At 40.0% G+C, this 119,075-nt stretch overlaps 1 protein-coding gene across 1 annotated transcript; it reads left to right on the top strand.

Moving 5' to 3' along the window:
- Positions 1-13,770: 13,770 nt before the first annotated feature.
- On the top strand, positions 13,771-109,230 carry ITGAV (integrin subunit alpha V). Its single transcript, XM_058189166.1, has 30 exons — positions 13,771-14,328; positions 30,198-30,325; positions 64,439-64,530; positions 65,688-65,802; positions 67,912-67,973; positions 70,295-70,340; positions 71,828-71,953; positions 73,082-73,126; positions 75,338-75,381; positions 75,484-75,540; positions 78,277-78,329; positions 82,341-82,549; positions 84,119-84,310; positions 84,672-84,717; positions 85,408-85,509; positions 86,372-86,430; positions 87,734-87,888; positions 88,709-88,846; positions 89,267-89,334; positions 92,785-92,932; positions 93,823-93,915; positions 94,247-94,326; positions 95,776-95,856; positions 95,953-96,058; positions 98,001-98,159; positions 99,306-99,419; positions 102,856-102,969; positions 103,066-103,176; positions 104,469-104,591; positions 106,178-109,230. The coding sequence occupies exons 1-30, from the start codon at positions 14,171-14,173 to the stop codon at positions 106,271-106,273; spliced, it is 3,120 nt and encodes a 1,039-aa protein (XP_058045149.1). The 5' UTR covers positions 13,771-14,170; the 3' UTR covers positions 106,274-109,230.
- Positions 109,231-119,075: the final 9,845 nt, after the last annotated feature.

The raw sequence follows: 119,075 nt of genomic DNA, 5'->3' as shown, positions 1-119,075 counted from the left end.
GATTATGTGCCATCAATGGTGTTGACTCTTAGCAACCAAGCAGATTTTCCCCATGTTTTGTCCCTAATTGTGTTGATCAGGTTTTCCAATGTTGCATTCATTTGCCAGTGTAATTGAGTCCATCCAACTTGCTACAGTAGTGGTTGCCCTGTTCTTTCTTTCTACCTTTCTTAGCATGAGTGTTTTCTAAGGAACTGGGTATTCATCTAATGTGTCCAAAGTAGGATAACTTGACCCTGGTTATTTATGCCTCAAGTGAGAACTCTGAATTGATTTTTTTGACTGATCGTTAGTGGTCAGGTCATATCTAAGGTTTCAGGAGTCTTCAATGTTATTTCTACCCTACTTTTGTAAGATGGAATCCATTAAGGCCCAACTTTCATTTTCATATGGCTTGCACTATTTTGATCTTTATAGGTATAAACACATCATAGTATCTGGAAATCTTTTCCAAGGCCTTCAGGACTGCTTTACTAAATCTAGTCTGCAACATATTTGACTGCTTGTTCCTTTATTGTTGATAATTGATCCTAAAAGCCAGAAGCTATTTACCACTTTGATATCTTCATTGATAATTTTAAGGCTGGTTGTTCTACTGGTTGCCATATTTGAGGACAATGACATGTTCTTGTTACAACTATTCCTAACTATACAAGCAACACCATTTCTGTGTTATCTTCTGAGTGAAAGTATCAAATCCTAACCCATGTCAATTCATTGAGGCCTAAGTGACCGATGGACCAACTGGGGTTTCAAAGGCATTTGAAAATTGTTCCTTAAGTTTTGCTATATAGCCCTACTGAGGCCATGGCAACTGCGTAGAACAGGGGTAGTCAACCTTTTTATACTTACCGCCCACTTTTGTATCTCTGTTAGTAGTAAAATTTTCTAACCGCCTATCGGTTCCACAGTAATGTGCCGTGTAGCGTCGTCTCCTCATGCCTCTCACGCATTGTGGATTGGGTTGGGGGGGCGCCGGCTAGCAGGTCTGCTTGTCTGTTACAGCTGGGTGGTGTGGGGGTAGATGCGCAAGCTATACTGGGACGAGGCTCTTTTGTTTGCAGTTGCGCTATAGTGCCATTTAATTTTACTTACGTAACATGAACTAAACTTATGTGCAGGCAATACGAAGAGTATATTTTCAGAAATTTAAATTGTCATGAAAACCTAATGAAAATGTTTTTAAATAATGCTATGAAATTTTTTTTAAAAGTCAAATTAAAAAAAAGGAAAGTGCTTCAGTATCGGACAAAACCCGTACCGCCCACCATGAAAGCTGAAACGCCCACTATGGGCGGTAGGGACCAGGTTGACTACCACTGGCATAGAATAAGGAGGCAACAGAGACCTTGGATAATATTGTGCCTGTGCAATCTGTTTTGGCCTATCTCCCACATCCCCTGTAGTTTACAGGAGTTGAAGAAACTGAAAAGGATCAAGAGACGTTTAGACCATCAATGGAAAAAGACAAGGGACTAATCTGATCAATCACCAGTTGTAGCTGCTATTAAGCCTAATTTGTGGCAGTAAGAGTAACAAAACATCAAACAGCCCTGTTTAGGGTTACCCAATCTTGTCTGGATAAAGGGACTTTGAAGTTCATCTTCAGGGTCATGCTGAGAAATTTTCAGTATACCTGGTGAATAAAATGGCTTGGATCTGTTCTCAGTTGGAAGCCAAGCATGTAAGTCCTTTTGAGATTCCTGGGGAAGAGATAACTAGGAACAGTTTGATCTGGTTGGACCATAGAAAGTAGACAGGATCCTCAGGACTATAAGCATCTTCAACTATGATTTAGATCCATGACCCTCCTGGTTGGTCAAGACCACCTGGGAGGTAACGTGGATAGGTCTTAATGATAAGTTAATTCAACATTGAGATGGGGTATTTCCAGCACCATTTAAAGAGGTCTGGTGCACCCTCCTCTCAAGCCATTGCTAGACCTTTCCATCCAGTCTCCCACCTCCCCATTTTAAGGAAGGTGGTTGCGCTGCAGCTTCGGAGGATCCTTGGTAAGAAGTTTTATCTGGACCCTTTACAGTCAGGTTTAAGGCCCAGATAAGGGACAGAAAGAGCATCAGTCATGCTTTTAGATATTACTTCTGGTGGCCTCTGCCAATTGGGAAACAGAACAAATATAAATATCTCAGCACATTTTATTTATTGTTGGGAAGGAGATTCCAACCAAGTTGCCTCATTTTGTAGCCATGCTCGGCCATCGAGCAAATTACACTAGAAATGTGATTTTTACAACTACTTCTTGAGTCTCCAAAGACCTATGCAAGGGTCCTTTTTGTAGACTTTAGTTCAGCATTCAATACCATCATTCCAGACATTCTTCTAACTAAGCTAAACCAGCTACAGGTATCGGAACAGACTTGTAAGTGGATCACAAGCTTCCTAACAAACAGGAAGCAGCAGGTGAAGCTAAGCAAGATCACATCAAATACCTGTACAATTAAGCACCGGGGGCCCCCAAGGCTATGTGCTCTCCCCACTTCTCTCTGTATACCAATGACTGCATCTCCAACGATCCATCTGTTAAGCTACTGAAGTTCGCAGATGACACAACAGTGATTGGTCTCATTCGAGACAATGACGAATGCGCATATAGACGAGAGGTCGAATGACTAGCCTTGTGGTACAACCAAAACAATTTGGAACTGAACACACTCAAAACCGTAGAAATGGTGGTAGACTTTAGGAGAAACCCTTCCATACTTCCACCTCTCACAATACTAGACAACACAGTATCAACAGTAGAAACCTTCAAATTTCTAGGTTCTATCATATTGCAAGATCTAAAATGGACAGCTAACATCAAAAACATCATTAAAAAAGGACAGCAAAGAATGTTCTTTCTGCGCCAACTCAGTAAGCTCAAACTGCTCAAGGAGCTGCTGATTCAGTTCTACAGAGAAATTATTGAGTCTGTCATTTGCACCTCTATAACTGTCTGGTTCGGTTCTGTAACCCAACGAGAAAAACACAGACTTCAGAGGATAATTAGAACTGCAGAAAAAATAATTGCTACCAACCTGCCTTCCATTGAGGACCTGTATACTGCACGAATCAAGAAGAGGGCCGTGAAAATATTTACAGACCCCTCGCATCCTGGACATAAACTGTTTCAACTCCTACCCTCAAAACGACGCTATAGAGCACTGCACACCAGAACAACTAGACACAAGAACAGTTTTTTCCCGAAGGCCATCACTCTGCTAAACAAATAATTCCATCAACACTGTCAAACTATTTACTGAATCTGCACTACTATTAATTTTCTCATAGTTCCCATCACCAATCTCTTTCCACTTATGACTGTATGACTGTAACTTGTTGCTGGCAATCCTTATGATTTATATTGATATACTGACCATCAATTGTGTTGTAAATGTTGTACCTTGATGAACGTATCTTTTCTTTTATGTACACTGAGCATATGCACCAAGACAAATTCCTTGTGTGTCCAATCACACTTGGCCAATAAAAAATTCTATTCTATTCTATTCTATTCTCTGTGATGTAAAATTTACTGTTCACGAGAGCTGTACTTAAAAAACAAATTGTTTTTGTCTATCCAGACTGAAACAGGTATTAGTAATATTTTGTTAGTCACTTATCTGTCAGATTTAGTTAATCATGCCCCAAATCCAGGCAGCATGACAAGCGTTAATTTAGACAGAGGAGCAAAGGACTAGAAGTAAATTATTATCCTGTAGGAGTGTGCAATTTCCCTCAATTTTGAGGGACACACCAAGTTTTGCACGGCATGGCAGGGGCTATATTCTAAAAGTGATTCTGGAAGGAATGGAAGAGGGTAGAATGTGCTTTACACATCTTTAAAGGCTGAAGGCAACATGTTTGCTTCTTATCCACCCCCCACCGCCCAAACTCACTAAATGCAATAATATACTATAGCCAAAAATTTCTGGTTTCCCACAATGTGAGGGTTTTTTAGGAATATGGTGAGCTGCATAAAACCCCAACCAATCCCGAAATTTTACATTCCAGGCTTGGGATCATTCTATGTTAGACACAAATTCGGAACAGTGTGTATAGTGGCAAAAATAAAAGGATTCCTGGCCCCAATGCGGTAGTTCAGGTGTCTAACAATAACATTATCAATTTCTTTGCCAAAAGCCAATTCAACGATTTTAGAATGTTTTTGGCTTTCCTAAAAGCCATTTTCAACATTTTTTAAGAAACAAAATTTCTTCAGTTAGGTTATGTCCCCTTAAGATATACTGGCAGTGTTTGCCATACTTAGATGTAGTAACTTTTAAGATTTGATTCAAACAATTCACTAAGCTATTATGAAAAGATTTTGGGCTTATGGTTAGAGGTTGTTATTGGTAGTTTCAAATGCAGAAAAAATACCTGATAAAGTATTAGGAAAAACAATAAATTGTTCTGAGATTTCAAGATTTCTTACTACTATGATTGTTTTCAAACATTGTGTTAAGTCAAAATGTCTTTTCCTGGTTAATGTATGAACCCAACCAAATGTAATTTGGTCAATAAAAACATGATTTAAGCAAGTCATTGCTTAGCATGGTCAGGAAATATAGACTAACAGTTTTAAAATATTAGGTTGGGCAGACATACCCACACGGGAATGGCTGTCTCAAACCCAGACGGCTAGAATATTTTTACTAAGTGTAAGGAATCCATACAGTAACAGTTCTATTATTTCTTTTTCAGAATAATGGTGACTAAATTGGGTGGGAGATGAGTGGGAAGTGCTTTCACTGACTCAGCAAACAGCTGCTTTACTGAAATCAGCTGCTTGTGACAAGTATTAAAAGATAAGTAACGTAGGAAAAATAATGTTTGGAAAGAAAACCCAGTAAGAAAAAACAATACAGTAGTAAACTTTTCTGGGAGAGTTGAAGACAACTAATCTTCAGTACTTAAAATCTTTTCAAATCTAGTATGCTTTCAGTTCAGAGAAACATGGTGCTGAACAAATTGTACAAATAAGCAGCTGTTTGACAAAGAACTACAGTAGTTCAAACTGAAAATTCCTCAAAACACAGCCTTCTCACAAAGTCTGTTGCAGGTTTAAACAGATGCAATACCATTCAACAACACTGTGGGCCAGAGGCTTTTCTTTGGGGCTTAATGGAAACAAATAAATGGAAACATCTTATGCAACTTTGCTTTTATGTATATAATAGAAGGGAGACTTTTATATGCACAAAGGATCTACAAATACCTACAATGAAAGAATTGTAATGAAGTTGATGGAATTGGCTTAGACGGTGAAGTTGACAGTTTTAATAAGGAAAAGACCTCAAATACTTTTGTTTCTACTGGGAAAACATTTTTGGATTGTTGATCCAAAATTGATCCATTTTTGGATTTACAAGTATATGCGACTATAGAAATAATATACACAAATGTTAACCTTAAAGAGTCCTTTGAGACTGAAGGATGCCAATGTATCAATGTATTTTTTATTCATATTCATTTTTATTTATTCTGTACCTAAGAAAGCCAAGAGTCATTTTTTCTTTTTTTTTCTTTTTGCATCTCTATTTTCTTTCTTTCTTGATCTTTTTTCTTTCATAAACATTTTCTTTCGTGTCAGTTTATATTTTAACCTTCTGTTTTTGAAGATCAAAAAAGTTTAAAAGATCACTGTGGCACATATACATACAAACCTCACTTAGTAGTCTAGTGATTTAATCTCCTTCTTCCTCCTATTTTCCCCACAACAACCCTGTGAGGTAAATTGGGCTGAGGGAAAGTGACTGGCCCAAACAAGGTCACTCAGCTGGCTTTCATGAGGCCAGACATAGGGCTAGCTAGTCATTGTTAGTACATATCTAGCAAAGGAAGGCTACCACTTCTCTCAGTAATTGGTGTCCATAAATTGCATTGCTTGTTAAGCCTATTTCTATTAGAATTCAATAGGAATCAACACCTGCTTTCCTGTAATTCAATTTCATTATTTCTTGTTCTGAACTCTGGATTGAGAGACAAAAAGATTTGATCTTTTTTCTCTGTGACAACTTCTAAGTGATTTGAAGAATGCTGTCATATGTCCCTAACCCCTGGTCCACGAATTGGCATTAGTCCATGACATACCAGCAACTGGTCCCCGCAAACAAGCAAAGTCCCATTTGTGGGAGGCAGGCAGCATGTGAAACCATGCCTCCTCTGGTCCACAGAAAAACCTCTCCATGGAAGCAGCCCTTGCTGCCCAAAAGGTTGGCTGCTTATCACCCTTGTTGCCCTTCTCTGAACCTTTCCAATTTCTCTGAATCTTCTTAAAGTGTAGTGCACAATACTTCAGGTGGAGTGTATCCGAAGAAGGATAAAGTGATTTGGAAAACATACTTCTGTTGATGCAGCCTAAAATTGCGTCTTCCTTTTATTTTTTGCAACCCCATCACTGCTGATTTATATTCAGTTTGATATTCAGTTTGAAAGCTCAGTTGACTGCCCTTCACTCAAGTGCTGAAAAGCACCAATAATTTCATTTGTTATGCTATCCTCTTGTTCCTGAGAAGCTGAGTTCTTCCCCTCCCTTTATTGCAAATTGCGCATGCGCCAAGATGGCGCGTTGAGGATCTTCGGCGGTGCGGTTGGTGGCCTTTCCGGGGGTCTGGGACCGAGAGGGGCTGTTTTTGGGCCCTCTCGGTCCCGGACCCTGCCGGGAGAACATCTGAAGCGGCGTTTGGGCTGGGGCTGACCGGGACCGGAGCCTCGGAACAGCTGATAGGCTCGGCGGTCTCGGCGGCTTCGGCTTCGGCGGCTTCCTCCGGCGGCTTCCTCGGCCTGTTTGGGGCGGCGTCTCCACGGCCGGCTTGGGGCAGTGGCCGCTCGGTGGGGGGCTCAGCTGCTTGGCGGCCCCCTCAGCGGCTCCCTCCGGAGCCTCGGAACAGCTGGTGGGCTCGGAGGCTTCGGCGGCTTTAGCGGCGTCCTCGATGCCTCCCCCGGCCGGCCTGGGCCTGCGGTCGTTTGGCGGTGGGCTCGGCGGCCCTGTGGTGGCTCGGGGGCGGGGCGGCGGGGGGCCTGGGGGTTCCTCTATGGCTCCCTCAGCGGCTCGGCGGCTCCCTCGGTGTCTCCCTTGGCCTGCTTGGGATGGCGGCCGCGGCCGTGGCGGTCGCTGTATGACTTTCGGGTCTGGCGGCGGCGGCGGCCTTCCCCCAGGGGCTGAGACTTTTTTCATCGATGCCGGAGGGGGCCTGGCCGGACTTCCTCCCCTCGGCTCTTGGCGTTTCTCTCGGCGTTTTCCTCTGTCCTCTGGTGGGCCATGGCTGGGGCGATGGCCGCGGTGGTTGCGCCTGGCCCTCGGGCTCCGCCGGCGGTGGCAGCGGCGGCGGACGGCCTCCCCTACTCCCAGGGGCCGAGGACTTTCTATCAACGTTTGAGAACTTTTGAGAACTTTTCTCCATCATTTGCCAGAGACGAGGAGACAGGAGAAGATCGGTCGCTGAGTGGTAGCGCAGGGGGTCGGATGTGTCATCTGGAGGGTTCGGCCCGCTGAGGGAGGAGTTGAGGCGAGGCTGGCCCTCTTTTAGACCCCCTTTTTCTGACATCAAGGCCCAGATTGACTGTAACACCAAGGCCGTACGGACTGACTTGGAGGAGAATGGCTTGTCATCTGGACCTGGGAAAGTGGGGCCGTTTGGGTTTGGGGGTAGAATAACGGCCCCACGGAATCCTGGAAGTCCATGGTCCATCTCGCCAGCCAGGAAGTCTAGTCTTGCTGCAATGACATTTTGCCATCTTGACCGGCTTGGATGGACTGCTGACTGTACTGTATTTTTATTGATGCGAAGATTTTCAACTGCGGACCTTCTTGCCCTGCGAGATTCCCCTCTCTCGCAGGTCTGGCCCTCCACACTATCGAGGGCACATCTCGAGGACGGGTTTTGGAACCCCGAGAGTTGGCATGCGAAATCTAGGAGGCTTAGGGGATTTTTAATGAATTGTTTTAATCGTTTTTTATCAGGGAGTTTTAAGGGGAATTTTAAGGGGGGGAGGGAAACTGACGGGTTTGGTTCTGGGGGGTGGATGGGCCCGTCAGGGAAGGGGCTAGATCCACCATGTGTTCGCGGCGGTAACTTAATAGGTCCTGGGGTTATGGCGAGGGGTGTCGTTCCAGTTTGTCAGGGTCGAGCTATTACTACGGTAAGTGGGAGAGGCAGATATGACGGAAGGGGGGGGCCACATCAGGTTTCGGGGGCTCGCCCTCTCTGTTTACGAGCGATTGCGTGCTCCGGCCCCCCAGAAATTTCCCGTGACCCAAGTGGCCAGGATAATCGGGACCTGGGCCTCCGGCTGATGTTATGTAATGCCAGGTCCGCGGTTAATAAAGCCCCCCTGATTTCAGATCTTATTCAGGAAGGGACCGCGGACGTTATGGGCGTTACGGAGACCTGGTTGGGCACCAAGGGGGTTCCCCTAGTGGAGATGTGCCCACCAGGCTTCCGAGCATTCCATCAGCCGAGGCCCAGGGTAGGGGTGGAGGGTGGCGGTTATCATCAAGGAGAGTCTGGAGCCGAGGGAGACCACTGTGCCTCAGATAGCTGGGTGTGAATCCTCTTCGTGAAGTGGGGTCGAGAACTCAGGTGGGCTTGTTGATCACGTACCTGGCTCCTTGCTGCGTGACTACAGCCCTGCCTGAGCTGTTGGAGTTGCTGGCGGGTTGGCAGTTGAGACCCCCAGACTGCTGGTCATGGGGGATTTCAATTTGCCATCAGCCGGCGTAGCATCCTCGACAGCTCAGGAGTTCATGGCTTCCATGACGGCCATGGACCTGATTCAGTTAATTGACGGCCCTACCCACGTCGGGGGAGGTACCCTAGACCTGATTTTTATCTCTGGCCAGTGGTTTAATGATCTGGTTTTAAATGATTTAGTTGTGGAACCTTTGTCATGGTCAGATCATTTTCTCCTTCGTCTAGACTTTCTGACCGCTACCCACCATCGCAGGGAGACGGAACCAATGCGTTGGTTCCGTCCCAGGCGCCTGATGGACCCGGAGAGGTTCCTGACGGAGCTTGGGCCGTTTCCCTGTCCCACGACTCGACTGAAGAGCTAGTTGCGGCCTGGGAACGGGCCGCGGCTGGAGCTTTGGACCGTGTCGTGCCTTTGCGGCCTCTGACCCGGCGTCGGTCTCAACCAGCTCCTTGGTCCTCCGAGGAGCTGAGGGAGATGAAGCGCCGGAGAAGACGCCTAGAGAGTGCCTGGAGATCCAGCCGCTCTGAGGCTGACCGGACACTAGTTAGGTCCTATAGTAGGACCTACCTAGTGGCAATGAGGGTTGCGGTTGCCCACGCTTCCTCCTCATTGCGCCGGCAGATAACCGCCCGGCCGCCCTGTTTGGTGACCCGCTCGCTCCTCCAACAGGAGGCGGGAGGACCCTACAAGGCGTGCCGAGGAGTTTAACGGTTATCTATACGACAAAATCGTTCAGCCCCTGGACGGATTGGATCAAAATTGGGTAGAGCCAGGCGAGGGTTCCGAGGCCCGTCTTGTTGAGGTGGTTTGGGATGACTTTGATCCTGTGACCCCCGAGGACAGGGACAGGTTGCTGGGCAGGCTGAACGCCACCACATGTTTACTGGATCCGTGCCTCCTGGTTAGTACTGGCTACTCAGGAGGTGACACGAGTCTGGTTCCAGGGATTACAAATGCTTCTCTGCGGAGGGGTCTTTCCGCGGCCTTGAAAGAGGCTGTGGTGAGACCCTCCTCAAGAAGCCTTCCTGGACCCAGCTGTTTTAGGAACTATCGCCAGTCTCCAATCTTCGCCACGGCGAAGGTTGTAGAGAGTGTGGTGGCATGTCAGCTACCCCAGTACCTGGATGAAGCTGTCTATCTAGACCTGCTCCAGTCCGGCTTCCGCCCGGATACAGTACGGAGACAGCTTTGGTCGCTGGTGGATGATCTCTGGAGGGCCAGGGATAGGGGTTATTCCTCTGCCCTGGTCCTATTAGACCTCTCAGCGGCTTTTGATACCATCGACCATGGTATCCTGCTGCGCCGGTTGGAGGGGTTGGGAGTGGGAGGCACCGTTTATCGGTGGTTCTCCTCCTACCTCTCTGATCGGACGCAGACGGTGTTGACGGGGGGCAGAGATCGACTCAAGGTGCCTCATGTGTGGGTGCGGCAGTGGTCGCTTCTCTCACCCCTCCTGTTCAACATCTATATGAAGCCGCTGGGTGAGATCATCAGTGGCTTTGGGGTGAGATACCAACTGTACGCTGATGACACTCAGCTGTACTTTTCCACCCCGGGCCACCCCAGTGAAGCTGTCGAAGTGTTGTCCCGGTGTCTGGAAGCCGTACGGGTCTGGATGGGGAGGAACAGGCTCAAACTTAATCCCTCCAAGGCGGAGGGGCTGGGGATGCGGCACCTCGGTACAGTCAGCTGCAGATGCGGCTGTCTGTCGGGGGTGAATCATTGGCCCCGATGGAGAAGGTATGCAACTTGGGCGTGCTCCTGGATGGCCGGTTGTCCTTTGAAGACCATTTGGCGACCGTCTCCAGGAGAGCATTTTATCAGGTTCGCCTGATCCGCCAGTTGCGGCCCTTCCTGGACCGGGATGCCTTATGCACAGTCACTCATGCCCTTGTTACCTCTCGCCTGGACTACTGCAATGCTCTCTACATGGGGCTCCCCTTGAAGAGCACCCGGAGACTTCAGCTAGTTCAGAACGCGGCTGCGCGGGTTATTGAGGAGCGCCTCGAGCTCCCACATAACACCTATCCTGCGCAGACTGCACTGGCTACCTGTTGTTTTCGGGTGCGCTTCAAGGTATTGGTTACCACCTTTAAAGCGCCCATGGCTTAGGACCGGCTATCTACGGACCGCCTACTGCCGGCTTCTATCTCCCATCGTCCGCACGCTCCCACAGAGAGGGACTCCTCAGGGTGCCGTCAGCCAAACAGTGTCGACTGGCGGCCCCAGGGAGGGCCTTCTCTGTGGGAGCTCCGACCCTGTGGAACGAACTTCCCCTCGGACTTCGACAATTACCTGACCTTAGGACCTTTCGCCGCGAACTTAAAACTTATTTATTTCATATGGCTGGACTAGCCTGATTTTTATTTTTATTGGATGGGTTCTTAAAATTGTGTTATTTTACAGGGGAGTATGTTTTTTAACGTTTTGGGCATTTAAATTAGTTTTTTAAGGGTTGTTTTTAAATTATTGTGTGTATTTATATTTTATCTGCCTGTTCACCGCCCTGAGTCCTTCGGGAGAAGGGCGGTATACAAATTAAAATATTATTATTATTATTATTATTATTATTATTATTATTATTATTATTATTATTATTATTATTATTATTATTATTATTTACCACTGCCCTATGAGACACTGATAGCTGTCACGGCGCTAAAGCAGTTTATTTAACTATAGATAATCCAATCAAACCACGTTATTATTAGCAGGTTGTGTGAACTAGCCAGTGACTAGCTCGAGGTAAGTTTATAGGGCTAAATAATGATGTGCAATCAGATCTTCATACTCCAAACCATTAGTGGTTCATGTGATTGGCTCATATGTATGTGATGACCAAAACATAGGAAATATTTAACAATAACAAACAAACAAAAATCCCACCCCAGACCATTTCATCACAAACCCTATTTCCACACAATACTATTCCTTCATTGTATCTCGAAAACTATTTCACTGGGTATTATTGGAATAGAGGATGCCAAGTTGGAAAAGTGTGTTTCTTTAAATTTAAAGGGTCCTCATTCAAATGAAATTTATGGCCCAGTACTAAATAAGTTAATTGGGAGGTGTATAGTCTAGATGTCAAGCAAAGCATAGTGTGACCAAGTAGATTTGCAGTTAAAAGAATTTTATGTAATTGATAGAAAAAAAGACCTTTGCCTGTTTTATCCAAAGTTGCACGGTGTTGAAATAGGCAATACTGAAAGGAATGAGTGGCCTGGGCTATAGCAGTTTCCTGTGTTGAGTGAGAAGTAAATTCCACTGAACTCTCTTGGATTTATTTAAGTTAGTTCTCAGAAAAGTATGATTAAAACAATCCCTATGTTCTCATTTATCCCAAAGATAGGAAGCACATGAGGGGTAGTTGCATGGCCTTGGATTGGAGATAGTAGGATGGCCTTTTTGACCCTTGGTACATATTATCACATTTCCTAGCAAACAATGTGTGAAAGGGTGCTTTGGTAATAATTGTATTTTCAGTTTCATCTTTGACTTATATAAATATAAAAAGAACCTCAACAAACTACAAGAATAATTTGCTATGGAGAATTATGCATAAACAGGGAGCTCGTCAGAACAAAACTAATTACCAAAAAAAAAAAAGGTTTAAGCACCTTAAAAAAGCACCTTTGGGATTCCATATACGTCTAAACAACTTTCTTCTTTAAAATATACCATTTTGGCCCCACTTTTTATTTATTTATTTACATTTATATCCCGCCCTTCTCCGAAGACTCAGGGCGGCTTACACTATGTTAGCAATAGTCTTCATCCTATTTGTATATTTATATACAAAGTCAACTTATTGCCCCCAACAATCTGGGTCCTCATTTTACCTACCTTATAAAGGATGGAAGGCTGAGTCAACCTTGGGCCTGGTGGGACTTGAACCTGCAGTAATTGCAAGCAGCTGCTGTTAATAACAGACTGCATTAGTCTGTTGAGCCACCAGAGGCTTACTGGCCTCTTGAAATATTTAAACCACCAATGAAGAGTCGCCACTCTTATGATTCACCCTTTCATGTAGACGGTTTTTTTGGGGGTGGGGGATCCCTGCCCTGAATAATTTAAATAAAAATAATCTACCAAAGATCTCGATTTCAACCCGACTCGTTGTGGAAATGTTGTGGAAAGAAGGTTATATTTACTCCTGTGAATATTACCCAGAATTGTGTCTTAGTTATGGTTTGGTTAAGGGTATACCCAGTGAATAGAGGGAATCAGTGGGTCAGTCCGCCCATAATAGCAAATACTGCCCCTATTGATAAAACATAGTGGAAGGAACTCACCACGGTGAAGGATAGGAAAGCAGAGGCGACCTTTATATTTCCTTGCGAATTTTTGCAATTCGCCTTCCCGCGTTATGCCTTTGCTCACGTAGTGGTCGCAATAAAAGGGCAGGGTTGGAGAAATAAAGCAAACCCCTGGAGACTCATCGTCTCCAGCGCACTTCGAAGGACGTTGAGACGTCCACGAACTCTCCCCGTCGGTGGGCGGGCTGAGGATCGAGCGCCCAGCGTCGCCCCTCCCCCCGCCCCCCAAATATCCATTCCAACCAACCTGGGACCCTCAAGAGCCGAATCCATTCGGCATGTCCGCTTTCCAGACGGGCAGCCGTCTGGTTGCTCCGCGCATGCCTAGATCGCGCTCAGAATCTTGTTCTTCCAAATTCCCAGGTCCTGCAAACGCTCCGTCCACCCCCAACCCTCCGAATTATTATGTATCCTATTAATAGCATTGTTTAAAAGCGCGCAGCTCTCGGCCCAGCCATCCTGGAGACTTCCTCGAGCCTCCTAATGTCAAAGCCTAGTGCAAGGACCGCCTATTCCCGGAATGTATATTATTTATTATATTAAAAAAAGCACCTCAGGGTGACCCCAGGCGGCTCTCCCCACCCCTCCCTTCCCCCCGCCTCCAGCCCTCCGGCACCAGCGCGCGCCCGTCCTCTTTCGCCAGCCTCAGAGCCCGCTTTTCATTCCTTCGCTTTCTTTTTTTCGCTCTCCTCCTCCTCCTCTCTGGGGAAAAAAAAACCCGAAAGGGGCGGATCGACCGCGCTATAGGGCTGGCGGCGGCGGCGGCGGCGGCTGATTTCTCCGCCCACGTCCTCGGTCGTACCCGTCCGGGGGAAAAAAACAGGGAAGAAAACAAAAAAGGAAGTGCTTAAGCCCGGCTGGCTGGGAGTATTTTGCAATCCGTCAGAGGACGTCGGGTGGTTTTTGGTTTTTTTTCTTGCTTCCCTCCGCCGCCTCTGCTCGGTGTTGCCACGGCCGCTTTCTCCTCCGCTGCTGGGCATCGGATAGACGGAGGGGGGCCGGCGGGCAATCAGAAATCCGGGAAGATCCGCCTCTCTCTCTCTCTTTCTCTCTCTCTCTCTCACACACACACAAACTCATTCACTCTCTCCCACACTCACTCAGACACACACACCCTCTCCCTAAGGCATCAGCAGGGCATTCCTGGGCTCACCATGGTTATTGGTTATCTCTATCTGTTGTTCTTCGCCGGGCGCCTGGTAGCGCCGGGGTACGCCTTCAACCTGGACGCGGAGAGCCCGGTTGTATACTCGGGATCCGACGGCAGTTACTTCGGTTTCGCGGTGGATTTCTTCGCCCCCGACCGTTCTTCGTAAGTCTCTTTTCTTGCCAGGCGAGTCCTTCCCCCAAAGCGCCGCTGCAAACGCTAAAATAATAATAATAATAATAATCTCCGCCGGTTCCCAGAGCTCGTTCTTTTTAGTATGGTATTATATAGATGGTGGGCGCTAGGAAACTTTTTTGGGCGAAATCCCAGGAAAGTTCTTCAAGGGAACTGAACTGGGTCCGCTTCGGTCCCTCTTTTGATTGCGGCTGCGCTTGGAGAGGAGCCACCTTTGAAAGGAATTGCCGGGCGATTTAGGTTAGCAAGGGTCTCTAAACGGCAAGTGGGCTTATTAGATTTTTTTATTTACCATTTGCCATTACGACTCCCAATGGACCCAAAATTTATGTTGTAGAGAGAGAAATTGGTTAAAGTGAATTTGCTCCAGTGTTACGATTTTTCTCGCCACATTTGCTGCTTACATGAATCACATGGGGGGCTACCCCATGGACTTTCCTTTTCAGAAGGGCACAAAAGAGGATCACATGACTCATGGATGCTGCAACGGTCGTAAATGTGAGTCCATTGTCAAGCATCCGAATGTAAATCACATGACCATGGGGATGCTGCCACTGTCATAAGTGTGAAAAATGATCATAAGTCACTTTTTTTCTCAATGCCTGTAATTTTGAATAGTCACTAAATGAACTGTTGTAAGTCAAGGACTACCTGTATTTCCCTGAGACCAAGCACCCTCCTTGTCAAACCGGATTAATACGTTTCATTAAGATCCTTGCCTACATTTTGAGCAGAACTTATTTTGAGCAGAACGTATTTCAGCCTTAAAGGATGAGCACTCCTCTGTCTGGGAGGGAGGGTAAAGTACTGTAATCCCACCGATTTCAATCCCACCGAATTTGCTCCCAGGTAAATGGTATGGGGATGCAGGCTTCCCTTCCCTTAACCGGAGAAGCACAAATAAGAGGATTTGATAAAATCCAAATACTCTTCTTTGTAGATTGAAGTCTTCTTATCCAGTCTGCAGAACAAATAGTCTTTGTAGTTGGGAAAGATATCTGTGCTTAGGTGAAGAATGATTGGATGCTGTAAAACACGTAGAAGAAAAATAGAGAGGCTAATGTTTTGCTCTACTGCCTTTAGGACTTACACTCAAAAGCACTTTATATTCATAATAATTTGTATACAATTTACTGTATGCTTTGAGATGTGACAACAAACCCTAAAGTATCAAATGGTTAGTTTTGAAAAAAAAAACAAGAATGTGTGTATCTGAGGTTAGGACAGTATTGCAATTACTTATATTGGTTTGATGAAATAATAATACATTTTGTGCTTCTGTATAAGCCAAAAAAGCAATAAGCTCCTAAACAAGGAAAAATAAAAAAGGCCTTTGAAAATACAAATAATACTCCATGAATAGAACTGTTTTTGAGCAATGCTTCTTTGAACTTCTGAACCTTTGACAGGAATCATGTAAACTCTGCACACATATATAAAAAACCTCTTTCAGTTTATAAAGCTCGTGTCTCACTGAACATTGTTTTCACTAAAAGCAGTCTCATCCAGTAAATTCTAATTTACCATATTTGACTGTGTTTCATTTTGATTAAGGTGGCAAAAGGTTCAAAGTGATGGGGAAGTGGGGAAGAGGATGCCCCAGGAATAAATGAGATTTACTTTAGGCTTCTGTTTCCAATAATTACTTGGAGTATTCTTTCAATGTGAATAGAACTTTCTTTCTAGTTCAGTGTTTGAAGTGGAGACTTTTAACTCCGAGTGATATTTTGAGTGTAATTATGTTTCTGTGTGCAATGACTACATTTGCTAGTATGGTCATACAATACGATTTGCTGTCCAATATCCCCCCCCCCCAAAGTATCCTAGGAGTAACTTTTAGCCTAGAGCTGCATTTCTAAGAGTTTTTCCTGATTGTGAGTCCAAGTATAGCAGAGGTCTTCAAACTTGGCAGCTTTAAGACTTGTGGACTTTAACTCCCAGAATTCTCCAGCCAGCTATGCTGGCTGGAGAATTCTGGGAGTTAAAAGTCCACAAGTCTTAAAGCTGCCAAGTTTGAGGACCCCTGAAGTACAGTCTCTGAGTCAGGGGGAAAAAAAAAACAGCAGCAGCCGCCCAAGAATGATTGTTTCCATTGCTGAGTCCTATCCTGCCTGTGCTTCAACTCATGCAGTCACCTGACTTCTCTCCAAGGCAGTAAGTGATAAAGCGTAGGACCTTGACAGAATAACAAGAAGCTACTGTTTATCCAGCTGAAGAACTTACTCAAGGGTTGGGAATGGGATGTAGGCATCCTCATAGAGATATGGCAGAAAAAAAATACGTTACCAGTCATGTTTCTGCCATTACTAGATAGAAGTGGGGAAAAGTCCTAAGTGCAATATTATATTTAAATCTTACTGATCCTAGGGGATTTATCTTTGTTTTATATATTTTCATAAAATACTGTTGAACATTAAAAATGAAAACACTGAGATACATGACCCATGAATGCAATCCCTATCTATGGAGACTCTCAATCAGTGGTGAAATTCAAATATTTTTACTACTGGTTCTGTGGCCGTGGCTTGGTGGGTGTGTTTTGGTGGGCATGGCAGGGGAAGGATATTGCAAAATCTCCATTCCCACCCCACTCCTGTGGGAAGGATATTGCAAAATCTCCATTCTCACCCCACTCCTATGGGAAGGATATTACAAAATCTCCATTCCCACCCCACTCTGGGGCCAGCCAGAGGTGGTATTTGCCAGTTCTCCGAACTACTCAAAATTTCCGCTACAGGTTCTCCAGAACCTGTCAGAACCTGCTGGATTTCACCCCTGCTCCCAATCATCCAAAGCCATGGTTGTCCCAAACTTACTTTTTCCCCCCAAAAGGCAACTGGACTTTCTTGGGATTTTCTTTGATAGATAAAATCAAAATTTTATCACCTCTCAATAACTGGGCCTCTGTCCAAACATGCATTGATACCAGAAATAAGTGCTAGGTTCACACATATTAAGCTGTGATTCACAGAGTCAAGAAAAATTAGTCTGGCTCATCAAGCACTAAACTACAAACGGCTGGGTTCAGACAACCCAGTGAACTACTATGTAGCTGGTCTTTTATTAAGTGTTGAATTTATGTTTTACTGACAAAGAAATAAAGGGAGACTAGTATAGATCAATTTCAAGCTATTTAGTTCTCATCAATTAGTCATACCCTTCTGGGATTCGAACCCAGATTCAAACTTGCATATTAGGTAGTGGTATTAACCTCTAAGCCACGGGCTCTCCTCCCTTTGTCAGCTATACCAGAGGAAAGATTAAGTGGTTTTTTGGTCAGGGCAACCTGGTCTGCCCAATTATGGGATGGAGCATACTGCTTCTGTTTTATTTTTATTTTTATCTTTTATTAAGTATTATTATACCTTTATTCTGGTAGCATACCAGAAGAAGTAATAAATGTATTAGGGAACTAAGCTCAGTCCACTAAAAAAACCTTTCCCAGGTTGTTTTAAGTTAGCCTATCACCACCTTAGGATACTGTCATATTGCCAGTCTTGAATGTTCATCTCTTAAAGGAACTGAGCCGAAATATTCTGCTCCCTAAGATATAGGAAAGCACGGTCCCCATTTACATAATCTAGAAGATCTAGAAGGTGACCCTTTGGTACTGACCAAAAAAATACCCCCCCCCCTTTTATATCTGAATAAATAGTAAGGGCCCTGAGAGAGAAATGTTGCTAGCTACCATTTCTGTGGTAATCTTACTGAGCCTAATGATGAGATGACTCTTGTCACAGATCCAGTTGGCTTATTTAAGTAAAGTGGCGTCAAAGGAAGGGATCAGCTTTTTCCTCCAGAAGCAGAAAATGTCTGGCCCTGCTCTTGTTCCTGGTGATAGAAATATAATTATAAATGAAGCAATTAACCAGTGCCTTCACTGGTAGTTCAGAGGTGCTCTGAGATGAGCTGTCCAATCAATTTCACTGGTCATGTTGGAATGTCTTTGCTTCTTTCCCAATCCCAATGGAGTCTAGAGAGCTCAAAAGCTTGCATGCTGTTTGTGACCTTTTGGCTTGTTCTAACAAAGGCATGTCTAGTAAAAAAAAAAAAAATTCTGAAGGTTTTGCTGTTTCACTCCAGGGTAACATTTTTGCTTTTTCTTGCGGTTGTTGTTGTTTAATTTTGGCAGCCAGATTCACTGAGGTAAACTGGTCAATATTTTCTCCCTAATTTTTGACATGATACCTCTAAACATAGGGATTCCGTGGTGATTATTGTAGAAATGTTGTATTGTGAAAGGGTTTAAAATAATCTAAAAAGCACAAGCCAATCCTTTGGTAAAAGCTGTAAAGACCAGCATCCCCATTATGGGCCATATCTATATATTGTACATTGCTCAGATTCACATTTCTGTGAGATGGGTAGCATATAAACAAACAAACAAATAAAATATCTAGCCCTTGAATGCACTTTGTTTGGCCTCAGAAATTGTGTTTCCAAATCAAAAGAGCAGAATGTCTTATTATTTGCAGCAGGAAATGGAAAAAGACAAGTGTGTAAATGACCACATAACTTAGCCAAACCTTTAAAGACTTTTTTTAAAAAATCATTGAAAAATCCATAAAACTATAGAAAATGATGGCTGGAAATTTCTGTCTCCATCCAGTAGTGAGGTGACATCATGTTGGTTGCTATAGCATTTGGCCTCCTAAACATTGAGTACTGTAGTTTGTCCCCTAACTATTAAATAGCTACCGTATATACTCGAATATAAGCCGATCCGAGTATAAGCCGAGGTCCCCAATTTTACCCCAAAAACTGGGGTAAACTGGGGACTCGAGTATAAGCCGAGGGTGGGAAATGAGGCACCTACCGGTTGGGGAAACCCTCCCTCCCTCAGCTGAGAAGGCTGGCGGCCCCCGCCCGCCTCTCACTGCACCGCAGGGCTTCCCAGCGCCGTCCGTAAAATGTGAAAAAAACAAAAAACTCGAGTATAAGCCGTATATACTCGAGTATAAGCCGAGGGGCTTAAAAAAAAAAAAAACTCGAGTATAAGCCGTATAGACCCGAGTATAAGCCGAGGGGACGTTTTTCAGCACAAAAAACGTGCTGAAAAACTCGGCTTATACTCGAGTATATACGGTAATTGCTTTTGCTCTATTCTGATTGTTTCTTGTTTTATTTATCAAACTAGTTTTATTGCTGACTACCCAAGAACTCCTGGCAGCATAACTACAATATATATAAAACATCTAGAAATATGAGTATTCGATGATCTGGAATGTTATATAATTAAATAAATATTTATTTATAGCTATATGAAAATCCTTGTTTCATTTTTCCGAAAAAATTTTTTGGAAAAAAAATCTTACAAAGCATCACAGTGCATCATTAAATTGTTTAAAATACAACTGCAACTGTATAATAAACCTAGTGAGAGCATTATTACAGTATAATATATCTCATTAAAGTCAATTAAGGCTGTATTCCTTTTTGAGGTGAATCACAATTACTATATTCAAGATTATAAACCAGTAATGGATTCCACCCTAATCTGAACACTATTAAATACAGTGGGTTTATCTTCTCAGTAGATTATCATTGGTTTACATTATAAAATTATGTATACAGGTAGTCCTCGACTTGTAATGCTTTGTATAGTGACCATTTGAAGTTACAATGGCATGGAAAAAGTGACTTACGACCATTTTTCACATGACCGTTGCAACATCCCCATGGTCATGTGTTCAAAATTCAGATGTTTGGCAACACTTTCATATTTATAATGGTTGCAGTGTCCCAAGATCATGTGACTGGCTTTCTGACAAGCAAAGTCAATGGGGAAGCCAAATTCACTTAACAACCATGTTACTAACTTAACTGCATTTATTCACTTACCAAGTGTGACAAGAAAGTTTGTAAAACGGGCATAATTTACTGAACAAACATCTTACTTAGCAACAGAAATTTTGGGTTCAGTGGTAGTTGTAAGTTAAGGACTACCTGTATATTTATGTATATTCCAATACTAACATTCTCTGGATAATATACTACTCATTTATGTATTTTTGCTCCTTATAAAAACATCAAAAATAGAAAAATAAACATTATAGCCTTAGATTGGGCTTTATTTATCTTGAATTCTTTTAAGATGCTTTAATTATGTCTCTATTACAATTGTAACATTCTTGTTAAATGTGTATTAGGAAAGTTACTTTTTGTGTGTTTTAATGCACTTATACTGACCATTGAATACAGTGTTATACCTTATTTGTTTCCCACCCAAAAGTTATCTTTGGCCTTGTTCGATACATACAGTTCCTGCTGTTGTAATCCTGTTTTCACATATCTGTAATTCAATGAACTTTCACATGAATGAACATATATAGGATTGTACTCTTAAGCAGGGTGGATTTGATTAAAATCAAGTCGATTTAAATCGCAATTTAAATCATGATAAAAGTCAAAAGGCTTGATTTAAATCAACTCGATTTAAATCATAATTTTTAAGGAGCAAGTGTCATCTCTGTCCCGCAGCAGCTCCTCCTCTGGCCCACTGTTGATTCACCGACAGTCCCATTCACTTTACTGGGACGGCTGGTGATGCGGCAGTGACACAAGAAGGTGAGGGACATGGCGGGTTGCAGGTGAGTGGATGCCCATTAACAGGCGCTAGCTATCATGATGGATCTTAAATGACAGGTGCTCTTTAAATATAAGGACTCATTCTTGCTGATAGTTAAATTTTTTAATATTATTATTTGCAAACAAAATGAAGGTTTCCTATTTAGAGTGCATATTATCTCAGCTTGCAGAGCTTGGAATCATTGAATGAGTTACCAAAAAATGTAAATATTGCAGAATATACAGCTTCATGCTACATAACTAAGCTCCATTTCATGCTGAATAAACTAAATTATTAATGTATCTTAAATAGAAAACTATATTGATAGATTTTTACTCCAAAAGCATTTTATTAAAATAAATATAATAAAAATTTTAAAAATCTTATTTTTTTAAAAAAAATCATCAATTTTATCCACCCTGACTCTTAGAATAGGCCCATATATTTCCATTTCGTTTAATAGATTTACAAACTTGGTATAATGCCTGCTTATTCTATAAATTATAGTAAATCAGATTTAATTCTGTTTGTTGTGGGTAACAATTTTGGCAAGTCTAAGGCCTGGGGTTTGGGATCTTGTTCTGGTTCCTTTGTCTATCCTAGTATGAAAACTTATACAAATTTTCTCTGTGTAAATTTGAACTTGTGTTCAAAGGAAAAGAACAAAAGAAAGAAAATGGTCCTGATCTTCTTTTAGCTTTTTTTTTTTGAGTAAGATAAAGATATTATTTTTTTACTCTGAGGTTAATTTATATTATAAGAGACCTTGCTGTTTTATTCTTTCACATTATTTTATGCACACTTTTATATGATATTACATGTATTTCACAGGGACATCTTTTAAGGGTTTATTATTAATACCTGCACTTAATGGTCCATGATTTAATTGGAAAATATGGGACTGTATATACAGTGTTGATCGTTAGTTTACATTACGGAATAATCTTAGTTTTGTAACAGCTAGTGTAGAGGCATGACTGAGCCAGTAATATAGAAATATTAGTTGGACCTTCATATTGCCTGCTCCCATCATTGCTTTCAAGAAGCCACCTCACCTGGCATTTCATCCTAAACCCAGTGTATATAAGAGAAATAAGATTCCCCAAACCTGGGCTGCCAGACTGGCAGTTGAATTAATAAAACATTAATTCCTATAGCAGCATTTCTTTGGCCTATAACATCAAGGGATGCAACAAGTGAAATCAGCCATTCTTCCATCTTGAGAGACATCACACCAGAAATAAATAAAATGAAACCTTTAAAAAAAGATAAATGTAACAACGCCTTTTATCTTTAAATACGACAATACGAAGCAGTAACTGTTAAGAGAAAGAAATAGAGCTACCCCAATAAAGCTTTTTAGTAAAATAAAAAAATGATATTTTTGGTAACTAATTTAAATACAATTGACATCAATAGTATTCCTTTAATAATGGAGACAGCCTGCTAGCATAAAACTGAAGATCTCAATAGTGCATGTTTTAAAATATACCATAAAAATTTTTTCTTTTTCTTTTCTTTTCTTTTTTATTCTTGATGACTGCACATGGTTAAGTCCCTGCAATTTTTGAGGGAAGATTTCAGAAACAGTTTGCCCTTTCCTCTCTCTAGGGCTAAATGTCAGAGTTTGTTGCAAAAATCAAATCCAGAAGCACACACAGATAAATTGATTTAGCAAGATTCATTAACTTCCTTATATACAAGAAGGAATGTGTGTGTGTGTGTGTTTTCGTAGGTTTTCACGGGTATAGGTATATAGGTCTTGGCATATTCGGGTCTTTTCCTGTGTAAGGTTGAGAGTATCTTGGCGACGTTTTGATGAGGTCTCACTCATCATGTTCAGGCTGGTGCTGCGCTTCTGTGAGCAAAGCTTTGCTCACAGAAGCACGAAGCCGAAAGCACCAGCCTGAAGATGATGAGTGAGACCTCATCGAAACGTTGCCAAGATACTGTCAACCTTACACAGGAAAAGACCCGAATATGCCAAGACCTACACACACACACACACACACACACACACACACACAATACCAACAGCAGAGAACAGTTTCATTTCAGCTCAGATCAGCAGACAAGTTCACACACATACACTGGTTTCAGTTTTGTTTCTCTGCACAGAATCAGAAGCTGCAGACTAAGACATGCCCTGGCTCCAGTCTGTCTCAGCTCCCAGTTGGCTGACTTAGTTGCTATACCTATTCTTGGCTGACCTTGTTACCATGTCTTCCCAGTCATGAATATTCTGACAAGTAACTGGCCCAAAGTCGCCCAGTTGGCTGATGTTTAAGACAGGACTAGAACTTAGTTTTCTGGTTTCTAGCCTGAATATTTAACCACTACACCATACTCAATCATGACATAAAGTATGCATGAACATATTGTAAAACAATGCAACAAACTTAAGATTAATAAGATTAATAAAAAGGAAAGCTCATAAAACAACTTGTACCATAACAGCTCTGAGCAAATTCCATGAAACAATTTTCCAGGGCCTAACAGTAAAAGGAATTTAATGGAATTCCACAACATCTTAGTTGTTTGGGTATTAACTTCTCCGGGAACCTCCATCCTGCATTAGCATAGACCTAGATTATATGAAAGCCATTGCAAACACAAAGAATCTTTTCCTGGAAACTTCATTTAAGTGATATGTGTGGGAAGTGCTAATTTGGATCCATCTCATGATGTGCACTTCTGATTTAATGTTGTTCAAACAGGATTTTATTTACATTAAAATTCCTTTTAGGTTTTAGTCCTGTAAAGTGTCAGAGTTCTGTGTAATAAATTTAATCCTACTTGTAGTTTGTATACATAGTTATAGCACTGCTAACTGTAATTTTAAATGTTATCTAATAAATTTGATTTGAACTGGGCTTTAGTTGTATGGAATAGAATATTCTAGGAATTTATGTAAATAATAGCTGAAGCATTCTCAGTTCTTTTACTATCTTTGAAAAATCCTGGGAAATAGGTGAAATCTTCACAACTGCAGAAGAAGGGGAGGAAATGCAGGAAACTTGTATTTATGGATTCTGGTAATTCTGTAGCATAATTTATCTAGGGAAAGGTGAAGTCTGCATTATATTTTGGACAACAAGTTTATGATTAACTTTAACAGCTGAGTCAGCTTTAGGTGAGGTTTTTATGGTTAGTAGTAGCTTTTCTGCTATATTATGAAAGGGTTGCCTGATTGACTAATTTTAGAGTTAAAATTTCTTTAGGATTTTGTGTAAAGCCACTTTGTCAAAATCAAATATGTTCAATGAAGGGTTGTTGTTTTTTCTCTGAAAATACAAGGCCACTGGAAAGGAACTGCACCAGTTTCTATGTTTAGCAGTGGTGTTTTAAAATTTGATAAATTGGTGTTTGGTAGCATGTTGAGAGGCTTTTCATTTCTTGATTTTGACTCACTGGAAACTTCTACATAGATGTTGGGAGAAAGCTTCAGTTTAGCAGGCCTTATGTTGATGGACATACGACAAACCATTGTTTACTAAGCTTCAGTGGGCTGGGTTTCATATATAATGCTATGCCTTAAATAATGGGTTATAAAATCACAGTAACTAGATTGAGTTATAAACCAATTGTAACAGCATATAATTTATCTGAATGGTCCTGGTTTCACCAGGGTTTGGATAAAATTTCTTCTTCCCCTGATCTCATGCTGTTGTTCAACCTTTTATCCTGAGCATGCATAAGATGAATATGGCTTATCAGCATGGTATAATACTATATAAACAGGGGCTTGTGAGAATTTTTGTTGTTTTCATTTTGCACTTGAGACAGCAAAGCCAGGGGAGTAGCCAATACCTGGGAGACCATTGTGGAATATGTTTGGCTTGGCAGATTGCAAATTATGTTGGCTTAGTTTTAATCAACACACGTAACCATATTTTTACTAATTCTGTACTGTACCAATACTTCTGCTGTATTAGTGACTCATTTTTATTTTTATTTTTGATATTTGATGAACCATTCACAATTTTTTGGAAGACCTCTGCAATTTTTGCATAATTGTTTCGGTCTGCTTGCTGGATTGTATTGCTCCCCTGTATTATTAGAAGATCTCACTTTAACTGTATTATTTGGATTAATTATGCTCCAGGCACATCAAATACATACTCTTAGAATCATTTCTTCTATAATTACTTCTAATAGTAAAAATATCTTTTTAGGTATATTCTTCCTGGATCCTGAGGCCAGGAAGGAAAGACTTGTTCAAATAACTGAAAGCCATTTGAAAAGACTTTGATCTATTAAAACATAGGACAGTTTTTACATGCTCAAGTCAGGCAATTTATACCAGCAAAAAGAGTTTTTGAAAGATGGCCAGAGAGTCATATAGTATAAGTTGAAAATTCAGTAGGCGAACTATTTATTCATGTTTAACATCTGGAGTTGAGATTTCAAAGAGCAGGGCTGGCATTGGATTACTGAGAGTAGTTATACTGTTACATTTTTATGCAGTTTTTGCATTCTCTTCAACACAGTTTATGCAGCGGAATTGACTGGTGAATTTTGTCTTGCGGTTCACTCCTACAGTAACATCAAAGCTTTGTTGTCTGAGGCATCACAGCCACTGCTCATTGCTTTATGATAACAACATGGTTGTTTGGATTGAAAGAAGTCCTTTAGTTATGAAATACTTGGCAGTACCCCAAGCACTTAGTTTCATTTGTTTTTACTTGCTCTGGGCATTTTCCTTGGTTTTTCTTCTTCTTCTTCTTCTTCTTGTGCCATATCCGTCATTGGACGTTGGCGATCATGTTGGCGATCCTTGGCTTTGTTGATTAATTAGTAAAAGTTACAGAAGGATGAGAATAATATTACTAAAACAAGATGTGTACTTGTCTCCTTGGTTTTTTTCCAGCATTAGGAATTCCCAGTGTTGATGTTGCTTAAAAATTATGGGACAATAAGTAGGCTAGGAACAGCTAAGTATCTGAATTAGGTCATAATCTCCAGCCATTCATCATACTGAACATTTAGGATAGCTCTCAAGCTCATTTAAGGCAGTTCACTGTTTTAAAAAAAAAGGTAATAGTAAGGGCTATCACCCTGCAAGAGATTGCTTGAAAATTCAATTGCTTGAATTGAAAATTGCAGTTTAAATCCACTGTACTCTTTTTTTTAATGGCTAGATGAGTTACACTGTACCACTAGAATAAATAATGGAAGCAAATGTGGTTCAGGATTTTATTTATGCAATTATTGGATTTATACAGCTGCCCACCTCAAATTCATGACTCTTATCTCCCTTTAGTTCTTGCTACTGCTTTGTAACACCCTCTTCCTACATTCAGTCAGCATTTCATAACTCCAGACAACATGCAGTCTGTACTATGATCGTCCCACTTTCAACTGACACGGTCTTTCCTAAAATACATGGGAGATACTTCTAAACATATGACGTTCACCAGGACATTATCCCTTTTCATATCTGACTATATAACTAATCATACTTATCAACTTTTTAGCTTTTCTTTTCTTTTTAAGGAATTGCTTTGTCTTCAGCGGGTAGCTCATAATATTCCCTGAGTGATACCAGAAAGTTTTCAACCAAGACATTTAAAAAAATGCAATAATCAAGATTTAAGATAAGGCAGCAATCCAAAGAAGCAAGATGCACATATGGCTGAAATTCTTTTGGTAGTTGCACAGATATAAGACACGTTTTCCGTTTTTTATATTCAGCATTTTTTAGGACACTGTTTCTTAAAGTATAGTCCTATGACCCTAGAGATCTCCCAAGTCTCTCTCGGTGTTCCTCAAAATCAAAATTATTTTGCAGCCTATGTTGAGAATAATGCAATATTAATTAATCTGTCAAGCAATAGTGAGAAATGGTAGCATCTTTAGTTTTAATTTATAATATGACAAATATAATGCATAAGCTCTTTGGGCTTCTCCATAATTTTTAACAGTAGACAGTAGTCCTGAGAGGAAAAACATTTAAGAAACACTAATTTGGATATCATTATTCCAAGTTCACAGAAGAAGTAGCTTAGATTTTCAAAACCTCCTTAAAAATTTATTCTAAGATAGTGAGAAATAAACATATATTTAAAATCTGCTCTGTGTTCCTAAAGGATGGATAAACACGTCTTAAAATAAAATATAGTGAAGAAAAAAAATAGTACTAATGAGCATTTGGTAGCAGCACAGATGTGGATACCATTTTCAAAAACAGTAACAGAAATGATATCCGTGAAATACCTTTCTTCCTCAGATTCTTGAGAAAAGGAAAGAAAAAAGAACCCCATTCTTGTTGGATATATGGCCCTCTTATACTGATATATGCCACAGTCTCTTAATTTATCTTGCAGCATCAGCAAGTAGCCATCCAACCCATACATTAAGAGTCCTTTAATCTGGCAAGATTCCTGTTTATGGGCAAGCAGCAATAAAGAAACTCATTTGAGAAAATCACCCTGTCATTCTTGGTTCCTTGAGCCTGAAGGACACTATGAGCTTTAATCTTACCTTAGACACAGGCTAGCTGGGTGATCTTGGGCCAGTCATTCTCTCTCAGCCTTAGTAAGAAGGAATGTGTCCAGGCAGTCACAAGGAGTCAAAATTGATTTGAAGGCACACCTTTCCTTTTTAAAAAAAAAACAAACCTATTTTAAACTATTATAACCTGGTCTCAAACAAAATATTAGAAACAAAATATTAAAATTATATATGCGTTAATGGCTGAAATATTTCTGTGGAATATTATGGACAATAGCATTGTGATTTAAGGAAAATATACAATATTTGAGAGTGGAAACACCAGATAAGCTTTCCCTCAGCATAAAGAGCATGGTTTAAGCTAATAGTTTCCAGTATTTTATTTTTGTTTGAATTTAAGTGTAATTTTCTGCGTGAAGAGGCTAGACAACTTTAATATGTCAAATTCAGTAAAATTTAGTTCTCACGAGGCTACAAAACTACTTAAGCTAATACCAGTTGCTTACTCAAATATGGCTCATGGAAATATTTGTTTTTCCAAATGACCTAACAATTAGGTAAAATTCTCCTTGGTGCCTCTTTTCTTTCACAGTCTTGCAGCTCAATTTTATTAAATTGCTGTCTTCAGGAACATGGAGCCAATTTGAGCTGCTAATATTTCCTAGCTAGTCTGGCTAATACTAAGACTTCTGGGAATTAATTTCCATTTGTTTGGAAGGAGTATAAGTACTGACTAAGTCACAACTGAGCCAAATGTTACATTGGAAAGATCAATCACTTAGGGATTTTTAGATATCATGTAAGAGGAAGAGGGGCTTTACACTATACCTGTTTATACTTACATCTCAACATTTAGCATGTGCTACCCTTCAAAATGACCTTGACTTTGTATCAGAATGATCAAAAATTTGGCAACTCCAAATCTCAACTAGAAAATGTTCTGTCTTAAACATTGGAAAAAAGAATCAGAACACTAAATACAAGCTTGATGGACATTACCTTGTAGATGACCCTCACCCCTCCAAAGACGGAGTTTTCATATCAAACTAACTAAGTGCCAAAGTCCACTACAACTACATCGCCAAAAAGGCTTTAAGAGTTGTAAACTTAATCTTGCGTAGCTTCTTCTCCAGAAAGATTACACTACGAACCAGAGCATACAAAACATTTGCTAGACCAATTCTCGAATACAGCTCGCCTGTCTGGAACCCACACCTCATTTCGGACATTAATACAATTGAGCATGTCCAGAAATATTTTACAAGAAGAGTTCTCCACTCCTCTATTCACAACAAAATACTTTATGCCACCAGAATTGAAATCCTGGGTTTAGAAAATTTAGAACTCCGCCGCCTTCGGCATGACCTGAGTATAACTCATAAAATCATCTGCTACAATGTCCTTCCTGTCGAAGTCTACTTCAGCTTCAATCGCAACAATACACGAGCACACAATAGATTTAAACTTAATGTGAACTGCTCCAATCTTGATTGTAGAAAATATGACTTCAGTAACAGAGTTGTTAATGCCTGGAATGCACTACCAGACTCTGTGGTCTCTTCCCAAAATCCCCAAAGCTTTAACCAAAGACTATCTACTACTGACCTCACCCCATTCCTAAGAGGTCTGTAAGGGGCGTGCATAAGAGCACCAGCGTGCCTACAGTTCCTGTCTTAATGTTCCCTTTGATAGTATCCAATTCGTATGGTTATTTCATGCTTATACTTATATATACTGTTGTGTTTGACAAATAAATAAATAAATAAAAATAAATGTGGTCAATACACAAAGCAGTTACACAGACCTCCCAAATCCTAGCCATTTATTACTTACTGTGGTATGGAGGTCAGCTGCAGTTATTAGGTATTCTAGCATTCCAGTTTAAAAGGTGTGATCTGCATATATATATTTTAAAAAATTTGCATGTTGCATCTGAAATGGTTGACAAGTATTCTTTGTCCTATGCATTGGATATTTAAAACCTACCATTTTCCTTTCATCTTTTGTTCTCTTTTTGGGGGATGATGTATTTCACAGGTTGGGGGAAAGCCTAGTATAAACGGTGAGCTTATGTTTTCCAGCAACTACTAATTCCTGCTTCTTGATGTCATACTTATGGTGGCATGGAAAGCCTCGTGGGATAAAAATTTAGTTCTGGTATAGCCAAAATTCTCATGAGAGAATTGAAGTTTAAAAAGACAAGCAGGAGGCTAAAAAGGCAATGGGAGCCTCCGTCCCTGCCCAGGAGGGTCCCAGTCAAATGAGTATCACAAGTCTTTCCCCAAGAAAATCAAAGAAAATAGTGGTATGCAATTTATCTGAGCATCTAGTTTAACCTTCGGTCAAGCAGAAAAACAGGATACTTAACAAATCTCCATTGGGCTGGGTTTTCAGATGCAGCTGGTGAATTACAATGACATGCTAGAATACATCAACTGGAGATGAAGTCATGCAGGCAGCAGATCTGCTTGTATGCAGGAAAATAGGCAGTCAGAAATGCTAACTCCTTCTTTTTTATTTCCTCTTATAAAATGGCCTTTAGTGTTTTGGTCCTTTCGTTACGTTTGCTTTCTTCCTCTTTTTACTATTATTATTGCAACTACACAAGGTACCTACTAGGTCAGGGGTCTGCAAACTTGGCTCCTTTAAGACTTGTGGACTTCAACTCCCAGAGTTCCTCAACCAGCAAAGCTCTGGGAGTTGAAGTCCACAAGTCTTAAAGGAGCCAAGTTTGCAGACCCCTGTACTAGGTCATACCTCAGATTAGCCTGTTTCAAGTAGAATGTTCAGATTTCTCACTCATTGTTTCTTCCTGCAGGATGTTCCTCCTTGTGGGTGCTCCAAAGGCCAACACTACTCAGCCTGGGATTGTAGAAGGAGGCCAGGTGCTCAAGTGTAACTGGAATTCCAATCAAAACTGTCAGCCAATCATATTTGATGCTAGAGGTACTCTTTAATATTTTAAGATACGTTTTTATCCATTGAGATCTGACTAAATTGCAAAGGTGAAAGAGATGTACCGCCCATTAAATATTTGGTGCTGATGAGAAACTCTTTAAAACGAGATTCCTTGTTTTATGACTGTTTTATGGTGTTGGCATCAAATAATGGCACCTTTGCTGGCTAGATGCTTTTACGGTGTAAGTCACTTTGAAACTGAAGAAACTTATTGCATATTTTGCTCCAAAACAAGACAGAGATTAGATTTTTGTGATAGGCAGCCAAGTGGATGTGGACTGCACAAGGCCATGAATCTGTTAGGTGGCATCTAGACCAGGTCTGACCATTTTTACATTCCTCTGATCTAGGGTGTTTTCTGGCAGTCATTAAAGAATCCTGTAATCCCAGGAGATAGAATTACTCTTAGAAGAAATAAAGGGAATTTGTGTTATGTAAAGGAACAAGTTCAGGCCTGTGATGAAAAATTACACTGTATAATAAGTTAAAAGAGATCTCCAAACCCAACTACTTATTATAACCCATATGAACTGATGTTGCCTGTCTGCTTGGGCTGAAGTTACTGACAATAAATATATAACGTGTATAAGCCATGTTCACTAATTGTGCGTTGAATATTTAAAGACATGTATAAGATGTTCACATTCCTTTTGCCTGTATGCGAAATATTAGCATAACACAGTGCATTTAATTGCCACTATCTTATTTATAATAGATTGTCCTTTGGTTTGCATTAGTTTTCATGTGGTTTACAAAAATGAAATATAGACATTCAGAATAAAAAGAAAGAGTAATAAACAGAAAACAGACATAAGACATATGCTTACAATGTCCAAAAGAAGGGGGAAAGGGATTTAGCCTAATTTTGAAACCAAGGATATGTGTTACCTCCTGAGCGTTCAAACCCTATAGTTGGAAGGACCAGTTAGGTCACTATGTGCAAAACTTTGCTCAGGGCAGCAATCGGAGAAAAAGCATCTGTAAAAGAGAGCCGTATAGTTTTTATTTGGATACAGCCAGTTTAAGGTGACAATCCTCTGAATGATTGGTTCTGCTTTTCTTACTGTTATGAAGATTTTTCTATCAGTCAATCAGAATCTTTGAATTTGTTGAATGAAATTGTTCCACAGGACATATACTGTATAATGAAATCTCCAAATTCTCCTATTCCATCCTCTCTACTTTATGTTAGGCAGTTTTCGGAGTCCTCCACCACTTAGGAATAAAAAGGTACACTGATGTTTCTGCTCTCCTTAAAGAATCTAAGCCAGGCTTCTCTCTCCCCACCCCCCTACAAATAAAGATCCGTTTTTACATGTTTTTGTTCAAAGGACTGCTCTGTTTTGGATACAGTGTTTTTCAAGCCTTCCAACCAAAATATTTGCAACTGGAAAAGGAATAATTCCTCACCCCTAGTTACTGAGTCAGAGAGATTAATGTTTTTAATGCTCAGATCCTTCATGAGTAGAAAAGGGAAGGGTGAGAATGTACTTTTCCTCCATTTCTAGTGCTGATGTTGCTTGTTTGAAAATGAACCATGCAAATTTGAAGCAAAATGGCCTGCTGCAAATGGTTACCAACTAACAGCATCTTTGGGAAAGGATCAAAATCTACAAAAAGGTGGGCGCTATATCACAATCAAGGTCCTGTCTTTTTTCTTTTTCTTTTTTTGTATGTGCAGCAACACTACCACTCTGTTGCAGATTTTGACACACATACACACACACACACATACCACACACATATAGAGACAACCTGTGAGACCCATGTTATAAAGATATATAATATTGCATTGTATTCCTGGTTGGAAATGAACATAGGTATAGCACAATTAAGGAATGCTGAAGAAATTAGATTTTAGAAAGCAAATTATTAGAATCCTTATGATGTTAAAATCGTTTTTTTCTGTTTATTGATTGTATTAAGCCAGTTGAGATTTGATTATATTCTATTCAGTTTAGTGTGATGCTATGCATATTATATATATTGATCAAATTTATATAACCCGCCATCTAACAAGCACAAGTCCAAGCAGCATACATTAAAACTGGTTTCAATGGGCTAATATAGCTTAGGAGGCACAGCTAAACCAAATGGCAAGGTCAGAACAAAAACACACTTTGCTTAGCATTAATTTTAAAATGAATAAATGCATGAAATAACAAAATTATGACTGCTCCCTGTATATAGAATAAAGTTCTCTTCCTATATGAAACAGAACAATTCTAGGTTGCCTGCAGCCTTGGGATCTTTGGTTCTGTAGCTCTTCTCTGGATTTCTACATTCAGTCCATCCTCATGCTTTCTTCCACCTTTTCCCAATCTGCCCACATATATTAGGATTGACTATTTGGAGGGCATCTGGTTGGATAAGGTTGCTTTATTTCAGGGTCAGGAAACATTTGAGGGGCCATGTACCTCAATTCAACTTTCAGGTGAAGCAGTGATAATACTAGAAGAAAGTGATACTGTTTTCGGGCTTTTGGGGTAGGTTAAAGATTCTTGGAGGTAAGCTGCTCCTATTTCCATAGAAATCCTCCCAAATTCGATATCATAATTGAATTTCCCTGGTGCAGTTTTGGATTTTAAAGTTATGGGTTTTAAGGGGTTTTTATTATTTATACTATTTTAAATTTGGGGCAATAGAATAAGTTTTTTAATTGTTTTTTAATCTGTATTTATATGTATTTTAACTGCCTGTGAACCGCCCTGAGTCCTTAGGAAGATAGGGCGGTATATAAATTTGAAAAATAAATAAATAAATAAATAAATCTGGAAAGGATTGGACATTTCAAAGAGGGAAATAACAGCTACTTGTTGGCCATCCCAACAAAAATCAAGTTTCTGAAAGTTGATCATTTTGCCACTGAATTTCAGTATCATAATCTTGGATGCTGGGTAGTCATAAATGGAATGTTGGAAAGTACTTGTGGCCTGCAGGACACCCTCTCCTACTGTGTTTATCATCTGTGATATTATTCTGTTGAATACAGTTTCTGTCCTCGACATCTGCAATAATGGACTTGTTTGTGCTGCTGAAACCCAACTCTTGCACCTCGTTTTAAGCCAGCATGTAGAATGGCCTTTACAGATCATGTGGGGATGATTAATAGGATTTTTTTTTAATGAGGACAGCCATTTGTTTTATTTCATTTTGCTTTAAGCTGTGTGACATGATGCAGTATTTTTAGCTGTTGGCTGAATTTCCTATGGCTTGCTTAGCTAATTTCTAATCTGAGGATTTAGAATATTTTTAAACAGGCTTGCTGGTTAGAGCACAGTTGTATGTTGTATTGTTGTTCTCATATACCAGCACCTTATATCTTTTAAATAAGAATAGTATGCTGTTAAAAGGAATAAAATCTCTCCTTATTTTAATATCCCTCCCTTAGGTTTTTGGATTGTCCATCTTCTACTTTACGACTATAAAACTAACGTTGGGTCTTTGGCTGAAGCAGTTCATGCCAGCCTCCTCTCACAATCTGGAGAATATGAATTTATTTTTGAACCCAGGCTCTCATCTCATCTCATGACATAGAAACAGGCCCAGCAGGCCTTTCATCCAGTCTGAACTATGGATTTGTCAGACAATGAATAATATCCTGGACTAGTCAAGCTGTAGCTTGTTTTATAGGTAAATGGGAAGAGATTGGTTAGGACTAGGAGTGATATGATAGCAGTGTCCCAATACCTAAGGGGCTGCCACAAAGAACAGGGGGGTCAACCTATTTTTCAAAGCACCTGAAGGCAGGACCAGAAGCAATGGATGGAAACTAATCAAAGAAAGAACAAATTTAGAATTAAGGAGAAATTTCTTGACAGTTAGAACAATTAATCAGTGGAACAACTTGCCTCCAGAACTTGTGGGTGCTCCAACACTGGAGGATTTTAAGAAGAGATTGGACAACCATTTGCCTGAAATAGTATAGGGTTTCCTGCTTGAACAGGGGGTTGGACTAGAAGACCTCCAAGGTCCCTTCCAACTCTGTTATTCTGTTCTGTTCTATATTATACTACTCTAGAGTAGTATAATAAAAGGAGAGGCTTAGATGTTTCTTGAGCAGTCTTAGATGGTTAACACTTTCTTGCCTCCTAAAGACATAGAAATGCCTAGGCACACATTCAGAATTCATGGGGGCCTCCAACTTGGACTAATACATATGTTTTTTACCAAGTCCTTTACCTTCCTAATTGAGTGCACCTCTAAATGGTGCCATCACCACATTTTGGGTACCAGATGGTTATTTTTGGAAGTATTTTTGTTTTGCCACTTTTACCAAAAATGTGGCTAGTAAGGAATTTTTCCCTACTAGCCTTAAGCTTTTTCAAGGTGAAGTATCTATTTTACCCATTAACATCTATCTTCCCCTAACCTGGGTGATCCTAGCTGCTGTTGTCATCACATCATCAGACATATTCCTAGAGCCAGGAAAAAGAAAATTAAAGTAAATATTTATTTTTTTGAAAAGTTATATAAATAAATATCCCTGATTTAGAATATTTGTAGCATTTCATTTTTTTTCTAATAAATGTTTCTGTTGAAAATTTGTCCTTTATTTTCATAGCAATTTATTATTTAAATATATTCATTATTCAATATAAATATTGATCAATTATAAATTAATATATAATTTATATTATATATTTAATTATAAATTAAATATCAGTATTGGTAATTATTATTATTTATTATATGGGTTAAGCAAAAAAAATACCCTTATTCTGTCTATTGTCTTCCAAAATGAATATGCAGAAATGCAGAATATATTCCCCCTTACCTTCCTCTTTTAACTGCATAACATAAAGCCACATCACCTAGCATGAAAATGTAATAACCCCCCCTCCCAAAAAAAATAATAGAATTGATTAAGTTCACATGTTGCCTTAAACATGTTGAAGGTATCTTTTCTTGATGAAGGTATCTTTTCTTTTATGTATACTGAGAGCATATACACCAAGACAAATTCCTTGTGTGTCCAATCACACTTGGCCAATAAAAATTCTATTCTATTCTATTCTATTAAACTGCAGTATAACATAGTTGGCTGGTTTGGGGATTATATCTCACATGAACTGGGGCCAGTTTAAGGAAATTGCAGGGCCCAGTGCTGTACATTCCCTAGTCATACAACTATATACATAGTCCTAGATTAACACTACAAGATATACTCATGCTATGATAGCAGTACCAACAGAAATAGCCTTTAGATTTATATATGGCTTCACAGTGCTTTACAGCCCTTTTTAAGAGGCTTACAGAGTCGGCATATTGCCCCCAACTACCTGGCTCCTCATTTTACCGACCTCGGAAGTCAACCTTGAGCCCGTCAGAATTGAACTCTTGTCAGTGAGCAGAGTTAGTCTGCAATACTGCATTCTAACCGCTGTGATACCACGGTATTATATATTGTATATATATAATAGAATACTTATATAGCTTAGCTAAAAAGTACCTAGAGAAGGAATCAAAATCTAAATATGGATTACTTTTTATTTTTTAAAAAACAAATGAAATTATTCTTTTTTTTAGAAGAGAGACAGACATTCCCTTGGCAGAAAGAGAGAGTGAAAGAAACTACTATTGTTTTAAATACTATTTTCTTTCCTTTCTATCTTCCACACTTCTACAAAACAGCTGTAACTGTTCCTGTATCTCAGTCATACAGTCCACTCACTGCAGCCTAAGGCTGGGGGTGGTGACCAGATGTCCGGAATTATGTCAGATGAAATCTGAAGCTTTTATCCTTTTCCACCACCAACATCAGTGCCCTGCTCTTCCTTTCTTACCCGCTTGTTTTTGTGCATTCAGGCAATGCGGGGAAGGAGTCAGAAGCATCTCCAGGAACAGTAAATGGCACATGCACAGGAAATTGGTGGCAGCAACAGACAGACCACAAGGAAAAAGATATGTAGGGACTGATGAGACAGCCTGTTTTTAGAAGGCCCCACATTTCTGGGCCCAATGAAGATGCATCCCTATAATCCCCTTAAATTAATTGTAACATGAACCCAATTTTTGTAATTTGTACAATTGTTTATTTTCCCGTTTATTTCTTAGAACCCTGTTTATTTCTTAGAATCATAGTGTCAGAAAAGCTGTTTAAGCTATTGCGTAAAACTCCTTAGTGCTGTGCTAAGCACTAAAACTATAGCTAAGTACACTAAGGTTGAGTGTATTGTTTGAATCCTGTCATTAAGTGGACAGAGGGTGAGTAGATGCCCATTTAATATAAATCCTTGAATACCTCGGCTGGATATATTCAGAACAAACAACTCTACTGCTCAAATTCCCATTTAACATGTGCGTAATAAGCTTCTAAAATAAGGGTTTCCTTTATGGGGCAACACAGCTCAGTTCTCACTGAACTGTGGAGAGCACTGTTGATCACAGTGACACAATGCTGACAATAGACAGCTTTGTCGGAGAGATGACACCGTCAGACAAGCAGGCAGGCTTAGATATTTCTGTGACCCATTTAGTGGGCGGCAAATTTTAAAGGGGCACCAACTTTCTCCATCTCAGGAATTGTGCTGATGCTTTTAAGAAGTCATGCAGAAAATATGTGCCAGAGGTCTGGGGAAGGGGAAATTGGTGGAGTTGCTTCCCCCTTCCCCCATCATGAAGTAGATTAAGTTGACAGAAATGTGGTTGAACTAATGCAGAGTGGGTGGTTTGGTTTGGTTTGGTTTAGCAGAGGGAAAAGGTAGTCAGAGGAACTATTTTTTATAGTTCATCATAAAAATGTTTTCCTACCAACATGATCCTCACATCACGTTCTTGTGGGAATAATCAGCAAATTAAAATAGAAAATATAATGACTCAGCAAAGATATTTATAACATAAAAACCGCAAAAGGCTTAAGTCTTTCTTTCTTTTTAATATGAGTGTGTCTGACATCTGTATTGTTTTTAAACACTTTTTTTTGTACGCTGCCCAGGGCCAGTTCTTGTGAGATGGGTAGCTATATAAATTTTATATTTATTTGTTTGTTTGTTTGTTTATTTTTGTCAAGTATGTATTAGATAATATAAGTATAAGTATAATTGAATACATAAAATGAATACAAATAAAGGGAACATTAGGACAGGGACAGTAGGCACGCTGGTGCTCTTATGCATGTCCCTTACAGACCTCTTAGGAATGGGGTGAGGTCCACAGTAGACAGTTTAAAGTTAAAGTTTTGGGGGTTTGGGGATGAAACCACAGAGTCTGGTAATGCATTCTAGGCATTAACAACTCTGTTACTGAAGTCATATTTTCTGCAATTGAGTTAGGAGCCGTTCACTTTAAGTTTGTATCTATTGTGTGCTCATGTATTGTTGTGGTTGAAGCTGAAGTAGTCATTGACATTGTAGCAGATAATTTTATGAGCCACGCTTAGGTCATACCGAAGGCGGCGTAGTTCTAAGTTTTCTAAGCCTAGAATTTCAGGTCCGGTGGCATAAGGTATTTTGTTGTGAGCAGAGGAGTGGAGGACTCTTCTTGTGAAATATTTCTAGACACGCTCAATTGTATTAATGTCTCATATGCAATACAGGTTCCAGACAGATGAGCTATATTCAAGAATTGGTCTAGCAAATGTTTTGTATGCTCTGGCTAGTAGTGTAATATTACCGGAGAAGAAGCTACGCAAGATTAGGTTAGTCTTAATGACTTTTTGGCAATGTTGTTACGGTGGGTTTTGGCACTTAGCTCATTAGATATAAGTACTCCAAGGTCCTTGACAGAGTGAAGGTCATCTACAAGGTCATGTCCACTCAGTTTGTATTTTGTGTTCTGATTCTTTTTGCAAATGTGTAAGACACAGCATTTGTTGGTTGAGATTTGGAGTTGCCAATTGTTTGACCATTCCAACACAAAGTCAAGGTATTTTTGAGGGGTAGCAGCATTGTCAGTGGTGTTAAATAGTTTTACATCATCAGCAAAGAGAATGCAGTTGCTTATAATATGATTGCAATTGTCATTTATGTATAGTATGAAGAGTGCTGGTCCTAGAATGCTGCCTTGGGGGACACCACTATTAACAGGTGCAGGATTTGATAGGGCAATCCCTATTTTAACCACTTGTTGTCTGTTTGACAGGAACGTGACTATCCAGTTATGTAGGTGTCCAGAGATGCCATAGGATTTTAGTTTTAGAAATAGTGTGTCATGTACCACTGAATCAAAGGTTTTACAGACGTCTATGTAAATTGCATCTATTGCTTTGCCCTGATCAAGATTTGTAGTCCATATGTTTTTGTAGTGTAGAAGTTGTAGATTACATGATAATTTTTTTCTGAAACCAAATTGTTTATTAGAGAGTAGGTTGTTTGTTTCTAGGTGGAGGGTAATGGATTGGTTAATGATTGATTCCATGACTTTGCAGGTGACGCAGCATAAAGAGACTGGTCTGTAATTTTCAACTAGGTTGGGGTCTCCCTTTTTGAAGATAGGGATGACCATGGCTATTGACCATAGGTTGGGTAGGGAGCTGGTCCTGAAAGCTTTTTCAAAGATTATGCTTAGGGTTCTGCTATAGCAGTGGAAAGCTTTTTTAAGAAGTATGCACATCAGGTCTGATAGATAAAGATGGTTTTAATCTGCGGTAGTGCCTTTTCAATGTTATCTTCTGTGAAATCTATTTGTGTTAGATCGATGTAGTTATTAGTGGTACGACTAGGGAATGTTGGGCATGAGCCATTGTTGTTTACAAAGACTGAGCCGAAGAATGTGTTAAAGAGGTTTGCTTTAACTGCTTCTTCATCCATCTATCTATCTATGATAGATAGATAGATAGATAGATAGATAGATAGATAGATAGATAGATAGATAGATAGATAGATAGATAGATAGATAACACTAATTTAGACCATTTGGTAAACTGTTATTAGGAACAGCTGATTCAGCTGAAAATCTTCCTCTATTGAGCTATCTATTTCTGGCCTTCCCCAAAGCTCCCACTGAAATAGACAAACTTTTCCAGATTGTATATTCACTCTAGGGAAGAGAAGGTTTAAACTATTCAGAATTCTCAATTATGTTCTCCTCAACTTGAAAGTTGTTACTACTCAAAGCAGAATACTGTGTAAATCTCCAAAAGCCTTGAGGGATCAGAATTTAACTAATAGAAAGAAGACAGAATGGCAAAATTCAAAAACAGCTTAGCCCCCATGCTCACCTTTTAAATTAAAAGCACTGGGGCAATCAGAAAAGTTTCAATTCAACCCGAATTAGATTTTTATTAAAAAACACACACAGAGACACATTTGTATGGCCTCCTCATTCAAGAAGGGGTTCCCAAAAATTCTAATTCTCATGGCATAGGGCCGGGCTATTTACGGGACCGCCTACTGCTACCGAATACCTCCCACCGACCCGTGCGCTCTCACAGAGAGGGACTCCTCAGGGTGCTGTCGGCACGACAGTGTCGTCTGGCGACGCCCAGGGGAAGGGCCTTCTCTGTGGGGGCTCCCGCCCTCTGGAACGAACTCCCCCTGGGACTCCGTCAACTTCCGGACCTCCGAACCTTTCGTCGCGAGCTTAAAACGCATTTATTCATCTGCGCAGGACTGGGTTAGTTTTTTAAATTTATGGGTTTTAATTGGGTTTTTATTATTTATTCTAAATTTTTAATTTCGGCCAATTGAATAAGTTTTTTAATTGTATTTTAATTGTGTTTATATTGTAATATTATTGTGTATTTTATTTGGCTGTGAACCGCCCTGAGTCCTTCGGGAGAAGGGCGGTATAGAAATTTAAATAATAAATAAATAAATAAATAAATAAATAATGCCCTGACACTTTCAAATGATAAATTAACTTCTGTCAATCTCTCTTCAAATAAAATGTTATTACTGAAGTGTTGGCAAGAAATGATTGTACCATATTTAAAAATCACTTTTTAATTTTAACTATCCAGCCGAACAACCTTGCATGTTTATAAAATAAAATCTTTTCATTGGAAATAAATAATAAAACCATACAATTTTAAACCATTGTTTTAACTTAAAGATGAGCTTGCTTCATTATGTGTAATCCCTGAAGTCTGAATTTTCCTTTTGAGACAGTTGCTCAGAAATCCACCCAGCGTGGGTGCACATCCAGTTAGCAGTGCAGCTTGCCATTGTAAGCCATGAGTAAGCCATGAGACTTGCAAGGACAAAATTGGAGCCCTGTCAGACTATGCTTGGAACTTTTGTCTCTGCTTTGCTTAGACAAGCTGACAGCTGACTTGTCCAGGCAAAGTAGGAACAAGTTCTGAGAACCATCCTGGTGTTTATGTGCAAACCCCCCAAATTTACAACTCTTTCATGTTTGCTGATGCCTCCTAGGAGGTCACAATCTGTCTGAGAACTCTTCATGCAATCATATACATGGTTTTTCAGAAACATATCATTCTATGTTCAATAATGCTATCTGGTATGTTCTGTTAATATTCCATTAAAAAGAAAAAAAAAGCTTTAAAAAGAGTTAGGGTTAAGATCAGAGTTGCTTGACATTTGCATAGAAATTTATAGCAAAAGACATAGGTATAAAATATATAAAGGGACAATTTTTTTTTCTAAAACACAAAAGCAAAAATTAGGAACCAGGATAGAGTTCAAAAGTACTACAAGTTTATTTCATGCTACCTACATACAACAATCTGAATTGGCAAATTAGCGCCAGATAAGAGTCAACGGACTTCAAGGGGAATTGGACTTAGGACACTTATGGGAGTGTAGAGATTCCACACTGATGATGCATTTGACGCTCCCTCAGCCTGGTCACCTCTTATACAAATATTTTGAAAGTTCTATTAATTCTTAACATAGGAAATTGACTTAAATTTTCAGGATGTCTTAGACAAAATTTCTCCCCAAACCATAAAAATCGGTGCAGTCAATTAAATATTGGTTAAAATGATAAATCAATAGCAAATCAATAGATTTGTAATACTGGAATACTGGTTCCTTTTTTCAATTTGTTTTTGGAATTGTTTGTATAGAATGTTGGTAAGACTGCATCTTGTGTCTTAACCTGGCTCAATTGATTTATTTTCCATGTTATGTTAAGATGTGTAGAGAATGTTATTTCGATGTTCTGCTGTTCACCTTCAATTAGATTCTCAAGGTAGAAATAAATACTGTTTACAAAAAATATAAAAGTTTAGAGGTATATTAAGGAACAATTTATATCTCAGCGTTCTCTAGAGTATGTGAAGACTATGTGATGATGCCATCAGAAAGCATAAAGCTGATTTAGGGGAAGGGCACTTTTTCTAGCACTGGTTTGTTTTGTTTTGTTTTGTTTTGTTTTGTTTAGTTTTGTTTTAAGAGAGCATATAGGAACAGAACACCTAGATGAATTTTAGCATCTGAGAAACATAAAATTTTGCCCAGTCTTAAACTGAACGCTCAAATCATTTTTTGAAAATAGAAGCATCAACATCTCAGTAAGATAAAAATAATTAAAGAGAACATTGCAACTGTAACTCATTTAAAAGTAATTTCTATGTAGTCTCTGTGTTTTTAGTTTCTACAATGTTAGTTCCTGTGATTTTAATTTCTACGCCCTTCCCATATTGGTTGTTGGAGATAGTCCATTATTGTACATCTAGTGGGCACTAGCTTAACAGTGGCTACTTTATAGGATTTGGTTCACTAGATGCTATGTTTATCTTGTGAAGTATGCAGTTGCAGTATTCTGCTTACATATTTCAATAGTTACTGAAAGCAATCCTTGCCAAAGTTGGATGTGTATATGTAGCACACCAAGGAAAATAATTGATCTGGCTCAATAAAAGCTTTTTTTTAAGTGTACTTTGGCTTCAATTTTTTGGCTTCTTCTGTATGCTGAAGCCAATAATGGTATTCTTGCTAAGAGACAATGATGTCATAAAAAGAAAATAGTTAGGGGTGTCTCTCACTGACTTGCAATAACATAGTAAGAAAGTTTACCATTCTTTAGTAAAGCACTTTATCTTGTTTTGGTTCAGCTATGCCCAAATACAGTGATGCATTTTTTAAATTTTATTTTATATTGATTAAAATATTACAACCTGGCCCTAATTGAATCCAAACTTATCAGGCAAACTTGCAAAGGCATAATGGTTATCTTTCTTTTATGCCCACCATAATGTATGACATTTGATATTGTTTTATTAGTCATTGTGCACATATTAGATAAATTATTGCCTAGAATTATTGTAATGGCTTAATGGGGTCATTATTATATGTGATAAAGTTCCTGAAATGTCAGTACCTTGCCCAGTGTCCACCTTATTAAATCAGAAGCTTTTTTTTTCCAGTAAAGGCTAATTCATATTCAGTAGTCAGCTTATGCCAGAGAAATCTTAGTGCTATGTCATACCCCCAAATGCAGAGACAACATTTGCTGTGTTCTCAATTCTGGTTTTATATGTTTTTTCTCCTAGACCTAAGGCTTGGTCTTGTGAAGCCAGAACTAACTGTCTCTTCAGTTTTCTTCCTCTTGTAGGAAGTTAGCACTCCACTCCTCTCCTAGAAGAATGAAATATTTTAGAAAATATTAAAAAGGGCAGAAGATTATTTCCCTGGATAAGAAATGGAGAAACCTGTTTTAAAGAAAGCAGCTTCCTGCCTCCCCCCTCCCACCTTTGTCAATGGGCAATTAAGGCTTCAGCCAAGCTCACTCAATCCCTCCACCTTTGTCAATGAACCATTATTTGCAACACAATAGGACTCATCTAGCAACAGAACTCACCACATGGCAAGGCTCAAGCAAGCTTGAGAGACAACCTACAACGTTAGCTAAGACCCCTAGACCACCTGGGAGTTTGACAACAAATCAGGGTACATTTCTTATACAGGAACAGGAAACACCAAGGTGGGGCCGTACAGAGAGTATAAACTCAGGCACTCAGCATCCCTTCTGCCCTTCGACCCTTCTACTCTCTTCTTCTCTTCTTCTCCTTTCCTCTCTGGTTCTTCACCCAACGCCCTGAACATGTGACCACCATTAAACCATCTTTCCAAGCAGCCTCCATGTTTCCAGTGTCTTTGTCCCCACTTGGAACTGAACCCAGATGGATATTTCTTCCAACACTCTTAAGGATTGGCAGGTCTTGAAGTTATCTGCTTTACCTTTTAGTTTTTTATGTACTGGCCATGTAACAATTTGCTGTGCCCTGTCTCTTTCTTATTCTTCATTTGGTCCTTTTTTGTAGGCCAGTCTTTCAGGCATTCATGGGTACTAATTTTAGTGCATCTTCTTCACCATCCTTCAAATATTCTCCAATTCCCTTTTTTCTTCTTCAGTTGTCTGATGTATTTGCAATATTCCACACCTAACTATTTTCCTTGGTAAGTAGAATCTATCAACAATGTTGCATGGATTAAAGACATGATTCATTGTCATTAATTTTGTGGTCTTCCTATCCATGGCTTTTAGTTCTGCTTGAGTCCAGCCCACTATTCCAGCTGTGATTTAATGACAGGAATTTCCCAAATGTTACTTGCTTTGATGGTATTTCCTCTCCTGAGTTTGAACTTTTAAGATCTTCTTCATTCTCATGATATCTTCACTTCTAAATTACTTCTTGACTTGTGTTTGATGTTGTCAGCTTGAAAGATGCCCAGGTATTTGTAGTTACAGTCTTCATCCAAACTCTTGTTATTTCTATAGGGCATTTTGATTCCTTCAGTTTTCATTATTTTCCCCCTGTTGATAGTAGGGTGCTACATCCAACATCCATTGCATTATCTTGCGTGTATATACAGACAATGTTGTGTATTAAGTTTATTTCAGATGGAGTTTTTCATACAGCTTCAGAATATACATGTAAAGGATATTAAACCTTTGCTGCCTTAAGTATTTCTGAATTGCAACTTTCAGAGTCCTTTGGAATCATAACTGATGGTGAGGAAGATTTGAGTATTTTAATTCAGCAGCAAAATTGCCCTAAAACATATTTTTTGCATTCCGGAATGGGAATGGCAGGAGAAGTGCATTTTCAAAGTTTAATCAGAAAGTTAACTAATTTTGAAAAGGGCTTCCTGAAGCTGTAAAATTTAAATATTACTATAATAGACGGTTTCCCTCATCTTTAGTTTATCGTAAGGTTCAGCTGTGGCTCTGATGAATTGCTGGCTTTCAGTATTGAAATTTATGCAGTGTTGTATCGAGATTTATGTAGTGAAATGTTAACTGTATTTGTAGATAAATGAAAGCCAATTTTTGAAGTTCTGTTTTAAATACAGGTAGTCCTCGACCTACAACCACAATTGAGCACAAAAGTTTTGTTGCTAAGTAAAACATTTGTTAAGTGAATTTTGCCCCATTTTACAACTTTTCGTGCCACAGTTGTTAAGTGAATCACTGCAATTGTTAAGTTAATAACACAGTTGTTAAATGAATCTGGCTTCCCCATTGATTTTGCCTGTCAGAAGGTCCCAAAAGGGGATCGCATGACCCCAGGACACTGCAACCATCATAAATATGAGTCAGTTGCAAGGCATCAAATGTTGTTCATAGAATGCTGCAATGATCATAAATATGAAAACAGTCATAAGTCACTTTTTAAAGTACTGTTGTAACTTTGAGCAGTCACTAAATGAACTGTTGTAAGTGGAGGACTACCTTTTCTTACACTTGTGGGGAAATGAGCCTTAAGAAAAGCATGGAATCTCAAAGATTAACTGATGTGGCAGTGACAGCATATGAATTTGTAACTGTCTGCAAGTAGTTGTGGATCTCTGCTAATATGAGAACACCACTAAGTCAGAGTGACTTTCTGAAATCCCTCTGATCAAGTTGCCAAAATTCTGTGTATGAGACTTCTTGTTGTGAAAGTCTTAAAATGCAGTAGGCTTAGGATGAGTATTTATGTTTGGCTTTCAAACTCAGACTATTATGGTAACCCATAATAAGAATGCAATTGTTTTTCTTATCAGAATTTTTTCACAATTGACAATGCAGAAAATTAAGTGGTAGAATTTTATACTACAGGAGTATAAACTGCTTATATGATTTTAAATCAGCTATTTGTTTGTTTTGGCTGCTGGCAGAAAGAACCATTTCTTTGGGATTTCCCCAACAGGAAGCAATAATATGCCTAAAGAGGCAGAGATTTCCTTACAAGGTGGATAGAATACAAAGAAGTTTAGATTCATTGCCAGCAGTCTACCAAGTTAGCAGAGGAGCTGCTGACTCATAGGAGGGAGGACTTTTAATCATTACTGTCTACACTTAATGTGAGCATTGTTTAGCTGTGCTTGTATAATCTTTGGAGGTAGTCTGAGTTGCTTTCCAAAGGAAGTTAGTGGATAGATAATATAAATTGGGGATATTTCAGTGAACTCATTGGATCGTAGGGATGAGTGAGCAAAGCTTGAATCATGCACTATTGACCATTTTTAGTAAGGTTAAAGATTGGGTAGTAATGTCTCTGAGCAATCTTGAATTACCTTGACTATTTTAATCAGTTTCCTGGGGGGTAACTTTTAGACAGAAACTTTGATTTATTTATTTATTTATTTATTTATTTTATTTGATTTTTATACCGCCCTTCTCCCGAAGGACTCAGGGCGGTGTACAGGCAAGATAAAACCAGCAATACAAATCTACAAGTTAAAATGTCATTTAAAAAACTTATTTAAAATTAGCCTGAAATTAAAATTACCATAAACTAAAACCCGTTTAAAATTAATAAAATTTCCTATTAAAATCCAATTTAGGCCAGCCCGCGAATAAAGAGATGAGTCTTGAGTTCATGACGGAATGTCCAAGGTCAGGTATTTGGCGTAAACCGGGAAGCTCGTTCCAGAGTGTGGAGCCCCACAGAGAAGGCCCTTCCTGGGGCCGCCAGCCGACATTGTTTGGCGGACGGCACCCTGAGAAGTCCCTCTCTATGGGAGCGTACGGGTCGGTGGGAGGCATGTGGTAACAGCAGGCGGTCCCGTAAGTACCCAGGCCCTAAGCCATGGAGCGCTTTAAAGGTCGTAACCAACACCTTAAAGTGCACTCGGAAGGCCACAGGCAGCCAGTGCAGTCTGCGCAGGAGCGGTGTTACATGGGAGCTACAGTAGCTCCTCATCACTGCTGTCACTCTCATACAATGCGCTGTCTTCACTGCCATCCATAGCATTACTAATGCCACATTTCTTGAAGGCACGTTGCACCATGTCCTCTGGAATATCTTCCATGCATCACGAACCCACTGTGCTATTAGTTCTATGTCTGGCTTTCTCAGATTTCCAACTTTTGTCAGACGAGCTTGACCAGATGTCATCCATTCATGCCACATCCTTACGCACGGTCCTTGAAAGGTTTATTTAAACTGACATCTAGGGGCTGCAATACAGATGTAAGCCCACCTGGAATAACGCCAAAGTGACTTGAGATGACTTTGCCAATTTTTTATGTCATCAGATGTGTGGGCTCTGAACATATCCCAAACTAACAGTGATCTTCTAGTCCAGTCCCACTCCTCAAGCAAGAGATCCTATACTGTTTCAGACAAAGGATTGTCCAGTCTGTTCTTTAAAAACCCTCCAGGAATGAAGTGTCCAATAAGGTTCAAATTGCAAGTAGTCCTCAATTTAAGACTGCAATTGAGCCCAAAACGTTGTTTTGTTATTTTTCCCTAACCGTGTATGTATCCCCCTGCCCCCCATTTTACGTCAGGCTGCCATCAAAGCGAAGCACGGCTGAATATTATTATTATTATTATTATTATTATTATTATTATTATTATTATTATTATCATTATCATTATCATCATTATCATCATCATCATCATCATTATTATTATTATTATTATTATCATTATTATCATTATCATCATCATCATTATTATTATTATTATTATTATTATTATCATTATCATCATCATCATCATCATCATTATTATTATTATTATCATTATCATTATTATCATTATCATCATCATCATCATCATCATCATTATTATTATTATTATTATCATTATCATTATTATCATTATCATCATCATCAATATTATTATTATTATTATTATTATTATTATTATTATTATCATTATTATTATTATACCGCCTTCTCCGAAGGACTCAGTGCGGTGAAGTAAGATTCAACAGCGGCAGGGAGGAGCTGGCTCTGTGTTTGTGTGTGTGTAGTATGCGCGTTGGCGCCCTGTTTCCTGGTGCTCTGCTCCCTGACCCCAGTGGCAGTCCTTACTCTCTCTCCCTCTTTCTTTCCTTCTCATTCCCCAGTTCAGAGCTCGGACTGCTCTTATTTTCCTCCCCTTTTCTTTTCTTTCCTTCCTTACCAGCCGCCCACCTATGCCAAGGTCTCCTGGCTTTTTCGCTCTCTGTAAGCAGCGGCTTCTCAGCGTCGCCCCGCCTCAATTGGTTTGGAGAAGGAAAGCTAATTTGCTGATCTCTGCGGGTCGGTTTCTTTGCCTCCTTCTTCTTCCTCACTCGGGAGTGAACGCATAAAGTATAGTTAGCCTGAAAAACTGAACCGTGTGACTGGCGGGAGAGAAGGGCCAGGCGCCGGGAGAGGCGGGGAGAAATCGTTTGTTCTTGCCGTGTTCTCCGCTTTCCAAGAGGCTTTTTCTTTTTCACCTCTTTCTCCCCACCTCCCCAATTTCCATAGGGGGGGGAAAAAAACCCTGGGGAAAACATGGCAAAAAATAAAATAAAATAAAAAGTACTGAGTGCAAATGTTTTTTTTTATACTGTAGTTGGAGTTTTCCACGTTTCTTTCACATTCCGAGGGCGAGAGGAGGACGAGTAAGAGGAGGCGAGGTGACAACGCCCCTCCGCCCCTCCGAGGCGAGAGGAGGGCAGTGAGAGGGCGAAAATGTCGACGCCCCTCCGCCCCTCCGCCCCTCCGCCGCCACCGCGCGGCAGAAGAAGACGCGGAGGCCAGCCGCCGCCCAAAGCGAGCCGGCCGAGCTGGCAAAGCATGCCGGCAGCATTTGGGCTCGTCCTGCCGGCACTTCACGGCCTCCACCACCCACCCACCCACCCCACTGCCGCCGCTCAATTTCGGCTTTTCGGAGAGGAGGCGGGGTGACAACGCCTCCGCCCCTCCGAGGCGAGAGGAGGGCAGTGAGAGGGCGAAACGCCCCTCCGCCCCTCCGCCCCTCCGCCGACCACCGCCGCCGCCATCAGCGGCGGAAGAAAGCCAGAGGCCAGCCGCCGCCCCAAAGCAGCCGGCCGAGCTGGCAAAGCATGCCGGCAGCATTTGGGCTCGTCCTGCCGGCACTTCACGGCGGCCTCCCCACCCACCCACCCACCCCACTGCCCGCACTCAGCCGCTCAATTTCCGGAGGGCGGGGTGACAACGCCCCTCCGCCCCTCCGAGGCGAGAGGAGGGCAGTGAGAGGGCGAAAATGTCGACGCCCCTCCGCCCCTCCGCCGACCACCGCCGCCGCCATCAGCGGAAGCGCCGAGGCCAGCCGCCGCCCCAAAGCAGCCGGCCGAGCTGGCAAAGCATGCCGGCAGCATTTGGGCTCGTCCTGCCGGCCCAGCTGCAAGGGTAGACTCGAGTATAAGCCGAGGGGGCGCTTTTCAGCACAAAAAACGTGCTGAAAAACTCGGCTTATACTCGAGTATATACGGTAGATAGATAGATAACACTAATTTAGACCATTTGGTAAACTGTTATTAGGAACAGCTGATTCAGCTGAAAATCTTCCTCTATTGAGCTATCTCTTCCATTGGAAAGCTCCCACTGAAATAGACAAACTTTTCCAGATTGTATATTCACTCTAGAGAAGAGAAGGTTTAAGCTATTCAGAATTCTCAATTATGTTCTCCTCAACTTGAAAGTTGATACTACTCAAAGCAGAATACTGTGTAAATCTCCAAAAGCCTTGAGGGATCAGAATTTCAAAAACAGCTTAGCCCCCATGCTCACCTTTTAAATTAAAAGCACTGGGGCAATCAGAAAAGTTTCAATTCAACCCGAATTAGATTTTTATTAAAAAACACACAGAGAGACACATTTGTATGGCCTCCTCATTCAAGAAGGGGTTCCCAAAAATTCTAATGCCCTGACACTTTCAAATGATAAATTAACTTCTGTCAATCTCTCTTCAAATAAAATGTTATTACTGAAGTGTTGGCAAGAAATGATTGTACCATATTTAAAAATCACTTTTTAATTTTAACTATCCAGCTCAACAACCTTGCATGTTTATAAAATAAAATATTTTCATTGGAAATAAATAATAAAACCATACAATTTTAAACCATTGTTTTAACTTAAAGATGAGCTTGCTTCATTATGTGTAATCCCTGAAGTCTGAATTTTCCTTTTGAGACAGTTGCTCAGAAATCCACCCAGCGTGGGTGCACATCCAGTTAGCAATGCAGCTTGCCATTGTAAGCCATGAGTAAGCCATGAGACTTGCAAGGACAAAATTGGAGCCCTGTCAGACTATGCTTGGAACTTTTGTCTCTGCTTTGCTTAGACAAGCTGACAGCTGGCTTGTCCAGGCAAAGTAGGAACAAGTTCTGAGAACCATCCTGGTGTTTATGTGCAAACCCCCCAAATTTACAACTCTTTCATGTTTGCTGATGCCTCCTAGGAGGTCACAATCTGTCTGAGAACTCTTCATGCAATCATATACATGGTTTTTCAGAAACATATCATTCTATGTTCAATAATGGTATCTGGTATGTTCTGTTAATATTCCATTAAAAAGAAAAAAAAAAGCTTTAAAAAGAGTTAGGGTTAAGATCAGAGTTGCTTGACATTTGCGTAGAAATTTATAGCAAAAGACATAGGTATAAAATATATACAGGGACATTTTTTTTTTCTAAAACACAAAAGCAAAAATTAGGAACCAGGATAGAGTTCAAAAGTACTACAAGTTTATTTCATGCTACCTACATACAACAATCTGAATTGGCGAATTAGCGCCAGATAAGAGTCAACGGACTTCAAGGGGAATTGGACTTAGGACACTTATGGGAGTGTAGAGATTCCAAACTGATGATGCATTTGACGCCTCCCTCAGCCTGGTCACCTCTTATACAAATATTTTGAAAGTTCTATTAATTCTTAACATAGGAAATTGACTTAAATTTTCCGGATGTCTTAGACAAAATTTCTCCCCCAAACCATAAAAATCGGTGCAGTCAATTAAATCTTGGTTAAAATGATAAATCAATAGCAAATCAATAGATTTGTAATACTGGAATACTGGTTCCTTTTTTCAAATTGTTTTTGGAATTGTTTGTATAGAATGTTGGTAAGACTGCATCTTGTGTCTGAATCTGGCTCAATTGATTTATTTTCCATGTTATGTTAAGATGTGTAGAGAATGTTATTTCGATGTTCTGCTGTTCACCTTCAATTAGATTCCCAAGGTAGAAATAAATACTGTTTACAAAAAATATAAAAGTTTAGAGGTATATTAAGGAACAATTTATATCTCAGCGTTCTCTAGAGCTATGTAAAGACTATGTGATGATGCCATCAGAAAGCATAAAGCTGATTTAGGGGAAGGGCACTTTTTCTAGCACTGGTTTGTTTTGTTTTGTTTTGTTTAGTTTAGTTTAGTTTAGTTTTGTTTTAAGAGAGCATATAGGAACAGAACACCTAGATGAATTTTAGCATCTGAGAAACATAAATTTTTTCCCAGTCTTAAACTGAACGCTCAAGTCATTTTTTGAAAATAAAAGCATCAACATCTCAGTAAGATAAAAATAATTAAAGAGAACATTGCAATTGTAACTCATTTAAAAGTAATTTCTGTGTAGTCTCTGTGTTTTTAGTTTCTACAATGTTAGTTCCTGTGATTTTAATTTCTACGCCCTTCCCATATTGGTTGTTGGAGATAGTCCATTATTGTACATCTAGTGGGCACTAGCTTAACAGTGGCTACTTTATAGGATTTGGTTCACTAGATGCTATGTGTTAAGTTCGGGTATTGACGAGGCAGGAGACCAGGTTAGTGACAACAGCTCTTTAATATAGTGTGACCCAGCAAAACTCTGGAGAAAAACCTCTCCTTATATACACTTCAGCCTGAGGCTGCAACCAATCAGGAACGAGATATTTCCCGCCTAAAACTCCCGCCAAAACTTACAGTAATACATTACACTCCTTCCCTCCCAGAAGGCACTTTGCCAATATTTGCATATTACTTCTCTACGTAGTCCTGCAGGTACGTGGGGCGTCTCCTGACTCTCCCGGACCTGCGCAGTTCACTTTCTGGAGTTGAGTCGAGCTTGCCGGAGGGACTTTTCGTTCCTCTGAGCTCCTCCTCCCGCCATCCGGCCCTGGATTATTCGCCGGCTCGTACCTGCTGTCCTCTCGAGGGGCCTGAGGGTGACGCTGGACCTCGCCTGACTCAGATAAGTCTCTGTTTGGTTCTATGCTTTCTGTTTGTTCTCGGCTCCAGTCAGCTGTGGGGTTAATTAAATCATAGTCAGGGCTGTCTCGCCTAATTCTGCCTTATCGCTCAATCTGTTTCTTAATTGATCTATGTGGCGCCTCCAAACTCTGCCATCGTCTATTTCCACTAGATACGATTTGGGGCCCGTTTGTCTATGACTATCCCCTCTTCCAGTTTGGGCCGTCGCTATAATTATGGGCCCACACTGAGTCTCCTATGTTTAATTCCGGAGTCTATCTGGTTTTGTTTTGAACCCGTCCTGCACGTAGTTCGGTGTAGCCGGTCTAGCGGGCACCTTAGCTTCCGCCCATTAATAGCTCGGCTGGGCTGCGGCGGTGGCCACACAGGGGTCCTGTGTTGGACGGTTAGGAATGCGTCGATTTGTGCCTGCCAGTCTCCGGGCTGCTTCGTGATAGCGCTTCTTTCGCACTCCGAACAAAACGTTCAGCAAGGCCGTTCGACGCAGGGTGGAACGGCGCTGAGAGGGCATGTCGGATGCCCTCTTCAGCCAGGTACCCTTCAAATAATGCTGCAGTGAACTGTGGGCCGTTATCGGACACGAGGGTGTCCGGTAGCCCGTGCGTGGCGAATAGGTGTTTTAGTGCTGAAATGACGGCTCCCGCGGTTGTGGATTTCATTAGGATGATCTCCAGCCATTTGGAGAATGCATCCACCACAATTAGAAATGTTTGGCCGTGGGAAGGGCCGGCAAAATCAATGTGAATGCGGGACCAAGGGCCTTGGGGTTTCTCCCACTCCAACACTGGGGCCGTAGGTGGTAGTGGTCTGGATTCCTGACATACCTGGCATCGGCCAACCCTGTCACCGATTTCCCTGTCCATTAGGGGCCACCAGACATAGCTCCTGGCTAGCCCCTTCATCCTTACAATTCCTGGGTGACCCTCATGCAGTAGTTCCAGGACTTTTTTCCTCAGCTTCTCTGGAACTACCACCCTATCCCCCCAGAGCAGGCACCCCCCTTGCACAGACAATTCCCCTCTTTTCTTTACAAATTCTCTAAAACGGTCGTCATGCGCTGGCCATCCCTTGAACCCAACCGATTACAGTTCTTAAGACAACGTCCGGTAGGAGGCCCGAGCCCCTTCCTGCGATGTGCCTGGCCCAGAGTCCCAAGAGTCAATTAGTAGAACGGGGGTGCCCGGAGTAGGGTCCTCGATTTCCCCGGGCAATGGGCATCTGCTCAGTGCGTCCGCATGCCCCAGCTCTTTCCAGGCCGATGCTGCAGTTTGTAGAGTAGGCGGCCAAAAAGATAGTCCATCTGGTCAGCCGGGTGATAGTGCCACTGGCGTTGGGCGGTCGCCAGCCAGTAACCCCAATAGTGGTCTGTGGTCAGTGATAATGTCAAAGTCTCTCCCAAAACGTATTCGTGAAATTTTTCACCCTGACACTATTGCGAGAGCCTCCTATCTAGCTGGCTGTAATTCTCTCAGCCGGGACATCGTTCGTGAATAGAACGCTATAGGGCTTCTGTGCCGTTTGGGAGTCTGTGGCTAAGTACAGCTCCTACTCCATAGGGGACGATCACAAACCAATACTAACGGCAGTCTGTTGTTGTATTGTATTAACAGGCTATCGCTTGATAGCAAACTTTTACTGCCTCAAATGCCCTATTCTCTGACTTCCCCACGACCAAACTGTGTTTTTCCAAGCAATTTATGCAGCGGTTCAGCAACGGTTGCCTTGTCTTTTAAAAACACGTAAAGTTTACCAGACCCAGGAAAGCCTGGAGTTCTGTCTTGTTTTTGGGTGCTGGGGCTCTCTTTATCGCCTTGACTTTGCTCTCAGTGGGGTGAATCCCTTTTTTGTCTATTCTATAACCCAGAAATTCAACAGATTCGACCCCTATCTGACACTTGCTTGCTTTAACTTTTAATCCTGCCGACCTAAAAATGGCCAAAACTTTCCTTAATCGCTTCCCAGTTCTCTTAAATCTTCCCCTGATACCAACACATCATCGAAATAGGGCACGACTCCCGGTAACCCTTGTAGGAGTCGCTCCATCAAATTTTGGAATAGCCCCGGGGCCACACTCACCCCAAACTGTAACCGGGTGCACTTAAAGGCACCCCGGTGCGTTACAATGGTCTGGGCTTCCGCTGTGCTAGCATCTACGGGTAGCTGTTGGTAAGCTTGTGCCAAGTCTAATTTGGCGAAAACTTGTCCGTGCCCTAGTGAGTGCAATAAGTGTTGCACTACTGGAACTGGGTAGGCGCTCTTTTGCAATGCTTTGTTCAAGGTAGCCTTGTAATCGGCACAAATTCTTATGGACCCGTCTGGTTTCATAGGGGTGACGATTGGCGTCTCCCATTTGGCATGGTCAACTGGCACTAGTATCCCCTGGCTGACTAATTTATCTAGCTCTTTGTCGATTTTAGGTTTGAGTGCAAAAGGAACCCTCCTTGCCTTTAACCTAATGGGAGCTATTTGGGGGTCTAAATTGAAGGAGATAGGGGTCCCCTTGTACTTGCCTAAACGGTCCTCGAATACGTCTGCGAATTCCTCCATTAGGGCGTTTTGCAGGTTGCATCCGCTCCGGTGGACGCCAGTCACCCCCATTCCCAACGCCCGGAACCAGTCTAGCCCCAGCAAACTTGGCAAGGTTCCCTCGACTAACGTGATGGGCAGGGTCTTTTCGTATGTCCCGTACTTGACCTCGACGGTCGTTGTCCCTCGAACAGGGATGCGGTTGCCCTGGTAATCCTGCACCCGGAGCCGTTGTTTCTGTAGCTTGCGCTTTGCGATGTGCGGCAAGGCTTTCACAAAAGTGTCCCAGGACATGATTGTGATTGCTGATCCTGTGTCTACTTCCAGTCGGCACGGTACGCCTTCAATTGTTGGGTTAGTGAAGATCTTTTCTTCGATGCGGGTAGCTGCGTGGTCTATGGTAACAGTCATTCGGTTTGACTTCGCGCTCTTTCTTTCCTGGCCAATCGCGGGTCGCCTTGCCGATTTCGCGCTCTGATTGGCTGGTTTGAAATTTCGCGGAATGTGGGGTTTGCATCTCTGACTCAGAGCCGCTCTGATTGGCCGATTTGAATTTTCGGGGAAGGTTGGGGTGCTCGGCAGACTTGGGCCAGGTGCCCTTTCTCTCACACCGCCGGCAAATGGCGCCCTGAACTTACATCTTTGGCGCTGATGTCGCCCCCCGCAGCTTCCGCATTCCTCCGGGTCTTCCCTTGTCGATTTTCCGGTGTAGTGGACTTCTTCCTCCTCTTCGCTGGTTGACTCACGATAGGTTTCTTCGTGGTGGACTGTGCTCGGCTTTGCGCCCGCCATCGGCGTGAGTCGCTTTGCAAGGTGTCTGCTGCATGGTTGGACATCTCATGGGCTCTGGCTTCGTCCAGGCGTTTGCCAATGTCAGGTTGCTCTTGGCTAGCAACCGTCTCCTCAAACGGATGTCTCTGACCCCCGTATAAGTTGTTCCAGCAGCTCTTCGTCCAGATCGCGGTACTGCAATGCTTGGAGGCTTGTCTCAGGGCTGCCATGTAGTCGCTGATAGACTCGCCTTCTTGTTGCCTGCGCTCCCCAAACTCGTACCGTCGAACGATTTGGACGGGCTGGTGCGTAGTGATTCTTCAGGAGGGTCTGAAGGGTCTGCCACGACACGGAGTGTAGCGGTGTTGGCTCCGCCAGGGCTTCTGCGACGGCGATGACTGCGGACCCACAGTGGCTTATGAAGTAAGCCCGTTTGCGGTTGTCGGAGACTCCCTGTAACTCGTTTGCCTCCAGGAAACTTTCGAAACGGGTCATATATATTCCCCATGTTTCCTGGGCAGGGTCAAACGGAGTGGGTGGCGTGTAGCCGGTCATCGCTGCATTCGCTATCACCTTGCTGGGTTTGATTCTCGTAGTGAGTTCAGCTCTGTTCTGGTGCTCTGCCTCAAGATCCCACCTTCGTCGCCAATGTTAAGTTCGGGTATTGACGAGGCAGGAGACCAGGTTAGTGACAACAGCTCTTTAATATAGTGTGACCCAGCAAAACTCTGGAGAAAAACCTCTCCTTATATACACTTCAGCCTGAGGCTGCAACCAATCAGGAACGAGATATTTCCCGCCTAAAACTCCCGCCAAAACTTACAGTAATACATTACACTATGTTTATCTTGTGAAGTATGCAGTTGCAGTATTCTGCTTACATATTTCAATAGTTACTGAAAGCAATCCTTGCCAAAGTTGGATGTGTATATGTAGCACACCAAGGAAAATAATTGATCTGGCTCAATAAAAGCTTTTTTTAAAGTGTACTTTGGCTTCAATTTTTTGGCTTCTTCTGTATGCTGAAGCCAATAATGGTATTCTTGCTAAGAGACAATGATGTCATAAAAAGAAAATAGTTAGGGGTGTCTCTCACTGACTTGCAGTAACATAGTAAGAAAGTTTACCATTCTTTAGTAAAGCACTTTATCTTGTTTCGGTTCAGCTATGCCCAAATACAGTGATGCATTTTTTAAATTTTATTTTATATTGATTAAAATATTACAACCTGGCCCTAATTGAATCCAAACTTATCAGGCAAACTTGCAAAGGCATAATGGTTATCTTTCTTTTATGCGCACCATAATGTATGACATTTGATGTTGTTTAATTAGTCATTGTGCACATATTAGATAAATTATTGCCTAGAATTATTTTAATGGCTTAATGGGGTCATTATTATAAGTGACAAAGTTCCTGAAATGTCAGTACCTTGCCCAGTGTCCACCTTATTAAATCAGAAGCTTTTTTTTTTCCAGTAAAGGCTAATTCATATTCAGTAGTCAGCTTATGCCAGAGAAATCTTAGTGCTATGTCATACCCCCAAATGCAGAGACAACATCTGCTGTGTTCTCAATTCTGGTTTTATATGTTTTTTCTCCTAGACCTAAGGCTTGGTCTTGTGAAGCCAGAACTAACTCCTCTGTCTCTTCAGTTTTCTTCCTCTTAAGGATTGGCAGGTCTTGAAGTTATCTGCTTTACCTTTTAGTTTTTTATGTACTGGCCATGTAACAATTTGCTGTGCCCTGTCTCTTTCCTATTCTTCATTTGGTCTTTTTTTGTAGGCCAGTTTGGTCTTTCAGGCATTCATGGGTACTAATTTTAGTGCATCTTCTTCACCATCCTTCAAATATTCTCCAATTCCCTTTTTTCTTCTTCAGCTGTCTGATGTATTTGCAATATTCCACACCTAACTATTTTCCTTGGTAAGTAGAATCTATCAACAATGTTGCATGGATTAAAGACATGATTCATTGTCATTAATTTTGTGGTCTTCCTATCCATGGCTTTTAGTTCTGCTTGAGTCCAGCCCACTATTCCAGCTGTGATTTAATGACAGGAATTTCCCAAATGTTACTTGCTTTGATGGTATTTCCTCTCCTGAGTTTGAACTTTTAAGATCTTCTTCATTCTCATGATGTCTTCACTTCTAAATTACTTCTTGACTTGTGTTTGATGTTGTCAGCTTGAAAGATGCCCAGGTATTTGTAGTTACAGTCTTCATCCAAACTCTTGTTATTTCTATAGGGCATTTTGATTCCTTCAGTTTTCATTATTTTCCCCCTGTTGATAGTAGGGTGCTACATCCAACATCCATTGCATTATCTTGCGTGTATATACAGACAATGTTGTGTATTAAGTTTATTTCAGATGGAGTTTTTCATACAGCTTCAGAATATACATGTAAAGGATATTAAACCTTTGCTGCCTTAAGTATTTCTGAATTGCAACTTCCAGAGTCCTTTGGAATCATAACTGATGGTGAGGAAGATTGAGTATTTTAATTCAGCAGCAAAATTGCCCTAAAACATATTTTTTGCATTCCGGAATGGGAATGGCAGGAGAAGTGCATTTTCAAAGTTTAATCAGAAAGTTAACTAATTTTGAAAAGGGCTTCCTGAAGCTGTAAAATTTAAATATTACTATAATAGACGGTTTCCCTCATCTTTAGTTTATCGTAAGGTTCAGCTGTGGCTCTGATGAATTGCTGGCTTTCAGTATTGAAATTTATGCAGTGTTGTATCGAGATTTATGTAGTGAAATGTTAACTGTATTTGTAGATAAATGAAAGCCAATTTTTGAAGTTCTGTTTTAAATACAGGTAGTCCTCGACCTACAACTACAATTGAGCACAAAAGTTTTGTTGCTAAGTAAAACATTTGTTAAGTGAATTTTGCCCCATTTTACAACTTTTCGTGCCACAGTTGTTAAGTGAATCACTGCAATTGTTAAGTTAATAACACAGTTGTTAAATGAATCTGGCTTCCCCATTGATTTTGCCTGTCAGAAGGTCCCAAAAGGGGATCGCATGACCCCAGGACACTGCAACCATCATAAATATGAGTCAGTTGCAAGGCATCAAATGTTGTTCATAGAATGCTGCAATGATCATAAATATGAAAACAGTCATAAGTCACTTTTTAAAGTACTGTTGTAACTTTGAGCAGTCACTAAATGAACTGTTGTAAGTGGAGGACTACCTGTTCTTACACTTGTGGGGAAATGAGCCTTAAGAAAAGCATGGAATCTCAAAGATTAACTGATGTGGCAGTGACAGCATATGAATTTGTAACTGTCTGCAAGTAGTTGTGGATCTCTGCTAATATGAGAACACCACTAAGTCAGAGTGACTTTCTGAAATCCCTCTGATCAAGTTGCCAAAATTCTGTGTATGAGACTTCTTGTTGTGAAAGTCTTAAAATGCAGTAGGCTTAGGATGAGTATTTATGTTTGGCTTTCAAACTCAGACTATTATGGTAACCCATAATAAGAATGCAATTGTTTTTCTTATCAGAATTTTTTCACAATTGACAATGCAGAAAATTAAGTGGTAGAATTTTATACTACAGGAGTATAAACTGCTTATATGATTTTAAATCAGCTGTTATTTGTTTTGGCTGCTGGCAGAAAGAACCATTTCTTTGGGATTTCCCCAACAGGAAGCAATAATATGCCTAAAGAGGCAGAGATTTCCTTACAAGGTGGATAGAATACAAAGAAGTTTAGATTCATTGCCAGCAGTCTACCAAGTTAGCAGAGGAGCTGCTGACTCATAGGAGGGAGGACTTTTAATCATTACTGTCTACACTTAATGTGAGCATTGTTTAGCTGTGCTTGTATAATCTTTGGAGGTAGTCTGAGTTGCTTTCCAAAGGAAGTTAGTGGATAGATAATATAAATTGGGGATATTTCAGTGAACTCATTGGATCGTAGGGATGAGTGAGCAAAGCTTGAATCATGCACTATTGACCATTTTTAGTAAGGTTAAAGATTGGGTAGTAATGTCTCTGAGCAATCTTGAATTACCTTGACTATTTTAATCAGTTTCCTGGGGGGTAACTTTTAGACAGAAACTTTGATGATTGTCCCAGTAGATTATTTACTTCAGGAGACAGATAGATTATATAGCTGTTGAAGTGTTGTCTCGGTGTTTGGAGGCCGTACGGGTCTGGATGGGGAGAAACAGGCTCAGGCTCAACCCCTCCAAGACTGAGTGGCTGTGGATACCGGCATCCCGGTACAGTCAGCTGTAACCACGGCTGACTGTTGGGGGCAAATCATTGGCCCCAGTGGAGAGGGTGCGCAATCTGGGGGTTCTCCTGGATGGACGGTTGTCTTTTGAAGATCACTTGGCGACCGTCTCCAGGAGAGCTTTTTACCAGGTTCGCCTGGTCCGCCAGTTGCGCCCCTTTCTAGACTGGGATGCCTTATGCACGGTCACTCATGCCCTCGTCACTTCTCGCCTGGACTACTGTAACGCTCTCTACATGGGGCTCCCCTTGAGGTGCACCCGGAGACTTCAGTTGGTTCAGAATGCAGCCGCGCGGGTGATAGAGGGAGCCACTCATGGCTCCCATATAACACCGATCCTGCGCAGGCTGCACTGGCTACCTGTGGTTTTCCGAGTGCACTTCAAGGTTCTGGTTACCACCTTTAAAGCGCTCCATGGCATAGGACCGGGATATCTTTGGGACCGCCTTCTGTTACCACATGCCTCCCACCGGCCGGTACGCTCCCATAGAGAGGGTCTTCTCAGGGTGCCGTCAGCCAAACAGTGTAGGCTGGCGACCCCCAGGGGGAGAGCCTTCTCGGTGTGGGCACCTACCCTCTGGAATGAGCTTCCCCCAGGACTTCGACAACTTCCTGACCTCCGGACCTTTCGCCACGAGCTGAAGACATATCTATTCTTTCGAGCAGGACTGGCTTAAATAGGGTTTTTAAACATGGATTTTATTGGGGTTTATTTTATATTTTGTATTGTATTTTAAATTTAGGCTATATTGAATAAGTTTTTAAAATAGTGTTTTTATTGTAATGTATTGTATTATTTTATCTGCCTGTTCACTGCCCTGAGTCCTTCGGGAGAAGGGCGGTATAAAAATCAAATAATAATAATAATAATAATAATAATAATAATAATAATAATTATTATTATTATTATTATTATTATTATTATTATTATTATTATTATTATTATTATTATTATTATTATTATTTAGTTCTTTTGGACTTTTCCCTAATTTGTAATACCATCTACTATGAACTCCTTGTGACTTGTTTCTGATTGGATGATTATGACATGCCTCAAGGTTCCATCTTGGGTTTTCTTACCTTTTAGCACCAACATGAAGAAGACGCTCTTTGCAAATGTGGCTGAACTGCCATCAGCATGAAGATATTACATAGTTTGATGTATATATCTAACGTAATCATAGAGGGGGAATGGAAATGCTTAGTAGATTCTTGAAGCAGTTTGGAAATGGATGAGTGGACACAAATTGAAGATTACCGGTAATCCTTACCACATAGAAATATGGGTTGAACATATGCCTTAATCAGTAGTGTGATAATGGGAAATATGAGTGTCTTTCACCAGCATAGTTAAAGAATAAACCAGTTTATATAGAGAAAGCAGTCACTGGCTCAGTTATATAAGTTCTGGTTCTATCAAAACCATTTATCAAAACGTATTGTGTTGACAAGACATCGGTTTTACTAGCTGTCAGATTGTTTCCAGTAATTTAAAGTGGCCTTCTTACTCTTTAGAACTCTGAAAAAATATAAAGAATTTCTCTATACAGGTGGATTTCTCTAGTGCCTAAGTTTTGCTTCCTCACTTGCTATCAGGCTTCATCAGTCTGGTAGACAAAGAGTTTCTCTAGACTTCATGCATTAGGGCATCTGTACTAAACTTTATATGGATTTCTTATTCCAGTCCACATTTTTGAAGTGTTATAAATATAGAATTATTTGAAGGTTTTTTAAAAATAGTGTGGCCTGCGTCAGCTTATACCAATTTCAGGAATGGCTGATAAATTCACTGTCTAAAAGCAAGAAGGATTCAGTTGTAGAAGTCTTGATTATTCTAAGACAGTTGCTGGATTACTCCAAGTCACTGTTTGCTGGTAGCCCTCCTATGTCTAGAGTAGACAATTTTGTCATCTAGCTTTCTGCCTGTCTGATGTTTTCTTTTATTCCCAAACATAATTCAATTTGGACCAGGAACCTTTTCACATTTTTGATCTTGCTAACATTTGTCATATAAACTCCACCTTTCTTTCCTCCTGTCTGCATCTTTTGCATGATTATGTCATTCATTCAGCATCACTGTGGCTTGCACTGAGCACTTATGCTGAAGAAATTAGTTTGATAGGTACTTCCTAATCATCAGGGAAATAGCTTTTAACGTGCATGCGCCACCTCAACTTGTCTACAATTATTTACAGATATATTCGGTGGGCACTGGTGCATATAACAGGACCTACCTGATAATGTCAGTAATTGGCCAGATCTGTAAGGACAAAGGTGATCTGATACTATCCTGCTCCTAAATAGTTTACAGCTTTATATGTCATAACCAAAACTTTGAACTGGGCTCAGTAGCTAATTGGCAACAAGAACTGTTTTCAGGGTTACCAGCACATGAAGAACTGTAGTTAGGAAAGACTGTGTGTCATATTATACCATCTGAAACTTGCAGTAGGAGCTCCTAATCACACCAGTGATTTTAGGTTTCCAAGGGCAATGAGGAATCAAGAACTATACCCAAACTATGCTACCTCCTCCATTGCCCCATTTACAATGAAATCACAGTGAAAATATTGTTGGTAGGAAACTCAAGGGCTTAGACAATTTTTTTTTTAATTTGCATTTATATCCCGCCCTTCTCCGAAGACTCAGGGCGGCTTACACTATGTTAAGCAATAGTCTTCATCCATTTGTATATTATATACAAAGTCAACTTATTGCCCCCAACAATCTGGGTCCCCATTTCACCTACCTTGTAAAAGATGGAAGGCTGAGTCAACCTTGGGCCTGGTGGGACTTGAACTTGCAGTAATTGAATTGAATTGAACTCTCTTCTTGCAGATCTGTTTCTAACAGTTAGCAGTCAGGTTGCTACTCTTGCTCTGCTGTAATTTAAACCTAGAAATAAATGTTTCAATTTCTTAATTGTAGTTCTGGCTTTAGGGTCATGGTGGTAGTAAAGACCAGTATGTATCTTCTTGTAAGTTAGTTATGCAGTTCTTTGGTTACCCTTATTATTATTTTTAATTATGTTTTTTTGTTTTTGTAGGGTTTTATCACATGGTTTCACTCTCATGTATTGGTTGTTACTAGCACAGAATTAGTTATTTAAGATAGGTAACAACATAAATTTTCTAAATCTTTATTTTTAAAAATTCAAAATTGGTGACACATAGCTCCAAGGTCCTTAATGATCACCTCAGTGATTCCATGTGGTTATTAAATAGCACTGAAGGCAGAACATTGTCTTGTGGCACCCCTCAACATACTTTCCAAGATATGGAAACAAGGCTCAAGATAGAAAGTCATCAGGCTGCAGGGAAGCCAATACAATAACAGCAATCCCTTCTATTTGGTGATCTGCTGAACAGCATCTCAGATAGCCACAATCGTCTCCTGAGCTATAGAGATTAAGCAAGCATGGGGTAAAGCAGAGAGTATCTTTTCCATGGCATCAGGCTACATAATACATGCATACACTCCTCTGAATACAACAAAATACCTTATGCCACCAGACTTGAAATCTTGAATTTAGAAAACTTCAACAAGACCTGTGTTTAACTCATAGAATCATCTATTGCATCTAGTCCTTCCTGTTGAAGACTACTTCAGCTTCAATCATAACAATACAAGAGCAAACAATAGATTTAAACTCAATGTTAACCGTTCAATCTTGACTGCATAAAATATGACTTCTGTAACAGAGTTATCAGTGCTTGGAACATGCTACCTGACTCTGTGGTCTCTTCCCAAAATCCCCAAAGCTTTAACCAAAAACTCTTTACTATTGACCTCATCCCATTCATAAGAGGTCTATAAGAGGCGTGCATAAGAGCACAAACGTGCCTACCATTCCTGTCCTATTGTTTCCTTTCATTATATCCAATTAATATAGTTATTACATACTTATGCTCATATATATGCTTATATATTATATAGTTATTTTCATGCTTATGCTTATATATACTGTTGTGACAAATAAATAAAATAAATAAAATAAAATATTCTGGACTCAAGGGCCTATTGGATACCATATATAGTATATTAAAAACTGTGCCCAATATTTGGTATGAATACAAGCAATTTTATCTACATATTTGTTGCATATGTTTCCTGAGGGGTCCAACATTGTTTTTTCTAGGTCAAGCGACAATAAACAAGACCCTATAAGCCTTCACAATTTAAGGATTAATATTACATTATAGTTTAGGGCATGTTCTTTTTTACGTGCAATTGATAAAAAGGCTGCCAAATTATGACCTCAACATAGATTTTATTTGTTATTATTTTATTCTAGACATTTTAACTAGATACTCTTTGAGTAGCTTTAATTGTACTGGTCTTTGAATGTAATAATAAATATTTGAAATAAACAACAGCCCTTGCATGACAATTACAGAATTGATTCCTTTATTCATCTGTGAAATTTATACTTATTTAGTAATCCTCAATGGTTGAGAGTGCACTGAAATGTAGATTACCCATTCACAGTTAAATATCTTAAATTCTATGTCATACTGGCCTTTTATTTTCTAATTAAATATGTGGACCCTCTGTGGTTAGAAGGCCTGATTTTTCTATCCTGGCATTCCTTTATTAATATTTTGCTGTATTGTCTTAAAAAACAGTTATGCTTTTATGTACCAGGCCTAACTTTCCTTGTTTGTAATTTAAATATTAGACTTTTGATTTTTTTGCACAATTTTTCTTTCCATGGGGGGGGGAGGGAGGGAGGGAGGGAGGGAAGGAAGGAAGGAAGGAAGGAAGGAATTCCATTTCAGTTTCTTGACATAGTGAACATATTACATAGTCACATTCTTTTAAATTTATGAGGAGAATATTTGTACTTCAGTCAGTTTCTAATGGACCTTGACCCTTATCAAGAGAAATGTATCTCAGAATCTGTGATGAATATCATTCAGGCCTTTGCAAGCAAACAGGATGTTAATGGCTAATATTGCTTTTGAATAATACGTGCTCTTTGCACATGAATCATTCTAGATTGGTCTCTTCAGACAAAACCTTTACAACCTCACATTATCTCAGTTGCAGGATCTTTTAGTGGCATCAGTTCACAGGCTCAACTTTGAAGTTATAAACTTGTCAAGTGATAAAAAAACTAGTAGTATTTGTATGTACTTCTGGTATCACTTCAGAGAGTTTGATATACATTAAAAAGTTAGGATGTTGTCACATTCCAAAGTCATGTTCATAGAATTCTGTCTAAATATTTTGTCTTCTAGGCAACAGAGAATTTGCTGTAGATGATCTTTTGGAATTCAAATCACATCAGTGGTTTGGGGCGTCTGTGAGATCTAAAGAAAATAAAATTTTGGTAAGTCTTCGTTTTAAGGCTTGTCACATACCACTACCATGACTGCATAACATGAGACATAAAATACAAGCAATAAAAATATTTTTGGAACATGAACATATGTTTTAAAGGCTAAAACATGTGATAAAACAAAAACGGATCTAGCAGCAAAAAAACCCATAGCCCATTACATAAAAAAGAATCACAACAAAATAAACTAATGTCTAATCTAAAAGTATGATAACATGCTTAAGAGACTAAATAAATATTCAGTTTCTGTGCCAAAATGAATCACTTTACAATATCCAAATATAAATTCTGAAAAGGATATGAAAAGTTCTTCCTTACAGGTCACTTCTTTGATTGGAGCATAACATCCAGTAGATAAATATAGCTTTGTCAATTAATCAGGGCCAAAATCAATTAGAGTTATTAGTTTAAAAGCAGCATTCTAAATTGGGTCCAGGGAAGGATTAGCAGTTAGTGGCGATAGAAAAACCCTGGCATTAGTTCACTGAAACTGTAGCAATGATATTTAGGACTTTGAAAACAGAAAATGAAATTTCTAAATCAGTGTTTCTCAACTTCAGCAGCTTTAAGATTTGTGGACTTCAACTCCCAGAATTTTCCAATCAGTGTGCATAAAGGGTTGACTTGGTTTGTATTGAAATCTTAGTTCTGTCAACTGTAACTCAATTACATGGGCTCAAGAGCAAGTGATACCTCACGGAGATTCTCTCAGCTTCATTACACATCAGCATAAAATTGATATACAAACTCTTCCCCCTGAATTTTCTTGGCTCATTCAAACACATGCATGAAACCACTTCTTAACTGAATTGTAAAATACAGCACATCAACTCCTCCCACTTCATAGTTTAGCAATATCAGCAAACCATAGTAGGGCTCATTGCAAATTCAATGTGCTTTTGCGGGAGGGGGGGCAACCTTCAGCCCAGTTGTTTTGAAAGGCACATAATGTGTCTTATTTGAAAAGTGCATCCAGTAGGTAAACAGTATTCAGTTGAATAGACTTCTCATCAGCGCATTGGTGTTTTTCTTTCTTTTCCATAGCTGTTTGTTCAGAGGCTGCTTGTTGCTCATAACCATTTTGCTCCCTTGATTTTTCCCATGTCCATTGCCCTTTTTAAAGAGCTTTCTAAATACTTCATCTGCAGGCATGTGCTCCTTTATATCACTGGAGAACTGAACAGAAAGCGCAGAGGGAACCTGTGGGAACTTGTTACCTTCATGATGGGTCTAAAGCTGTTGAATATGCTCCTTGCAGGTCAAGTATGTAAAGAATGTCTTGTTACAATTACAGCGCAAATTATGTTTTCTATGTACTGTCATATTTCATGCATTGTTGGAAGGAATGTTAAACACCCGCATTTCCTGTATTGTTCCTTCATCTCTCTACAGTCATTTGGGTGGATCCTTAACAGAGAAAACAATTGAAAGAAGGCAAATCTATCTTTTTAGCACTTTCTCTAGAGTTGGATTTCATAGAAAACACTATGAAGATTTGAATCTGGAAATGAATGGAAGAGGGTAATCAGAGTATAATGACTTGGATTTGTTTGTTCTGCTTCCCCGTCCCCGCTCCCCTGGACTACAATCTCTGTGATTTCACAAGCCTGTATCTAACCATGATGATACCAGAATAATAAAAACATAGATTGTGACATCATAATGGCACTGAAGATAGCACTTAATTTCTTGTACGAGGTGCAATGACAATAAAGTAAAGTAAAAAGTAATGGGAGCTTTATCCTTTAGTACATGCTCCTGAATTGATCCCTTTTCCCAACTGAGTGGAATAAGCTGATCTATTATGAGATTTGGGGAAAATTATGCAGCAAAGCCAAATTATGTATGAACTGGAGCATGTGTGACCTGTTCCAACTAGGATTCAAAAGAATTCAGGGAACCATTTTGGAGTTGGCTAAACATCTCTTCAGGCCAACCATCTACTTGAAGTGCAATACGAAAAGAAAGGCCAAGATCAGAAGAACATACAAATGAAAAGATTGTTAGCATTTCTTTTCTGAAGCTCTGTAGTCAGAGGATTAATCATTTCATAAAAAGGTTCTTGGACTCCTGCAAGGGATCTGCAGAGGAATGCCTTTTCCTGTTTTAATGCAAACTGCGTTTCATTGCTATGTCTGGCCATAACTGCATTGTAAATATAGACGAGCAACATGTCATTCTAGAGCATGCTTATCTTTCACATTTATATTTTGAAACAGGCAATATTTTAAGCCAATGTTTTTTGTAATAATTCAGAACAAACCCTTCTCTCATTAGTTCAGTATGTCGGTAGATCATACCTGCACAACGTAGGGTTGACAAAGCCCTATGAAGTCCTGTCAACTGATGTCAGAAGAATAGTGGTTAACAATTTTGCTTTCAGTGCCTGAGTTCAACCTCGGAAATGTGGCTGTCAAGCCGAGCAGAATACATGGTTGGCTGTGCTTCTCCTAGCAGGTTGCCAACTGTGTAGTTTTGTCTGAGCTGTAGGAAGTGCAAGGTTACTTGTCGCTGAAATGCATTCTCAAAAGCAGCTGGTGAGGTGATCACCTTGTAACTGGCCTGCATCACCTAAAATAAAAACAAGGACAAATAGGCTGAAAAACAGCTTCTATCCCAGGGCAATAACCATATTGAATTCTATGGTATAGTGCAATATTGGGTTTTCAATTTCAATTATATAGAATGGAAAGGATGTATATTTGTGTTTTTATTTTTATAGTTATAGTTCAATGTACACTGAAAGACGGCTTTTAATTTCGTTGTACCATGTGCAGTGACAATAAACTAAACTAAAACTAAACTAAAAATTTAAGTAAGGAATTGCAGGATAGAATACTGCCTCTCATCACCTTCCCCCCCCCCAAGAAGTACTTTTGGATTAAAAAATAGGGAGGAGGTAAGAATGAATGAATTATGGGCTGTTCACAGTGATGTGGGGAAATGAAATGGAAAAACAAAGAGGTTTCTAAGAAGGTAGAGTAAGAAGATCTTAGCAACTTTTAAATATGAAGCTATCCAGAATAGCCACAACCTCCAAGGATATTTCCTATAAGAGCTGAGTTTCCCTACAATAAATTACAGCATAGTGTTATTTTGAAAGAAAGAAGTAGATTAGAATTAGCTTGGTCCCTCTCTTCATCTTCTGTTCTGAAGATTTTGAGACTCCATTTGGGATCCAGGATTGCAGAATCCTATTATCTCCTCCATATTTTCCCCCTTCAAGCTATCCCAGATGTAAGAACTTTTTTGCCTTATCCTTGCCTTCAAAGCAGCTCTCATATACTCCTCAGTTTGCACACCAGCTTTCCTTAGGTTGCATAGAAATTTTGTATTACACAACTTTACAATCATTGTTTCTTATTGCCATAGCAAGCACTGACGCTGAAGGACAGGGCTTCTGTCAAGGTGGATTCAGCATCGATTTTACTGAGGTATGGAAGTTATTTCTGCATGTTTCCTTCTATCTCAACTCCACAGTAGAGGGGAAAGTATCTGTGAAACCCAACTTTGGGCAAGGAAATTGACCAGAGGAACTTTACAAGCAACATCTTATTGTTTCATTCCTGTAGCCTTTTTGTACCTGTATTGATATTGCATGCATGTGTAAAAGGTGGGGCTTTAATGGCACAGCCATGCCCCATTTTGCCTTTTATGATGAAATTGTCGTCGCTGAAATTATTTACTTTGTCCAGGATTGCATGGGAAGAAAATATATGGCTAAAAAAAAAAAAGAAATATGTTAATCCTTTACCGGATCTTGTTCCTTTACACTTAGATAAGAACTTGATTTAAAAAAAATCTCTTTGATTTCATATTTTAAGCCCCCTTCAAGTATTTTAATTCTGAAATTTTAATTTAAAATGCTGGGATACATAGAGATACGTACATGCATATACATATACACGGAGACAATGTACATATATCCCTCTATGTACACACATTTGTCATTATATAGAAACAGAAAATGTGTCCATCATGGACAGAAGCAGTGAACAGCAGAGTAGGATGTCATTTCTGTAACCTCAGCTTGCCTTGTCCAAGGCAAAGGACTGCACTTTGTACGTAGCACAGAAAATGTATTTCCTCCCTTGGAGTAAATGCATTAATTGAGGGATACTGACTGTTAAGTGAGCAGTGGAATCGGCTGAGATGTATTTCCTACAAATTTAGAATTATATGAATGAGCCTTAATGTTACTTTGGCTCAAGTTTATTTCTTGTTTCTAACAATGAGGAACACCTCAAAGATTTTTGCTTCCATGCATCTCTGATTAATCTTAACTATGTGTTAGCCTGGAACAGTGAAATGAAATGAACAAAACATTAAAAAGTTATGATATTTATGTAGTTACTTACCAAGCACATCTAAACTGTATTAAAATAACCAAAATATCCTTACATTTCCCAAGGCATGTCACAACTTCTGAGCACCTCTAATGTTTGGAAATTGAACGTTGAAAAATTTGACAGGCCCTACACGAAAGGCTTATTCAAGTCATTGCTTATTTATCACAGCATCCAAATAAAAATGCAACGTTCAAAACAAGAAATTAAATTTAGTAAAAATTTAGCCTGATAAAATAAACCGGTATCAGACACCAATGCGATCTTGATTTCTTTGTTTAAACTTTATCATCCTCAAGGATAGGCGTCCCTAGAGGCTGGCTGCTTTTATCAAAACGGTGAAAGCAATGTTACCGTGAGCTCCATTCCTTTCAAATGTGTGTGCAACATCATGACACATGTACGAAAGGAGCAGTCTTTGCATCGTAACACTGTTTTTTCTCTTTGAAATAATAGAAAATACTTGTAGCTCGGGTTTTAGATTTTGGCAGTGGTTTGCTCTCCAAGCTTGTTTCAATTTAGTTTCTGAATGTTTCGTTACCAGACTAGGCAACATCATCAGCAGATTTTTCTTGCCCTATTCTCCTTAGCATATAAATGTCTTGTGTGTCAGTTTGGTCAGTTGGTCATGTGATTGGTTGTTCCTTTGGAGCGATATTTAAATTCTGAGCAGCTGATTGGTTCTCTTGTTGATTGGTCTTTCGAATGGTCCATTTTTCTCTTTCTGCCTGCTTTCATCATTCTACATGCCACAGCTGCCACTAAGCATAGTTGGTGTAAACTTAGAAGCTAATGCTTCCGATCTTTTCCACCTTTTAATATTTCCTGGAAGAGGATAGAAAAGAGAGGACACTCACTTCTGGCCTTCAGTTGACTCATGTTCACACCCCTAAATTATATCTTAGCTTTGCAACTAATGCACACTATTAGTGTCTTCTCCATTCTATAGGGTGGGTCAGAATTATTAACTTTTTTTTCCCCAGTAAGAAGATTGAGAGGGAAAAAATACATTTGCCTCGCAGTGTCTATTCACTCAATGGGTAGCAATGAGATTTAAATGAGATGTGTTATGCAACATTTCCTAGAGAGTTTTTTTTAGCAATTACAGAACAGGACAGAAATGTGAAACAGGGAAGTTGAAATACCGCAAAATATGAATGCACTTAACAATATGGTGGGAAATAATAAACAAAAATACTAGTATTAGACTGGCCAGGATTCTCTGTGAGGGGGATTATATGAAGTTCGAGACATGTCTGAAAAAGCAAAAAAATAAATAAATCATAGATCAGACACAGTGGAGCAATCTTCAGTCACTGAATGTTGTAACAAGTTCAGCTCAGTCTGAGTGTTTATTTTTACATATTACAATAAAGAAACCTCTTCTTCTCTCTGTCTTTCCTGTCTAGAAAGACAGAGTTCTACTTGGAGGACCTGGAAGCTTTTATTGGCAAGGTAAAACAAAGGATTTGATGAATAAAATAATGGTTACTTAATTTGTTTACTCTTGGCCTAATGTAAAACAAAAATGATGATTATTTTTTAATTCCACAGATATTGTGAGATAGAAGTAGCTGAAATAAACATGTTATGTGGGAATGCTTAGTCTTTTTCCTATTGACCTTTCTTAGCTGTTTTTCTACTATTGTGATCCTCATAAGGCTATAAGCTGCTGTAGGAAGGGAAAATGCATTAACTTTACTGGATTCCCTGTTATAAAGCAGAAATATCTTTTTAGGACACCTGAATATTACAGAAATCTCAATATAAAATAACTTTTCCTGGTGACAGGCAGAGGCCTAAGCATAGAATATATAAACAGTGATTATATTGTTTACACATTCCTGAAATAGCTCAATTTTTAAATAGTAATGACCATTTACATTTAATAAAATTACATATTTATATATGTAATTTAATAAAATTACACTATCTGGGCTACCAGACTTCAGATAGTTATCAGGAGGCAGCAAATTCTTTACTCCCATTAAATTGTGATCTGGTTGGTTTGTTTTTTTGCAATCCAGAGATTTTTCCAGATGCTTCTGGTAAATTAGGATCCTGGATACAAGAACAGAAATGAATATGCTTTGGCTTTATAATGCTGCAAGATTGCTGTTTTTCTACCACAAAATACTGTTGTGGAGATTAATCTGAGTGGGGTTTTCCAGCTAATTATTATCAATTGTGGGTTTAGCCAGACACTCCAGCCTAGGAATTAGGTGTAAGCACATTTGTTGAATTTGGAGCCACTCAACAAAGTACTTAAATATACTAAATGTACTATAGTATACTTCTATGAACTATAGAAGACCTTCTGGTAAGGAGTGTTAAATTTAAACTTACCGACAAAAAAATAGAGGGAGACAAGTTGTCTCCCTTTATTTCTTTGTTGGTAAATTTAAATTTAACACAAAAATAGTTTGTTGCGGAAGCAACTGCCTGTGAAGGTTCCTGGATTGGGGCTGAAAGGCAGAAGCAGAAGCAGAAGCAGTATTCTCCATCCCATATTTGGGTAGACCAGGTTGCCCTGATAGACCTGTCTCACTGGAAAAACACTTCTGCTAAGGACTTATAGATCATATCTTAATTGTGAGTATGTCACATAGGATCATGCTATCTTTATCCCTTTTATCAGGCCAAAGATATGCTTGGTTTAATTCTTTACGCCTCTTTATTGAAATGGACCCAAAAAATGTTATTTTATTTCCAGACTTAGTTTGGCTTTCCTATTCACAGTTACCTAGTAATAGCAATAGCACTTATATACCGCTTCACAGGGCTTTACAGCCCTCTCTAAGGGGATTACAGAGCCACCATATCGCCCTCAACAATAGGACTAGTTTCCAAGCTGACAGTATAGAATTGCATTTTATGACGAGACAACAAATATCTGCTCAGAACTGTATTATTTCAAGGTATCCCCTTTCGCTTTTTTCCAGGCCAGCTAATCTCTGATCAAGTGGCTGAGATTGTGTCAAAATACAGCCCTAAAGTCTACACAACCAAATATGATCACCAGTTAGCAACACGGTCAGCTAGTGCTACTTTCGACGACAGTTATTTGGGTGGGTACTTGACTCTGAAACAGGAAATGTTGCAAATTTGTGATAAAACCAATCTTGGCGTTCTTCATCCTAACACTCACTGGGATGAAGTGTTCCCAATGAGATCAGTGAAAATATGTTTGTTTTTGATGTTTCCGAAAGAAGAACTGTCCTATATATACAGCCAAATTAATATACAGTGTGTGTGTGTGTGTGTGTGTGTGTGTATTTGTTTTCTGAGGTTTTCGCGGGTGTTTGTATGTAGGTCTTTGGTTATTCGGGTTTTCTCCCAGAAACACGAAGCTGAAGCCTGAAGATGACGAATGAGACTTCGTCGAAACGTCGCCAAGACACTTCCAATTTTACGCGGGAGAAAACCCGAATAACCAAAGACCTACACACACACACACACACACACACACACACACACACACACACACACACACATATGACTGGCACATATTTACTGGAGAGTTTTCAGTTTCCTTCTTCAAGTAATTATTTTTTAAAATGCAGTCTATACTTAAGCTGTATTGGATAGTGAATTCTAATTCTGCAGTTGTGTACAGGTAGTCCTCAACTTACAACAGTTCACTTAGTGACCGTTCCAAGTTACAGTGGCACTGAAAAAAGTGACTCGTGACTGTTTTTCACAGTTACGACCTTTGCAGTTTCCCCATGGTCATGTGATCAAGATTCAGACACTTGGCAACTGACTCATATTTATGATGGTTGCCGTGGTCATGTGGTCCCCTTTTGTGTCCTTCTGACAAGCAAAGTCAATGGTGAAGCCAGATTCACTTAACAACTGTGTTACTAACTTAACAACTGCAGTGATTCATTTAACAACTGAGGCAAGGAAGGTTGTAAAATGGGGCAAATGTCTCTTTACAAATGTCTCAATAGAAATTTCGGGCTCAGTTATGGTTATAAGCCGAGGATTACCTATATTCAGTTTTTTCCAATTTTGAAAGAGAAATAGCACCCCCTATTAGTCAACAGTGAGAATGATTTCTGCAGCTCCATGAAAAGGTTTATTTTAAAATAGATGTCTCAAAATGTTTTTGGGTGCATCTCAAAACAGAGTATCTCCATGAATTATTGAATTATGAATATTAATTCTCATTTTCTCATTTTCATACTTGACAGGTTATTCGGTTGCTGTAGGGGATTTCAATGGTGATGGCATAGAAGGTATGTCTTGTTCATATTTGCATAAACTGTCCAGAAACTAATGAATTTTGAATACAGAGGGGGAAAATTGAAGAAGTGCTAGGAAATAAATAATCCAGATGACCTGTTGAAATCTGTATTAACTTCTGCATGTCTGAGTCTATTTATTTCGGCTACTGTATTTTTCCTTGGGGCTGTGAAAGAATAAAGATCAGAGAAAATTCTTTCTGCTTTCATTGCAGAGGAAAATAGAAGATTGTTTTTGACTGTTAGTGTCATTTCAATATATTCTGCCTCTCAGAAGTATCCTCAGTGATGACAAAATGAAACCTCACAATGTAATCCCTTTTTCTGTGTTTTCATTACAACCCATGCAAGTACCTGAGGAACAGAATTTGTGTTGCAATGAAAACACATTTTATCATTCCCCTCCCTCCTTTCCCCATGGATGCACATAATCTTGATGCACATAATTTTAAGAGCCATGGTTGTGCAGTGGTTAGAATGTAGTATTGCAGGCTAACTCTGCCGACTGCATGCAGTTTGATTCTAACCGGGTCAAAGATTGACACAGCCTTCCATCCTTCCGAGGTCAGTAAAATAAGGACCCAGATTATTGAGAGCAATTCACTGACTCTGTAAACCACTCAAAGAGTGTGGTAGAGCACTGTAAAACAGTATATAAATCTAAATGCTATTCTATTGCTATTAAGGAAGCAGAATTGGTGCTTACCTTTGAAAACTTCCCCGGAGCCCTGCAGGAAAATGATGCCAAAATAAGATAATTTCCCCCATGATGTAATAGCAATAAGACTTAGACTTACATACCACTTCATAGTGCTTTACAGCTCTTTTAAGTGATTTACAGAGTCAGCATATTGCCCCCAACAATCTGGATCCCCATTTTACAACCTCAGAAGGATGGAAGGCTGAGTCAACCTTGAGCACTTCAGAATCAAACTCCTGGAATGAGCAGTGAGTTAGTCTACAGTACTGCATTCTAACCACTCCGGCACTACAGCTCTACAATGCTACAGTTCAGTCACTTCAAAAAGGCAGTTGTATCCCTGAGTGAATTGGAGTGAATCAAACCTGTGGAAATATACATCCGACCCTCCCATTTGTTCCTCCATCTGTGGAACGGGTGTCATGGATGAAGTGGACTCACAGTCTTTTCCCCACTCTTCATACCTCTCTAAAAGGCTTCAACCTCCTCTTGCAGACTGGGAACTTTCCAGAAGAAAAAAGACTAGATCCCAGGAGTGAAAAAGAAATAGTGTACCTATCCAGAAATGACCTATGCCACTGGCTCAAATCCTCTGAAAAAAAAATATCAAAGGAAAAGGAGACAGCATTTTTAAAAGGAATTTCTGTGTAAGGAGAATTAGTTATACATCTTGTTCCCTCAGTCTTACATGATTCTCCTACTCTTATTACCATTAAGGTAAAGGTAAAGGTAAAGGTTCCCCTCACACATATGTGCTAGTTGTTCCCGACTCTAGGGGGTAGTGCTCATCTCCGTTTCAAAGTCGAAGAGCCAGCGCTGTCCGAAGACGTCTCCGTGGTCATGTGGCCAAAGGCACACAGAACGCTATTTTTTCTACTTGCATTTTTATGTGCTTTCGAACTGCTAGGTTGGCAGAAGCTGGGACAAGTAACAGGAGCTCACTCCATTACTCGGCACTAGGGATTCGAACCGCTGAACTACCGACATTTCGATAGACAAGATCAGCATCTTAGCCACTGAGCCACTGCGTCCTTAATCTTATTATCATTACTTACCGCCAATATATCATATATTTTGTCTTTATTCTTTTATATATCTTTGCCAAACTATAAGTACTTAAGGAATCTGTTCTGGTTAAAATAGATTTCTTATACTGTAGCTAATGGATAGAGAACCAGTTTGGTGTAGTGGTTAAAATACCAGCCAAATAACCAGGAGACCGTGAGTTCTAGCCCCACCTTAGGCAAAAAGCCATCTGGATGGTCTTGGGCCAATCACTCTCTTTCAGCCCTAGGAAGTAGGCAAACCACTTCCAAAACCCCTGCCAAGAAAACTGCAAGGATTTGGTCAGGCATACTCTGAGAATCAGATATAATTGAACAGATGGGAAAAACTAATGGATAACTTAATAAGATAAGCCTCTGTGAAAATAAGAATAATATTGTGAACTAGATGGGAAAACTTTCTGAAGGGCATTGATTTTACCTGCACTTTTATGTTTTCAGATTTTGTGTCGGGTGTCCCAAGAGCAGCAAAAACTTTGGGCATGGTAAGGAATTTAAATAAGGCAGTATTAAATAATTGATTTATTCTTTTTAGCAGCCATTCAAATATGCAGTGGTACAGAACTTTATTTATATATATTGTGCAGGTATCCATTTACAATGGGGAAACCATGGCATCCATGTATAACTTCACTGGAGAACAGGTATGACTTGGTTTCTATAAGAGGAATATATATATGTGTGTGTGTGTGTGTGTGTGTGTTTTCTGAGGTTTTCGCGGGTGTTTGTATGTAGGTCTATGGTTATTCGGGTTTTCTCCCGCGTAAAATTGGAAGTGTCTTGGCGACATTTCGATGAAGTCTCATTTGTCATCTTCAGGCTGGTGTTTACAGCTTCGTACTTCTAGGAGCAATGTGTGATCACAGCTGTTTCTTCCTTTTAACTGCTAGTGGGGATTTGAACTCAGTCAGAAAAGAGGAACTAACTTCTTCCCTGGTCCAACACCTTAAAGCCACAGGACATAAAATTGGCTTTAAAAATACCAGAACTATCGCCAAAACACTTTAACAACAGAATAATCAGAGAAGCCAAAACTGAACACTTTAACAACAGAATAATCAAAGAAGCCATTGAGATAGAAAAATGCCCACACAGCATGAATAAACGAGATGATACCTACCAGCCATTTGGAAACCCGCCCTTATCGACAAACGAGTCCCTAAAATGAAGAATGATGAAAGACCCACAGTCACGAGTGCTACATGGCATGTCACCACCACACATCCATGTGGAAAGCAGACTCAAACCCACACCAATGATGAAGCATGACCACGGACCAGAAGCCAGACCGCAGCTGCATCATTAGCCATTTCAAACCCCTCCAATCCATACATGCAGTAGACTGATACCCACCATGAAGAGGTAGCACGAACACGAAGCCAAACAACAGTAATGCAGCTCACCAACTCAAATCCCCCTGCAATTCAGACTGACCTGAACACAACCAACCCCCCCCCCAAACAGAACACATCCCCATCCAATCACAGCACAGCCAACCCCACCATCCAATCACAGCACAACCAAGCTCCCAACCAATCAGAACAAATCTCCACCCAATCAGAACACAGCCAGGCTCCCAACCAATCAGTTCAAACCCCCACTAGCAGTTAAAAGAAACAACTGCGATCACACATTGCTCCTAGAAGCACGAAGCTGTAAACACCAGCCTGAAGATGACGAATGAGACTTCGTCGAAACGTCGCCAAGACACTTCCAATTTTACGCGGGAGAAAACCCGAATAACCAAAGACATACATATATATATATGTATATATATGCAGGTTTTGGTATGTTCGGGTCTTTTCCCGTGTAAGATTGAAAGTATTTAGGCAATGTTTCGATGATCTCTCACTCATCATCTTCAGACTGGAGTTTATCACATAAGAACAAAGCCAAAAACTCCAGCCTGAAAATGATGAGTGAGATCTCATCGAAACGTTGCCTAAATACTTTCAATCATACATACATACACACACACACAAACATATGTGTGTGTGTGTGTGTGTGTGTTTATCTTTTACCAGGATAGGAATATCGGTTGATTTAATACACAAATTGTGTGAGGAAAAAATAGGAAAGAAAAATATTTTAGACAGAAAATGTCATAAGCCAGCTGTAATAATCACATTCAAACATCATGGCTTCTGTGTATTACAATTCTGAGAGAAAGTGCTTTTTCTGGTGATTTTGGCTAAGCTGATGGAAGATGCCTTCCCGGTTCAATGTTCCCTCTGAATATGAAATATGAAGTGAAATAACAGATGGAAGAAGAAGAATCAATTAGTAATTATCCTAAACAGGCCAATAGCAAAAGCAATGTTGTTGTTTTTTAACCTCTTACAGATTTAAAAGTATATGCCATCTGATGTAATCTGATTAGATCAGGGGGCCCCAACCTGTGGGCTGCAGCCCACTAGTGGGCCATGAGGGGTTTGCAACTGGGCTGCAGAAACAGCTGGTGAGCATACACACGCACACCCTCCCTTGCAAAGTAGCGGGCGTGTGTGTGCACTATGCACATAAATTGAGCTGCGCACATGCTTTCCAGCTGCTCAACCAGAACTCTCCACCCCCCCACCGGTTGGCAAAAAGTTGGACATTTTGGGGAACTCTGGATTAGATTGTTCTTCCCGTAAAAGAGAACCCACTGTCTTCTAAAACAGTCTGTTCCATGGTTGACTATTTCTTACATCTGAATTTTACCCTAGAGCTTCGCCAAAATCTGCAGATTTCCAATTTCAAGCCATTTGTTCTGATCCTCCTTATATATCTATATGGCAGTCTTTTACTCTTTGAAGACAGCCAGCATGTCTCACAGTCTGTTTTTCTCCAGGCCTTTGGGGTTTTTTAACTGTGGATTATGATGCCCTGGGGAGTTGAGAACAAATAATGCAGGAGGGAGAGAACAGGACAGAAATTCAAAGGTGGACCTTTGTCAGTACTTACCCTATTCCATCTAGTCAAAGTGGTAACAAAGTCAAGATTTTCTGCAGTTGCTGCTATAAAGAGAACGACCCATCTAAATTAAACATGGAACAAGAAATAAGAATGGTGGTCTCAGAAATAAAACTGGAAATTACATAGTTCATTCTATGAGTAGTTATATAGGCGGAGAATATCCAGTGATGTGCTTCCCTTCATATTACTATAATAAAATAAAAAGGATAAAATGTGATCTGTGTGCTTTCTATAACGAGGGAAAACATTCTGTTTTTTGTTCTGAAAATAAAGTAACAAATATGCAGAAATAACAAGGAGAAAAAAGCTTACACTTCTAGCCTTCAAAATATGCATGGCTTTTAGCAGGTGTAAAATACCTCTCTTACTCCTAGTTATTTCTGTTTAATGCAGCATTTCTTTTGTTCAACTTTGTTACCCAGATAGCTGCTTATTTTGGATATTCTGTAGCTGCCACGGATATCAATGGAGATCAGTAAGTTATGCTTTTGTTTCATACTTCTTGAAAAGGAAAAGAAAATCTGTTTCTGTAAAATCTTGCCTAAGGTAAAAATAAAATGTTTGAAAAGAACAATAGAAATCTATTAACATGCATATTTAACTCTCTTCCCCTCCCCCTTTTGGGAGTTTCTTCTGTTAAGATTTGATATAGTTCTCCAAACATTTCACAAATAGCATATTTAATCACAGATAAACTTATCCACAGATTAAGCCAACCCTAAAAATTTCAGCCAAAATACCATGAAAAAAATGCATCACTTGCGAATAAGAAAGAAAGAATTTTTTTATTGGCCAAGTGTGATTGGACACACAAGGAATTTGTCTTGATGCATATGCTCTCAGTGTACAGAAAATAAAAGATACGTTCATCAAGGTACAACATTTACAACACAATTGATGGTCAATATAGCAATATAAATCATAAGGATTGCCAGTGGGTCCCTCTTATCTCCTGCCGAACGCTGAGGAATGTCCTGGCATGCCTCCAGGCCCCAGCCCTGGCACCATGCCCAGACAGGCCGAGCAAGATGAAGGGTCTGACGTGCCTCCAGCCCCCAGCCCTGGCTCCATGCCCAGGCAAACGGAGCAGCTAGACCCCTCCCCCTCCCCCACAGCATGTGAGCCTGAGGAATGTGAATTACCAACAGCTGGAGCCTGGAGAGATCCTCGCTTCAGGAGAATTGATAGGCGGCGTCAGCAAAAGGAAGGGAGGGGCAGGCCTGGATAAGTGCTGAGTCATGGAGCCACACCCCATGGTCTATATAAAGGATCTGCTTTCTGGCATTCTCTGAGTCAGGCAAAGTCTACCTTGGATTGCTGAAGTCACCTCCTGGTCTCCTGCCTGCCTTGAGAACTTTGCTAGGACTTTGGCAGAGCTGCAGAGGCACGCCTGATACGGACTTCCCCGACCCAGCCGTCAGTGGAGGAGTGGGACACAACAGCCAGCAATCCGACACTTGAATTTTTAACTGCAGCAATAAGTGGAAAACTGCAAAGTGTTACATTGTCATTTGTATAATGACATGATTTTAAATAGATCCTAATTTTTCGGGTATATTTTGGAACCCAACATTTTTGGCTTATTCACGAGTATATACAGTATGTTATCTTTTTGAATCCTCCCTAGTAGAGCTTCATATCCTGTGAGTGGAGAATATCCAGTGATGTGCTTCCCTTCATATTACTATTAATAAAATAAAAAGGATAAAATGTGATCTGTGGGCTTTCTATAACGAGGGAAAACATTCTATTTTCTGTTCTGACAATAAAGTAACAAATATGCAGAAATAACAAGGAGAAAAAAGCTTACACTTCTAGCCTTCAAAATATGCATGGCGAGAAAGCTTTTAGCAGGTGTAAAATACCTCTCTAACTCCTAGTTATTTCTGTTTAATGCAGCATTTCTTTTGTTCAACTTTGTTACCCAGATAGCTGCTTATTTTGGATATTCTGTAGCTGCCACGGATATCAATGGAGATCAGTAAGTTATGCTTTTGTTTCATACTTCTTGAAAAGGAAAAGAAAATCTGTTTCTGTAAAATCTTGCCTAAGGTAAAAATAAAATGTTTGAAAGAACAATAGAAATCTATTAACATGCATATTTAATTCTCTTCCCCTCCCCCTTTTGGGAGTTTCTTCTGTTAAGATTTGATATAGTTCTCCAAACATTTCACAAATAGCATATTTAATCACAGATAAGCATGTCCACAGATTAAGCCAACCCTAAAAATTTCAGCCAAAATACCATGAAAAAAATGCATACTTGCGAATAAGAAAGAAAGAATTTTTTTATTGGCCAAGTGTGATTGGACACACAAGGAATTTGTCTTGATGCATATGCTCTCAGTGTACAGAAAATAAAAGATACGTTCATCAAGGTACAACATTTACAACACAATTGATGGTCAATATAGCAATATAAATCATAAGGATTGCCAGCTGTTGTGTCTCGCTCGCTTTCCCCGCAGCCGGGTCCCTCTTATCTCCTGCCGAACGCTGAGGAATGTCCTGGCATGCCTCCAGGCCCCAGCCCTGGCACCATGCCCAGACAGGCCGAGCAAGATGAAGGGTCTGACGTGCCTCCAGCCCCCAGCCCTGGCTCCATGCCCAGGCAAACGGAGCAGCTAGACCCCTCCCCCTCCCCCACAGCATGTGAGCCTGAGGAATGTGAATTACCAACAGCTGGAGCCTGGAGAGATCCTCGCTTCAGGAGAATTGATAGGCGATAAGTGCTGAGTCATGGAGCCACACCCCATGGTCTATATAAAGGATCTGCTTTCTGGCATTCTCTGAGTCAGGCAAAGTCTACCTTGGATTGCTGAAGTCACCTCCTGGTCTCCTGCCTGCCTTGAGAACTTTGCTAGGACTTTGGCAGAGCTGCAGAGGCACGCCTGATACGGGCTTCCCCGACCCAGCCGTCAGTGGAGGAGTGGGACACAACAGCCAGCAATCCGACACTTGAATTTTTAACTGCAGCAATAAGTGGAAAACTGCAAAGTGTTACATTGTCATTTGTATAATGACATGATTTTAAATAGATCCTAATTTTTTGGTTATATTTTGGAACCCAACATTTTCGGCTTATTTACGAGTATATACAGTATGTTATTTTTTTGAATCCTCCCTGGTAGAGCTTCATATCCTGTGAGTGGAGAAGTTGTTCTTTTTGATTGTATTCCCAGCCTCAGTCTCCTCTCATTAGCCTTTACAGGTGGTCCTCATTTAGCAACTGCCTTGATTGGTGACAGTTCACAGTTATGATGGTGATGAAAAAGAGTAACTTTGTAATCATTAATGACCGTACATGAATGACCTTTGCAGGTTTGTAAAGCAAAGGAAAACTTAAGAAAGATCATAAGCATAGTCACCGTTTCACTTAGCAACTGCTTAACAACCAAGTTGTTGATCCCAGTTGTTGTAGTTAAATGACACAACCTGTACTTCTATCCAGCACTACTCCTTTCTCTAGTTTTCCTAGTCCACAACTTCCTTTTCTTTCCCCACTCACTCCTGGCTGCTGCATTTTACAACTAAACAATATCTGTGGAGATTTTTGTTTTGTCCTAATGAGTTTTACCCCCAATGCAATCCTAAGAACCTAGCAGCTCGAAAAGACATAAAAAATGCAAGTAGAAAAATAGGGACCACTTTGGTGGAAAGGTAACAGTGTTCCGTGCACCTTTGGCATTTAGTTATGCCGGCCACATCACCATGGAGACGTCTTCAGGCAGTGCTGGCTCTTCGGCTTTGAAACAGAGATGAGAACCACCCCCTAGAGTTGGGAACAACTAGCACATATGTGTGAGGGGAACCTTTATCTTTTAATCCTAAACACATTAAGCCTCAGGCATAAGTGCCACTGATGGGACTGATTTTCTGGTCAGCCTGTTATAATTGTTTGTTTGTTTATTTATTTATATTTATTTATTTATTTATTTTGTTGAGTACATATAAAATAATATATATAAGTATAAGCATGAATTGAATACATAAAATGAATACAACTAAAGGGAACATTAGGACAGGGACGGTAGGCACGCTGGTGCTCTTATGCACGCCCCTTACAGACCTCTTAGGAATGGGGTGAGGTCAACAGTAGACAGTCTTTGGTTAAAGCTTTGGGGATTTTGGGATGAGACCACAGAGTCTGGTAGTGCATTCCAGGCATTAACAACTGTTTAACTGAAGTCATATTTTCTGCAATCAAGTTTGGAACGATTCACTTTTAAGTTTGTATCTTGTGACCTTGTATTGTGACCTTGTCTGTTTTATAATTCTTTTGGCCACAAGAGATACGACCTGGGATTCAGTTCCAGTCATACGCAACTCCTTGTATTCTTGGGATCTCCATCCTCTCCTCCTTCCCCCAATCACTGTGTACTCCGTGAAGCATATTGGGCTATAGTGATGCATATAATAGAGGCAATCTTTGTAGTGAATGAACAACTTTCTCTCCATCTCTCTCTGCCTCTGCCCTCAACTTTAGCTATACAGATTTGCTTGTAGGTGCCCCACTCTTTATGGATCGTGGTTCAGATGGCAAGCTTCTGGAAGTGGGCCAGGTGTCTCTTTACCTTCAACAAGCCTCCGGAGGGTTTCAAAGTTCAGCCATGAAGTTGAATGGCTTTGAAGTCTTTGCAAGATTCAGCAGTTCAATTGCCTCTTTGGGAGACCTTGATCAGGATGGCTTCAATGGTAATGCATTCAGTCATTATTGTTGTTGTTACTATTGTGTTGATTAAACTTTTTCGCACCACAACGATTTTAAACTTTGATTAAACCCTTGTGGTTTGGTTCAAAGTGGTTGTGTTTGGGTTTTTGTTTTTGTTTTTGTTTTTGTAATGCTTTGATAGGCCTTGCTCTAATCGAGAAAGCAAATGTTGTTTGAGTTAATGTGTCTTTTCAAAATATGAAGCTTTGAAAAAGTAGTGCACATACATTTTATTTTAACTGGAATGACTTGCTCTTCTGTATCAAGTACTGCCTTACATAAAATAATCTCTAATTAATAGGATTAGTGCTAAATTATTTACACTTTGAATCTGAAAATATATCTTTAAACTAGGTACTTCTCAACTTATAATGACAATTGGAACTAGACATTCTGTTGCTAAACAATGTGGTTGTAAAGCATGACAACAGTGCTTAGTGACAGCAATCCCTACAGTCTCAGTTGCTGTAGGTAACCAAATCCCACAGTTGTGGGAAGGCAAGGCACCTTCCTGCTACCTTCCTATAAATACAGTCATAGGGAAGCCAGCTGGAAGTTTCAAGAGCTAGGCTGACGGGCAGGTAAGTAAGTGGCTGCTACCAGCTGGGAGAAGGAGCAAGAGGATGTTCAGGTTGGGGAGATGCAAGGCGCGTATGAGAGGCACGGATCAGGAAGAGTGTGATGGAGTGTGTGAGGGGTGCTTGAGGATGCAAGGGAGGCATGACAAGGATCAGGGAGAGTGCACATGTAACTGGCATGGCACAAGCACAAATGGGGTATGCAGATGGGGGAGACTTACTCCAGCAACTTGCAATTTTTCCTGCCAGCTTCACCATTTTTTTTAATTTGCATTTATATCCCGCCCTTCTCCGAAGACTCAGGGCGGCTTACACTATGTTAGCAAAAGTCTTCATCCTATTTGTATATTTATATTTATATACAAAGTCAACTTAATTGCCCCCAACAATCTGGGTCCTCATTTACCTACCTTATAAAGGATGGAAGGCTGAGTCAACCTTGGGCCTGGTGGGGCTTGAACCTGCAGTAATTGCAAGCAGCTGTGTTAATAACAGACTGTTTTAGCAGTCTGAGCCACCAGAGAAGCCGGTAGGGAAGGCCGCAAATGCAGTCATGTGATTATGGGACAATGCAACTGATTGTAAATCCAAACAGATTGCCAAATGCCCAAATTGCAATTGCAGGATAGGGCAGATGCTGGGACAGCTGGAATTCAGAAGAGCAGTTGTAACCACCATTTTTTCAGTGCCATCATAACTTCAGTCACTGAACAAATGAGCACCCCTTTACACTACTAATTTGAAAATACAGGTCTACCTTTACACCACTAATTTGAATATATATATATATATATATTAGATTGAATTGGCTGTAATCCATGTTTAAGAGGAAGTCCACTGTTGATTTAAATGGGTTATGGCAGAAGCCCTTGAAATGCACATTGGCTTAGTCCAACTTAATCCATGGCCCTTTATTCCATAACTCTGTGCTTGTTTATATTTAAAGATGCTAAAGATTTTTCACTTTGCTTGCAGACATAGCAATTGCAGCACCTTATGGTGGCGAAAACAAGAAAGGACTGGTTTATATCTACAATGGGAGAGCCACAGGATTGAATGGAATGCCATCTCAGGTCCTTGAAGGACAATGGGCCTCTGAAGCAATGCCACCAAGTTTTGGATATGCCCTGAAAGGAGCTATTGATGTGGACAAAAATGGCTACCCAGGTGATGTTTCTATAGTGATAATGGCTTATATTCAGTAGATTGCAAATATATTAGCATTTATGTGATATATCTTTCTTTCCTTTCTATTCCCAACTCACCCACTTGTACCACCCCACACACCCCTCAATCTTCTCTAGAATGTTCTCTGCTGTGTAGAACAAAGCTGAGGAATATACAGACTCTATTTTGTATTCCATTGTAGCTAGTGGATACAACTGAATATAATATAAGTAGCATTTAACTCAGGGAAAGCCCTATTTTAATTTATTTACTTTTAAAATATTAATAATCATGGTGATAAGTTTTCAACTGTAGACAAAAATCCAATCTAAAAATCTGCATATGTTTTTTCTGCTTTCAGACTTGATTGTAGGAGCTTTTGGTGTTGACCGAGTTGCGTTATACAGGTATGTTTTCAGAAGAATATTAGTAGAGAAATCCAGTTCATGTCAGCAGCTAGAAAAAAAAATAGCTCTTATTAAATGGGAGGCATGCTTGAAACCAGGCCTTAGTCACAACCACTAGTCTCTGGAAAGCTCACAAGTAGAATGTGAGGGTATTAATATAGTCTGACATGAAATTATTTAGCAATCTTTATTGAGAAACATGCTGTCTCTGATTTAGAAGCCATTGTGACTTGAAAATTTATCTGTCATGAATTTGATCCTTTCTCTTTAAAGCCATCCAAGTTGCTAGCTATTCCTGCATCTTATTGGAATGAATTTCTGACTATGTGCTGGGAGGAAAATATTAAAAATACTAATTTCCCTGGAATCTCTCCCCTTTCAACTTCATTAGCTGATTTTAAGTTGCTGTACTATGAAATCTCTCTTCATTCTCTTTGTCTGTTCCATGCATAATTTTCTACAGCTTTGTGGATACCTTACAAAAAACAAACCCAATTCTCATAGCAGAGTTGTCCAAGTCCATTGATTAGGTTGGTGGCTATTTCTGTTTAAAATTGTTGTCCAAAATATTTTCCCTCTTGCTATTTTCTACTTTCTTCTTCAAATCCTTTGTATATACAACTTCACCTTTCATTATCTAGTGATTCATGCAGGTGCCCCTTTCTAGTTTTCCTTCATTTCTTTTCAAAGGGCCCGGCCAGTCATTACTGTGAATGCTGGATTAGAAGTTACCCCAACAATTTTAAATCCAGACAACAAAATCTGTGAAGAAAATGGTCAAAAGGTTTCTTGGTAAGTTCAATAGATTTCTCATTAAGTGTTTTCAATCAACATTGTAAGTCAAATTAAGGAACCAGGAACATCAGTTGCTGATGAAAGTGAATAATGAAAGGGTGAGTGTCTTTCCTTTCACCATGCTTCACAGGGTTCAAATGCATTATTTTAATTACAGAAGGTTGCTTCTTTATATCTGATTTTGAGTTTCCATTCTTCGAAAGCTGTGAACTATGTTGAAATCCTTCTTCATGTTTATAACACTGTAAAAGGTTGCTCCAAATGGGAAAGGAATTAGATTCATTGTATAGAATGTAAAGCATTCTATACAATCGATACATCTGAATCCTGGTGAATTCCATAAATCTGAATTCTAAGCTTTTTCTTGAATGATTAATAAAACGGAGGGCTAACTCAACCCAGAAAAGTAGTACTCTGTTGAATGGTGTAAATTTGCCCATGCCTTTTATCTAATCATTCCCAACCGCTTTGATTAGACTTACAACTATGTGAAAAGTTTCTTGAGCTCCCTCTTTCTAGCTCAAATATACAACACATCTTAGACTCTTCAAAGCTGATTGAAATTAAGCATCTAAAATTGCTCTGTACATGTAGAACAGATCTGTTAATCTAGTAATAAAGTATATTTAATCATTGCAAATTGAAGAAGTGGTAAAGAATTATTTTAAAACTAAATTTAATGATTCTTGGGATCGAGAATCTTGCAGTAGAGTTGAATCATAATCCCAATTCTGAAACTCTGATCTGAGAGCACATAAGAATGCATACCCTTTCAATATTCATAGACTTACATCTTGCACTTGGCCTGTCTATTCCCAAAAAATATTGTTTTTTAATTATTCTTTAATTCTCTCAATAGTTTTAAAGTAAAGTTCTGCTTAAAAGCTGATGGCAAAGGGAATCTCCCCACGGAACTCAGTAAGTACTATATTATTTTTGTATTGCACATGTAAAAATAATAGTTTAACATACTGTACTTGTGTGTTCGTACTATAAACTGACAAGTCTTTAAATTTTGGGAGCTGGTCCAAGCTCCAACAATATTAAGACATAAATAAAGCCACTCAGTATTACCTAGAAGGTGGGTGATGGATTTGTGCTGATTGCTGACTAGAAACAGATTTACTTTAGAAGCAGCTTGAGCTTTCTGGCAGGCAACATCCATCTGGCCTCTGATATTGAAAGCTCAGGATTAATTATTTACCAGATCATGAACATAGGGATTGAGGGCACACAAAATAGCTCAGTGCTCTGGTCATCCACAATTGCTGCAAATATCTGCCAAGAGCAATTACATTTCTGTATAAGTTGTGAATGTTCCAACTGTGGAAGTTTTTAAGAAGAGATTGGACAACCATTTGTCAAATGGTATAGGGTTTCCTGCCTGAGCAGGAGGTTGGACTAGAAGACCCCCAAGATCCCTTCCAACTATGTTATTCTGTTTGCTTACTCTGAGAGGCTTGTTCTTAGCCTTTTCATCCAAGAAAGCTTGGGGGCTTTCTATGGGAGGGGTTGAGCACATGGATAAGATCACAAACATGAAGTACTGCCCCACTTCTCTCTAAGTCAAATTTTACGAGCCCAGCTAGGACAGGTCACAAAGGCAGAATAGGTGAGGAAGGATTTGAAAGGTCAGGCACTGTGCCCCCCAGCATCAACAGCTGCCAACTCAAATAGCCTATTTGAGGCTGCCATAATGTTGCTTAACTGCTATACCTACCATCCCTCATCTTTAGCTGGAACTGCTATGGATGGTGGAAATTGTGATTCAGCATCTTCCAAAGGACAATATATAATAGAGTAAACTGTAGTGATTAAAAATAAGTAGCCTTTGTATAAATGAATGAAAAGTCCGTTGGAGCCTTTAGGCTAATGAACCAGTCCAACATGGAATCCAACTAGTCCAACATGGAGTCCTCATAATAATTCAAGATCTCTGCACTAGAGCATATACCTCCTATTTCACTTTGAGAACAAGGCATCGAAGTAGGCATCTAAAAACAAACAAACTCTAAGATACCTAGTAAAAAGGGCAAGAGCAATTGCCAACATATTTGCTTTCTGCAACCCCTGTTAACTCATATTATGAATGGTGCTGATCTCCCTTGAATGCCTATCAGCGACAGCCTTTCCAAGTACTGAGAAAAACACTAATGGTTGCTGCAGAGAACACACCGATCTAAAGACTGTATTACTAAAATGTTTTTGTGTTTGGTGATAGCTTTCCATGTGGAGCTCCTGTTGGACAAACTTAAACAAAAAGGTGCCATAAGGCGAGCTCTGTTTCTCCACAACAGACAACCGGGTCACTCAAAGAACATGACAGTCTCCAAAGGAGGTCGAAAGAGTTGTGAAGAACTTGATGCTTTTTTAAGGGTAAAAATATACACAACTGTACTTTGCCCTGATTCGCTTTTTCTGTTGTGTAGTATGGTTTATCTTAGCAGCTTCCAGTGTCAATGGCCAACTTAATGATTTGTACATTAACTAGTTTTACCATAGATATTTTCTCCATATTTTTTTTAATGGAATGGCTATGCCCATGCAAAATGTCCAAATGTGTCTAGCTGTAAATAAAATGGAGCATGAACCATGTGGATGGTCACATTTCTTTATCCAGTGTTTGGAGTCAAACATTTTCTTTGGAATTGTCTCGATTCCGCACAAAGATAGAGAAAACTAAACCTAAAGAAGCAAGAGACATTTTACCCATTGATCTCATTGGTGCTTTGACTCATAAATTTCTCTGGAACTTTCCAGACTTTTATTGCTGATGATTTTTCTCTTTACCCTGAGGCTAATGCAGTACTTATAGATGATTGCAAATATTTGTGGCAGACCCTTGTAGAGAGCAGTAGAAATGACTGTGGAGAAACTAGACAGAAACAACATCTGCAAAAACATACTTTCAGCACAGGAAACAGAAAGTGTGATGAGGAAATACAGATCCTCTCTAATTCACCAGCGTATAAGAGGGAGATAGGGAGGAGGAAGAAGAAAAACCAGTCAGGCTTCAGGATTCTATTTCTAGATTTTATATCTATAAAGTAGAGTTCAGTCAGACTTGTGACATCTGTTTCCTGACTGGGTCTCCCTCAAAGGGCAGACAATGTTTGATAGAAGTCATATTTACCAAATTCTGCAATTCTGGTTTTTGTTTTATTTTGAAACATAACCCCCATTTTGTCCTTTCTAGGATGAATCTGAATTTCGAGATAAGCTTACTCCAATTACTATCTTCATGGAATATCAACTGGATTACAAAACTGCTTTGGATTCTACTGGTTTACAGCCCATCCTCAACCAGTTCACTCCTGCAAATATTAGCAGACAGGTATAAAGCTGGGGAGTTTAATACATATTTTTTACAACCAGCAAGGTGTTTTTTTTATGTTAATGGTATTTTAAAGAAATTGTATTAGAGAAAGAAAGGATATTAAACCATCACCACCCCTTTGATTAGTTTTTCTGACCGCTTGTACAATTTCTCTTTTAAAAGACATAGTAGTTCTTTGATGTCATTTTTCTGAGTTGAACAAAAACACTGTTTCTGTTTCCAAGCATGCAAGCACCAAGTATTTTGCTATTTCTCCCTACTATAAAATTTATTCCCACAAGAAAAGTTTTCATATTACTACTTGGCTTAGCGCCAAAGTAAAATGAAGGTGAGTTACATCAGTCTTCAGTAATCTAACAAAACAAGAATAAAGAGTCAGATATTTGGAATTTTATTTTATTTTTTTCTCAAATCTAGGCTCACATTCTTTTGGATTGTGGGGAAGATAATATCTGCCGTCCAGATTTAAAAGTGACTATTGACAGGTAAATTCTGGTTGATTTTTTATTCTACAGGTATCTAAATATGATTAACAAAGGAGTAAATAGAATAGAATAGAACAGAACAGAACAGATTGGACACACAAGGAATTTGTCTTGGTGCATATGCTCTCAGTGTACATAAAAAAAAAGATACCTCCATAAATAAGCACAAATGTGAAGATGAGAGCATAAAAACTGAAATTGGCAAGGCAGAGTATAGTGATTCTCAAGCTAGACAGACCTACCTTGTGTGTCTCGGCAGTTGAACATCAAGCAACCAGCCAAGGATATATTAATTTGGAAGCATGGAAGGAGGAAACCCAGAGAAAAGATTCTAAGGTCTCTGAAAAAAGTAAGGTTCTACATTTAGGCAAAAAAACCAAAATGCACAGGTACCGTATATGTGGTACCTTGCTCAATAGTAATACCTGTGAGAGGGATCTTGGAATCCTAGTGGATAACTATTTAGATATGAGCCAGCAGTGTGCAGCAGCTGCTAAAAAAGCCAACATAGTTCTGGGCTGCATAGTGCCACTTTATAATGCCTTGGTAAGGCCACACTTGGAATATTGCATCCAGTTTTGGTCACCACGATGTAAAAAAGATGTTGAGACTCTAGAAAGAGTGCAGAGAAGAGCATCAAAGATGATTAGGGGACTGGAGGCTAAAACATATGAAGAACGGTTGCAGGAACTGGGTATGTCTAGTTTAATAAAAAGAAGGACTAGGGGAGACATGATAGCAGTGTTCCAATATCTCAGGGGTTGCCACAAAGAAGAGGGAGTCGGGCTGTTCTCCAAAGCACCTGAGGGTAGAACAAGAAGCAATGGGTGGAAACTGATCAAAGAAAGAAGCAACTTAGAACTAAGGAGAAATTTCCTGACAGTTAGAACAATTAATAAGTGGAACGACTTGCCTGCAGAAGTTGTGAATGCTCCAACACTGGAAATTTTTAAGAAAATGTTGGATAACCATCTGACTGAGATGGTGTAGGGTTTCCTGCCTGGGCAGGGGGTTGGACTAGAAGGCCTCCAAGGTCCCTTCCAACTCTGTTGTTATATTATATTCTCCACACTTGGGTAGTGGGCAATCAGTTGCATTGAGAGGCTTCATTCTGGTCTGCAATATTTATTCTGATTTAGCTAAATCATGTTTGGGATACGTCTGCCAAGCGAGCTGAATGCTGTATTAATGGTGAAATGTTTGGAGTTCAGTATTTCATGCTCATCTTGATTTGCCAACGTTGACTCAATTCAGCATATTATACCTTATTTTTCAAAGTAAGAAATGAAAGACTCTTTAGCCCATGTGCGCAGCCCTTTCACTTTTGATGGAAGATAGGAAGCATTTATTTAAATCTGATTGTTTTATTTACACTGAGAAACTCTGTTGATTGCCTTGCTCATTGCCTTGTTAACAAACAAGACAGTATATCATTTTCAGAACAATTCATGATGTTAAATCAAAGATTGCTTGTTAACAATAATTTTGTGTTTTAGCTATCCTGGAAACTGTGATTAGAGACTTTATGGTTTAAATTACACTAAAAGAAATTAAATAAATTTAAATGTATTTGTATATTCGTTTTTGTTTTTTTAAAAGACAGAGTTCAGTCCTCCAAACGTGCAACTGTTGTAATGTTTTTAAACTACACCTGTTGGGATACAAAAGATTAAATCACTTTCAGTTTGAGAGTAAACTCCAGATGAGCAACAAAATATATTATCCCATTTTAAAGAAAAATCATTTTGTCAAAGGAGGGGAAATTAGCAACAGAGAGAAGTTCTATTGGAACCTTCCTTTTTCCACTCTGTGTGTCCTGTCATGTAGCTTTTAATGTGCCTATATAAAATATAAGTTTACCATCACAAACAGAAATCTTGAATCTACAGGAAGAAGATACAAAGAAGAGGCAACCTTTGAGATATGATAAGCACTTATAGAGTTAATCTCTATCTTCCTCCTGTCATTTCTCTAATTATATTCATTTATCCCAGATTGCCTTAGCTTATAAGGGGAAAAATGTGTTGGGACTCAGACATGAACTTCTGTGTTACGTAAAAGTGGTTCCCATAGCTTCATTAATTGCTCCTAAGCATAAAGATAAAGCCCAGGATAGTATTTTTTGTATGGATAATGCTTGGTAGAACAGCCATGAAGACCTTGGACAAGATATTCAGATGCTGTTGTCAGGGTTCCGAGGGATGTCCTAATTAAATCATGAATCTTGAGCCAAGCTTCAAAAGAAATCCAGTCATTTATTAGGAGTTTTATGTCGGGCACGGTCCCAAGTGAAGCCAGCTCTGACCCTACGTAATTTACGTAATTATGACCCTGTTTTCCCCCACTCTGCCCAGGGTATGTCATCAATCACATTCGCCATCGGAGCAATTTCATGCGTTAGAGGTCACTCCCCTTCGAATACTATAAGTATCCCCGGAATACAGCCTTGAGGGAGATAAGTTTGGAATGTGCATCTGTTTTTGGCTGCTGTGCCGTTTCACCAGTTTCCCATCCCCCTTGGCCTATGGCAACTCCAGAGCAGGTAGGGATGCTTTGCGAGCTGACAGCCGTGAAGGTTCTAAACCTAAAAAGATTAAAACAGTGCAGTAGTAGTCTGTGTGAGACAAGATGGAAGTGTAGAATTTGGACTTGAAGAAGTCAGACAGAAAAAAACATTAACACCTTTGAATTTTGGCATTTGAGAAGATTCCTGGGAATACTGTGGACAGCCAAGAAAACAAACAAACAGATCGTTGAACAAATCAATCCATAGTTCTCACTCAAGGCACACATGACCAGGTACAAATTATCCTACCTCAGATACATTGTGCAAAGACCTAGCTCTCTAAAGACAGCTCTAAAGCTAGGGAAGGTGGAAAGAAAGAGAAGAGGACAACCCAAACAAGATGGACGGACTTAATTACCATGGTGATGGATGCATCACTGGAGGTCTTGAAAGACCAGCTTAAGTACAGATCATGGAGAATCTATGTTTTTCACTAAGAATTGAAACTGGACAATCAATCAATCATGCCTAGGATCATAAACATTATTAAAATTTAGGATGACTCAAGGCAGCAGAATTCAGGGTTTCAGATTCCTTCTTCTATAGCAAAGAATAGTTGTACTTTTACTTCTTTGAAGCTTTCAGAAAATCCTAATTGCCATAATGGTAATAGAAACAGAAAGAAAAAAGAAAAACTTCTTTATTTTCTCTCATGGTTATTGTTATCCAAAGTATGAGAATCTACTATATAGCTGCCTGTAATTTTTGCATTTGTATTTGATGACAATCTAATCTGCTTCTGGGCTTCAGAATACTCCTGAAAAGAACTCTATGGAGGTAGAAACAGCCATTTCCCAACCTGGCATTGGACTACAGGTCTTATTTATTTGGGAAAATATTTTGATCAAGTGGGATCCCTTTTATTTTGTCTTGGTCTTTTGCAGTGATCAGAAGCAAATCTACATTGGAGACGACAATCCATTAACCCTAATTGTCAACACTCAGAACTTAGGCGAGGGAGCCTATGAAGCTGAACTCTTTGTAACTATCCCACCACAAGCAGACTTCATTGGTATAGTTCGCAACAATGAGGTAAGTCTTGTGGATCTACGTGAATGATCTTATTATTGCTACTCATTGGAGTAATCTCTCAAAGCTTCAGTGTATGCTTTCAATGCAGAAAGTCTCCATATCTGTTTCCGATCCAGCTATTCTTCTAGATCTTGTATGAGAGCTGATAACAGATCAGTCCATCACTTAAATACAAATGGAAACCAGGTTTTCTTCCTCAAAGAGAGAACCATGTAGCCCGTTACATTGTTTGGGCAGAAGAAAGATATAACATGTTCTTCTAATCTTGATTTCACTAAACATTGGTCTCACGTTTGATATACCACAGTTGCTGGAATTCTTCTGTAATGGCTTCTTAACAAAAACATACTTAGTTCAGCTTTTCTGCCTTTGAAAAGCTATTACTGGATTTTGTTTAGTTTTACATTGTCAACCAAGGAAAATGTAAACATATTGGAATTTCTGTAAGTTTTTGATATTAGAAGTCTGGATGGCCACAAAAAGAATATAATGCAGCAAAACCTAAATATATTGTGGGATGTTTAGGGGACAAGAACTCTGTTACTTCTGAATTTCTGTTAAATCCAAATTAATGACGTGATATATATTTACAAAATTTTGCATCATATGCCTAAGTATGTAATTATAATTATGACTGAAGCTGTTTGAAAAAATGTAAGGATAAGTGAATAATTTAGACTACAGACTTAATTCACTCTTTCAGAAGAAAATGCAGATGCACATTTTTTTACTGTTGCATCAAATGACTAATAAATTAAGCCAATTAATTTATTATTTTATGTATCATGATTATTTTATGATATATATGAGCACTTTATCTGGTATACAAAATGAACTATTGTACCTTGGCTATTTAATTTTTTTGGGGGGGGGATTTGCATTCATTGCAGGCTCTCGCAAGACTTTCATGTGCATTTAAGACTGAGAATCAAACTCGATTGGTTGTCTGTGATCTTGGAAATCCCATGAAAGCAGGAACAAAAGTAAGAATGAATTCAACTCCTTGTTTGCTGTCTTTGGATAAAAGAAGGGGGAACCCATCCATAGAATACGGCTTGCTAGAATGGGATAGTGCAGGAATGTCAAACTCCCAGCCCATGGGCTGGATGCATCACATGCTGGCCACAGCCACACCCAGTTTAATGAAGAGGAAAAAAGTCCTGACATTTCAATTAAGGATGCCGTGACAACGTGAGTTTGACACTCCTGGGATAGAGAGACAACATCACACTTTGATTCACAGCTAGTATCCAAGCTTCAGTCTCTTTCTGGATGTTGCCTATTAAAACCTGTATATTTTCTCTTGTGTTAAAGCTCTCAGCTGGTCTTCATTTTAGTGTTCATCAACAATCTGAGATGGATACTTCTGTCAAGTTTGATCTACAGATCCGTAGGTAAGGAATACTTAACAGCATGTATTTTGTTATTACTAAATATGATTATTACAAATTATTGTTATGCTTAGTATGTTAAAATATGGACCTGTGGTAAGAGATTAAAATATAGGAGCATAGTATTTTAGTCTTAAATATATATATTTCCAATTTCTACTCATTAAGTTTCATTTCTAGCTTTTTGGGTCATTACTGTCAGAACTGGAATAATTCAGAGTGTCCTTTTATTTGATAGTTTTGGTGGTCTTTGTATTTAAAGAGTTGGTTCTTGACTTTGTTCTAAACCTTTTTTTAGAGTAGTTGTGGTTAACTATGGTATTAGTGGTAGGAATTTTAGTGTATGTTTTTAATTTAGGGTTAATAGCCCATTAGCGACAGGGAGGAAAACAAATGAAATGTGGAATGTTTGTGGGGATGGAAAAAAGAGGGAAAATGAAAATGAGGTAATGCTTGAAAATTACTTTTGTTCAGCTCATGAGCTATTTATCACTACCTAGACTACAGTACCCTGGCAATGATTACTGACACCTAAATCAACAATGATTGGACTACTGCAGTATACTCATTGTGGGCAGCTCAGAGGCTGTTAGAATACAACAGCTAGGCTGTTGATGGGACAAGTTTGTTATGGTGAAGTAACGCCTACATTATGATTACCAATAACTTCCAAACCCAATTTGAAATACAAGTGTACTGAAGGTTCATTTGACCCATTCCTTCCTTGCATTTCACAAGGTAACTAAAACTGAGTTTTTCTGCTTTGTTGTATGTTGCATAGACAACATATAGCACTTTAGAGATTCTAACTTTTCTACAGTTCTACCCCAAACTAGGAAGATTTATAGATATTGAACAATAAATATACACTCTAAAACAGCTAATTTTGGCAACATAGGTTTGGCCTACATGGGTAATATATTATTTTTAACCACAAAGGTTTAATTTTCACATCCTTGCATATGCTGGAAAAGTAATATATTGATTTGCTTGCAAGTAAATAATGGCTAGCGGAACAGGAAGAGGAGGAAATGAGTTTAGATAATGAATTACATTCTTATTTTAGATTTCTTCAAGACCTGTCTAAACATGTGAATCTTACCTAACACATTGGGATGTTTATGCAAAAAGACTCCAATAACTGATCTTACAAATACAACTATGAAAAGAAGAGCAATTTTGCCATCCTTACTGGGCATCTAGGAGCCTGGATTATTCAGACTATTTCCTTTGAGGAGAGTATTCCATTTATAAACGTCCTTTTTGATGTCCTGCAGAACAGCAGGAGGGAACACTTATGCACATTTTTAAAAGACTGGAGAAAAAAAGAAAGGGACAGGAAAACATAACTCCTGAATAGTATTCAGTGCTACATGTCTGATATAGCCAAACTTCTGAATCTGATGGCATATCATAACTTGAATATTACCATGTAACTGCATTATTTTACAGCTCCAATTTGTTTAACAACCTAAGCCCAGTGAGCTCGTATCAAGTGGACCTGGCCATTTCAGCTGCTGTAGAAATCAGAGGGTGAGTCCTGATCCCTTCACAACCTCTGCCTTGATTTGAGAGTTCTGCTCCATGTACCATGTCCATTCATCCCTGTTTGTTCCTCACCCAATTTAGGGTCTCTTCTCCTGATCATATTTTCCTTCCAATTCCCAACTGGCAACCAAAAGAAAATCCAGAAACAGAGGATGACATAGGGCCTTTAGTTCAACACATCTATGAGGTATGTTGACCCTCAGAACGGTAAATAATGATCATAGATCTGAAGATACAGAAAGTTGGTTTTTTTCCACTTTTATCTCTTGTTGTACCAGTAAGTTGTTGGTAGTCTACAAATTTCCAAAGGAAAAGCCAAGCACCTTTTTCAGGCACTCCTTTACTCCTGCTGTCTTTAACCTTTTGCCCTCTGGAAGTACTGGATTTCAACACCAGCATACTCCAACTGGCATGGCCAGTTCGATACATATGTGGAATATTTCAGCCTTCTGTAACTGTGTTTACCATTATCAAGGTCATATTTCTAACCTTCTCTATGTCATGTTTGGAAGGCAATTTTCTTTTTGCTTCTTAACTGCCACATATTTTAGCTGGAGAAGTTGGGAGGGGGTTGTTGTTGGAGCGGTAGAAAGTTAGTCATAACAACATTCCGTATTCAAGGACATCCTGCATCTGATGGAGACTGCCTGAAGATTGTATCCAATTGAGTGTGAAGAGTTGATTGGACAATGTGATGAACTTGTGGGTGTGGGGCAGGGCTGTGAACTGTCAACTGGGTGTGGAAAACCTAGAAGCTTTCAGAAATCAGATTTCAGATTTCCCAGCTGTGCCAACATGACATCTCTAATAAATTGGAACTTTGAGGAACCTCAAGCCTCAGAGCCTTATTTTGTTGGGGGTGTTCCTTGGAACCCTGACACTCTATCCCAGGCCTATTAAGCTAAATGGAGCCCATACTTTGCTACATTCTATGGGTTGATCTGCATGCTCAACCATGTATATGTGGCTCTTATCATTTCTTTATGGGAAGGAATGTGTCTTTTCACCTTCTATTCACACTCAGTCTACTAGGGTGCAACCTTCACTTATTGTTTTATACTATGAATTGATTATTTATTTATTTGTCAAATTACTAAAGCCAGCCAACTCCATAGCAACACCACGATCAGTGCTAATTAGTTTGCACCGGCACAAATAGTGCAATCCAGTTCACCTTCTGTATTTCATTTCATAGAAGGAAAATAAAATTTTGTCTATGTGGTTTCTCTGCTTTGTGTCAAGAACATTCTGTTTCTCTTGTCGCTGGTTACTGCCCTGCACAATTATTTTATCCCAAGTTTGTCAGCTTCCTTCTGAAAAATCCTTTTCCTCTGTTTGTTTGATTGTTTTTTCCTTCATTTCCCGATTGGACCATCAAGCTATTTTTCTATGACCATTTCTCTCTCTTACTTCTGCTCCATTCAGCCACCTGGCCATGATGTGATTAAATGGTTAGAAAAAGAGCCAAAAATAGGGGGAAAGAGATGGGCAGAATATGAAATTCTGGAGTATTTTTTTAACAAGTTCATTGGTGAAATAGTAAAAGGCAATTTTTTTAAGTTCACTGATAAGAAAGTGAATTTGAATGTTTTTAACTAAATAAAATTGACAAAGAGTTTTCCCACAAATTGTACGCATGATAAAATATTGGTATTTCTTTTGCCAGTCCCACTGGTAGGTGTATCAAACTGTCAAGTACATGAGGGAATCAATAGAGATGGGCTCATGCAAAAGGTTTATTGATCGAAACCTCATTTTCTGAAAGATTTTGTTTGGTGCCTGTTTTCATGGTATCGGTGGGAGGATCAAAAGCAAGGGAATCTGCCAATCAGAACCATGCTAATTTTGCCTGGCGATCACCCTGGCAAATGAGAAGGAAAGGGTTGAAATCCTGAAAGGGTTTCTTAAGCTAGTTTGGTTTGCACTTCTAAGCAGCATAGAAAAGTCTTGAGATTTGCTTGTTGTTGACCGGCTTCAAGTAGTAAAATGAAATATTTCATGGAGTTATATGCAGAGACCGGCTGCTTTTTGCTAACTGGGTCACAATCTGTGCAAGCCTGCTTTGGAAGCTGACTGGTTCATTGAACATGGTTCCTATTAAACTGATTCATTTTCTACTTCTTTGTTAGCTCAGAAACAACGGTCCAAGTACCTTCAGCAAGCTGATGCTCAATCTTCAGTGGCCATATAAATACAACAACAATACCCTTTTATATATTATCAAATATGAAATTGAAGGACCCATGAACTGTACATCTGATATGGAGATTAACCCACTAAAAATTAAGGTAAAAGGAAAGCCTGTTCCAATTGTCTGAATACCAAGCTGTCCATCTGTCTATGTGTTAAACTATAAGGATTATTGTCAATAATTGTACCAATAAAGCATGTTTGGCATCAACAGAGGACATTTTTTTAATGAGATAGCAGTGTCACCTGTACTAAGTTGATAAATAGAGTGATCACATTGGTGTGACCTATGAAAATGGCTGGAAGAGGCAGCTTCAACCCATGTTTAAGAAGACTGTGGCAACTCTTTGTTTCCTTAAGGAAATCTGCAACTCAGGGATGAAATGCTACCAGTTCAGGGAACCGGTAGTGATAAAAACTATTGGTTTGGGAGAACTGGTAGTAAAAAAATGCTTTAAAAAGTTAAAAAAAAAAAAGGTTCCAACGATCATAGCTGTGCCATGCGATCATTGGAACCTTTTTTTTTACTTTTTAAAGCACTTTTTTATTACAGGTTTGAGCAAATCAGTAGTAAAAAATGCTTTAAAAAGTTAAATAAAAAAAAGTTGGCCATGCCCACCCAGTCACATGACACTCCCACAAGCCACACCCACCAAGCCACACCCACAGAACTAATAGCAAAAATTATTGCATTTCCTCATTGCTGCAACCAGTTGGTTTCCATATTGTAGGGTTAATGCATGAAATATTATGTGACTTTATAGGTGTTCCCCAACATTTTCTATGTTGTTTATCATTTTGGGGTGTATAGCAATAGTAATAGTACATAGACTTATATACTGCTTTACAATGCTTTACAGCCCTCTCTAAGCGGTTTACAGAGTCAGCATATTACCCCCAACAATTTGGGTCCTCATTTTACCTACCTTGGAAGGATGGAAGGCTGAGTCAAACTTAAGCCTGGTGAGAGTTGAACTGCCAAATTGCAGACAGACGGCAGTCAGCAGAAATAGCCTGAAGTACTGCACTCTAATTACTGTGCCACTATATGCATTGATTTCATTCATCCCAGTGTTTCTTCTGGCGTCCTCATTGACATTGTGTCTTTGATGTTCTACGTGGTTAAGAGAACAAGGCACACCACATGTTCCAATAGATCACATATTGTTATGTTCACAAATAAATGTGTATTAACAGCATTGGCAGTTTGTTCAGGAAATATGCTAGTAATCTTATTTATACAGGTATCAACTTCTCAGCAAGATGAAAGGAATGAAACACTTACTGGAGAAGATATCCGCAATCATCAAATCCACCGGAGAGATCTAAGTGTTCCAGAGGAAAATGTACAAACTTTGGTAAAGTCTTTGTGCTAACTTCTTTGCAAACAGTCCTTTGTCAATATTTTAGAAGAAGGACTAGATGTTTAGGAGTATTCTGTGAATCAATTTATTGCCAGAATAAATTGACAGAAAATAAGGGCTACTTGCTGAGCAAGTTGATAGCACAGTTGCTTCTTCTTTAGTTTTCTCTCTTTTTCTCTGAGCCCTAGACTTTACTGATTGAACAACTTCTTTTCTTTGTTGAGAGCTATAGGGAATCTTATCTGCCTCCTTGCTTACCTGTCTCCCTGTTTGTCTCTCTTGTCTTTCTCTGTTTCTGACTCCATCTCTTCTCTCTATAGAATGTTTAAACTATTTCAGTCTTTTAAGACTCTAAGTGGAAATGAAATTTTCTGGATGTTTTTCAATGAATAGTTCAAAATGTCAATATCGATAAAAGATTAATAAAATGTGATATGTTCAAAACAGTTCACATCTTCAACAGACATCTCCCTTTAGTTTAGAGATGTCTCAGCTATGAATAGAGTAGAACAGAGTGCCTCTGAATAATTAAATTAAATCCAGTGACTTAAGAATCTGGTAAATTTTACCTGGTAGAAATATAAATTAGAATCTGGGCCAAATAAAAGCCAAATACAGCAAGATATAGTTGAGAGTAATACATGGAATATATGCAGGCAGTATGCAGCAGGCTCTAAACAATAGAAAAACCAAAGCGGAAATATTTGATATTATAGTATCATTAATCCAATGGAAAACCAGTCTTTAACTTGTTAATCCTTAAATCAAGATTGAATTAGAGAAGTTCGGGAGCTTGAAAGGAGGCTTCGGTCTACCAGATTGGGAATTATATTATCAGGCAGCCGCAATAACTTGGTTAAAAGATTGGATTCAGTTAAGAAATAAGATAATTTTAATACTGGAAGGCCATGACCTCCAATTGGGATGGCATGCGTTCCTTTCGGAGGGGAAAATATAGACGCATACATACTTCCAGACGCAAAATGCTCTGATCAATATTTGGGATATTATAAAAAAAAATCACTGTATGAAAGTTCCAGTTTGGATATCAGCAATGGAGGCCATAATCTATCTCAATGTATTGGACTTAAATGAAATAGTAAGATACTCAGAGCTATTATATGAAATTGGAAATTTAAAGTCAGAACACGGTCTAAGAAAACAAGGAATAAAAATAGATTGATGGCCATTGTTCTGTTTGCAAAACAAGGCAGAAGAAAGGAGGCCAGCAGAGGAACAGTTAAAACCTTTTATTAAGCTAATGTGACTAGCTCTGTTTGTTGACAGCTAGGCTGGCTAGGCTAGAGCGAAGCCATCTGAGGCACTGACAGCTCTTTATACTCAGCTGTCAGTGCACGGACCAATCAGCAGGTCCTGATTTCCCGCTGGCGTCTTGCCGGCAATTAGACCAATCAGAGGCTCTTGCTTCCTTGCATAAAGGATGTCCATACACAACAGCCATACTTACAGATCAGAACAAAATATTAAAAAAGATAAGGAAGAATTTGGCATATACAGAGAACAATTGGAACTAGATAAGATATTACTAGGATCTGGGGGGAAATGATTTCAAAAATGTATAATTTTTTGTTAAAATTCAAAATGGAAGAAGAAACTGCCAAAGAAACAATGATCAGTTGGGCAAGAAATTTTGGACATAATATTTATCTGGATCAATGGGATAGATTGTGGGAGAGAAACTACAAGCCGTCAGCTGCTTATAAAGAAAATATTTACAGAACGTTTTACAGATGGCATTTGCCACCAGCAAGATTGGCCAGAATGTTTTCAAATAGGTCCCCGAATTGTTGGAGATGTGGTCACAAACAAGGGGCGTTCTACCACATGTGATGGACCTGCCCTAAGATTAAGAAATTTTGGGGGAAGATAAAAAAATGGCTGGATGAAATAACAGGGCAGAAGATAGAAAGAAAACCGGAACTATTTCTATTGGGCATTCTGGAAGGAAAACTGGAAAAAATATACAATATATCATATTACACATATTGACAGCAAATGGAATTGTGATAGCACAGAATTGGAAACATCCAGATATCCCACCGGACCAAATTTTATAATAAAAAAAATATGAATGTGCAGAAATAGACAGATTATCTATGGAAATGAAGGAGAGGGAAGATACTGAGTACTATCGAATATGGAATAGATGGTATTCCTGGCTGGAAACATAAAACTTAAGGGAGATTTTTGCTATGAGATTGAATTTTGAATAGAGGTTAAGATAATTTAAATAAGGACGTTAGTTTAAGATTGAGATACTTAGAAGTAAAATCTGTATATAGAGGTTAAACAAGATAGAGATACCGATGTAGAAAAAGCTGTTATGAGTATTGTATTTTCGATGCATTTGTCTTTGTTTGTTTTATATTTTTTGCTTTTGTGTATTGTGGGGTTGTTGTTTTTTTGTATTATATATTTTAACTTTTGGAAATTTAATTTTTTTTTTTTAAAGAGAAGTTTGGGAGCTGCTGTTAGGAACAGTTGTTTGTAAGCTTTCTTAATGTGTGACTTCTGGTGGAAAAAGAGGGGCTTGAAGGAACTCCTTTTTCTGTTGCATCCAGCTCATCATTTCTCCTTATGGTCGTATAGTATAATATCCAGCAGGGGCAAGCTGAAGTACAGCCTGCATGTGGAGAAGTTCTTATTGCAGTACCCCAGCCACTGCAGTGTCAAAAAAGTTGGGTCTCAATGATCCTTAGCAGGGATGATTTAATGCTGCCTCCTCACTGCACTTCATGTTGCCTTGATGTGTGATATGCAAGCTGCTGCAACTGATTTGCCAGCTGAATATTTTTTTATTTAAAAATCATTTTTCCAGACATTCCTGGGGAACACTAGAATTCTTAAAAGGATGTATTAAGAACTTATTTCAAGGGTGATGGCACCGTATTTTTTAAAAGTGCTTCATTATAAAGGTGTGATGAAAGGAAGAGCAGTGAAAAGAGACAATTTGTTCCCTTTTACTTAATTTTGCTTGAAGATCACATCATATGGATCTCAACTAAAAACGTAAAACATAATTTTTGGTATTACAATCCTGATTTATAAATCAAATAATACAGAGGTGCAGAAGCCAGAAAAGCCCATTTAAAATTCTGATATTTTCTTTCAATTGTTTCTCTATCTTTTTTTCCCTCAGTAAATTTTTTAAGAAGGAAATCTACCAGCTGCACAATATAATTTTATGGGTATTACCAGAGCATCCATTGGTCAAAAAAATCATGATAGCAACCACACCCATGCAATTTAAATTCTGCCCATTTTCTGCATGGAACTTTGTGTGATTGTGTGGTTGTATCACCAACTCTTGGGCTAGAAAATAATAATATGTAAATTAAATCTAACAAGTAGCTGAGTAACTAAATAAAACCAACTGTTCTTTTCATCCTCCTTCTTTTTTAAATGCCAGGGTTGTGGAAATGCAGACTGTTTAAAAATATTTTGCCAAGTTGGTCGCCTAGAGAGGGGAAAAACCGCAATTCTCTATTTGAAATCTCGCCTTTGGGCTCAGACTTTTATGACTGTAAGTATCTGATGTTCCTGTAGTTTCACTCTGCTCCTGAGTACAGATAATAGCTGATTTTAATAAAACATTTCTCTGTAATTATTCCCATGACAGAAAGAAAACCAAAATCACTCTTATTCTCTCAAGTCATCAGCTTCTTTCAATGTCATCGAGTTCCCCTACAAGAATCTTTCTTTTCCTGAAGATGTCCAGAATTCTACAATAGTAAGCCATTTGATAATCAAAAGTAGTTTTAACATTGTCAGTGTAATTAATATGAAATGAAACAATAATCTGATCAGCTTCTGCTGTTTTTGCTAGGCTATATGACACAGTTGCTAGTCAGATTTATACCATCTGATTACATGCTGCTTAAGTGTTTATTAAATTTGAGCCTTTTAAAGAGCTTTGGACGTGATCTAAAGACTGCTGTCCAATTTGGACTGACTTGTTGGGGATGGAGGGGAGCAGCTGTTTAAATGCGCAATAACACTTGCTTAAGTTTCCTATTTATAAAAAAAAATCTAGTTGTGACTAGGCAGTCTTACTTGATAGTGCAGTTTAGAATAGTCTTCACTTGGCAATCACGGGGTGCATTTAATTTCGTTCCATAAAAGCCAATAAAATTAAGACAGAAAACATTGTGCTTTAAAGGCCTTCCATTTTGACCTATATAATATCATGCACAAACTTCCTAAGATACCCATGTGCATTTGACTTTCAGCTGGATGGAGAATCTCAAGTAGAAGGCAAAGTAGGAGATACGCCAAGATTCTGTCTCCATCCCTTTGTTCAAGTTGTGTCTCCCTACCTTCTGAATTCCAGTCCCTTAGTCTTTCAAACATTTCCCCCAGGGGAAGGGCCTTCTCTGTTGGAGCACCTACTCTCTGGAACGACCTTCCCCCCCGGTTTGCGCCAAATATCTGACCTTCGGACCTTTCGTCGGGAATTAAAAACTCACTTATTTATTCAAGCGGGACTGGACTGATTTTTTAGACTTTTTAAATTTCTAAATTTTAATTTTAAATTTTTAAATCTTCTGTAATTTTATATGGGGTATTTTAGGTTTGTCAATTTGACGGTTTTAATTCGGCCACCATTGAATAAGTTTTTTTAATTGATTTTTAACTTTGTATATTTATTGCTTTTTATCTTGGCTGTACACCGCCCTGAGTCCTTCGGGAGAAGGGCGGTATAAAAGTTTAATTAATAAATAAATAAATAAATAAATATCCTTGTTGTCTTAAGGGCTAGAAACATGCACTTTTTATTTCTATAAAATGTTTTAGAAAGCTTGATTCTACAGATTCTGTTACAGCACAGAGAACATCCATAGGTCTTCAGTCATAAGCCAATTAAATTTTCTTCTCTGACCTTCATTGTGGAATATGTAGTTCAGCCTATCAGATGGTGGTGAAAATCTTGTACCACGTTGTGAAGTTTCTATTTATATCCCTGACCCAGTTTATCTGACCCGCTTTTCAGTAAAATATGTTGACATTTCTTTCCTTTTTTAGGTTACCACAGACATCTTGTGGGGTATTCAGCCAGCACCAATGACAGTACAAGTATGGGTAATCATACTAGCTGTCTTAGCAGGATTATTACTTTTGGCCCTTCTGGTTTTTATAATGCACAAGGTAAGTGAGTATTTAATGAAATCCTGTCCATTTTTCTTAAAAATAAACAAAATGTTTGAATTAATCTCCGATTTTAATCCAGCGTGGAGACCTGAAAGTTTCATAACTATGAACTGGGGGAGTATTAGCTTTGTTAGATTGAAATAAATAGATAGGTTTTCATTGTGATTGAGAAAGTTCACTTTTTGGAAAGCCCCCCCAAAACGTAATGGGTGCAGTTCAAGATGCTGTCTATTATCTATAAAGACCTTCATAGCATAAAGCCTGGTTATTGAGAGGCAGCCTCTCTATGATTTTTTGGCCCTTCCGGAAATATCAAAGACAGTTGAGGTACTTGAGGTCTATTCAGTTACACTATGAGCCTACGAAGCATGCTTTCTCCATGCCTGCCCCTGCCCGGTGGAGTTCCAGTAGGACCCTACCTTTCTAGCTTTCCAAAAGGCCTGAAAGATTTGGCTCTTCCCCCCATGTTATGAGCTAAGGTGTGACTGGAGCCCAGAAAAGATGAATATTCAGGTTTGAGGGATTCATATTTGGGGCCACCTGGAGTTATTTTGATGCTGATTGTATGGTTCTTTTGTTGTGTTTTTGTGAGCCACTCAGGATTACTATATGCAAGATGGATAGTCGTATAAGACTTTTTAAATAAATAAATAAATAAATGTGGGACTCTTTTCCTTTCTATGGCTTGAAAAGGTACAGAAATTTGGGGGTGGGGAGGGCAGGCAGGATATAGTGCCAGCAAGGAGAATAGATCAGTGACTCTGAAGTTGGAACATTTCAACTTGAAGACAAGATTGACCTGTTCAAATATTGTCCATGGCCATTTGCCACAGTTTTTCCTGTGAAGAAGAAGAAGCTGAAAATTAAATTGAAAAACTGTTGCTCTCTTGGCTGAGACTATTGCTTGAAAGGTCTCTGTGGAAATGATAGAAATTGGCATGCATAAATTAATGCAAATATGCATGTTCTGTGTGAGTGGATTATACCAGTACGGTATGTCAGATCTTTCCAGCTTATCTGATACAATACAATCAACATGCTCACTAGCCTCAAGCTCAGTGGTGAAATCCAATTTTTTTTACTACCGGTTCTGTGGGCGTGGCTTGGTGGACGTGGCAGGGGAAGGATACTGCAAAATCTCCATTCCCACCCCACTCTGGGGCCAGCCAGAGGTGATATTTGCCAGTTCTCCGAACTACTCAAAATTTCCGCTACCGGTTCTTTATAACCTGTCAGAACCTTCTGGATTTCACCCCTGCTCAAGCTTTATATGGAAAGAAAAGTTTGGTAATAATTGCTATATTTGTGGTGGAATCATCAACTAAAGGAGGGGAAGAAGTAAAAAGTGTTGCTTCGAGGGAGGAAATGGCAGAGGCAAGACTATTAAAGCTTTTATCTATGGCTTCTGGAGAGAATGCAGTCAGTCTGGTGAGATTATTATAAATAGGTTTTCTATGTATCGACAACAAAGGTTCTTTATCAACAATAAAGAAACTGCTTTGGTCTATTCATGGAGTTATTGTGGTTGCTTGCACCTGACATTATCCCAGTTCCTGCTATATAATGTCTTCTCTGCATTATAGGTGGGTTTCTTCAAACGTGTGCGGCCACCTCAGGAAGAACAAGAAAGAGAACAACTGCAACCTCATGAAAATGGAGAAGGGACCTCAGAAGCTTAAGCAGTATTTTAACTGCGTCTTTTTACCAAAAGATTTAGAATGATTGCCAACTTCCTTTAGAAATATGCATTTTGATCCTTGAGGACTGCGTAGCAAATGCCTTTTTTTGCTATTGGCAAAATTAACTGGGAACTGAAAAATGACACGTTTGTTTCCCTCATATTAATCACGTTCACATGTGTGACTAATACAGGTGCACTGACTAATGTATTTTAGTGCCACAATTTTGCTTACTATGTCCAAAAGACAAAGTGAGGAGGTGGGGGGGGGCGTTGGTTGGTTGGTTTTTATTTTTATTTTTTTTATTGGTACAACTTGAGCTCCTCCACTACTTGCAAACTTGTAACAACTACATCTGTCTAGAGAACATGAACATAAACTGAAGACCTGCTCTTGAACTGGACTTTCCCAAGGTACTCACCAGTTTCTGAAGAATTTTTTTCACCTTTTCTAAGTTGGGAGAGATGAACAGCACGAAGCGTTGAGTGAATACTGACAGATCTACTTCAATTGACTATTTAGGGATAACTTCTGTATAGAAGACGACCTCGGTGTCACCGTGATGTGGTTCCCATTTAAGGAATTGCTCTCTGTTTTATGGAATCTTTCATCTGGAAAGATGTACTTTGGTTGTATGGAAGATCACAGATCCCATTTACCAGTTCCCATATCCAGTTTTATGTAGCATCATGAAATTGACTGATTCATGCAATTGTTTTCTGATACCCTTTTTAAATTTTCTGTGGGTTTTTTTACATTAAAAAAAGAAATCAAAATCTGTGCCAAGTAGTCCAAATTCTACACTTAGGATAAATCATTCCAAAATGTTCCTGAATAATTTAATTCTGTTTTGCCTATGTTCATAGTTATTATAAAGGATTAAGTAAATTATAGAACGGCAATTTGAGAGCCCCAGCTTACAACCAATATGAGCCCCCTATTCCAAACCTCTTTGAGAAATGATTGCTGAATACTGAAAGTATTCTGGGATGGAAAGCCCATAGAAACTCTAGTTTAAGCCCTCAAAAAGGGCTATCACGATTAAAAAAGAAAAGTAATACCCACAATAGCCTGACTAGGTGGCTCAGTGGCTAAGATACTGAACTTGTCCATTCGAAAGACCAGTAGTTCGGCAGTTCAAATCCCTAGTACAGGTCACCTGTTTATATGTGAGATAAGACTTCAATGATCACTGGCCTTCAGCTCCCCTCCCACAAATGCAAACTTGGCCAATGAAAGTTCTTGTGTTCCCAAACTAAATACACTCCCATTTATAAACCTAACAATAAATGTTAGGTTATTTATTGTTTTAGTGGTCAAGCGGTAATGATGCTGAGGAATGATGTGTTTTTTAATGGAGCGCACCTAGCCTCTCCCCAATTTTATGCCCTTTGTATCCATTCCACAGTTTTTGCACTTGATTTGCTACATTCCAGCCAGCAACATCAGAGTGTGGCATCAAACAAAATTGCTTGAATTTCAGGGTACAGTTGTAAAAAAGAACTCAGTAACTGAAAGCATGAGAATGCTGGAGAGAGAAATGTTTGTTCTGAGTAAAGTGTAAGAAATTGATTGGGAGCCATCCGGAATTAATTATAAGAGGACAGCTATATAAATTCTATCAATAAATAAACATGCTAATGTTGGACAAGAAAACACCTCAACCCAGGCATCTAGCATTAGCCACAATCATACTAAAATGACAAACTATGCACAGTGTACAATGTACCATCCTTTGGTTCTGACATTACAAAATTACAAGTACATAAGTAATTTTGTCACAATTTTTGTTCCTTGACTCCTCATCCACTCATTCCTTTCAAATACCCATGAGCTTTAAAGATCTCTCTTAAGACCACTGGAGTGAATGGAACTTCTTTTTGAGGTTTTCTGGGATCCTGGCAGGGATTTTCAGTACACAGGCAAGCATATACCTCAGCTGAGAAAGTTGATAAAAAATGCAAGGGTTTATATAAAGAGTTCGTTTATGGAGATCACTGAGGCCAGATACATAAAGCCACTCTAAAAATTTTAAGGCTTCATTTTAGACATTTTGTCTTTTCTTACTTCTTTTTGGAGAAAATGTAAAGGTATGATTTAGTTGAGAAATAAAAGAATGTTTTATTTCTTTTATTACTATGATTTGTTCGGTTACTATAAAGACAAATGGGTCCCACATATAAGCTGTCAAGCCTTATATGTTCAGCCATTGATAAAAATTATAAAGCTTTCACTATCTGAGAAATGTTATTACTAGCTTTCCTAAATACTTTTCTTCAGTTTTGCTCAATAGCAAAATCTAAATAGGCTGAACTGCAGTGTTTGATATATGGTCCGGTTCAAATATACATGTATATTGATTTTTATTTTTATTTTTTACTATTGATTACTTTATTCTTGCTGACCAGCAAGTGGCATTTATGTACCAGTGAGAAATAGTGAGTCTGAAGCAATATGAGAAAAGACATCTTGTAAAAATGGAAAGTGCGTGCATTTGTGTGTGTGTGTGTGTGTGTGTGTGTGTGCTACTTGTGAAGTGGCTTGTATTATTGAATGAACACTTACAAAGTTTTGAATGTAAGAAATGGCAAGCACATGAACCACTTTCCATTCATATTCTGTATGTACAAAATTTTACTCACTTGATCTCCTTCTCAAATAGTTTCACTTGCATAAATGACTGTTCAAATACATATATTTTTAACTATGAATGACTGGGCTATTTTGACAGTGCTCGGTGGAACATAAAGCTTGCTTATACACTTTTCTGCCTAGATATATCAATGGCCAACCTGAAGAAGAAGAATCGTGTTCAGTACTTCTGAATGAACAGAATCGGCACAGAGCTTTTTAGCCATAATTCCGGTATTATATGTCCAGATCTCTGTGCAACAGCTGTTATTCTACAGAGCCATTGAAGGTGGAGGGAAAATAATAATAAAAACTCCATGACACTGGCATGGTTTATGCTCTTTTGTAACATATAATGATTATTACACGTTAGTTTTTAAACTAATTTCTGCTTCCATATTCTTCAACCTCTTGAATAATTCCTCATGTTCCACCAGTTTTCTCTGGAGTATTTCTACCATTCTGGAGAACAATGTACAATGAAAATATGGCACTTTTCATACTTTCATATAAAGTTGTGGCTGCTTTTATAAAGTCAGAGAGAGAGGAGGCCAAATAAAAACTCCACTGGAGGGAATACCTGTTACAACTTGGGACATCTGTATCTATGAGAGAGGCAGACTTTGCCCCTGAAGGCTTCTGTCTCCTTTGCAAAATATTTTTTGCACCTCTGCAGGCCACTGTCGTCCGCAGGAAAAGTATTTTGCAAAGGGGACAGAAGCCTTCAGGAGCTTCTCAACCCCCGTAATTGAAATTCCTTGGTCAACAATATCTGTAGAAGGCCTCCTCTGCTGGAGAAAGTAGGGTGGATTCATCCTGTAGGAGCAAGATGGTTGCTCAGATAACCAGGTCCCATGCTATGAAGGGCTCTAAAGATGATAACTAACACCTTAAATTTGATCTGGAAACAAGCTGGCAACCAATGTGGCATGCGTAGCAGCAGTGTTCCATGTGCTACCCTCCATTACTATCTGTGCTGTTCTGTTCTGAACCAGCTTACAAATACTTTTTTGGGGTAGCCTCATCAGGGGTGAAATGCTCTGAAGTCTGCTACCGGTTCGCTTCGCTACTTGTTCACTTTGCACGTGCATGTGCGGTGTGCGCCAAATATGCTCTTTGCGTGCATGTGCACAGCAGGCGCTACCGCACAGTGCTGAAAAAGGAAAATTAAGAAGCCTTTTCTGAGTCTGCAAAGGTAAGTAGAACAGCAAGGGCAGGGGAACAGCTATGCCGCATGATTTAGATTCGCAAGATTTCTTGCTTTTTAGCAAATATAAATCGTGTGGCAGAACTGATCATCAGAAATACTGGTTTGCCTGAACCGGTAGCATTTTTTTTTACTATCGGTTTGGGCGAACCAGTCCAAACCGGTAGCATTTCACCTGTGAGCCTCATGTAGAGGGCATTGCAGGAATCCAAACAAGATGACAAGCACATGAGTGACTGAGCACAGGGTGCAACTGGCACACCACACAAGTTGCAAAAAGACTCTCCTAGCTATAACTGCCACCTGCTCTTCGAGTATGAAGAGATTGAAAAACGATGGAATTATCATTTTTTGACAACTTCTGTAATATCCTGATTGATTTCCACTGGTAATAGGTGGTAGAAATAACTATCAAAATACTAACAAAAATAACCAATAAAATGCTTACTGTTTGATGGTGATCAAATTTTTAATATCCTCATAATTCTATTCTGGGTATTTTTCTCCATTTTAGTAGGGAAAAAAACATCAAATTTTGCTACTTTACAGAATAACATGGTTGGAAGGGACTTCGAGGTCTTCTGGTCCAACCCTCTGCTCAAGCAGGAAACTCTATACCAGTGATGGCTAATCTTTATGTGTGCCGACACCCATAATGCAATATGCCCCCCCTTCACATGCGTGCATGACCCTCCCATGCTCCCCCACCCCCCTGCGCATGCATACACGATCCCGCCTTCCTTCCATTTTTGGGCCTAGTATGCCTCCCTGCAGCCTCCTGGGCCCAAAAATGGGCCATGGAGGGGCGCCGCACCCCCACACTACCTGTTATGTTTGGGTATTGACGAGGCAGGAGACCAGGTTAGTGACAACAGCTCTTTAATATAGTGTGACCCAGCAAAACTCTGGAGAAAAACCTCTCCTTATATACACTTCAGCCTGAGGCTGCATCCAATCAGAAACGAGATATTTCCCGCCTAAAACTCCCGCCAAAACTTACAGTAATACATTACACTCCTTCCCTCCCAGAAGGCACTTTGCCAATATTTGCATATTACTTCTCTACGTAGTCCTGCAGGTACGTGGGGCGTCTCCTGACTCTCCCGGACCTGCGCAGTTCACTTTCTGGAGTTGAGTCGAGCTTGCCGGAGGGACTTTTCGTTCCTCTGAGCTCCTCCTCCCGCCATCCGGCCCTGGATTATTCGCCGGCTCGGACCTGCTGTCCTCTAGAGGGACCGGAGGGTGTCGCTGGACCTCGCCTGACTCAGATAAGTCTCTGTTTGGTTCTTTGCTTACGCTTTCTGTTTGTTCTTGGCTCCAGTCAGCTGTGGGGTTAATTAAATCATAGTCAGGGCTGTTCTCGCCTAATTCTGCCTTATCGCTCAATCTGTTTCTTAATTGATCTATGTGGCGCCTCCAGATTCTGCCATCGTCTAGTTCCACTAGATAAGATTTGGGGCCCGTTTGTCTATGACTATCCCCTCTTCCAGTTAGGGCCGTCGCTGTAATTATGTGCCCACACCGAGTCTCCTATGTTTAACTCTCGGATTCTATCTGGTTTTGTTTTGAACCCGTCCTGTACGTAGTTCGGTGTAGCCGGTCTAGCGGGCACCGTAGCTTCCGCCCATTAATAGCTCGGCTGGGCTGCGGCGGTGGCCACACAGGGGTCCTGTGTTGACGGTTAGGAATGCGTCGATTTGTGCCTGCCAATCGCCGGGCCGCCGTGATAGCGCTTCTTTGCACTCCGGACAAAGCGTTCAGCAAGGCCGTTCGACGCAGGGTGGAACGGCGCTGAGAGGGCATGTCGGATGCCCTCTTCAGCCAGGTACCCTTCAAATAATGCTGCGGTGAACTGAGGGCCGTTATCGGACACGAGGGTGTCCGGTAGCCCGTGCGTGGCGAAAAGGTGTTTTAGTGCTGAGATGACAGCTCCGCGGTTGTGGATTTCATTAGGATGATCTCCAGCCATTTGGAGAATGCATCCACCACAATTAGAAATGTTTGGCCGTGGAAGGGGCCGGCAAAATCAATGTGTATGCGGGACCAAGGGCCTTGGGGTTTCTCCCACTCCAAAACTGGGGCCGTGGGTGGTAGTGGTCTGGATTCTTGACATCCTTGGCATCGGCCAACCCTGTCACTGATTTCCCTGTCCATTAGGGGCCACCAGACATAGCTCCTAGCCAAACCCTTCATCCTCACAATTCCTGGGTGACCCTCATGCAGGAGTTCCAGAACTTTTTTTCTCAGCTTCTCTGGAACTACCACCCTATCCCCCCAGAGCAGGCACCCCTTGCACAGACAATTCCCTTTTTCTTTACAAATTCCTTGAAACGTCGCCCGGTAGCAGCGGCCATCCCTTGAACCCAACTGATTACAGTTCTTAAAACAACGTCCCGGTAGGAGGCCCGAGCCACTTCCTGCGATGTGACTGGCCAGAGTCCAAAGAGTCAATTAGTAGAACGGTGTGCCCGGGTGGGGTCCTCGATTTCCTGGCAATGGGCATCTGCTCAATGCGTCCGCATGCCCCAGCTCCTTTCCAGGCCGATGCTGCAGCTTGTAGGAGTATGCGGTCAAAAAATAGTCCATCTGGTCAGTCTAGGTGAGAGTGCTACTGGCGTTGGGCGGTCGCCAGCCAGTAACCCCAATAGCGGTCTGTGATCAGTGACAATTTCAAAGTCTCGCCCAAAACGTATTCGTGAAATTTTTCACCCTGACACTATTGCGAGAGCCTCCTATCTAGCTGGCTGTAATTCCTTTCAGCCGGGACATCGTTCGTGAATAGAACGCTATAGGGGCTTCAGTGCCGTTTGGGAGTCTGTGGCTAAGTACAGCTCCTACTCCATAGGGGACGCATCACAAACCAATACTAACGGCAGTCTGTTGTTGTATTGTATTAACAGGCTATCGCTTGATAGCAAACTTTTACTGCCTCAAATGCCCTATTCTCTGACTTCCCCACGACCAAGCAGTGTTTTTCCAAGCAATTTATGCAGCGGTTCAGCAACGGTTGCCTTGTCTTTTAAAAACACGGCGTAAAGTTTACCAGACCCAGGAAAGCCTGGAGTTCTGTCTTGTTTTTGGGTGCTGGGGCTCTCTTTATCGCTTGACTTTGCTCTCAGTGGGGTGAATCCTTTTGTCTATTCTATAGCCCAAAATTCAACAGATTCGACCCCTATCTGACACTTGCTTGCTTTGACTTTTAATCCTGCCGACCTAAAATGGCCAAAACTTTCCTTAATCGCTTCCCCAGTTCTCTTAAATCTTCCCTGATACCAACACATCATCGAAATAGGGTACGACTCGGTAACCCTTGTAGGAGCCGCTCCATCAAATTTTGAATAGCCCGGGGCCACACTCACCCCGAACTGTAACCGGGTGCACTTAAAGGCACCCGGTGCGTTACAATGGTCTGGGCTTCAGCTGTGCTAGCATCTACGGGTAGCTGTTGGTACGCTTGTGCCAAGTCTAATTTGGCGAAAACTTGTCCGTGCCCTAGTGAGTGCAATAAGTGTTGCACTACTGGAACTGGGTAGGCGCTTTTGCAATGCTTTGTTCAAGGTAGCCTTGTAATCAGCGCAAATTCTTATGGACCCGTCTGGTTTTATAGGGTGACGATTGGCGTCTCCCATTTGGCATGGTCAACTGGCACTAGTATCCCTGGCTGACTAATTTATCTAACTCTTTGTCGATTTTAGGTTTGAGTGCAAAAGGAACCCTCCTTGCCTTTAACCTAATGGGAGCTATTTGGGGTCTAAATTGAAGGAGATAGGGGTCCCTTGTACTTGCCTAAACGGTCCTCGAATCGCCTGCGAATTCCTCCATTAGGGCGTTTTGCAGGTTGCATCCGCTCCGTGGACGCCAGTCACCCCATTCCCAACGCCCGGAACCAGTCTAGCCCCAGCAAGCTTGGCAAGGTTCCTCGACTAACGTGATGGGCAGGGTCTTTTCGTATGTCCCGTACTTGACCTCGACGGTCGTTGTCCTCGAACAGGGATGCGGTTGCCCTGGTAATCCTGCACCCGGAGCCGTTGTTTCTGTAGCTTGCGCTTTGCGATGTGCGGCAAGGCTTTCACAAAAGTGTCCCAGGACATGATTGTGATAGCTGATCCTGTGTCTACTTCCAGTCGGCACGGTATGCCTTCAATTGTCGGGTTTGTGAAGATCTTTTCTTCGATGCGGGTAGCTGCGTGGTCTATGGTAACAGTCATTCGGTTTGACTTCGCTCTTTCTTTCCTGGCCAATCGCTGGTCGCCTCGCCGATCTCGCGCTCTGATTGGCTGGTTTGAAATTTCGGCGGAATGTGGGGTTTGCATCTCTGACTCAGAGCCGCTCTGATTGGCCGATTTGAATTTTCGGCGGAAGGTTGGGGTGCTCGGCAGACTTGAGCCAGGTGCCCTTCCTTTCACACCGCCGCAAATGGCGCCCCTGAACTTACATCTTTGGCGCTGATGTCGCCCGCAACTTCCGCATTCCTCCGGGTCTTCCCTTGTCGATTTTCCGGTGTAGTGGACTTCTTCCTCCTCTTCGCTGGTTGACTCACGATAGGTTTCTTCGTGGTGGACTGTGCTCGGCTTTGCGCCCGCCATCGGCGTGAGTCGCTTTGTAAGGTGTCTGCTGCATGGTTGGACATCTCATGGGCTCTGGCTTCGTCCAGGCGTTTGCCAATGTCAGGTTGCTCTTGGCTAGCAACCGTCTCCTCAAACGGATGTCTCTGACCCCCGTATAAGTTGTTCCAGCAGCTCTTCGTCCAGATCGCGGTACTGCAATGCTTGGAGGCTTGTCTCAGGGCTGCCATGTAGTCGCTGATAGACTCGCCTTCTTGTTGCCTGCGCCCCCAAACTCGCATCACCGAACGATTTGGACGGGCTGGTGCGTAGTGATTCTTCAGGAGGGTCTGAAGGGTCTGCCAGGATACGGAGTGTAGCGGTGTTGGCTCCGCTAGGGCTTCTGCGACTGCGATGACTGATCACCCACAGTGGCTTATGAAGTAAGCCCGTTTGCGGTTGTCGGAGACTCCTGTAGCTCGTTTGCCTCCAGGAAACTTTCAAACGGGTCATATATATTCCCCATGTCTCCTGGGCAGGGTCAAACGGAGTGGGTGGCGTGTAGCCGGTCATCGCTGCATTCGCCGTCACCTTGCTGGGTTTGATTCTCGTAGTGAGTTCAGCTCTGTTCTGGTGCTCTGCCTCAATATCCCACCTTCGTCGCCAATGTTATGTTTGGGTATTGACGAGGCAGGAGACCAGGTTAGTGACAACAGCTCTTTAATATAGTGTGACCCAGCAAAACTCTGGAGAAAAACCTCTCCTTATATACACTTCAGCCTGAGGCTGCATCCAATCAGAAACGAGATATTTCCCGCCTAAAAGTCCCGCCAAAACTTACAGTAATACATTACACTACCTCCCACCCCCTGTGCATGCATGTGCATCTCCCACATGCGCCCCACCCCCTGCGCATCCTAAAAAACAGCTGGCCGGTGGGAGGCGCGCTGTGAAGCTGATCTGGGCAACGGCTCGTATGCCTACAGAAAGCTCTGCGTGCCATAGGTTCGCCATCGTGGCTCTAAATCATTTCAAACAAATGGTTGTCCAATCTCTTTGTAATCTATGTAGTCTTTCCCATAAAAAGATATGTCTTGGGCCATTTAAAGGACCAGTGAAGTTATTGTGGTATATGAAGAGTTATACACCCGAATGGAAAATAATACTCAAGATTGGATAAAACACTGAAGCTAGCAAGCTATAGTGAGCTTCCTGTCAGCAACATTTGATGTCCTTGTACACATTTGCATAATCTCCAAGAGAGCTATTTTATATCCAGCAATAACAACACACAGTCATTTTTGCTAAATAATCTCAGTGGAATATCTTTTGTGCTTTCCTGGAAACAAAAATCAAATGTTTTCTATGGATAATAAAATATACCAAGCACTGGTTTTAAATTAATAGGAAATACCTTTGGCAAACAAAGGATCACTTTTTTTTCACACATTGATTTATGTGAAGGTGTGGGATTTATTTTTTTAAAGTTGTGCTCTAATGCTTCCAGCAAAGCCAGCTTGCAAGAGCAGCAGCTGATGATGATTAGATTAGTAAAAGCCTGCTTGAGGTTGCTGGTAGGGGATCAGCCTGCTGTCCCATTAACCTAATGAATTATAAGAGAGTGTAAGTTCCTCATGGTGTGCACTTCAGACCATGACAAAAGCAATCTTCCTCAACCCTTTACTTTCTAGAAGTACTGGCTTTCTACCAGAAAAAAAAAACAGGCCCATATGAAATATGGTCATTACACATATCCTATCGTTAAGATCGTAAGGTTGCACATATTCAGAGAAAGCCCTATTTTTAACTACCGTAATGCCCAAATTTGCCTCAAAATGCTCCTAAGCTGAAGGACATTCCAACTGCAACGTGGGTCATATTGCATTTTGTGGAAGTGACCTAACCTTGCAAAGGGTTGTATCATGGCATAATGGTTTCAGTCCAGCATGTCATATAAATTGAGAGTCCAGTCGAAGGAATTCAGGAAGTTTACAAACATGGCGTAGAACAGTATCTTTTCGGCTCGGTGGACTGACGGAGACAACTGCGGCGGTGGGAGAGAGGGGATGGTTTTGCACATGTGCGCATGCTCACCCACCAGTTCCATGGCCCGGTTCTGAATGGGCTACAGTCCAGACCACGGATCGGGAGTTGGGAACCCCTGGAGTAGAAAGCAATAGCTCTCTTCCACATACCACTAGCTGGCCTATGAAATGCACCGTCTGGAGCAAATAGCCATCCAAACAGCCTGATTCATCCCATGTTTGTCTAGTCCAGAACTGCGGACCTAGCCACATCTGATGGCAGCAGATTTCACAGCTTAACAATGCATTGTTTAAAATATTTTCTTTTACTGCTTCTGAATTGCTTGCATTGGTTTTTAATAGATGAGTCAGAGTTCTAATATTAAGAGGTCAGGGGACAGGGCACATCCATTATCTACATTTTCTGTATTATGCCTGATATACGTCTACCATGTCTATTGTTTCTCCTTTTGCTCCAAGTTAAAAGCAACCACTCACCCAGCTTGAAGTGTTCCTTTAGGATTGTATTTCTTACGTTATCTACTATCCAGGGCAATATGGAATCATTAGCAAACATACCCAATTCATTGCTCACTCTTTAATTTATTCCTGTCTTCTGCTTCTAAGTTTTGGGGACTTTTCCTTTTATTCCAGGGCTGCTGTATATATTCAGTACTCTTTGAAGAATGATTTTACCTATTATTTTTTTTGGGGGGGGGGAGGGGGAGGGGGATGTTCATGTACACAATGTTGTGCCCAAGAATACAGTGTTGATTTTTTTTAAAAAAAATTCTGGATTCACAAGGCAAGAAAAAGCTAAAGTGGTCCCTTCTCTGCAAAGCTTGTTTTCCCATCAGTATTACCGTGTTTCTCTGAAAATAAGACCCTTATATTTTTTTTGAACCCTGAAATAAGTGCTTGGCCTTATTGCCATGCGCTTAAAAGCCCAATTGGGCTTATTATCAGGGATGTCTTATTTTGGGGGAAGCATAATTGCTATCATTTTACCTGTTGTTCTTATGCCTCCAAATTTTCTGTACCCTCACCATCTGTTTTAAAAATCGAAGTAATGCTAATTATTTTTCAGTCCTTGGGAGCAAATGCTAACCTTAAAAGAAGCTATATTTTTTAGATCAGCAATTTTACTTTTTAATTAAGAATCCTCAGATGACTGTCATAGTAGAATATTCTATTTCTAATTGGTTAATTTTTTAAAATTTTTAACCTTTATTTGTTTTGGTACATCTTATTTTCTCCTTGAAATCTCGACATTGTTTCCAGTTTAATCACTTATAAATCATGGACAAGATCAATTTGCATGTAATCATAAATGCAAAGGCTTTTTTGTGTCCTTGTAATGCTAAACAATGTGGATTTGGAGCAGGGATTTGATATTTAAAGTGAAATTTGTTGCTTGCAACATAGCATAAGCTTCAGAGATATATTTTAAAAGCTTATAGCGAGTAAGCGGGGTGGGTGGCGGGAGAAGTGGCAGACAAAAGTGATTACCTATGATAACATAAAAAGATATATGTTGTAGACCTAATTTTGCTGAAGACCATTATCTTCATGACCTGTTGACCAAGGGAACAAATTAATAGGGGCATTGATGAGTGCCCAGTTTCTGGAACTGCAGGCAGCAGACCTTGAAATATCAGCTGCAAAGAGAGGATAAAAGCTGCCAAATCTGTAACTAGCATGGCTAGTTACAGATTTGGCATAAGGGCAAAATTCCTATGGTTTCTGGTGGATCCAAAATAAAATAAACATTGTGTATCAATGTAGAACCAAATGTTACCAGAGTTGTGATTTGTCTCTTTATGCCTGTTGAGAAAATCAGTCTGTGAAGACTGAGGATCCATGCCTCAAAAACAAACCACTTTCACTATCACAATGTCAGAATTTTCAGATCTTTACTTCTGATGGCTGGTTGCCATCAAAAATTGTGATGTGTTTTCACAGAGATTTCAGGTGAATCTGATCCACATTTTCTGCCACACTGATGTTAAAAGTTGCTAGCTGCCAAGCTATCTGGAACTTGATGTATAAATGTGTACATTTTTGTGAGTCACAGTGTATTTGAATCTCCAGGATTGTGTGCGTCATAATGATGTCATCAACTGTTGAGATTGTGGTGATTCATTCTTTACAAATGCAGCCTTTGATTTGAAGATTTTATGTGAATGCATGGCACAGTTAACAGGATCTATACTTGGACCTGTTTTTGCATCATGGGTTAGCTCCAATAGCTAGGATAAAACCCATATGGACATAATCTATTATTTGATTATGGTTTCAGGGGAATTCCCGGTTAGAATGATATGAAACCAGTATCAAACCGGTATTTGATGCGCCCCCAACCTTACTCGCTTGATGCCTGTATGCATCCTGGCGAG

This window comes from Ahaetulla prasina, chromosome 1 (assembly GCF_028640845.1).
Source record: "Ahaetulla prasina isolate Xishuangbanna chromosome 1, ASM2864084v1, whole genome shotgun sequence".
Classification (NCBI taxonomy): domain Eukaryota; kingdom Metazoa; phylum Chordata; class Lepidosauria; order Squamata; family Colubridae; genus Ahaetulla; species Ahaetulla prasina.
Note: the sequence above shows the minus strand (reverse complement) of the source record. Positions and strands in the feature narration are given on the sequence as shown.

What these genes read in the sequence shown, in the direction of transcription:
- ITGAV (XM_058189166.1), top strand. Translation starts at nt 14,171, where the DNA reads ATGGTTATTGGTTATCTCTATCTGTTGTTCTTCGCCGGGCGCCTGGTA. An exon ending in CAATGGTGATGGCATAGAAG is followed by an intron (nt 73,127 to 75,337) that starts GTATGTCTTGTT and finishes TTATGTTTTCAG; the next exon opens with ATTTTGTGTCGGGTGTCCCA. An exon ending in AATGGTCAAAAGGTTTCTTG is followed by an intron (nt 85,510 to 86,371) that starts GTAAGTTCAATA and finishes TTCTCTCAATAG; the next exon opens with TTTTAAAGTAAAGTTCTGCT.